Genomic DNA, 122,749 nt, shown 5'->3' with positions numbered 1-122,749 from the left:
TTTAAAGTTGGAAAAGAAAGACGTAGAAAACTTAAAAAATGATTAATATACATAAAACTAATTATAATAAACAAAAACTTTAAATGAATATTCAGTTATATGATTGAAAATATTGGAAATTCCTTCCCAAACGTTTCACTACCAAAGCATTTGAATTTAAAGGAAATTCTGATTTTGTTTTAAATTTCTAACGTTTACATAAAAGGAACTAGTTTTCTTTTTGGAAGTCGTAGAAATAAAATACAAACAGTTTAGAAAATTTAAAAGTATGGGCTTTCAAACAAAACTATATATATATATATATATATATATATATATATATATATATATATATATATTTAATTTGGCCTAAAATCGATTTTTAACATGGGAGGTTACCTTAATAATATTGATTACAGCGAGGAGAAAAGTCAAAACATGCTTATATTTTTAGAAATCAATTGATCTCCAAAGAATGCATCAAATACCCTCGAAAATTCTTATAAAATTTTTGGCTCCATCCTAATAGTTATATTTGTAAAAAAAAAAAAAAAAAAAAAAACAAGCCAAAAGTTTTTAAAGGGGAATAAAGGAGCAGAAGAAATGTTTAGTTATTATAAATGATAAGGATATTTTATCAAAATTTTCGATATAAAATGAACAGTTTAAACCCTAAGAATAGTTAATAAATATATTGTTAGTATAGTGTCTTAAAACCTGTACACCTTTTGAAATTTAATTCGAAGTTATGAACCCGACTGACTCGGTGAAAGATGGCAATCTTTTAACCTATGATCATCTTATTTTTTAGTGCCTTTTCTTAAATTTTGTTGAATTTTATTGATTAAAAAAAACTATTCTTAGACAATGTATTGTTTTTCTTGTGGTTCATTCTCGGTAGGCATATTACGATTATTTTTGGTCTTACAATAAATTGTCCTTGAATTTTATAATGACTAACTACATCGTTCTTTTGCACATTTGGATTCCAAGCTGTTTAAGCTATTTTTAGATATTTTACATCCATTTCGACTGCAATTTATTTTTTAACTTCACTTTTATACTGGCTGGTAATTTTCTTCGACATTATTTGTAGATCAATTTTAGGTCTTACAACTCTGACTCAGATAAAAGCCTTTTTAGATCTTTTATAGTTTTTTTATGAACTTTTACTCTGACTTGAACTTTTGTTCTGACTGATTTTACCACGATTACATTGACATTCTCGGTAATTCTTCTGTAAATATTGAAAAATTTTCAGCGATTTTGGTTTTATGACGTTTTTATTGTTTTACGATCGATCTTTATTTGGTTTGCAGGTTATTTTATCTGTTTGAGAACTTGAAAATGAAATGACTCAGAAATGTTTTATTAGCATGAGATCTATATATCTTCTGTGTTATTCTTCGATTCAGTTAGTGCTTTAGTGTGACAACTGAGCTAATTTTATTTGTTAGAATTTGTTTTATAATATTTCAGTTTGATGTTATTTCTAGAGATCTCGTCTGTCTGCTTATAAACAACGATTTTGAAAAAGTTTTATGTGAATGAATTTTCTTTTCGCTACTGCATTTTGACTTTTTAAGATTACAGGTTTTTCGAAAACTTCATTTATTTATTCTCACTTTCCGAGTACAAAGTATAGTTATTAATCATAGCAAACGTTGTTTAGCTTTAGTGGAAGGCATTGGAGTGACTGAAACGGATCTTTTCTCATTTTAAGATATTAAAATGAGTTTAATATATATAAAAGTGTTGTTTATTGAGTTTAGAATTAAACTGAATCATAGAAATGTTGTCTAAAGAACTGCTATAGGTTTTCTAAACGTTTGCAATATTTAATAAAGGTTGATTTGAAATCCTGTTTGTTAAAAAAAAAAAAAAAAAAAAAAAAAAAAAAAAAAAACCAGAGTTCATTGCCATCAAGTTCATTGCAGATTATTTTTGCAGTAATTGGAAGAATTTCGGAAATCTAAAGATAATCTCATAGCTTGAAGATATATTTCAAAAAATAGATTTAGATTAAAAATCTATTTACGATCTCTCTGGAACACCTACTTATGATTCATTTTAATCAGAACATTTGTCAATTAAATTGTGCTAAGATTATCTACACAACGAATAAGAAATAAAACTACAATTTGCGATCTTTCTAGATAGCAGCATTAACTCAACTTGAAGAGCTATTCTCTTAATATTCTGATCGAGTGGAAAAAAGAAAAAGTTGTGATCATCTAAATATTCCACTTACGTTCTTAGTTTAGTTTAGTTCTATTAACATCCTGTTTTAAAACTACACTAGGGCTATTTTGGTTATTAGTAATTTTGAAACGCTGTCAGATGACGAGGACGACACCTGAGTTGGCACTCCCTCTCCAAACTTCGACACCACACCAAACTAGCGGGCACAATAGATATAAGAAGATCAAGAGCTATTAATAGAGCTTAGTTACACGATGGATATGTTACCGCTAAAGCTCGATAGCCATTAATGTGCAAATTAACTAAGTAATCTGCAGATTAATTAATTTGCTGTTAAATTGCGAAATCAAGATTTTCTGCATTTTAATTAGTGTCAAATTGTTCGTTAAAGGCTTCCGTATGTTTATACAAACATACACAAGCACGTTCACACACACACACACACACACGCACACACACACACACACACACACACACACACACACACACACACACACACACACGCACGCACACACAATATTCGTTATAATATTATTTCATTTTCGCAGAATTTGTATTTTTTATTAATTTTTTTATTTGAAGAATAACAAAATAAATTTTTTTTTATTGATATACTTGCAACCGCCACTCAACGCAGTAGTCCTAGACAACTTCCTGGTCTGTCTAATAATTGAAAATCCGCCCCTGATTACATTTCCTTCGCTAAATTGTGTCATCCTATAGATAATGTTACTCTTTGTGTTATATCTATTGGACAGACTTGTTGAAATAGAAAATAAATAGGTAACATAAAGGGTGATAAAAAGTGGTATCATATCTTTTCCCTCATGGCCTTGAAAACGCTTCAATATAATTTTATCGCTATTTATTAAAATTATTGTTTTATTCAAAAGGATATTTTTTTAATAACACTTTATCAAAATCTAAATACCAAGTTATCTGTATTTTATTATTCAGTTAAATTTTTACTATGCTTCCGATAACATTTGCGAAGTTAGGATTAAAATTTAAAACGCAGTTTGCACAAATATATATTTGTTAATTTAAAATAAAATTGTTTTTTTTAAAGTATGTGTTACGTGCTTGCGCACTGAATTATGTAAAAGCTTTATTCATTTATTCCATGAAATTTTAAATAAAATTTAAATATTTTTATTTTTTCGTCGCTCACAGAAAACATTGAAAAGCAACAATATTAATATTTAATATTAAAAAATCTGCTATTTTTTTATATCAGTTGTATTTTTGCGATATAAAAGAATATGTAGTGATGCGATAAGATAACGGCGTATAGAAGTAAAATCATGAGATTAAAAATGCAGTCGTCATTCAGAAAAATGAGCGTGGAAATATGAAGGAAAGATGATGGCAGACGTTTATAGATAGAAAAATATTATAAAAAATTGGGCTGAAACTGTGGAAGGCCAATAAAGCTGTATCGTATTTGTAGCTACAACTTTGACATTGTATTTTAATAGCGATAAAAGTGGAGTAATAAAATATTGCAGAGGGAAAATGCTTACGCGCAACTATTTGCGCAGTTTTATCTGACTGCTTGATATAAACATATTTTTACATTCCAGCTAAGTTTTGATAGGGTTAATAAAAAATTCTGCATTTCATTCGTTCTTCCTGAGGTAGGCTGTAGGCTCCTGCAGATGAAGTGAAGGTATGTTTCTAATATATTGTTTAAACATAAGAAATAATTTTTAAAATTAACTTTTTTAAATATAGGGCTTTGCCAAATAGTGGGAAAAATTTCTGATTAATATATTATTTTTCGAAATGAAAAAAAGATTTATTTTCTGTAATCTAAGATGACTGGTTGTGAAGCGAATTAAAATTATTTCTATACTATATGACTTATTGTATATATATATTGTATATTGTATATACAGTTTTCATTAGTGCCTTCGAAATCTATAAAATAGTAATTGGTTCCTAGATACATGACTAAAGCCATCGTTGTTCGATTTAGAAATGTATTGTATTTTTTTAATAATTAATAATAATAATTTTAAAAGTTTAGACTTTAATTATTTATTTATATTTTTTACATTTCCATGTATGATATACAGAAAAAACCCATTCCGAGGTTGATCGTTGGGTTACATATCTATTCTTGAGAATATTACCTTGATAATATACGCACGCGAAAAGATAATTTATGCATTACATTATATGATTTTGACACCAAATTGATTGTTCTACCACAAGTTTTGAACTAAAATAGTTAGAGGAAGAAATCAAACGTATCATTTTAAATTATAAGGACACTGGGATAGCTAATTTAGTTTATTAATTATCTTTTGTTTAGAAGTAACGCAATGGCTGTTTCGGGATGATCTTTGTTATTTTGAACCTTGGTTAGATGACGAGAAAGATACCTGAGACTGCATCTTCTTTTCAAATTTTCTCCCCGTACCAGAAGGAAAGCATTTCACCCCCGACTTCGGGATCAACATTAACGACAGAATTGGATTTCAGAATCTTTTGATTTCGAATCGAAGGTTAATTGCCATTCAACCATGGCATCGGGAAGTCTTCGAAATTTTTATGCCAGGGTGCATAGCGTCAAGAAAAGTGATTAAATTGGAATACCATTTTTAAACTCTTGAAAAGTGCCTAATTTTGAGAAAAGGTTCTTAAAAATTGTTTAATTTAATCTACCTTTGTATTGTTTTGTTTCAACGCACGTTGAATATGATAATTCGAAATCATGGTCGTAAAGGTTTATTTACCGAATGTATAAAGAAAGGAAATCAACAAAAGGGAAGAATTCGAAGAAGGAAAGGAATCTAGGGGTTAACGTTTATATATCTTTTTTCTCTTCTCCCTCTTTCTTGAACATTTTTCATTACCGGTGAAATTCCAGGAGAAAATTTACTTCTTTCATCTCAGCCATGTCGAATCTTATTTGTTGTAGAATGTTTGTAAAATTCAAATACCAAATTTTTGGTAAAGCTAGCCTCTACATCACTATCGACATTTACAAAAACAATACAACATTTAAATAAATTTCAAATTTTGCGAAGTATTGAAAAAAAACATAGATATGTATTGTTAATCTTTTTTGCTATTGATAGTTTGATCATTTTTATTTTTGTCTGAACTAAAAAGAAATTATTTGCTTTATAATAGAAGATGTTGTGCAAGTACAGAAATAAATATTAAAATTCAAGAAAATACACATTTAAAACTGATTTTATAAAATTCAATTAAAAACTATGCATTATTATAAATCAGAGAACTTCCTATGCTTACAAAACAAGTAGTTTTCAAATGCATACATGCACAAAGATGCTTAATTTTTTTTCACTAAAATGCTTAAAAAGTCCATAGAAGTACTTAATATTTCCAGCAGTTTCTTATTATGCACCTCTTATGCGCAGTAAAATGAGGCCCGGCACTCCTAACCTCTGCAATGTGCACCTCTTATGCGTAGTAAAATGATGCCCGGCACTCCTAACCTATGCAATGTGGACACTTGTTCTACGAAAGTGGGTTTAATGTTCACCGGGTTCACGTATAGGTTTGAACTTAGGTGGAATCAAATCTTGACCATGGGATAATCGGATTCCGAAAACTTATTACTAGGCTCCAAACTGATACAACATCACAATTTATTTTCATTTTTGTTAAAAAGACCATACTGTCTGTTTTAGACTTATGCTGCCTTTTGTATTAAATATTGATTTTTTACGCAAGTTTAGTATTGAATTTAAATGTCCAGTTAGTTTAATTTTAATTTATAAGGTTGATTCATATACTGAGGACAAGAAAATACTTTAGTAGGATAAATTTTCAACAGAGTAATTATATTATTAAAAAACACTTTTCCAAAGCGCATTCTTAAAATTTTATAAGTAGACATTTAAAAGTATCTTTATTCTCCATCTTTATTTATCCATAAAGTATCTTTATGGCATGAAAAGTATCTTTATATCCATAGTATAGTTATTTATTCATAAAGTATCTTTATGGTATAAAGATTATCTTTACATCCATAGTATATTTATTTATCCATAAAGTATCTTTGTATGCATAATATCTTTATTTATCTGTAAAGTATCTTTATGGTATGAAAAGTATCTTTATATCCATAGCATCTTTGTTTATCCATATTTCTCACGCTTTAAAAGTATCTTTACACACCATATTTATTCATACTCATCTTTATTTAAATGTATCTGTATGGTATCAAAAATATCTTTATACTTATAGTATTTTTATTTACCCATATTTCTAAAAAGTATCTTTATATACGCATATTTCTAAAAACGAAAATGAATAGAATTTAAGTACATTAGCAGAACACTGATTTTTATATTAAGAAAATGAAACATACCTTTTTCGTACACTAAACAATATATTTACTTTAAACAATATATTTACTTTTAAACAATATATTTACTTTTAAACAATTATTTAATTATATTTCGTATAATCCACAGGAATGATCTAATATCATTTTAGCAATGTAATTGAAAGTCAGAAACGAAGTAATTCATCCTTCAAATGCGAAGTACTTATGCTATAGCTGAAATGAGATTCACAATCGGAAATTTCTTTGAAACCCGTACTCTACATGTTCCATTGACATGTCAACATTGGAACGAGAATCGACATATTTAAACAAATGTTGCTAGCTTTCTATTAAATTACTCAAAATCTTTTATTTGTTTCAGGTTACTGTATTTTTTTTCTAAATAGCAAGTATGATGCCAATGCACCTTTGACGGCGAATGCGTTAGAATACATTTTAATTATCACTTTTACTGTAACTAAAGACTTTCTGACATTAATAATGCCATGGCGGTAGCGAAGGACTACACGGATATCATCGGAGGCCATGGGTGGTTTCAGTTCTCAATTTTGATATTCTGCTTCTTCTGTGCTGCTCCTCACTGCATGCACGACTTCTCCATCACATTTTTCGCTCCCAATATTGATTACTGGTGTGCAAGACCCGAAGAGGTAAGATTTTTAAAAGGTAGTGCATTTTTTTCAATGGCTCAATAATGGTAACATTTAACTTTAGATCAGGCATGTTAAGAAAAAAAAGTAATTCTTGCATCAGAAGATGCGGTTTCTAATACAAAAAGAAGAACATTATAGAGGACTCTTTATAGGTAAAATAAATAAAATAAAAGGATATAACAGATGAAAAAAAACCCCAGAAAAAATGGTTTAATGGAATAAAAATTTACATTCCTAAAAACAGAATTGCATGAATGAAATTGTATGGCATATACCATTCCAAAATGCAAATCCTTTGAATTCTTGCCCTCCAAAGTTCTTTATTGATATAGCATCCGGCTTATCGTATTCGTCTTGCTGCACCTGACTCCCTTTAGTGAACTTAATTCCACATATCGAAGCATCTGTAATTTAACCGACAAGTTTATGATTTATTTTAATTTAATCTACAATTTCAATAATAAGTGACAATGTACTGTTATCATTTTTGAATTCGATAACTCTCCACGCTTTTCCGCATGCGTCAGATAGCGCTTATTTAAGGTGTACGTACACACTTGAAAATTTTTTTTTTTAATTTTTAAAAATCCAGTTTTTTCAAAGTAGGTTATTAATATATGTTTAAACTCATTTCAATGAGAAAAAACCATATAACACTAATTATTAATTAATTAAATAATATTTAATGAGCTAATTAGCCTATTTTTTTAAACATGATATCTTAAATTCTAATTTGTTCAAGCACACAATTCTATTTGGAAATGATGCCTAATATGAGTCTTCATGTTGTCTGCCTCAAACACGTTATAAAAATGTATAGTTTTTTTAAACAATTTTTTCATCAACGATGAATAGAAAAAGCGAGATTTTTTCTGTCATTTTAACTTTTAAATAGCTATTAAAAATTTATTTTTATAAATATAGCTTTGATTCAGGGACAAAACATCTGCTATTTCATACAGATTATTTTTATATATAAATAACTGTATTTGGTTCATTTCTTGTTGAGTTATGATTGTTTGAATGAAGCAACATAGTGGAAAAATGTTCATTTCTCATAAAATGAGTTTAAAAAACACCGTAACTAGAGTTTTTAATAAAAGCACCTCAAAAAAAATAATTATAACTCAAGAAATATTTCGAATATTGCCAACATTTTCGTATCGTTTGAAAGCTAAAGGATCAGAGAACATTATTAAGCAATAAAAGAATATTCGATATTTGGAACGATTTTCAAAGTTTGAAGTGTGTACATACACCGTAATCAAAAAATGGATGAAAGGTAAGCTGAAAAAAAAAGATATTTACATTTAAGAGTAGGAAGGATTCAAATTATTCGCGGAATTAGGAAGCATAATAATTGCTCATCTATCCACCTACCTCACCTTAGAAATCGCTAATCACTGGACCCTGAAGCTAATAATATATTGGGTTGGCAACTAAGTAATTGCGGATTTTTTTTAGAAAATCAAAGACAATTTTTTCATGGAACTAAATAATTTTATTCTGTAATGTATTGTCCATTTTGATCAATGACCTTTGCCATCTTTCAGGCAGCATCATAATCCCACGTTCATAAAACTTCTGGTTTCTATTAGCAAAAAACTGAATCAGGTACGATTTGACATCATTATTGAAATTTTTACCATTCAAGGAGTTTTGTAAAGATCGAAACAAAAAGTAATCATATGTTGCAAGGTCAGGACTATATGGTGGATGTGGCAAAACATCCCAACAAAGCTCCAATAATTTTTGCCGAGTGACCAAAGATGTGTGTGGCCTTGCAATGTCATGATGGAATACAACACCTTTTCGAATTGTCAATTCGGGCCGCTTTTCTTCAACTGCATTGTTTAATTTCGTTAGTTGTTCAATGTAGACATCAGAATTGATCGTTCGGTTGGGTGGTAAGAGTTCGAAGTAGACAATTCCTTTGTAATCCCACCAAACTGATAACAAAACCTTCTTTTGATGAATATCAGCTTTTGATGTAGTTTGAGTTGGTTCACCTGGTCTGCTTCACGATCTTTTCCGCTTGATATTGTTGTTAACAACCCATTTTTCATCGCCAGTTATCAGTCGTTTTAAAAATGGATCATTTTCATTACGTTTCTTTAGCAAATAGCAGCTGTTAATGCGTTGTGTTAAATGTTTTGAACATAGCCAAGTTGTTTTAAGTGATTTTCAATGCATGCATGTGATACATGAAGCTTCTCTGCAATCTCACGTGTTGTACTGTGACGATCCGAATCGATTATTGCTTTGATTAGGTCGTCATCAACTTCAAATGGACGACCAGAGCGTTTTTCATCTTTGAGTGAAAAATCACCAGAATGAAATTTGGCAAACCAATTTTGACACTGCTGTTCCTTTAAGGCTTCGTTACCATAAACCGCACATAACTTTTAATGAGCTTGCGATGCGTTTTTCCCTTTGCGGAAATAAAAAAGCAAAATATGACGAAAATGTTCCTTTTGATTTTCCATTTTTCAACGAACGCCAAACGAAAACTACGCGGCCGATCAAAAAACTTTTTTTACTGATTGACAGCTGAATTGCCAACTATCAAATAACAAAATGTGTTTTACATTTGTACTACGTCTGCAAACCTAAAAATTCAATTGAAGCCATCTATGAGTGAAATACGCAATTACTTAGTTGCCAACCCAATATATTTTAATTTATATATTTATTACGAAGTAATTTATATATTTATATTCACGCTTGTAAAAAATATTAATTAATTAAACGCTCGGCGCTTGTAAAAACTGCAATTATTGAATGAAACTGATATGAACCAGACCATTTATACTTTAGAAAATTTTAGCATATGCCAATATTTTATAGTTTTTATAATTTATATTTATCAAATTTATGTATCTGACAATCAAGCCTTTTAGCTTCAGCAGTGCCAGGCAGCTATTAAGTCTGAAATTTTCCACTATTGTGCTATTGAACTATCGCAATTTTTATGGCATTTAATCTGTGATATATATTTTACGTGATATATGCTTTTCTTATGATTATTTCGCTGCAAGACTTCATAGTTGCCCTTTTTTGTGTTGGGACACGATATTTTATTGAAAAATAATTTTTTATTGTATGTGTGTACCTGACTTACCTTTAAAATTTGTCCTAGGATTTTTTTTTAATTTTTTTTTGTCTCATTTTAATATAATTTCCTTAATTCACTACTACATCGCGAAGGTAATTACATTTTTTCATTAATTGATAGTTTAATTCTGAAAATGCAAGATTTTTTTTAGTTAAAGTTCGCGTACTCAATTTTACTATCACTGTCAGCTTCCACTTTCTGTCAAAACTGATAAAGAGAAGTTATTGTTTTCATCAACAAAGAGCTGTGCGCCAAAAATGGTAGGAGATATTTGCACATCTGTAGTAAATAGATAAAAGGAAACGGTTTACATTATTGTTAAAATTGAAATTCGTTATTTCATAAATATTTTCATATTTAGCTTACAATACAGAAAAGAGGTGATAATGACATGTTATGCATCTATTCAACAGAAGAGTGAAAACAAATCACTTTGCAATGACAAATCACCCAAAACTCCATTACGTATGAAATGCTGATAATAAACCCTCCATTATAATTCTGTTTAATAAATTCTCCATTATATTCAATCATGCATTACATTCTGAAAATTGTGTTTTCTGCTGCACAGAGTAAAGTATCCTTTGCGACTGAGAGGATGTGGGTAGTGCGTCCCGGGTTCGAGTCCTGGGTCGAAAATGGTTGTACTTTTCCTTATGTTTTATCTGTGAGGTGCGTGAAAGAGCTCCCATGTAAAAAGGGGTTGTGCAAGCGAGTGTGTGAGTGCCATCTTCATATGAGATAGAATATCAGACTTATATTCTTTTTTGCACAAATCCAAAAGTTGTTCTTATTCCTTTCAGCACACTCCACAGAAAATTCCAAGCAAAAGCTATCCATTTTCATTCTGCAAAAATTGTAGTAGAAATGTTAGTCGTGTTTCTGTGTGACCCCGTAGTAGCTGTTGTACTCTCTGAGACATGCTTGGATAGTGTAACAATACGCACATCTTTTCCGAAGGCGGAAATCGGCATGTCACTACATTTGAAAAAAATTAATAAATTTGTACATGGCGATTGGTTTGATAAATTTACTGCAGAATTATCTTCAGCTTTATTGCGAGAATTTTCTATGTGTTTTTGTCATCTGCCAGAAGAATGCCTAATCTTTTTGCCTCAAATCTTTTAATCATTTTGTGAACGCCACGTTTAAATAATGGCTTACTTCCGACGTTTTTCTGTGTCTAGAATTCTCGAAGAGTTGCAGCATCTTGTTGTTATTTTGATAAAATAGTTCTACGAGCAGAGAATTTTCTTTCAAAGATAACATTTTTGATAAGGTGTAAAGTCCTAATGTTTTTCAGCGCCAATCAACTTATTTAATATCACAAGCAAGTTGACAAGCCTAAGGTTTTTTGAGGATATGATATAATTACTTATTTCTCAAAGATTTGAATAAATGAGATATATTTAGCGCTTTCAGTGCAGCTAAACAAACTCAAATGAATGATTCAGTTATGCTTTAATAATAAAAAAAAATCTAATAAATCACTTTAGATATTGGCAAAGTGCCACTTGTTGCTGAAAAATACGCCATTTTTTTTTTTTTTTTCGTTTTTTCAGAGAGTGAATTCTTGTATTATACAGCTCTGAAAATATATCCTGGTAGTACCCATGCAACCGCCTCAAGAACTTTCTGAATTAGCGAACTTTATTAATAATATCTCAAAAAAAGTAAAAAATAAAAATAAAAAACAAAGAAAAAAGGCTGAAAAAAGTAACTCTAATAGGTTTGATAAGGTATAATTTTGAAATGGATTTTTTTATTTATTTACTACCATGTTATTATAAATATTCTTTACGGTATCATATTAGTTTATTATTTCAAAATCTAACTATCCGTTACTCTATGGATTTAATTAAAATTTTGATTACGTATTAGTGATACCATCTGGTAGTGATACCATCATACCATTAATTTCAAGTTTTCATGACATCTACTGAATTATTAATTAAACAAAAATTATTAATCTTTTTTTGTATTTTTTAATATATTCGTAAAAGTTTTTTATTAATTATAAATAAATATATAATTAAAAGTATGTTTTATATCATATTAAATTTAATTTATTGGTGCTTCTGCGTAGAAATAAATATATATATCGGTAATAAAGTAATCGATAATAATAAAGTAAATCTTTTGAAAGTAAAATTAGAAATTGAAGTTTATGAGGAATCAAAGAAATTTTTATTGAATAATTCTTTCAGATATCGGATAAATTAATAAAAAAATGTATTGCAATACACATAAGACGTCAATGCTGAACGATGTTGTTTACTATAATAATGCATAATTTTTTTTAGCTAAAATCGCTTTAGTTTTAATTGAAGTTTAATCTCTTATGCTTCAAATTTTATGAAAGCTCTCAAATAATTAGAAAGATACATAGTAGAATAAACAGAACGGCATAAGGCTTCTATAATAATACGAGTTATATGATTATCAAAGTATAAGGCTTAAAAAATATTTTGCTGAAGGAGCTATTTAGAGATCAAGTTATATAAAATATCTAATTAAAAATTTTAGCGAGCATTATTCCCGGCGACAGTGCGGTCTTCAAAACCAGCGGGTTACTAATAATAATCGATTGATTACATTGACCATAATATGAATTTACATACATGAAATACTTTCTTGCCGAAGTGTAATTTTTTTTTCATATTTCTTTTCTTTTCCAATTTTTCTAGGTTCTTGAATCTAACATTTCTGCTGAAAAATGGAAAAATTCGAGCATACCCGTCACCAAAAATCGCAATGGTTTAGATGAATATAATCATTGCACCTTTTATAATAGTTCCATTGTGAATGGCTCTTTGTACCACCGGAACGATTCCGATGCCATCAGATGCAATTCTTGGGAATACGATCATTCATCATATAAGAGAACAATCATAGATGAAGTAATTAATTTCTGTTTTGCTAATATTAATATTTTCACCTAACCTGATGGGAAACGCATGTAGTACAAGTTAAAGTATGTGATATTGTTCTGGATATTACAGAAATCTACTATTTATCTAAGACATAAATGCTTGCATAAGTTTCCTTCGGGAAATAATAATTATTTAAAAGAAATTTGTATTTACTTCTGTCCTCCTACTATTATCCATTGAATTCGGTTATTTCTAGTTACAGCACAAACCAATTCAGCGGAAAATCGAGTTAATTGTATAATAAATTTTTAGACAGTTTGAAAATTTATATTTCATTTACCTGAATCTTACTGGATATTTAGAGTTATTTTCTTTACTTCTGGAAATATATTTAAATATTTTCTTGTTCTAAAATAAAATGGGGATGGAAAATGGTTTAGTACATCATTGTCAACAAAAAATACACATTATAAGCATTTATTAACTTAATTTAATAATATCTGTAATTTAAAACTGAAATGTTGGCAATTTCTAAACGGCTGCTGTTTGTCTTTACAGTGGGATCTTGTGTGCGACCGTGAGTGGTTGGTTTCTATGGCCAAAACAGTTTACATGTTGGGCTTTCTTTTTGGATCTGTCATTAACGGACAACTTTCAGACAGGTATGGCGACTCAATATACATTTTTTTTTTTTTTATCATTTGTACGATGCGTAACATTTTGAATGAAAGTTCTTTTGGAAAATTGTTTTTGAAATGCTGTTCCTTTTCATAAAGAGTTTTATGCAAACGAAATATTTTGCAATTAACATTTAATTAAAGATTTAAATGAGATTTTGAAAAACCCTTTCCTTAAGGAACGCTTGCTACCCATGAGTATTGATCTGTCAGATTTCATAGTTCCAGATTCTACTATGCGGCCTGCAGTAGCTTTTTGAGTGATTTTTGATTCATGAATATCATATAATCAATCTATAAATCTGTAAACATTGTTATATTCTAGAAATCATTATGCTATATAACAAAACAAAGCTCAACAATGAAAATGTTTGAAAATATGAATATATGCATGCATATAAATGTATCTTATATTAGATATACGAACCTAAATAATATTGGTGCTTTCTTCATTGCTTTTAATTAAAAGAGAATTAGTTTCAATTGTGGCATTTTTTGATTTTTAGCAGATAATGAAATTGAATGAATCTGCATTTCCATGGAAAATTCAGAAATCCATTAATAGAAAAACCTTTCCCTTGATGATTTACTTTTTCGAATTACTACTAAGTTGAATGGAATGAGCAAATGTTTGATTTAAAGAATTGATAAACAATTCACACTGACTTACTGAACTCTTATTGAGTGTTTAATTTTTCTAAGAAATGTAAAAAAGTAATTACTATAAATAATTCTATGAAATTCAGAAAGCGTATAAATTAGATATGTGACTTTTACTATTTCTACAATATTTATAGCATTCGAACTTTCGTAGTATTCTTTTATTCTGTATTTTAAATTCACATTTGATAGATTATTTTCTTTACAACTTAATTTTTACTTTTTCGTTTCAGGTTTGGTCGACGAAAAGTACTTATTTTTTGTTTAATCGACTTTTTGATATTTGGTTTTCTTACTCTTCTTTCCCCAAACATCATCATGTTTCTCATATGCCGATTCGGCTTGGCCTTCGGAATAACTTCTGCCTTCGTCAACTCGCCAGTCATTCGTAAGTACTGTTTCTTTATTATTAAATTAAAGGGAGAGAAAGGGGATTTGATATGTGTGAAGATATTCTCCAAGCATAAGATGTAAACAAAAAAATCATATATATACATAAAAGGTTTACAATTATACAATTAAGCAAAGTAAAAATTGAGTGCACTTATGCATTTGAAACATTGTACTAATTAAAGTGTACTAAATAATTTAATATTTATTATAATCGTCAGCTTTCTTCAACATTCCCATTAATAGCCAATATTATATTATGTCCATTATAGACAATATTCGTTTCATTTTTCCACAGTTTTTATCTTTTATTTTGTGATATATTTTCATATAAGATTGATTCATTTAATTTCTCACTCAAAATTTCAAACACAAAAATTAATTTCTACTCAAAATCCACATGGATCTTATTGGGACAAGAACAGGTGTTTCAGTCACAATCCCTATGTGATCACAATGTGACTATTGCATATCTTTCTACTCAGCTATTTTACAGCCATTCTCCCTGACCAGCATTCTCTTTTAGACTTCTTACCCCTTTCACTAGATTAGGGATAAAGAATGCCGAAACAGTCCCGTGCTCATTGTTGTCACTTGTTTAGGCGACCCATTTTTATCACTGTAGTTGACCTCCAGCTACAACTACAAGATCAATTGACCTATTTTCTCTCTTCTACAACAACGTATAATTAATCAACAACATTATCTTTATCCGTCTTTTTTCTTCTAATTAAAACAGCGGAGAATTTGAAATCATAAACATGCTTATGGCAATGGTAAAGAGTGAAATATGGAAAAGCATCATGCCGTATTCAATGTAACCTATTTTTCTGGCGGACTAATTTCAATATTCTCAAATAGTCTACTCTGCTACCGAATATAGCATATAATAAAAATTGCTCATCACAGTTCTTGATACAATGTTCTTTAACATGATAAAATTCGAGATGATAAATGTTTACATGGTTTCAGTGACAATGTAAAGCTATTAACACACGAAGTCACCCTATCATAACATAACGCATCTTGAGGTTCATCTATGCTTTGGAAATTCTTCCGAAAATTTTAAGTGTACTTGTATCTGAATAACTACCATTTCTATGGCCTAAGAGCTTTATTTGTATTTGGCATCCTTATATTCACTCAATTCAGATTGTTTACTATATAAATTATAAAAATACATTTATCCTATAGGACTCTTTTGGAACTATTTTTTCCGTTTTTGTTGCTGTTTTTCTCTTATTACATCTGTCGCTGAAGTATGAAGTTAGTCGTGTGATTAGATCTAGCTGTATTCAGTATATCCAAAAGTTTCCCGGATACAAAATTAATTCAGCTATTTTCACTATTTACACTTTAAATTACTTCCATACGATGCATGATTTATTACTAATTAAAACTTATTCCTTTTTTCTCCTTAGTTGCTGAAATAGTCGGCTTTGAATATCGATCCGTTTATTGCTTCACTTATAAGTACGGCTTCACTCTGGCCTTCATGACGATGCCCTTGATAGCTTGGTTAATACCCGATTGGTTCTGGTTGCACCTCATCTTTACTCTTCCATTTGTTGCACTCCTTTGCGTTTTCTGGTAAGAGTTAGTGCTTTATATTATACAAAAATAATAATTCTTTTGCGTGATTTAAGGGTACTTGTGGCATACCGCTTTTTTTTTATCAGTGATTAATATTCGTATGAAATGGATCGGGACTTGATTAAAACAGAATCATTATGATTATTTTTATACCAAGGATTAGATATTTAATATAACATTTATAATATATTAATATAGTATGACATACAGGCCGAGATAACCTTGTTGGATTCTCGTCCTTTGAACGTTGAGGTCGAACCCCGACGGCCGAAGACTCTCCGTATACATGGTGGTAATCTGGTGGGAATACAAATCTGTCTCAGCCACGAAATCCTCCAAGTCGAAACTACGCACTATAGTTGAGTGAATGAAATGTATGAATGGTGTCCGTCCCGTGGAAAGGGATGTGTCGCATGTGTAGCTAAGACACACTCTTGGCCTTAGATGGCGCTACTGAAAAAAGAGAGCTAAAATTCGACTTTAAATCGCTGTTTTCGTTAGCGGGCTTTCTCTGACAAGTGCCATGAGCAACAACAACTACAACATAATACAGGGTGTTTCATAAATGATGGGAGTAACTTTAAGGGGTGATAGTACACATCAAGACGAGTAATAGTAAATAGGAAACCAAGTGTCCAAAACGTCTTCCGAAGCAGATAGGCGCCATCAAAGTTTAGGGCCCTAAATTTCAAATGATGATAAAAAACGGAAAAATGGATCGATTCATTTGCGGTTTTCGCTAAAATCATTCTTTAAATTAAATATTTTCTTAAAAAAAAATTTTAGAGAGAAAGTTTAAAAATGCCGATAGAGGGCACTCTAGACTTTGGAGTACTGAACAACTACTTTTTACCAGTATTTTTTTTATTTTGTTAAATGTTTACTAAAGCTTAGACTTTAATTTAAATTTTGAGCGCAAAATTGAAACCATCGGGAGCGGTTAAGTGGCGCAAATTTAATCGCGTTCAGGGGGTTAAATTTTAAACGCTTGTAAAAAAATGCTGGTAAAAAGTAGTTGTTGGGTACTCCAAAGTCTAGAGCGCCCTCTATCGGCATTTTTAAACTTTCTCTTAAAAATTTTTTTTTAAAGAAAATATTAATTTAAAGAATGATTTTAGCGAAATGATTTTAGCGAATGATTTTAGCGAATTGATCCATTTTTCCGCCTATCTCCTTCGGAAGACGTTTGGGGCACTTGGTTTCCTATTTACTATTACTCGTCTTGATGTGTACTATCACCCCTTAAAGTTACTCCCATCATTTATGAAACACCCTGTATAATGTATTAAATAGATGGTAGTGCCGAATAGCAGCTTTATGAAATCGGTAGTCCGGACTCTAAAAATACTCTAGTATCATTCTTTGATGCAAATCATGCTTTGTTCGTGGAAAATCATTTTATATTACAAAGCCATACGTAACACAAAAGGAGAAAGTTAAATAACCCTTCTAAATAAAAACATTTCATTCATTCAAAAAGTTTGTTTGAATTACCTAAACCTTTTTTTCGCCTTAGAATTCAATAGTTCTGTAAATTATGAAAAGAATCCAGTTGCCCTAATACCTACAGCTGCCATACGAGAAATACCTGCACTGTGTGTAATACCTGTGTCATTATTGGTACCTGTACTCTTGAGAAGTTTCTAAAAAGTTTCACATAAAGCCTTATGGGTCGCCTTCTATTCTTTCTACTAACAGTCGTATTAAAATACAACGATTAAAAGTCGTGCTTTTGAAAATTTGGTAATTTGGGACTGTTTTAACATTTTTACTCTTTTAAACTCGTAGAAAGAATTTCGAAACATACTGCATATGTTATTTGAATAAGGTGGCTTAATAAGTTCTCTAAGTCTACTGAAATTAATTCTAACTTGCTTTTTGTGTCCTCTTTATGCATTGTAATATTTTTCTTATGTTTTTAAAATTTGAAATTGCAACTCACTATATGTAAACTAAATTCACAGGATTTTGGTTTTTCAACTGAAATTAGTTTTGCTATATTTTTCTGAAACTTTTTGTAAACTAAATAAATAGCTAAAAAATCTATAGAAATCATAATATTATTAAGCATACTGACAATGTTTTCTGAAATTTTCTAAAAACAAGCTAAATCAATTTTTTTTTAAAAAAACATCATCGTTTCATTTTGAAAAACTTTTTAATTCGTTTCATTCTTTTTTTTTAGGGTTCTGCCAGAAACTCCTCGATGGTTATTGGTCAATGGTAAGTTCCAAGAACTTGAAGAACTCTTGTTATATGCAGCTAAAAAGAATGGCAAGGATATGAAGAAAGCCACGGTTGAAATTAGGGACTTCATCGATCATCATTCACAGGTATTGTTGTTCATTAATTATTTTTCTTTTCAAAAGTCGACGCGTAATGCTGACAGAATATCGGCTTCTGAACCGAGGGATTTTGGATTGATGATCACAGTATAATAAAGATGGGTCGATGCATTTGTTGACCGGATGCCAGAGATTTCTGGTATTATTTTATTACCCGGAGAAACATTCAAAAAAGTTTTCGGTTTTCTAGATTTTCGGATTAATGCAAAGTTGGAAGAATATTTACGAATTTTTATTGAAAAAGCTAACTGAATAATTAGTCATTTAATTTTCTTGTTCTTTTTTATTTTCAGGAAAGGTTGAATGAAGTGGAAAAAGAGGAGAAAGCGACAGTGCTAGATCTTGTACGGCCAAAATTGATTAAAAACACCCTCATCATCTTTCTTTGTTGGTAAATTGGAAATTTTCAGAATTCGCACTATTTAGATTATACTGAATAAAATTATTTTAGTTTACTTACGATGTATGCTATGATACGCTTTTCGTTTAGAAAGACATATCATAGCATATACTATTAACATAAAATCTATATAGCATACACTATTAACTTAGATTTCAAACAAAACTAAAAATTAAAATATATTATGAAAAATGTGTGATTTTTTAAAAACAAAAATCATTGAATTAGTAAGTAACTTATAAGTCAGTAAGTGCAGAATTTATATATTTGTAAAATTATTTTATTTGTAAAATTTCACAAATATATAAAGTTAATTATTAACTTTATATATTTGAGTAAATTAAATTTCGTAGAATAATTGCCCATTATTCCTATTCATCTGTAAATAAATGCAATGAAAACGCAGAAATCTAAAGAATAATTAATATAATATAATTCACAAATAAAGTATCAATTTAACTGTAAGAATATTTGAAGATTATCATTTTTATTGATTGATTTATGGTACATTTTGATATGATATACTTATCCGCCTCATTCAGCAACACGATGTTTTCTGAAGCATTTTTATCAGATAGAAAGAGATGGTTCTTACAATTTTCAAAATGCGGCATTTTGCTTTCACCTTTCATTTTGTGTGGCATCCACTTGTCGATATTCTCTAATTTCTCTAAAAATTGCTAAATGCTATGAAACGACTTTAAAATATGTAATCTATTGAATACTTTGATTTGTTATGAATAATAAACAAAAGAAAATAGCCAAAGAGTCTTCATTGTGTCATGCTGAACAATAAGCAGATCTTATATTTGTAGTTTTCTTACAGAAAGTTCTAGTATTTATTTTTATTGCAACAGTTGAAATATTTTCCACTTTGAACTCCCCAGTGTATTTAAATTTTAATGCACTAAATTTTAGGATTTTTTTCATCTTATAAGAAGTAAATAATTCATCTTACAGGAAGTAACTCCTTTTGCATTATTCTCAGAATATGAAATTCTTTATAAACCTTATGATTTTTTTCCTTGTATCAATTGGAGCCTGATGCCAATTTACAAATAACGCAACATTGCTAATGAAGAAATGGAAGCTTTTGTATCACTACAATATCATAAGTATAAGAATGCTCCTATTATATTTTACTTATTCCTGAACTCAATTTAAATACTTATGATGTGAATTTAAAGCCTTTTTTATTGTTTATTTAACTATCCTTACTACTTGCAGGTTCATCAATTCATACATCTATTATGTCTTAGCATGGAATACAAATGATCTCGGTGGGGATCCTTACTGGAATTTCTTCTTCATCGGTGCAGTGGAAGTTCCGGAAGTAATCATATACATATTCCTCTGCAGGCGCATCGGAAATCGTCGTGGTCTGGCTATAGCTAATGTCATGTCTGGCGTTTGCCTGATTGTTTTGGTGTGCATTCCCGCTGGTGAGAATAATTTATATTTTCAAAATTGTTTGATCATTTGAGATCTTTAAACAGCAGAGTTTCTTATTTCGTTAAGTGCTCTGTCACTCGCCAATGACTGATGATATACTTTGCTTTCAGACCGCATCAGTCATTACTGACTGATGAACACAATTTGAAAAATTATACTCATTACTTTTAAACTATAAAACTAATTCGGAAATTTATATTATTTTAATATATTCTGAATAATTTAGAACTCAAGGAAATATATTTAAATATTACTTGTTATTAAAATTCTTTTAGTCCTTTCGGGACGGGAGACCTCTATCCTAGACGCACGCACGGGAAGGAGCGTAAGCGAGAGGAATCATCCCATAGAACGGGGGTTTTGCGGTGCTAAGCCTAACTTTGAAAAAAAAAATTACAAAAAAATAAAGTTTAAGTCCTAACGTCGTCATTTTTGCTACCTCTTCAGATTATTAGTTTATTCATAATATGAGCACATTATTCCTGAAATAAGTCGCATTTTCTTGCCATAATAAACCGAAAACAAGGCTTCCGGTAAAAAAAAAAAAAAAAAAAAAAAAAAAAAGAAGTTGCGCGAAATGTATCTTAAAGCTATGCAGAATACAACAGAACTGACGGTAAAACCCGAAAAGACTACAGTTACGCAGTAATAGCAAAAAAAGAAGAAACGCGAATGATTCTATGAAGTGAATAGTTACACAACCCAGCTCTATTTTTTTTATATTATTCTTACCCCAATCCCCGTAACAATTGATGAGTAAAATACCAAAGTCAGGTTGAATATGAACAAACTGAAGGTCAGGATATTAAAACTATATTTATTTCAAAAGTAATGGACACAGTAAGCCTTCTAGTGGTGATTAAAAATTATTCCAGTTTAAAATGCACATATGCATCACCATCCCATGAGTTCTATTTCCCCAAATGCACTGACGGTGCGCTGTGAGAGACTTTCGTAGGTGATACATATATGGCACGCCCGTCTCGAAAGGGTTAATGATTATTATTAATTCACGGTAAGTATAAAAATTGTTGCTTTTCGCAGATTTTACAATATGTTACAACTTATATGTATAATTATAATCTGGGCAACTAACAATGTAACTATTTTCGTAATTCATATTTTTTAAGTGCCATATTAAATTATTTATTAAAAATTTTATGGAAAATATATCATTCCAGATATGGTCTGGTTAACCATCCTTTTCTCCGTGTTTGGCAAGTTCTTCACCTCTGCATCTTTCGACACAGGATTCGTCTACACGCCCGAAATATTCCCCACAGTCATGAGAAACGTAGCTTTGGGGTCTAGCTCCACTGTGGCGAGAGTTGGTGCTCTCCTCGCTCCTTTCGTACATCAACTGGTAATGTCGCTTTTTCTTCAGTTTAAATTGCTGGATGCTTTACTTTAAATATTAGTTCTATCCTAAATGAAAGCTGGACGAAATATGGAGGAAAATGTATTTTTGCTTAATGAAATATCATAATTGTATATCACAAATTTAAATTTTGATTTTAAACCTACATCAAAAAAAAATTATAATTGCCTTTACCAAAATGTGTTTTTAAGACAATGTTTAGCAGTGCCACAGAATTAGCGTTTAAGCTTTACCCGCGACTTGTACTTCTTAAGAAGAGCCTGCTTCAGCCAGAAGCTATCTTCTGTTGTGGCGGAAATTTGATGTAATGTAGCCTTGGCCTTGATGAATGCCAGGGACTTTATGTGGTCCTTGGTTGTTGTTGGTAGTTGTTCTGGCACTGCTCTGCGTAGCAGAGAAGTCCGCTGTTGGGTTTAAGCTTTACTCAGCGAAGAAGTCTAGTTTATCATCCTGCGTTACTCCCTTGGGGAGTATCTCGTAATTGAGGACATGAAGCTTCCGGCATGGTGATTGGCTCTCGTCAGTTTGGAGGGTACACGAAAAGGTGGAGGTCTGGCTCCTCCCATCAATGGCGGGACGTACTTCCTTAACAAAGGTTTGTATCGTTTTGTATCGTGGCAGGTGATGCCCCTTCGGACTCAATTACAGTTCCCGCCAGTGTTGCTGTTGTGGCAGTCCGGTCATTCAGTATTATTTATCCGTGTACCTTCGGGTGGGTCGGAGAGTCAGTGATATGACTTATCATTTCGCAACAGAAAATATATTTTCCTTATGTTATCTGCTTTACCCAGAGTATGAAGATAATGAAAAAGTTCTCGAGCAATGGAAGTGAGTGCAGATGCCAACTAAGAGAATGTAAGCATTATTAATCGTACCAGGAATTTCAGCATTACGGTTAATTTTTTATTCAGTGATTCGGTGATGTCATCAGGTTTCTGCGTGAGTGTTTATTTAATCAAGGAGAATAATATGTTTGGCCATAATGGATATTATTTCAATGCATTATGTATGTTATTTCAAGTCATAATGTTTGTTATAATCAAGTAAGTTATCTCAAGTGTACATGAGGATTTTTAGAAATTTGATGTTAGAATAGAAATGTATGTTGTACCGTGGCCGGTGATGACTCTTAGGACTCAACCACAATTCCTGCCAGTATTGCGGCAGGGGCGGCCCTGTCACTCAGATTTTATCTGTGCGCCTTCGAGGCAGGTCGGTGAGCAGTGATATGACTTATTGCCCTGCGTTTCAGCCGCACTGCCGATACATACTTTTCACTTCTTCTTGAAATAGTTGATATTCTAAACTCTTCGCTTGTTCTCTGTGAGTGTACCTACAATTGAATAAAATCATGGCTATCCTATGGAAAATATATGTTCTGTAGCAAAATAATGCATGCATAGCCCCAAACTGGCCTAATAATCTTTTTCTGGATGGCATGGGTTATATATTTATTATCTGTTAACCCATATGAAACTGATGATTTACGTGCCTTTTGAACCTTGTAAACTATCGGAAATAATAAATTTTTATATTTTTGTGTGATTTAGCAATGAATAAAATAATTATCTAAATCTTTAAAATGGGATCGATATGATTAGAATTTCAACAATGAAAATATTTTCAACTTTTTGAAAAAGGTTATGCTTGTGCAAAATATAGAGATAAGCAATGTATTCAGATAAGCTCTATCATACTAACTTCACATAAATGTAAAAAGGAAGCGCGGTTTCTATGCAAATAGTCTAATTTATTTTCACTGAAAGTTAATAAAGTAATTAGCTTTCTAGTTATGCAAAATTTTAGTTTAGAATATAGAAATTATAGTGTCTCTTGTCTAGAATAAAAGCATTCATTGTCATATAATGTCTTAAATTTCAAAATTTTTTAAATATTTCATATTCCTCAAAAGAATATTTTTAATCATTTCATGAATTTTTTCAAAACTTTTGTTAAGTTCACTTCAAAATCTTATACGTGAAATGTTTCTAGGTAGATATATCTTAATTGAAGAAATCTGTAACTATAAAAGAATTGATGAATATTTAGTAGTAAATTTGTAAAAAATTTATAACAAATTGTACTTTAGTCTTTAGATGTGACAATTCGAAAGGAGGCTAACGGGGCAGCTTACTTAAACAATTTCTAGATTGGTATGAATTTTTCTGATTTGTAGAGCTAGTTCTGTTCTAAATAATTTCACAATTTTTCTATTTATTTTTTATCTCATTAATATTACAATATAAATGATTCATTTATTATATAATAGTAATATGTATGCAACAACTAAAAATTAAAAAGAGATATTCGTTTTGTAATAAGAGGTATTCAGAGAAAAACAAGTATAATTTCTATTTGAAAGTCAAATTCAATAATTTGGGACCTGCTTTTTATAAAAATTCTACAACCAGATTTAGATTATGGATAATTATTATATGAAAGTAATCATTATATGAAAAATGTGATTATTAAATTTAAATCTAAGCGTTTATGATCTGAATAAGCTGATAGAAAAATAAGACAACTAAATGCCTTTTTGTTTACAAATAACTTGTAGGTAGTTCCTAATCATACTTTGGAATCAAGAATAAATAAAATAAATAATTAAAATTGATTTAAATTCAAATATTTAATTCGTTATTTATTTACTGGTTTTCATTTCATTTCCAGGCGGATGTGACATATTTCTGGGTACCTAAGGCGATTCCCGGAGCCTTGTCTATTCTGAGTGGCTTCTTGGTGATTTTACTTCCGGAAACAAAGGGAAAGCCGCTTTCAGATACTTTGACAGAAGAAGAAGAAGAAGAAATCGAGGAAATTTCATATCCCTTGAAATAAAAAAGCAGGACAATTTCATTCCGATTCAATTCGAAATGAAAAAAATGCCTTTTAAATATTACGATTTTTTTTTTAGAAACTACTTTAGAATCTCCTTACAAACGCAAGAGGTTTCCATTTTTATTCTTAAGTAAGAAAAAATATATCGGCATCAGCATTAGCATTACTTGGGTGTTTTCCAAAGCCATAATGAGTTATTATATAGAAGATAAATCTTTTGCACTCCACTTGGCTAGGCTATATTAAAAGCATAAAACTTTTTGAGATCTATCTCTTTTAATAATAATAATAATAATAATAATAAAAATGATAAAATCTATTACGATTTTAACAAAAGTATTATACCTCATCTGTTTTCAAATCAAAATGTAAAGTTTGATTTCATCCTTTTATCAAACTTCAATATTAAGCTGTTTGAATTCTCAGATTTTATTACGTTTTAAAATAATATGAAATTGCAGACATTCTGAATTCTTCCCCTTCGTTTGTGCACTCATAATTCGTCGAATGACAATGCAATGATCAAGATGATTTCAAAATAATCACAGGATTTGAACTCAATATATTTCAAAAATTAAATCATCAAATGGGTGTAGGGTGCAAAATATCCAAAATGTTGAATTATTGAAAACGATAATTCATCCTTTCAAAAAAAAGAAGCATAGTTAAGAAAACCTAACCAAGGTGTGCACAAAGAACAGCAGTTCTAGAAATTATCAATATACAAGTAGACAACAAATCGCTCTTCAATAGTTTTTCAATAAACAGTTCCAATGGCCCAGTCAACTACTTGTTCAGAATGCGATAAATATTTCAAAGACAGAATTTTCGACCTCTTGCGATTATTGAATATGTACATAGCTCGTTTAAATTCAAAATAAAAGAATCAATGCAGGAATTAATTCTGGATTCTCTCAAATCTAAGTTTGGAAAAAAAATTAGATTTGCGTATATATAATCAGTGGGATATTTAATTTTCCCCATGTGTAAAAAATTTATTCAAAAAGTAACCATAAGAGGACGCTCGCACTTCATACTGAGATGTTTCGTGCGAATCAGGCTTGATGGAAAGGTATTTTGAAATCGACGATTTCGAAATACCTATTGCTCTTCCAATTTCATGAGCACTACTACTCCTCGTTGATTTCAGCTGCCAATTCTTCCATGACACTTTTAACAATATAAATGCGGTTTTTTCTTAAGGATGGCTTGCCACGTGCCTCAAATTCTTCAATTCCTCAAAATGTTTGTTGTAATTTTAGTATTTCAATGAAATAGAGCTTTCTTTCTTCTTCGGTCTTTTTTTTTCCGTCCGTAACTTTCGCAATGTTATATGATAATTGTGGATTCACCATTTTTGTAAAAAAGTTTAAAAACGAATGCTCAGTCTATTAACGATAGAATGCTGCTGGGATGGAATGACAAATCTATTTCGGCCAAGTGTTTTATTGCATGCTTAATTTGCATAAAATGTCTTAGGATGGTGCGTGAACGTCCTCTTTCGATTACTTTTGCAATCATTATCAAAAGTCCCGCTGTTGATATCCGTGCATACATAATTTTTTTTCTCAGAATGGCTTTTTTTTATGAATTTTTTGCAAAAATGTATGATTCATCCTATACTAAAATTAACATTAAAATAATTACATTATGTTATATAATATTACACTACACTATTCTATTTTATATTATACTATACTATACTATATTATATTATAGTATAATATATTATAATGGCACTTTATGTATTATAATGATAAATGAAACAATTGTATTTTAATATTTGTTTATGAAAGTAGCGGAAAGCGAGTTTTATATATCATGAACTTTTTAAGACATGATGGTTAACCGGCACTTTGTCCAATTAACATGAGGATGACTTGATTAACTTTTACCGACTGCTTTGTTTTTTGGATCTTTATCATAAATATAGATGTTAAATTCAATCTTGGAATATTTTGTTTAAATATTTGCTATGTACTAAATTCGAAAATCTGAAATCTCGTTATTTCATTCATTATAACTGTCATAGTTCATTTCAATTATTCCATGTTTGTTACTCAATGTTCTAAACTTCTGTATTTTTTTTATTCATATCTAAAATAGAAGTGACAATATTTCTCTTTCTGCAAAGACTAGAAGAGATGAGATATGAAACTGTACAGGCACCAACAGATTTTATTGAATAACAGTAAAATGTTTGTAATTATGTATATAGGAACGACTGTATTTATATTTGAAGCCTGTGCTTTGTAATTAAAAAAATTATAAAATACCATATTATTGGATTTTGTTTTTTACATAAGTATAAATTTATCTTATACACAGACACAAATACACAAACGCACACGCACGCACACACAAACAATAGCGAATTAAAAACACTTTTGTCAAGTTTTAAAAAAATAGTGTTTTTTTCTTTTTTTGATATTCTCGTAAACTTTGTTATGCTTGATTTTAAAAAATTTTCAAAAATAAAAAGTAACTTATTTTTTCTATATATTCTTGTAAGCTTTGTTACTTTCAATTTTTCAAAAATAAGAAATATTTTATTTTTTCTAGGTGTTCTCGTAAGCGGTGTTACCTTTAATTTTTTTCAAAATTTTCAAAAATGATACAAAAGTTTAGCTTAACTTAAGTGCGAGATTAAATTTTTCGAAATGCCTGGGTTAGTATTAACCTTTGATAACAAAGTTTCAGTGTTCAGTTTAATGTAGATAATAGATTTTTACTTTAAAGTACTCAATTATGGTCTATAGAACAGGTATTAAAGGATTTTATTATCGATAAGCAGATACCAAGAAAACAGCTGTTTATAAAATACAAAGAATTTTCATAAAGATGTCCAATCGTAATAAATTATTTCTTTGGACTTTGTGGAAAAAATTTTAGTCCGAAAAATTAATATTTTTTGTTTAATAAAAATTAATTATGTTCTGCAGAGCTTCTAAGCTATTAATGCCTAAGGAATTTCTTCATAATATCTACATGATTTTTGAGACAAAATTCAAAAATGTCAATGAACTTTAGCAAAAAATTTCCGATTTCATAAATACAAAAATTTTGAGCACGAAAATTCCTATTTGAGAAATTAAAAACTCAAGAATTTTTATTTTGAAGAATACATTCATTCTTGTATTGTCATAGACATATCATTTAAAGCAATTTGCTAAAATATTGATTCTACTATCGATTTTGCAATACTCCGAAATTTAAATCATTCTTACAATGCAAAACAAAAATAAAATTTATTTAAAGCCTTTGTACTAAATCGTAGAAAATAATTTTCTAATAAAAAACGTATGATCAAAAGAAAAATTTTAATTATGTAAGGATCTGAAAAAAAAAGTATTCTATATAAATTGGAATTTTAATCATGTTCGTTTTTATTTATTAAGGAGTGATTATAATTTTTCCTTCTTTTATTATTAATTTTGATTAGTTTTTTTCATGATATTGTTTACAGCGTCTTATGTCTATGTAACTTTTGCGTAGGATCTTCTAGATATTAAAATAAGGATAAATTTAAAAGTTTACTATAGCAACACCCATTTTTCTCTTCAAGTTTCAAAATTACACGAAAAACTGTTCTTGGAAGCCAAACTTCATTAGTCTGGGCGAATTCATTTCGAAAATTATTATTTAATAAAATTTTGATCCTCTAATGTTAAAGTAAAATTTTCAATTTTTATTCATATCTTAACCCTCTCACTCCGAATATCATTAAAGTACCTAAGAATACTGAACCGCCCGAAATGCGATCGATGCTGTTTCAAAAATGTGTTTAATTTCCTATCCCCTCCCTCTCCAGTCCACATCAACCACAATGGCAGCGCCTAGATTGTAACTTTGAAAGGAATATGCAGGTGTTAGGATTTTAATCCCTTTGCTCGGAATGTGAGCCATTGCAAAAGCCACCAGGTTTCTAGAAAACGTGTTAAAAATAATTACACAAGAAGTAGGATTTGAATCAGGAAATTAAAGGCATTTTAGCATGAAGTAACATGGGCGAATGACGATAAAAATTAGGAAACTCATTAAGATTTTTAATTAAATTAAAAGATATCATTACACACACACACACACATAAATATATATTTATTCCAATTTTCAACACCCTTTTGGATTTTAACTTATATATTTCTGTTTAATACGTAATTTTTTAATCTTATTTATGTAAAAATTCTAAAATATATTTTCTGACATTTTTCGAAAACTTTCTCCCTCACATAATCATAGTATATTTTTTAATATTCTTTTGGTCTTAACGTTGACTAAAGAAAGACAAACGCTGACAGCATGTCTTCATTAGTCTAGACAAGAGGGAAAAAGGAAAGCCTGCTCTTATTTAAACGAGACACTTGCAGACGACAGCTGAATTTCTGACTCGCGCATAAAACCCAAGTCATGCCCATCCGCTCTCTGGCACATACTTAGCAACAGATTAATATTTTTTCTGTAGATTCCAAGTATTTTTCGTAATATGTCAAAGCTTTATGACAAATATTTTTCTTCGTCTGGGAGAGAATGTCATGTCGAAATACTTAAGCATTTTTAAAAATTTATTATTTTCTCACATGAACTAGCTGTTAAGGCCAGTTTCTGATCTTTCTCAAATTTTGATCTTACAGAAAAAATACCATGTTTCGTTGAATATCAATTTTTTTCCCATCCTAAACTATTTGGTGTTATGCGTAGAAACGCTAGGAAATTATGCAGTCTATCCCCAATAGACTGCATTTTTTAGTGTGTCCTTAACCTGTTAATCAGGTATGATGAAATATTTCAATGCAAATCAGTTGAATATAAATTGATTATACGGTTAACAGGTTAAACTCTTTTCATTTTTGTGGTACTTAGTTTTAAATTTACTGGCAAATTATATGTTCAGGGCAAGCTTTCCCTGAATTTTCTGGAAAATATTTGGCGAAATTTTTAGCGTTTAAATTTGAAAAACCCTCTACGTTCACTTAATATCTTTTTCTAATTTATTAACGTACGCCAGATGCATAAATTCGATGTTTAAAATTTACATTAGCAGTTTCATTACAATATCATGTACAGTTTTTAGCAATAATGAAATCCTATTATTGAGGACCGCCGAGTTTAAGAACTGCAAGAAATTCTTCTTACCTTTGCACGTCATTATAGAAAACTGAAAAATATAGCGAATTGTAAAATATGGCATATTAATACGCTTAAACATACCAAAAGTTGAGAACTAGTTTTGAATTTGTTTAATCTTACAAATTATTCTATTAACATTTTGTATGATATCGATTTATTTATTATGAAATGCCACAGAGAGATGGCAAAAATGTTCCTAAAGATTACACATGTATCCGTTTTCATCATTAGTAGAAAATGTTTGACAATTATGGTGGAAACAATGATGAAATGACGACAATAGAACGATTACATTAGTTATGATTTTAACACTTCTTTTTCCACGTGTTCCATATCCACAGGTTTCTTTAATTCAATTTCTGGCTCATCCGTATCTCCAATCGAGTTTGGATGATGAAAAGGTTCTTGTTTTCTGTAAAGGAAAAGAAGAGTATAGAAAATATTATATATATATATATATTTAACAATCTTGATATTACTGTGAATCGTTGAAACATGAATAAATCAATAAGATTTAAGACAAAAACTCTTTTTATCTTTCTATACAAAATATACAAAAAGGAAGCATTTTAATCAATATATATATATATATATATATATATATATATATATATATATATATATATATATATATATATATATATATATATATATATATATACATATATATATATATATATATATATATATATATATATATATATATATATATATATATATATATATATATATATACATATATATATATATATATATATATATATATATATATATATATATATATATATATATATATATATATATACACACATATATATATATATATATATATATAAACCGTTAAAACCCTTTGTAAGATCTGTCCTGTGCGTCAATGACCTGAGAGCTTGGTGATCATTTGGCGATAAATTTGGCGGCGACTAAAGATCCATCCGAACCTTCTCAATGCTTTTGACACGGACCTCTTCGTTGTGGACTTTCCTGTCGTCCGTGTCAAAAGCATTGAGAAGGTTCAGATGGATCTTTAGTCGCCGCCAATCTTTAGTCGTCATTGACGCACAGGACAGATCTTACAAAGGGTTTTAACGGTTTTTCCCAGGATGACACTATTTGCGCCGGGTAGCAAAATTACAGATTTGTAACAATATATAAATCTAAGTTGTTGCTTTGGTGAAGCTTCTCCTTTCAGACCCCACTGAGGCTGAAAAATACAATTTTGAAATAATGCTTAATTTTATATCGACACGATAACTCAAAAACGCCGTGAGCTAGGTAGATGAAATTCTGTATGTGGTCTTTACCACAAATTTGTAGATTTCTATCGAATTTTGAATAAATTTTAATAGAAACAGTAATAATAACGTTTACGATCAGAATTTTTTTTCTGAAAGATCCATTTTCAGAAAATTTTTCTGCCTTTCCGAGTATCCGGTAACTACAAAAAGGGATAAAATATAATAAATAAAATAAAATATAATAATAAATAAATATAATAAAATATATTTGGTGCACAGTTTTAGCATATAAAGATGGATTTATACCAAATTTTATCACATACAAGATCCCACTGTAAAGATATACGCAATTGAATCTTCTTATTCTAAAAGGACTCGCTTTCTTTGCTCATATAGTTGCATAGTATCATAAATGTTGATATTAAATGATTGAATTAAATAGAAAACCAGAAGTTGTTTTAGTCACTGAAATTAGTCTCGAACAAATAAAAATCTCATTCCAAAGAGATGCATATCTAAATATCTTCACTCTAAAAAGCACTTATTTTCTGTACTCACATAGTTGCAAAGAAGAGTTGATATAAAATGATTGAGTTAAAGAGGCAACCAAGCTAATAAACTGTTTTAGATATGGAAGATGACCATATCATTTTCAATTATGGAAGTTAACTAATCACACAGAAGATCTCATTCCAAAGAATTGCACAATCGAAACTCTAAAAAGCACTCATTTTCTATACTCTCATTGTTTTATAAATATTGGCCAAAAATTAATGAATCAAAAATAAAACATTAGATGTAAAATGTTTTGGTTATGTATACTAACCACATACATTCATTTCCACATACCAAATTCAACTTAATAAAAAAAAAAACCCTTAACAAACAACTTAATTAAAAATAATTATAACGTTAGAATTTTTAAAGGCATGCAAATTTCATACATACATAGACTGCAGCTGTGAATAGCTCTCAAATTTCCAAGTAATGGGGTCTGATGACGGAAAAAGTTGTAAGTTCGTAATTCAACTCATTGAGTAACGACAAGTAAAAGAACGAATAGAGAAAGTTAAAAAAAAGTCTCATTCTCTAGTATTAATTAGCTTGTAAGTTCGCTACAATTATTCACTATCTTCGTCCTCGTAGTACCGACTGGCACAGAAGTATTTAGAAAGACTATGTTTTTAAAATGGCCAGGGAAGTGCGTCTGATCATTAAAAGAGTGAGTCCTCCTAAAAGTAGACAAATGCGCATTTGATTTTTATGCTCATTTCTAGAACTCATGGACCAAACAATCGGCAGAAATTTCATTTATCGGACTTTATTTCCAAAATATAAGTTTATTTACCCATAATAGCAGAAAACAAGCATTGTAAAATAAAAATAATAGCTAATGGGTTTCGATGAATTAGTATACTTTTAATGACTTTCGCTCGACTTAATAGTTATTTCTAGACATGATATCTTCGAAATGTTTTAGGGGTTTAATTGACAAGGACATTATAAAAAAATTATAAATAGAATTCTTGAAAGCATTAAAACAAATTCTATATATTTATAAATTTCCTTTACGTAGTTAAAATACCTCCGGGAGGCACTTCGAAATGGGGATGAGATGCTTTCGGCATGGTGGTTGGATCTCGCCACTAATAGGTGGGGGGATCTGACTCCTCCCATCGATGACGGGACGTACTTCCTCTAGAGAGGGTTGTACCGTGGCCGGTGATGACCCTTAGGACTCAACCACAGTTCCCGCCAATGTTGCTGTTGTGGAGGTCTGGTCATTCAGTTTTTATGGTTTAAATCCGTGTGCCTTCGTAGAGGGTCGGAGAGTCAGATGGCTGATTTTACGAAGTTAAAAGCAATTATGGCTAAGAATAACATAAAATTCTAATGAAAATTCAGTACACATGTATAAAAAAAAATGACTGGTCTAGATGTAAGTCTGTTCCGGTGATTTGATGTCACTCTCAGCTAATTAAATAAACATTTCGATCAGTGTTTCACAAATGAGAAGTTTTAATTTCCCTCACACTATATTTGAGTTTCGTCAAAAGCATAAATAAGATTAATATCGGTGAAAGCAAATTCGATTACCTGGTCTATAATAGTTCTTTTATAATAGGCATAATCATATTCCCAAGAATTGCATTGGAGAGTGTTATTACTACGATACAATTCTCCATCAATGACTAAGTTCGCCAATCTCTGTCCGACTTTTGATAACGGGCAAACTGAAGTTTTTCCATTCTTCAACTGATATGTTTGATCGCCGAACCTGAAATAGATTCAGAAAATCTTGATAAATATTATATAGACTATAGTTCATTTCATTAGTTGATTAAAACGGAATAAACAATTGGAATGCTATAAACGATGTAAAAGGAGAAAGTACAGAATGGGAGAAATATGATACTATATATTAATTTAGGGATAATGTATAAGAAAATGGAGAGAAAAAATTAAAAGTTAATTACTGATTTAAATATCTATAATATACATATGTTTCCTCCTTAATATTCAGGGAAGATTTAAGGGACCCTCAGGCAAATCGCAATTAAAAATGCTAATTTCAAAACCTTTACAGATAGATATATACTCTCTAGTTGAAAAAGGTGTGAAGATAAAGCAGAAAAGAGACTTATTCTCTTTACTATACTTATTGATTAATCAAAATGTAACATATAATTCACTTCATCTCATCACAACAAGTAAGGAATTGCAAATGATTGCTGATTCTTGATTGGTTATTCCAACTCTTGTCAAAATCCTCAACTTTTAATCGAATTTTTCTCCAAGATCCGCCGAGCTTTCTTGATAGCACATTCCTACTCGCACAATCCTCCACGGTAGTAAAGTGCTTTTTCCTCATGCCTTCTAATCAGAGACAAGGGATGGATATTTTTACATCTGTTGCACCAGATCCCTCACTCATTTTAACATGCATTCTCACAATTCATGTCAATTTTCGTAAATATTGGAATCTTTATCATTACATCAATTACTAGATATAATCCCCAAACTGGCTTAGACATTCTGCGAATCCTACACTTTTATTGCTCTAAATAATATAAAGAATTATTTTATTTGAGTCAATGAATATACTTTTGAAAAAATCAGGAAAATTAAGTTTTTATACAATCTCTTGGTTCTGTTAGCCATATTTAATAAAATATTCTTGATGCTCTAACATTTTTTTTAAAATCATCTTTTTTAAGTAAAAGATAACACAGTTATAAAGCGTTAAACATAGCTACTTTAGACCATTTCAGTTTCCGTCTCGAAGTAGATTTTTGATTTAACCGTTTCGCTGTCCTCTACTGTCCACGAAAATTTCTGTTTTTCCTCTCCTTTCCGCAACAGAAGAACATACAAAAGTAAAAACTCAAACAAGTAAACATTTACAAAGCGTTTTAAACGATTAAAAGTTTTAAAATGTAGAAGAACACTTGAAACGCATTACGGCAACCCTGCAGAAGTTTCACTTGAAAGCGCTAGAAGCATTACGGACGACGAAGAGGTTAACTGACAGCCCTTTTTCGAAATGGTTGATTACTGGTAAAAAAAATCACAGAACTCTAAACTTAATAGTTCTGTCAGTTTTATTTGCAGAAGTATATAGCATTTCAAAAAATATTAAGATGTCAAGAATGCAATTAATAATTGTATTCTTGAAAAATTGTATAAAAATTTAGACTTTTAAATTTTTTTCAATAGTGCATTTTTTGATTCAAACAGCATAAAATACACTAATTCCCAACATTTTATGCAATTTTCCAATTAGACCTACATTTTTATTTCTGATAGTTTGGAAGTCAGCCGGTGGGTCGTGGTTATAGCAGCCACTCTCCATAGAGGAGTGGAACAGAAATCACAGTTATTAATAAAAAAACAACTACTCTAATTCCTTAACGATTCTTGCAATTTTCTAATGAGTAACAAACTTTTGCGACGAGTCATATCAATCTAAAATTACTTAACTCTTGTGGCCTTGCACACCAATAATCAATATTGGGTGCGAAGAAGGTGATAGTGAATTCATGCATACAGTGGGGTATAGCACAAGACAGACATAATGCTAAAATTGTGAGTTGAAATCGTTCATGCCCGCCGATAATATCCGTGTATTCCTTCGTTACCTCCATGGCATTCTGTTTGCTGCATTTACGGATAAAATATCAGTTCAAGCATTCAATTCCTGATGTACTAAAATCATTGAGCTTTATTTTAAAAAATTGAAGATTCAGCTGCAACAAAAGTATCGATTGATTATTTCATTGTCAATTAATCAGTTATCTTTCATCAGGTATTCATACACAGATTGCTCTATGATATTCAATATAATCAAAATGATCTTTATATGCCATTACTTAAGTTACTCAATTTTAAATTTTCATATTTAAAAAGATGACTATTTATAACCCCTTTTCTCATGCATTCAAGTTCTAAAATTATGTGCAAAAGTATGCTTTCGATTTTAATACAGTATTTTAATATTTTCAGAATTTAAGCATCAATTAAGCGATATATTTTTTAAATTGAATTTTGATTTATTAGAGCCATAGTGATTCTCTAAAGAAATTGATCACAAAAATCCAAATTATTTGCAATAAGTATAAAATCTGTTAAAGATTAAAAAGCAAAAGATAAAATAAAAGATAGAAAGTATTTTAAATACGTTTGTATAAGCATATCAAAACGTAGTAAATATTATTTTTTGCCAAAATATGAAAGCAAAGACACAATCGTCAAAATAGAAAGCGTTACAAAAAAATCTGGCCGCAATAAAAGTCATAAGAATCTTTTAAACATTTTCTAAATTTGAAAATGCAATATATGCCTAATTAGTACACCCAGTAATAGTAAATTTCAAATTAACGAATTAATAATAGTAAATTTCAGTACGCCCATAGCACTTTTACACTACAAATCAAATATTTATATTTTCTCTACTGTTTCGACATCCATAACGCTTTCAGGGGCGGTGGTCGCAAAAGAGGAAACCAATTAAAAAAATTCTGCACAAAAAAACTATTGGGTTTTAAAACTCAAAAAATTGTTGGAAAAGTGTAATTGGTTTCTTTTCTAACGAAATTTAATTACTACGAAATTAACGAAATTCATTTATTTATTTCCATCTAACGGACTAAGCAGTTGAAATGTGACATTCACAATACTTATGCAATTGCATAGTTACTATTATAATAGGTTTATGGGATAGTGTACTGTAAATTATGTGTTAGATGATTTTTTTTATTGTAGTCTTTAAGTAAGCACATCTTGTAGTCTTTAAGTATAACAAAAGGAAAATATATCCTCTCAGATTAGCAATAATCTGATTTGTAACTAACTTTTATCTTCTTTTTTCAAGGATTTGAATAATTAGCAGAATTCTGAATTTTGGTCTTGAGAAATATTTTATGAACAAATTGATGAGATCAGTATCTCTTCATATTTCAAATATCTTTAAAAAATGCTTTATAAAAAAAGCTAATTTGAAAAAAAATATCGTTGTGCTATTGTTACTTATGGCACTTGCCATAGATAAGCCCACTGACGAAGTCAACGATTTAAGCCGAATTTGGTCAGTAGCTTTTGAGGGTAAAGACCCCTGATCACCCGAGGGCAAAAGTAGGTCGCAAGAAGACACTCACTTGCACAACCCCTTTTCACATGGAGGTTCTTTCACACACCTCACAGATAGAACACAGGGTAAAGAACAACCATGCCCGAACCAGGACTCGAACCCGGGTAGCCCATATCACGGGAAAGACGCGCAAACCTTAAGCCAAGACACCGGCGGAAATGCTGCAGGAATTAAGAATAAAAATTAAGTCATTATAAACTGATACGAAAAAAAAAAAAAAAAAAAACAGTTCTCCTAGATTATTTTATGCATTTCAAGAAAAAAAAAAGTTCATTTTAAAAATACAGTAAAAACCTTCAGTCAGGAAATCAAACTAGGGATTTTATTCTGTGAGGGGCCTGACTTTCATACTAAAATTGATCTCTCTAGGCCCAAAAACACCAATTAAATTAAGTTTCTGAAACTCAAGAATTAATAATATCAAAACAAAAAACCCAGTAAAACACCAAGAACTAAGTAAATATATATGCATTACGAAATTGGAGAAAATTTTAAAAATTCAAGCATTAAAATCCAAAAATTGAAATTCAGAAAAAACTAGAAGGAAATACAGAAATGTTAACATACTAACATTTAAGGAATTTAAACTTTAATCTAGATAAACAAGAATTAAAATACAAAATTATAAATTGAGTAAAAAAACCTCCAAAAGTCTTTGAAATTCAACTAATCAAAGTCAATCTTAGCATGCAAGTTCAAATTAAATTTCCTCTAAAAACATTTGGACAAAAAACTAATAAGTGAAGACGTAATTCACCCCTGAACACAGATGAAGCCAGGAATTTAAAGTCCCTCATAAAAAGGAGAGTTTCAGCCATATACGGAGTAGCATACGAAGATTTTAGGGTTACAGATTAATGCCACTTAAAAAGAGTCGTAAAAATGACCTCTATGTGTTATACCAAGAATATTTCTCGTCTTGTATTCATAGATATTTTCTAAATACTTTCTAAACTTAGAATTATTATTCTCGCTTGTTTTTGCCTTTAATTTTTATTTCTTTTCTTTAAGTTTTAAATAATTAACTTCTATAATTATAAAAAAAAAACTGATTTAGTTACAAACTAAGTATATACTATAGTATATTTCCTTAATACTTATTAAAGAAATAAGGTAATTTTTTGTTCTGTAAATTTTACCATAGCAGAAAAATGACAACATTTAATTTAAAAAAGGAAGTAAAAAAATCTTTAAATGAGTAACATTTTGAGTAAATAGTTCATGGTTGATAAAGACAAGTATAAAATCTTTAATAAATAAGAAAAAAATAATTTTTAAAATCAATTAATAAGTAATCAAAAAAAAAACAACGCTTTCAAATCAAGAATGTCGAAACACATAATAAACAAGCAACATTATTTATATTTATAAAGTTCTTCTTTTTATTATTTCTTTATTTGTAGCTCTTTGTTACATCGTCCAAAAGTCTTCAAATATTATTAAATCACAAGGAACTAATAACCTAAGCCTTGAGTGGATTTAACGAACGAAAACAAGTTCTGAAAAAAAGAATTTTTAAATAGTATTTTGCTTTGAATTTAGAATAATCCGAAATAAATTCGAAAGGTAAACAATATTTTAACATTATGTTAATAAAATATTAAAGAGTTTTTTTTTAATTCGAGTTACCGCAGAATTCTAATTAAAAACATTAAAAATATTTAAGTTTCTTGTGCTAAATAATCTTTCTTAATTAACGTTGCTCCAAACAAAAAGAAAATTACAAACATAGCATTTTACCTCTATGGAATAAAGGAAATCGGTAATAAATTGGAGTAAGAATGATGTGCGTAATTTTTATTTGCGTCTTCTGCCTGAGTTGAGAGATTTAAGTTCTTATGAATGATGGAGATTGTTATTTTTTTATTTTCAGGATAAGGAAGCGTGCTGTACTTTTTAATGTCTTATTTTCATCCCTTTATTTATCTATTATAAAAGAGTTTTATTGCGGTCACTGGTACTGTAAAGCGATTTTATTTTTTCCAGAATGTCCTTTTAAGTTTAAAATTATATAAATATTGAGAACAACACAGATCAGATGATGTTTATTATTTTATGTATTTTGTACACTGTATATTTAATTTACTCGATGTCTTTGTTTCGCGAAATGCAATCATTCATAGCAGAATAAAATGGTTCCCGCCTTTCTAAAAAGTTTTGAACATATTAGAAGTAGGGATTGCAATACCTATGCGTACCGGTATTCGGGATAGCGAATACCGGTACTTTGAGCCATTTGTACAATTTTGTAATGACGGTATTCACAAGTTTAAATACCGTTTTTTCGGTATTTACTAGAAATTTTTTAAATTGTCTCCACTATATGTTCAGGGATCGCCAACACAGCAAAATAGTATACGTTTTTGTTTTTATGTCTCCCTAATGGGCGAAATTAATTAGCTAATGAATGGCTTAATTAAGTGCTTAAATCTAAATTAGAAAAACATGGATTATCCCTAAAAGAAGATATTGTATCCAGAACGACTGACGGATCAACAGTTATGAAAAAAGATGGAAAGTTGATTGATGCAAATCAGCAATTGTGCTTTGCTCATGGAATTAAATTAGGAGTAATAGATGCATTATACCAAAAAAATAAAGAACAGATGAATCCAAATACTGTGAATATAGAAACTTCGGATTCCAACTTTGAAGAGAGTAAGAGTGAGAGTGATATTGGCAATGAAGAAAATGACAATGTAATTGTTGAAGAAGGTGTTGCTAATGAGGATGAAATATTAACCCATCAAGAATTGCTTCCTATAATTTATAAAGTTCAAAAAATTGTTAAGATATTTAAATGCTCCCCTATAAAAAATGACATATTACTAAAATATATACTAACTGAAAATAAAACAGAATATATGTTAATATTAGATGCTAAAACACGTTGGAACAGTTTACTCCTAATGATGGAACGAGTTTTGAGAAATTCAATCCAAAAATGCAATAATCGACTTAAACCTGTAAATTAATTTTTCAGATAGGGAATTCGACTTAATATCCAGAACTGTATCAGCTCTACTTCCAATAATACTGACTATTGAGGCATTATGTCGGAGAGATTCTAATTTATTAATAGCTAATGCAACAATAAACTTCATGTTTCCGTCACTGAAAGAACAGCACATATCACTATCTGAAGAATTATATATTACAATGAAAAATCGCACAGAAGAAAGGCATACCGAAATAGAAAATGTCTTACAGTATTTGCATAATTATAAGGATTTTAAAAATGAAAAAGAAAAAAAAAGAGACTAACCAATTCAAATCTGATTAAGTTTATAGTAAATTTTCTTAAAATTTTTTACTTACAAACCTATCCACATTCAAAAGAATTCGGTTCAGTGATCGAAGATTATGATGACACTAATGTCGATAGTGAAAAGGAATTGTCTCTTGAACAAAAATTAGAACTAGCGATAAATAAAAAAAATTTCAACGCACCAAAATACAATACAGAAATCAGCTATATCCAAACGACGAGAAATCGATTTATTTGAACATGAGGGATTTAGAGGTAAATACTTGGAAAAAGTATATCGTGCATTGCTAACAGTACCACCAACTAGTATAGATGCCGAAAGTGCTTTACGACAGCTGGTAATTTTTGCACAAAATTACTTTTCATTCTTAATGACAGTACAATTAATGCATTATGTTTTTTTAAGATCACATTTCAAAAATTTGTAATAGTACCACAAACTGAATAGTGATATTTACACTTTTTTTGTGATTTAAATAAATAAGATGTTCCTTTACTTTTTTGTGATTCTTTATATACTGTTATAATTTATAAGTTACAAATTATTTTTTGTGATATTTACACTCCTTAATAAAACTGGCAAATAAAACAAAGAAAACACCTGTGTTTTCTTTCTTTTTCTAAAATTTCTAATACCGGTATTAAGATCTAAAAAATACCGAATACTGGTATTGAAATTTTGGTCCGATATTGCAATCCCTAATTAGAAGTGAACAATAGGGATTATTTTGATATTTTACTGTAAAATTAAGTAGTCTATATTGTTCGTAATTGTAATTATATAAAATTAATTTTTTAAAAATTATGCTTATTTTTATTTAATTTGTTAAAATTATTTATTGTTTATTTATAAATTATGCAACATTTTTAAAACTAATGATGATGATGTATTGTCCGCGTTACAACGGAAAATGGGTGCAGTAGCTTTTAAGGGTAAAGACCCCTGAGTACTCTAGGGCAGAAATCTGACTTCTAACTCATATGAAGATGACACTCATACGCTCTCTTGCTCAACTCCTTTTTACAAGGAGGCACTTTCACACACGTCACAGATACAACACAGGGTAAGCCCGAGACGCCCAGATCACGGAGAAGACTCTCTACCCCTAGGTTTGCACGTCAGTTTTAAAAGTAATAAATAATGAAAATAAATTTTTATTGTCTTAACTTATTTTTATCGCTTATTAATTATATTTTTGCTAAAAAAATAGTTGCGTTTGTCTTGTTATGTTTTTTAGAGCAAATTTTTGGGAAAATATTTTTTTTTTAATTTGGTGAGTTCTATTATAAGCTGTGAATTTGACCAGCAGCAGTTCCTTAAAATTATACACAAAGTGAAACTTTATAGATATCTAGCGTCGCGCAGTGTGAATTTATGAAACAAAAGACTATAGTTTGGAAAAAATTATGGAAGGATGCTGAAACAATCATTGCTCTATTAATTATGCACATTTATAAATTTAAAAAAAATCCAGGCTATTAAAATATGTTTGGAAGAAAAAATAATGTGTGGATATATTCTTTATCTATCTGATATTTTTTGCGCCATTTTAACTCTTTTTTTACCAAATTATTTTACCATCAGTTTTTCAAATTTATTTTTGAACTATTAGTTAAGTTTCAGGCGGAAGGATTTTTTTTAATTAATTAAATTAGTAATAGAAGATTACTAATTTAATTAGTGAAATTAGTTATCTACTACTTTCTATAAGAAATACGTTCTTCGTTTCTTTCAAATACTGTTAGAAAAAATGTTGTGTCATATTGTGAAGATATCAGCCGGATTTAAACGGTACTTTAAGATACCGTCGGCAAATAAAGGGTAAAATATATACGAGATATGTTTTGGCATGAGATTCTTAAATTATCATCAATGTCAGACGACATGAAAGACGATAAAATATGCAAGCTACTACGCCATATCGATACAGTAGATTTGGGATAGGATGGTATGTGATGCATGCTCTCAACGTACTTCTATATTCACAACGGATTTTTGGATCGGATGGTATGTGGTGCATATACACAACGAACTCCTACATACACAACGGATTTTTGGACCGGATGGTATGTGGTGCATATACACAACGAACTCCCACATACACAACGAATTTTTCGACCGGATGGTATGTGGTGCATATACACAACGAACTCCCACATACACAACGAATTTTTCGACCGGATGGTATGTGGTGCATATACAGAACGAATTCCCACATACACAACGAATTTTTCGACCGGATGGTATGTGGTGCATATACACAACGAACTCCCACATACACAACGAAAATTTTGTGAAATGAAATTTTTCATGGAATGATTTTTTTTGTACTCACAATGGTTGGACCAAATAGCCGAAGAAGTTATAACGATAAGAAATCAATTCTTTCACCCAAAAACACTATCTTATTTGAAATCTTATATTAGAATCTGCGATAAGAAAATGGCAAAAAAAAAAAATAGGATAACGAAGCTTATATGAATATCGGACTAGTCTATAGGATGGAATAGAGAAGATGTTATGGCTCATTTCAGGACATGGTCCTTTTTCTTCATATTTTCCGAGTTTCAATCTCCGAGCAAATGGTAATTGGTTCTGTGAAAAAAAACACAGTCTCCTGGCATTTTAAAACTCTTACAATAGAAAATAAACTACAATGCTTAAAACACAATCTTACAAATTACTTATCAAGAATATGACTTCGACATCTGATACACCTCATTTGAGATGAAGCCAGGCTTATTTTTATAGGAGCACCATTGAGCACTAATCATTTTTATCTAACTTTTGAATCCAGCAACCTGAAACTCATAATTTATCATCTGTAACAAATTTTTACTTATCTGCTATTATTCATTTATTATTGTTTCTCTTTCTGCGTCATTAATTTTTTGCACGTTTTTTATGTTAGAATTTTTGACCCATATGTTTATGTTTTCTTTTAAAACAATTCATCTAAATGAGAAGAAGGTCATTTAGCCCTAAAAGGGAATATGGAGTTGATGCAATGTAATGTTTAATCGGGTCTCGAACCCATTATCCTCTAAAATCTAAGAGGAATCTTTACCTTTAGGCCACTACAACTTCGCAATTTGCTGACTCGAATAGATCGAAGATAGATAGGAAGAACGAGAGCCATTTTTGAAAACGAAATAAAATATCTCATTAATAATAAAATAATTAAGATATCTCATTAATATAAATGTATACGTATGCTTTTCATGTTTAAATCATTCCTTTACGAAAAGTCGAAATAAAGCAAATAATTTATTAATACATTTTAAAAATAAGTAGCAGGTGATCTTTGCCCGTTAAATATAAGGTATTTTACATTAGAATAAATTTCCTTATATTTTTATTTAACTTCTTCATATTTGAAAAGATAGAATTTCCTAACCAATTTTTCAGCTATTTCCTTTATGAGCTAAAAATAATTTGAAATTATATATACCTATGTATGCCTGATGACGATGCGTTGTTGTAAAATTTCCAGATTTGAATTAACTGTAAATCTGTTAATTGATTTCAATTAGAATTTCATAGTAATGATAACACATAGTAGTGAATTTTAGAAAATAAATAATTTCAACAGTTAATATTATTAATAATATTAAATTATAAATTAAAAAACAACTGACTAATTTTTAAATTGTTTTTTAGAAAAATGAAATTTTTTTTCTGAAATGAAATGAAGAAAATGGAAAACTTGTAGAAATTGTGTACATTTGATCATTGGACCGCACGAAATGGAATTGGGAAAAAAAATTAAAAATTAAATAACAGATTTTCTTTTTCGTACACAACTAAAACGTGTGTCTTAATTTTTTTTTGTTTATTGCTTGGCAAGATGTTTTAAAATAGTGATTGATAAGTAAAAATCAAACTTTTAAAAAAAACTGTTCATCTGTCACCCCCCCCCCAAAAAAAAAAGGAAAGAAAAAAACACCATACGATTGTGCTTGTAATGAAGTAAATAAAAGCAACGATAAAACTTTTGTAAAAATAAAAAGAACAAATTTTTTTTGCAACGCAGTTGTGTTAGCATTTTTTTGCTTCAAATATTGCCCACTTGATTCTATTCAATATCTTAAGAGTAGCAGAAAGAAAAAAGAAGAAGAAGAAGAAAAAAAAGAAGCAACAGTCTTAGCTCTTTTCTTTTTACACTTATCTATATTTGCTATTTTTATTGGTCGGAAATCCTTAAGATTCACTGGACGTGATTTATTACATGTAGAATGAAATAAATAAAAGAACCGGGTGTAAAACAGTATTTTCATTGATGCTCTTATCACTCAGAAACAAAGTAACAACATCTAAAAAAACTTGATAATAAAATAACGTGTCATGAATATGAAGTGAACTACAATTACATTTCAAAAAATTGCTTTAGAAAAGTCGATGCTACATTTCATTGTTTTTATTTTCTATAAATGTTATTCATATTTAATATAGATTTTAAAATAGTTCATATTTACTTTTACAAAAACTACTGAATTTTTCACCATTAATTTATATAACATATAATACATTTACTGATATCATAATATAACCTCATAATACTTTTTACACTATTTTACTTCTTACAAGAAAATGCATATTATAGAAATACCAATAGCGGTATTCTATTGATCATCAAGACATCAAGGAATTTTTTTTTAAATGTAAATTTTTTTTCTAAAAACATTATAAAACATAATAACAATCAAATATTTCAAAGTTGCCTTAAACAATTAAAGAACTTATTGGAATTATCTGGGTGCTTAAGAAATTCTATAAAATATACATAAATTATCAACGCAATATATATTATCAAACGCATTTACTCTTAAAAAAATTTGTTCGATACAATAAAATGAATACAGTTAAACGGGTAGGCGCAGTCAATCATCTTGCTTACAGAAATTGTTCGGTGGGTGTACGGTACGAAAAAAAAAATGTTCATGTTGGATAATGGAAAACGACGTTTTACTTGGCTATAAAACACGAAATGCAAGTAATAATAATACATTCAAGGTATACGCAAGGAACAGCGCTCTTAGAAATTAACAACACACAAACAGACAACAAATCGTTATTTGATTAACAGCAACAGTACAGTAGGGCTCGATTTGCAATGCAACCAATAATCCGTATGGAGAGTAATTGATGATCGCTTGAGTGCTCTGTTGTTTTTAGTCTCTCGACAAGCTATGGTATAACATGATATTTTCCAGAAAAGCTTCCAGATCTCGATATCTAATAGAGATATGGCCATAATTCTTGCATTCTCCAGAACCTCATCATTCAATTCATCAATAAGGTCGAAGTCATAAATCTCACATCCATTAAAAAATATATGTAAATCTTAATTTCCAGCGATGCGACTAAGATTGCAAATTAGCAATAATACAGCCATACAACACTATAATTAATGATTTAATTAAAAAAAATAACATTCAAGAGAGATCTCTTTTGGATTTTAAACTCACGATATCAAAAAATATTTTTGAGAATATATCCGGAAAAGGAAACTGATATAATTATCTAATCAAAATTTCTCATATAAATAAAATTAACTAAGAAATGTAAAATGGGGCAATTAATAGAATAAAACCATTAATTAATAGACCAAGCCATTAGTAGCCTAAGCCGGCGTCCTGGCATAGGGATAGCGCATCTTACTCGTAATCTGGGAGTCTCGGGTTCGAATCCCGATTCGGGCGTGGTTGTTCTTCATTTGTATTCTCTGTGAGGTGTGTGAATGTACCCCCTGCTGTAAAAAGGGGTTTTGCAACCGAATATGTGCGAGTTTCATGAGCTAGAAGTGAGACTTCTGCCCTCGGGTGCTCAGAGGTCTTTAACTTCAGAAGCTACTGCACTCATTTTCCGTGGTAACGCGGACACGACATCATCATCATTAGTAGACAAAACATGCATGAATATATTGTATCACCCTCATTCTCTATGTATACATATGTGCAGTTTTAACACTAAAATTATTACTTAGTCTAGGTGTATAATACATTTTTTAAATAATAAGAAAGTATCCTAATTTTAAATTAATTATTAATCAAATTAATTCACAAATCAGAGAAATTTGGTTATCTATTAATACGCAAAATGAATTTTTTCTTAAATAATTCTCAATTTTCAATCCTCTTAAATAATTACCTTTAAGTCTTGACAAATTTGTCGAAGAATCATAGCCATCATTCTAATTAAACTTTTTCAGCGTTTCAAAACGACGGTTTCAGGTAATATGGTAATCTAGTAACAGATTGGGTTCAAATTTGAATTGAATTAGTTCGTTTCTGAGAAACATATTTAAAGGTAGATCAGATGTAATTAATTAAATAATGACTTTTTATTGTTAATTAAAATCAAGAAAAAAGAATACAAATTATTTTAATGACCTTTTCAAATAATATACTTGGATATTTATTAAATATATTCAAATAGTCAAATTAAAATACATAACATTAAAAATATATCAAAGATATTTATTATCTTATTTGGTTTTGATATTGGCTGCTCAACTAAACAAAAATACTGCATTTTAACAAAGAAAATGAAAATAAGATAAAGAATAACATTTGATTTATGGAATCTGCTACCACAAAAATGTGTTAATTGTAAATATTTCATTTTCTTCATTGTGCATGGAATTGATTGTGCACTATTTGCGTGATTCATTATCCACTATTTGTTTGATTCATTGTGCACTATTTCCTTGATTCATTGTTCACTATTTGCGTGAGTATTTAGTGGTACAAGAAAAAGTTTTCTAAAGACATGAGTTATGTCAGAATATAAAACATATGTATTTTTTGTAGGACCAAGTGTTTACAAATATATATATATATATATATATATATATATATATATATATATATATATATATATATATATATATATATATATCTTTTGAAGACTTTTCTTTTGCAATTTTCTTTCACGAAAAATGTATTAAGTTGAATAAATGTTTCCTTAAAAGGAATAATAAAGGATAAGCACTTTTCAAATATATTTTATACCCCAGTGTCAGAATACTTAGTGATCATAAATTAATATTTGATGCACATATTAAAAGACACATTGGTTCATACATGAAGAAAATGGAAATGGAAAATCCAATAATCAGATCAGAAAGGATTCACAAATGAATAGCTCAGAAGCCTTTCCTAGTTTTACGCTATGGTACAGATTCCGAAATTATCAGTTGTTTCACGTGATTTTGAATTACAGAAATAAATTTATTTCGCCCGTAAGAAACGGTAAAACCCGCTTGATGGTCCATTATTATTTCCTCTTCTTTTTACATTACGAAACTGCTTTTTATTACTTATATTATTATTTCCTCTTCTTTTCATTACGAAACTGCTTTTTATTACTTATATTATTATTTCCTCATCATTACTTTTAATTCTAATGAAAATGATTCTTGATTCTTCTCGTTTTGTTTACTTTACAATTCCAAATAATCTATTCGTTATTTGAGAATCTGTTTGCAATTCTGCTGTCATTTAGAAATTTTTAACGATGAAAAAGAAAAAAAATTACAGAAGTAATTTTGAGCTTAATACCTAGTATGAAGACGAGGTTCCTGTTATTTTTTTTCTCTCATTCCTAATTAAAAGTCGGGAAACATGAAAATTAAATTATTTTAAAATTACAATTTATACATTTAAGCTGATGCAACGCTTGATTGTACTTCTGTCGGATGTCCGATACATTCCAAAATTGGAAAGACAGCAAATTTCATCAAATTCCCAACGATCTGATATTGGGAAAATTTGCAAATGTTGCGGAAAAAGACATTTTTAACATGAAAACGCTCGAATTTCCTCATTATTACTTTTAATTCTAAATGAAAATTATTCTTCTCCTTTTGTTTACTTTTATGCAATTCCAAATAATCGATTCGCTATTTGCTTACAATTCTGTTGTTAAATAGAAATTTTTAATAAAAAAAAATAATTAGTGAAGAAATTTTGAATTTAATATCTAGTCTGAAATCGACGTTTCTTTTCTTTTTCTTCATCTCATTCCGAATGCAATGTCCAGAAATTTAAAAATTCAGTTATTTTAAAATTTCAATTAAAAAATTTAAGCTGATACAGAACTTGATTGAACTGCTGTCGGATGTCCGATACATTCAAGAAATTCGAAAAACAACAACACTTCATTCAATTACTAAAGATCTTGATGCTAGGAAAATTTCCAAATGTTGCAAAAAAGACACTATTAGTATTGCAAATACTCGAATTGGTATGCGGCGTTTCAGTGATATAGATTGTTTTCGTAAATTGAAACCCTGATTACTTGATATTTCCGCAAAACGTTATATCAGCATTAAATTATTTATCAGACGAAAGTGCATAATCAGCTGAAAAGAATAAACGATTGATATCTCGTAATGTTAGAAAGCGTGTTTTGGAAACTGAAATGATTGTTGCCATAAAAATAGAAATTTCAGGATAAAAGTGCAATATTTTATGTCGAGTCTCAGTTTGTTTTACTAACACCAGAAAATTTGATAGTTTTCATACAAAAGAGAATAGAAAGTTTAAAATTTTAAATAAATGATTATTTAAAATAATTATTATTAAAAATTTAATATTTTAAAATAATTATAATTTTTAAATTTTCATTAAATACTTTAATGAAAAAATAGATAAAAAAAATATCAAGCGATCAATTCAACAGAAAGTTTCAAAAGGTATCAATAGAATTTTAGGAAATGCGATTTTTTCAAAAAACATTAATGTGCTTTTCGAGTGGAAAATGGAAAAAAAAATTGATATATTTCGTGTCATATTTTAAAATCAGTTTTTAGAAGATGTTACACGTTTTTAAGAGATATTTCCAGATTCTCTATACCAAGCGTTTTAACTTAAAAAGTTAATTTAAATGTTAATCTGGTATATTATAGGATGCTTTAGCATTGGCTCTTTTAAGCGTGGTTCTTTATTTCATGAACTACTTATACAAAAATATTTAATGCTTTATAATTCATTTTATAAGCTACCAAAATAAGAAATTATAATTTCAAAATTTTAAATGTATATTTTCTTTGTTAAGTAGTTTTATTAATTTAAAAATTAAACTCATGGTTCTAAACACTTTTCATTATGAAGAATCTGTGCCCTCTGATTCATTGAAATGAATCGTGTGTGTATAATTTCCTACGATCAGTAAAAAAAAAAAAAAAAAAAAAAAAAAAAAAAAAAAAATGTTCCTTCATTCGAATGATTATATTGTAAAATTAATAATTAAAATCTTTTCGGGGGTAGGACAAGAAATTTCATTTGTTAAATGTGACATTCAAAATAATGAAATTTAAAAATAGATAGTTAAATAGAAAAAAGAAATATAATGTTTCGCACAATCAATCTTCTAAAATGCAATTACAATTTTATCCTAATCGAATGTATACAAGTTTTGTTAAAAGTTATTGTGTTTAAAACATGAAAGAATCAATTTTGCAATTATTTATATAGAAATAGAGTAAATACTGATTATCCCTTCAAACGAATATTTCGAATTATATAAATATGCGCATAAAAACGCAATATTTATGAATTATATATGTGATGCATACGTGAATAATTAAATTGAGAATTTTGTGATGAAAGCAGATTTTTAAAATCGAAGCTATTCAGGCTCATGTTTATTCAAAATTATAAATTAGGTTTAAAATGACTCTCAAAAATAGTTAAGCTCATTTTAGCTAGATAAAATAAGGGAAATTCTATTATTTAAACATATGCGTATTTAATCAAATTCCAGTAAAATTATTTTCTAATCATTCTGTTCTTTATTAGTCGTCCATTTATTAAATTAGAGATTGTTTTTACTTTTAGAGAGGTTACGAGCTATAGATGCATAGAGACAAAATCAGAAAAATATACCACTAGGTTTATTAAATTTTTCTAACATATTCACAAATTTTATTATTTCGATTATCACCTCACTCTTTAGTAATATCGGTAATATTTGAATGAATATCCAGATAAATCATTTTATCTGGATCAAGCAGTCAAATTGATCAATGTCAATCAATCAGTCAAATTGATTGACATTAAAGCCATGCTTTTATAATTAAGTCCTATTTATCGCATACATGATACTTTTTAATGGAGACAGTACATAACACCATAGTAATATTGAGAACATGAATATCTAGTTTATCTATTTTCTAAATTTAGCGATGCTGTTTATTTGACTTTTATTTTATTTCACTTTTTTTTTCAATGTAACTTCATTTTTTTTGTTTGTTTTGGAAGTTACACAGATATAAACAGAATAGCCTTCTTTAACTTTCATCAATGAAAGAAAATCACACGAGTAAGTATTTGGTGAAACAATAAAGACTATTTGAATTTCACGGCAATATTATAATAAAATATTGGAAACTAAGCAAAAACATAATTTTAAAATCTTTTTAAAATTCAGAGAAAACTTGCCCGATTATTAAATTGGCAACATTGAGAAGATTTTGAAGAGGATAATTTAACAATATTTTTTTTTTCAATTTTGAAACAGTGCAAAATTAATTTTTTTGGAACAATACTTTTAGGAAATTATCCCGGAAAAAAGCTAAAATGTAACTAAATTTCCAATTAATTTAAATTGTAATTAAAATTTTAAAGGAGAAATGCACATTCCTATCTTCCTCCGAGATGCACATTTCTATCTTTCAAAGTATCCATGTTCCATATTTGATTACTGTAGACCCAATGGTCAGGCTTGTAGAGCGCCAAAGCACAATACGAACACACACACACACACACACACACGCGCGCGCGCGCGCGTACACCCACAAACACACATGCACTTCTTCCCCCCTCTCTCACACACACATATAGACACAAACTCCGAAATTCCGAACAAGTTTTAATTAATTACAGTTTTAAAAAATCACTCCGAGGTGTACATTTCCGCACTATTAAGTATATATGTATTCCAAGTTTGCAGATCTAAATCAGTAGCTTGAAGGCCAGGCCATGCACCGACAGATGCACAAACATTTATTTTTATTCTTAGTAGAGATTTATTATACTTTTAAGAAGAATTCAAGTCTCATAAATAAATATAAAGTATTCGGTTCTCAATTATTCATTTATTCATTTTTCTCAAATATTTCTTAGAAAGCATAGTAATGAATGTGTGGAAATGATGCGTTCTTATAGAGATGGCAGCAGATGCTTTTAGTATTTTACTATTATTTTTACGTTTTATACGAATAGAAAATATTGCAATCGTCAAAAATTTCGAATATTTTTTCATTCATAAAATTCATCATTCGAATTATATCCGTCTTTCAGCCTGCTAGGTAGTTCGATGGATAAAATTGTTATGCGGTCTTTATACCAAATTTGTAGATTTTCAAAGTTTGATACAAATTCATTTGGCTAAAGTCTTTCTAATTGGTTTCCAATTACAAATGGACATGGTATCTTAAATACTTAGACGGATATATTTAACATCTAAAATATAGATTTGTATCAAATCCTGAACATAATCTTTTAAAGATTTTACCATCTGTCAGTCAATATTTTCCAATATACGTGAACACAATAATGTATTGATTTAAATGAATGCAATTTAGCATGTGATATTTTTATTAAAACGTTCATTTAGAGGAAGTCTGTCTGTCTGTTGGCTTTCCCACTACAAATGGGCACGGTAACCTCAAAGCCTTAAAAAGTAAGATGGTTATATTTAGTATACAGATTTAGCATTTGTTGTTGTTACTTATGGCACTTTACAAGCTCGCCGAGAGATTTAAGCTGAGTGAGCGTCTCTTGTGTTTTCAGTAGCGCCATCTAGGGCAAGGAGTACGACTTAGCAACTTTATGCGTCGCATTGGCTTGCAAAGCCTCTTTTTAAAAGGAGCGGATTCACACACCTCACGGATAGAACACTGAAGAAAAACAACCATGCCTGAATCGGGACTCGAACTCGGGGTGCCCAGATCACGGTGAAGACGCGTTATCCTTATGCCGGGAAGCCGGCCCAAATTTAGAATTTAAAATATATATTCTAAATCTTTATGCTAAATAATTGAAATCTTTAAATTTTGATGCAGATACAGAGATTTAAAATAAGATCTGTTTCAAATTTTGAACATAAAGATTTGACTATTTTTCTGTTCAATATTTTCCAATATATATCAGCGCAATTACTCAGAAATGTAGTGACTTAATGAAATTTAGTATGTGGCGTTGTTATTAAAATTGTAGGTTTGTGTTTCATTTTAGTTTCAGGCGGGCAGAAAGAGAAGGATTGAAAACGCGTTATGGATTTTATTTCTTGAATTACGATGTGTAAAACGCTCATGCGTAGGATTCTGACAATTAAAAAAAACTGAAAATTTATGTTTTCACGGTTTATCCTTCCTGTAAAATATTATGTGGGAAGTGATTTCATATCTATCTTTACTAATACTAAGGATGAAAATGCGTGGTTTGAGTCCACATGCGTGTTGACACTTTACAGGAAAGAAAGTTAGAAATATCAAACCTGGCACAAAAATACTTTAGAGGTTGGAAATATGCATCTCAGAACGATTTCTTTGAAATTTCAATTAAATTATTGAATAATTAAAATATAAGTAAAATTTTGAGGTTTTTTTTCACGATGATTTCCAAAAATAACACAGTAAAATATATTTACAGCATTTTTAAATTTCACTAATTATCTATTCAATGAGGCTAAATTTTTGTCGTATAGTTTTTATTCTTTTTCTTAATTATTTTTATATATTTCAAACACATTTTAAAACAATATATTTCATAGCCGAAGTGAAACTCAAAACGTTAGAAGTGTTGCTACTAAATGCTTCATCTTGGCTTTTTTTTCTATTATTATGATCAAGATATGAAAATTCGACTTAATTTTCTCTTTTGCATAAATTTCTGAACAAAGCATGCTTTTAATAAACTATTTCATATTTAGCAATGAAGAGAAAATCTTGAAGTGTTTCCATTTTCAATTACTACCTTTCCCTGGGATTGAATCGGCGTTTTAAAGATGTAGATAGAAAATTAGAGAAATACAAAGCTCATGGAACAGAAGGGTGTGAGGCTTTTGAAATAATTCAAGTTATGTAACTATTAATATTTGAAAATTAAAAATATTTTTCTCTCGAAACAATTGAAGACTTTAGTAACTATTAATTTCAGAGAACGACCTGGTCACCGAAAGTCAAAAGTCTTGTTAAAGAATCTGAGAGAAAGCATCAGAAAGACAAATATTGTTAGTAAATATAGGAGATAACTATTAGACGTTCATCATAATATGATAAACTTCTGGTAATGAGAATATTTCTTTATAATATCCCGTATTGATAAGCATCAAGATAATATCTTGAGCTGGAAAGCATAGAGAGCAAAGCATATATGCAAAGCGCATTAGTATTTTTCACGTATGATATCCTTTGGATTCAGTTTATAATATCTCGTATTGATAAGTATCACGATAATATCTCGTACAGGAAAGTATCAAAGCAAAGCATAAATGCCGTGCATATTAGTATTTTTCATATATGATATCTCTTGGATTCAGTTTCTAATATGTCGTATTGATAAGTGTCACGATCATATCTCGTACTGGAAAGTATCGAAACAAAGCATAAATGCAGTGCATAATAGTATTTTTCATATATGATATCCTTTGGATTCAGTTTATAATATCTCGTATTGATAAGTATCACGATAATATCTCGTACTGGAAAGTATCGAAGCAAAGCATAAATGCCGTGCATATTAGTATTTTTTATATATGATATCTCTTGGATTCAGTTTCTAATATGTCGTATTGATAAGTATCACGATAATATCTCGTACTGGAAAGCATCGGGAGCAAAGCATAAATGCAATGTGCATTAGTATTTTTCACGTATGATATCCTTTGGATTCAGTTTATAATATCTCGAATTGATAAGTATCACGATAATATCTCGTACAGGAAAGTATCAAAGCAAAGCATAAATGCCGTGCATATTAGTATTTTTCATATATGATATCTCTTGGATTCAGTTTCTAATATGTCGTATTGATAAGTGTCACGATAATATCTCGCACTGGAAAGTATCGAAGCAAAGCATAAATGCCGTGCATATTAGTATTTTTCATATATGATATCTCTTGGATTCAGTTTCTAATATGTCGTATTGATAAGTGTCACGATAATATCTCGTACTGGAAAGTATCGAAACAAAGCATAAATGTAGTGCATAATAGTATTTTTCATATATGATATCCTTTGGATTCAGTTTATAATATCTCGTATTGATAAGTATCACGATAATATCTCGTACTGGAAAGTATCGAAGCAAAGCATAAATGCCGTGCATATTAGTATTTTTTATATATGATATATCTTGGATTCAGTTTCTAATATGTCGTATTGATAAGTATCACGATAATATCTCGTACTGGAAAGCATCGGGAGCAAAGCATAAATGCAATGTGCATTAGTATTTTTCACGTATGATATCCTTTGGATTCAGTTTATAATATCTCGAATTGATAAGTATCACGATAATATCTCGTACAGGAAAGTATCAAAGCAAAGCATAAATGCCGTGCATATTAGTATTTTTCATATATGATATCTCTAGGATTCAGTTTCTAATATGTCGTATTGATAAGTGTCACGATAATATCTCGCACTGGAAAGTATCGAAGCAAAGCATAAATGCCGTGCATAATAGTATTTTTCATATATGATATCTCTTGGATTCAGTTTCTAATATGTCGTATTGATAAGTGTCACGATAATATCTCGCGCTGGAAAGTATCAAAGCAAAGCATAAATGCCGTGCATAATAGTATTTTTCATATATGATATCTCTTGGATTCAGTTTCTAATATGTCGTATTGATAAGTATCACGATAATATCTCGTACTGGAAAGTATCGAAGCAAAGCATAAATGAAGTGCATAATAGTATTTTTCATATATGATATTCTTTGGATTCAGTTTATAATATCTCGTATTGATAAGTATCACGATAATATTTTATGCTGGAAAAGTGTCGAGAGCAAACATAGATGTAGTGAGCATTAGTATTTTTCACATATGAATACCCTTTGGATTCAATTTTTGACCTTCCGATATTTCAAATATAAAGAAATAAAATTATTCTAACTGCAAGGATAATTAAAAGTGTTTGCTTTATGTACAATTATCCTTCTAGCATATGCTTCATTTACATGCAATTTTTTTTTCTAAGTTATTATTTCTTTGAACATATAGAAAAAAAATGAAGAACAAACCTAAAATTTCTTAGTACATATGGAAAATCCAAAAGCATTGCACAAATTAGTTTATTACTCATTAAACAGCATTCGGTTCATTAAGTGCAAAAATCCGAAACGCAGTCATTTGTGATTGTGAAATTGATGAAGGTCTGAAGATGTGCACTTCAATGACAAACTAATTAGATTTAACAATAAATGGGAAATTTTGATTATTAAAATTGCAGGAACTATATTTTTTCTTATGACTTTATTTCTACAACATGATGTTAGTTACGATTGTTTAAACATTTCGAAGGTCACATAATGGCTTTATAAAGCGTGAAATTTAAAACGTCTTCTATACCTTCATCATGAATCAGATGTGGATGCTACTTCTTCTGTTGGGTGGAACTTTGGTTCTTTTTTTCTCAAATGCTAATGCATCAGTCGGGATCGAGTTGATGGATACTTCAGGTGGTAAGTATATTTGAATGTGTCATTAAAGATGTCCCAAAGTGAGTCTTCCAATCTTTTGCTCTCGTGTGCAATATTATCATGGTAGAACAATTTTGTAACCTCTGCTTATACTAAGGATGAATGTATAGGCCAGACAGTTTGGTCTAGAGCGACCAAGCCTGGCATTCTATATTTTAGAGTGGTAGAAATCCATATGTTTGAAATTTAAAATTTTAATTGATTAAAAATCAAGTGAAATTTTAGAATACTTTTACTTCCGACGGCTTTATAGCCCAACACTAATTTTTACATCAATTTAAAGTTCAGAAAAATATCTTTCTGATTATTCCAACACGAACAATCTCTAAATTAAAGGCAAGTAAAATCGCTTACCTTTGTTTTGTTGGTGTGAATCGCTTTTTGTTTACATACTGGTGTTGTTGTCTCCATCTGCAGCTGAAAATCTCAAATATCTAATTAGTGGCAGGTTCAGTGACTATGACTCATTAACACGGGGAATTTATCTTTAAGAAAATTATTTAATTGTTACTTGATTATATGTTACATGATTAAGAATATATTTACAAAATTGAATATATTTACATGATTGCCGCCAAAACGAGAGGAAGTCAACAAACCCCTGGTGGTGAGAAGGGAAAATTCTTTACAGTGAAAACTGGTTACAGTTAAGTCCTTCTTTCCAACACTGATAATACCAATTTTGCTGGTGAATTTTTTAAATTTTTTTATTAATTTTCTAAAAATAATTTAAGTGTATTTTTCTTCAATATATTTGATATAACATAAAAAATATTTAATCTGCATAGCACGTAACGCGTGCATGAGAAAAATCAATCTTTTAATCAACGTGTTGTCAAGAGGTGACAAAAGCTCAAATCAAAGATTTAAGCCAACTCCCAAAACAAATCGAAACTAGAAAAGAATAATTTTCAGTACATATCTATAAGAAATGTGATAAATATGAAATATGATATTTCTGGAGAAATAAATGCAAGAAAAAGTTTTCTGTTCATTCTATATAAGATTAATTCAATAATTCTGAATTGTTTAAGGCAATTCTGATTTACATATATGCATGATATCCAATCTTATCTACAGTATATCCCAACAATCAAATTCTAAATCTTTATTAATAGGCATACAATCTAATAGGAAAAATTGTTTAAATGGAGTAAAAAATCAGCTTTTGTGTATTTTGAGTCAATAAGTATTCTAATGAATTATGATTGATATTATTTTTATACAGATCCTCGGTCCTATAAGTTATATTCAATAAAACAAAAATGAAAAATTATATAAATGAATAAAAATGTACACCACTTTAAAACTCATTCAGTTATGAAAATTTAAATATCCCTATTTTATAACCTGTTAACTGCTTTGGACGAGTACACTCGTCATGGTAAAAGAACAACGTTTTGCGTTATGACGAGTTTATTCGTCAGGAATAATAAATAGTGATAATTCTCAGTTTGAATTATAATTCTTGTAAAATTATAATTCAAACCTCAATTCTACATATTCGTAAATTTCTACCAGTTGAGCCATTGTTGCCATCGCTGTAAGTTCAATTTATTTAATATATTTTTAAGAAGGCTTCCTGGTGCTGGATATCGAACTGGGGTATCTGTAGAAATGACTTTCTTGTCTAGGGAATCAGCAGCCTCGTATCCATTACGACCCGCATGTGCTTTAACCCATCCTAACTGAATAGAAGAGCTTCAGAGTAGAATGACTTGAATATCCTGTACAATTGGGCTTGTTGCATATTCTTTGTATATGCTACCTTTCTGAGATATGTAATATCAAATATATATCACTTCTATTTTATAATGCGATTCATATGATTAAATAATTTTTTAAAAGAAAGTGCACATGGTATGTCGTGTATGGCAAATAATAAAAATTCCTTGACCTTATTTATTTTTAATGAATGATATTTTGATATATTTTTGATGTTATTTTATTTTTCAGGTTTCTGTGAAAGCGAAAGATTTGGTAGAATTCCTCTGAATGAAACCAAATTTGACGACGAAAATTGTCTGAAAATCATGTGCAAAAATAACAAGCTTGTTAGATTTGGGTAATTTCTCTCGTTATTAATAATTAATTAATGATGTACTCCGTGTCCCATAAATTTGTAAATACTTTAAAAATTCATAAAAATTGAAGGAATGAGTATATTTTAATGCGGTTTGTGAAACTGTTATTCTCATAAAGGGGGATTTTTTTCATACAAAAAAAAAAAATTCAAAAATTTGTCGATAGAGGGCGTTAAACACAAGTAAAACATACAATTCTACGGGAAAAATACTTTTATTTGCATGCAGCAATTGTTACAAGCGTAACACACCAGTACTACAGTACTTGTTCTATGTGTCCGCCATTACCACAAATAACAGTTTGGAAGCGGGAGACAACACTGGTAACTGCATAATACAGCATATCCGGATGAATGCATGAGATTTCGTGGCGAATGGCTTCTTTTAGCTGCACTAACGATGTTGGCCTACGGCTGTACATCCGAGACTTAAGGTAACCCCATAGCCAAAAATCAAGGGGTGTTAAATCTGGTGAGCGTGGGGGCCAATCATGTGTAAAGTGACGGCTGATTATCCGTTCTTCAGTAAAAGTTCTTCTCAAAAATGCCTTCACTTCGGTGTCGATGTGAGGAGGTGTCCCATCTTGCATGAATGTCACTGTGTCAAGGACATCGTGTTCCAATAAGGACGGTATCACTTCCTTCTGTAACATTTCCAAGCAACTTGTTCCATTAACTGAACATGTCTTCCATTCTGCTTTTTTACAGGGCTTTTCAAAGAAAAAAGGGTCTACATTAAGGGATGCAGTGAAACCACACCAAACAGTAACCCGTGGTGAATGCAGGGCTTCTCAGTGTAAGCATGTGGATTCTCATGTGTCCATATTCTACAGTTTTGGGTATTAACTGCTCCATGCAAAGCAAAATGAGCCTCACCTGTCCACAATATTTTCAGCAGCCATCGCGGATCATCTTCAATTTTCGCCAAAGCCCAATTTGAGAATTCCAATCTCTTAGCTGTATCATTTGGTAAGAGCTGATGTAGCGATTGCAATTTGTATGGGTACAATTACAATACACCATGAAGGATACGGTACACCGAAGTCTTTGGTATACCAGTTATTCATGCCACTTCTCGTGCGCTACTGACTGCACTTGTAGACTGTTCGCTTAGTGCAGCGGTTCTTAACCTATGGGTCGCGACCCAAAATTGGGTCGCGAAGCATATTTCTTGGGTCACGCTGAGTCGAACCAAAAAAGTTAGTAATACACCAAATTTCAGACATTTTAGAAATGACGACTTGAATAAATATCAACAATCGAAAATGAATGTGATTAACAAGATCAAAAAATATTCCCTGCAGATATTTCCCTGCAGACGATGTTTTCAAATATAATTGGGTTCGAATGCCATTTAATTTTGATGTAAGTGATTTGCATGATGAATTTGTTAATATTAATCAATTTCAAGAACAATTAATAGAAATATAAAGTGACCAAGCACTTCGATACAATTTCTACAAAAATGAATTTTTATGTGCTTTCTGGTTAAAATTAAAAACCGAAAAGCCAATAATTGTTAAAGAAGCCCTAAAAGTATTATTGCCCTTTGCAACAACATATATGTGTGAGGTTGTGTGTAATCAAAAACAATTACTGGAACAAGTTAAATCCTGAAATAGATACAAGGTGCTCCTTGACAAGCATTCAACCGAGGTTTGAAGATCTTTCAAAATGTATTCAAGCACAAGGTTCTCATTAAAACTGTGTGACTTGCATTTAAAATTTAAAAGACTTAACATATGTATTGATATTTCTTTTTTTTTTAGGAATAAGTTAAAATGTCAATTATTTTCAAAAAGTTATAAATTTATTTTAATTTGGTCAATAAAAATTATTAAAAACACTTGATTATTAATTAAATTTTCCTTGGATCGAATAGTACTTTTGTTTATCTGTATTATTAAAAAAATAAATAAAAAATTTGTAAGTTAAAAAAAAAAATCATCATCGTAGGATTGAAGACTTTTAAAAAATACGATCTAAAATAAAGCAATGAAAAAATTTTGACTTTTTTTTGGGTCGCGACATGAACATATTTCTCAAATTTGGGTCGCGGCTTAAAAAGGTTAAGAACCACTGGCTTAGCGTGTCCATCGGGGGTACAGCCTGTTGTTAGACAGAGACATCGGGGGTACGGACTGTTGTTAAACGAGGTGCACCACTGCGTGGCCGATGACACAAACTTCCAGTTTCTTCGAAACGGCGTACTAGGGAAACAAGTCCAGCAGGAGTGATCGGACCTGAACCTTTCTTGAATCTTTTCTGGGTCCTAAAATTTCGTAAGGCTTCAGCCGCCGATTCGTTGCTGACATAAAACAACTTTCCCAATAGTGCTTTATCCACCAGTGTCAACATCTTAATACAAACCTTATGCAAACCTTTAGAAATGATGTGTCAATCGCTCACTCTGCCTTTCATAAGACTTTAATTTGCATATTTCCACTGATTTGCTTGTGTGCAGCGTCCTCTATTGACAAATTTTTGAATTATTTTTTTTCTGTATCAAAAAGAATCCCCCCCTTCATGAGAATAATAGTTTCGCAAACCGCATTCAAATATACCCAGTCCTTCAATTTTTATGAATTTTTAAAGTATTTACAAATTTATTGACACCCGGTATTTTTCCATTCTTACTTACTGAGAATTTAAATGCCTTAAGACGAAGCTTGCACTGCGATAGCACAGCTTTTGATGAATCATTTAAATTTCACGATAAAGTAAGATGATATATTACAATAAATCTGCAGTGGCGTGTCTTTGATGGAGGAGGTATCTAGTATAATTATAATAAAATGTAGACATTTTTATTTTTACCAATATTTCTTTTTATTTAAAATCTGAGAGATCGATGAACAGTAGAAATAAATAAATTAAAATAAAAGGAAATGACATGAATAGAAAAATCAGGGACCTGAAAGGGATGCTACATTAAAAAAAGCGTCGTTTATTTAAAGGTACAAAAATATGGAACTTCGAAATTCAACGGATGAAATTAGGTAGGTTGTCTTCAGACAAAATTCATAGATTTCTATAAATTTTGAAAAAAAATCAATCTATATGAGTGCAAGTTGACACAATATCTAGGACACAATAACTATGAAACTAAAAAGTCAAATAAAACTTGCCACACAGTCTTAATATCAAAAATGCAAATACATATGAAATTTTCAACAAATTCGTCAAGATAATTGATAATCTGAACTTTTTGCATGTATGTAAACGCTATAACTCTAAAACGCAATGATTTAAATAAATGAAATTTGGCATGAGACCTTATGACTACAATTTTAGTTCCATTTCAGATTTTAATTGTCCATTGGTGGGCTAAAAATGCATTCGAAGTACATATTCTGTCTTTTATGTTTGTTTATTACTTCATGTCAACAACTGAGTAGAAAATTTTTTTCAATGATTCAGGTGAAAACGCTAGATTCTAAAAATTCCTGGATTGGAATACTTTGCTCTAAAACTTTTCATTGCATTTCAACCCGACATTCGAATCACACAGTTAGCATCTAATATTAATAGTGGAAGAATGTTCAAATGCGTATTCAATTACAATTTTTGTTAATGTAATTTAGTAAGACTAACACCGTGTCCTGAAATTACACTAGAACTCTTAACTGTGACCGTGGCCAAATGTCAGTTTAGTTTAGTTATATTAATGTCCCGTTTCTTAAGCACGGATCTCGTAATTTTAAACCGCGGTCAGATGACGATTACGACACCTGAACTGGCACCCCCTCATCGAACTTCCACACCACACCAGTGGGAGGACGTTTGACCCCAACGAATTTAACGTACACTAGACCCGCCACACGACGGTTCTTCTGTGGAATCGGGTCTCGGGTCTGAAACCATCCGGTGTCGAAGTCGAGACTGCATTAAATGATAAATAAAAATGCGAAAAAACAAAAACCGAATTTAACTTTCAACGTAGTATGATAAGATATAATTAAGAAAATTAGTGATAGTAAAATAATTTTGGAAATATTTCACGAAGGTTGGAACGAAGAAAGCTTTGTGAGAAGATTCGCGCAAGTGTGCTTTTATCCAATTGTACTTATTTCTAATAAATAATGTGACGATCACAATACTGCTTGTATTAATATATTCATGCATCAGAATATGTCCTTAGATTTTTTTTAAAGTACAGTGATGCTTCACATGGATTTTCTAAATTTATTGTGGACCTTGAACAATTAATGAATTGAATGAGAATGAACTGTGAATTTTCATTCCCCGATTTCAGCACACTGTTCCAGGCGAAAAGATGCAACTACATTTACAATTTAAAAGTAAATACAAGTTGGTTATTGTACATTCGATGACTTCTTAATTCCTTTTTTCCAGCTGTGGAAAAGTGTTTATTGAAAGTAATCGGAGCTGTGAGGCGAATCCGAAAAAAGGACAGTATCCAGAGTGTTGTGATATAGTTCTTTCATGCAATTAGTAAGGTAAGTTTGTGGCTGTTGATGTTCGATTTTGGTTAAAAAAAATTCTCCCCTTTAAAAGAACAATAAATTTTCTTCACCATAAAGCATTTCTTAGAGAACCGATTTCTTTCTTTTTTTTTTTTTTTCATCGGGATTTTTACTTTCTTGAATACGAAGTATACAAAGAGAAAGTATTGCAATCGTCAAACAAACTCAAATTCGAAATTTTGATGGATCTTCATAATTTAATACTCCCCGAGTTTGAAAAATACTTTTTTTACATTATATCTTTTTATGAAAACTTTTTATGTTAGAATGATGAAATTTGTTATGCAGCTGAAAACAAGGAGGAAGGGAAAGTCTATTTGCCCGCCAATCCAAATGCAAGTGACCTTGATAACAACAAAAGAGGTAGATAGATGAAATTTGGTACACAAGCTCAGCTTCGAGAATGCAGAATTTTCATACTTTCAGCCAATTATATCAAAGTGTTGGCCGTTTGTTCGGTTCTGTACATTTAATGCATGCAATAGCAATAACCCAAGAAAGTAATAATATGAACAAATTAAATTTAAAAAAAAACTAACTGATTTTGTGTCTATAAATATAATTCCTTTTTAAATTTTAATTTTAATCGGCCAGAGAAAAAACTTCTAGAATAAAACAGAAATTTTATTTTCGAGTACACACGTATTAACGGCATGTTATGGAATAATTGGTGAAAAATAAATCACTAATTACAATATTAAACGATAGATTTAGAATACAATTGACAGATATACGCCAAATATCAATATTTTGTAACAATTATTTGTAACATTTGCATTACTATACAAGGTATTCGTTACATTATCTGTGGTGAACAATTTTAGATTAGGTGAGGGAGGGATAAAATTTTTATTAAATGGTATGCGAAAAAGTTGTGTGGTAATTGTTTGCTGTAGTGCATACAGTTTTTTCGATCTTCATATTGTTAATCCAATGGATATCATTAAAATATCTGAAAATTGAATAATAAAGACATTCTTGGTGTTGATGAAATTTGATGCATCCTGCTTAACTATATCTATTAAAATTTAATACATCCCGCCCCTAAAAAGTCCTAAAACACTGTCTTTTATTAGGATGTTTACCTAAATATTGGAGAGTTCTTGTCGTAATTATGGTTCCGCCATCTTCTTTAACTTTCTTCCTTACTATGAGAGTTGATAGTCATATTTATTTTAAGGAGGTGAAGAACATACATTCAACACTTTATTAAAACTTTTACAGCGGAAGGACTTTCCACGAAATAAAATAAGTATCTGATTGCCTGAAACCGCTTAAGGCGCCATTACGGTTAAGCTATAAATTGATCTGTAGTTTTAATCCAAGAAAGTAGATGAAAAGTTTGAAATAATTTTTGTCTTAAGAATAAAGCCATTTGATTTCAACACAGAATTATGCACCTTCGTGAAATGGGTTCTTTTACTAACTTTAAAAAATTATCATTATTTGTCAAAGAAATCATTATTTGAAAGATGGTACTTTTCTAGATGTAACAAAAGCATTTTAATAATTACTGTTTAAATTCTTGCTGCATAAATCAATTAACAGCTCATTTACTATTTATATACCAGACTGATGATTTATGAAATCTAGCCGAATCTTGTGCAATCTTGTTGATAATAATTACATTACATTTAATAATAATTAAATGTAATAATAATTACATTTTTTTATGTTGAAAGCGCAGACATTCGTATTTAGATCTTTAGTTTACAAGATATTATAAAACAGATTGTACAAATATTAATTTTTACTAAAAATATGGTTTTTCTGGTTGTATATTGCAATCAACACTTACGAATCTATGCTATTGTTTCTTGCCACGTTAATTTTCCACTGGAAATAGAGATTTATAGAAATTCTTATTGTATGTCGGATCAATGACCTCCGATGTTGGAGAACATTTGACGATCTGGTGACGAAATTGAAAGGTTTGTAAAATACATGGACTATCAGGACTCGAGATCTGGGGATTCTTCTAGAGATTCCATATATCATCAAACTCTGTTAGAAGACTTATATAAACCCGAATGGCTGATATGAAAATTTATGTTTTAGAATTTTATTTGCGTACTTATATGCAATCACACATAAAGTTTGAAAGTAATCAATAAATTGAGCACAATATGTTCAATCATTTAATATCAAATGGATTTTAAATGTTGATTGAAGCGGAAGGATGATTCCTAAGTACATTCAAAGCAAAGCAGGAAACTTCGGCATTCAGTAGACTGACAGTGTCGTCTAATTATTGTAATCTCTGAAGATTTCTTCAATCAACAGTTTGGTTCTAACTTTCCATATTCAAATGTCATTTCCTCCTTTCAACGGTAGCGTCCTATTTCCTAAAAAAATTGAGGTAAAGAATTATGTTTTTCAGCATCCAAGGAAGAAAAAATGTGTATTATTTTCACTTTGTATATATAAGTTTAATTAGCTCATTTGAATTAATATCAGTTTTTCTTTTATCTGTCTCATATAGGCTTTGATTTTTTTTCAGGATTCTGGAAAAAAACTTATTCTAAAATATTCATTCGAAATTGGGAAATGGATGAGCTTCTTCCGATACTGGCGCACCATGCCTCCATAATCAGTCAGCTCAAAAATATCCTGAGTGAAGAATTCATGCTATTTATATTTCAATTTACTCCTAAAATGAAAGTTTGTTATTAAATTTGTTTCTTTTCTCTAAAGTACTGATAATAAATATATTTTGAAGCTGAATAATGTTTCAATAATTTTTTATTCAAAATAATGAAAACTTTTGTTATCTGAACTGAATAAAAATCTATACTACGTTAATTTTTTAAATACGCTTTCTGACGAAACCTCTTATAAGAAAATAAAATAATATCTAAAATAAGTAAAAAAAAATTAATACAGGAAACTTTTAATTTATTTTTTAATTTTTTTTCCTAAAATTCAAATGAGAGGCGGGCTTGTTTATAAAAACAAAACACAATTTTACCTTTTCATACACAAAAAATACACTGAGATAAATTTGTAATCTATAAAATAGTTGTGAATTTTTTTTGCCCCTTAAAAATCTCTATTTTTTTAAAAAAAAAAAAAAAAAAATCATATATCTAATATCTTTAGTGTATGTGAGAACGATAACTCAAAAAATAAAATCCTAGATGATTATTTGGTGAATTTTTATACAAAAATAGTAGATATGTTTATATTTTCCTAATTAATTCGTTTGCCTGGGATTAGAACTTATCCAAAACCCGATTTTATTCACTATATAAAAAGTTACAGAAGCAAGGCCATTATTTGCAATGACGTTTTAAACATAATGATATCCAAACAAAATATCAAATAAATTTTTAGATATTAACTTGCATGTGAATTTTTCTTATAGTTTATATCCTTACATCATAAAAAGAGAGAAATTCTTCAGCGGAAAAGGCTGTTCCTACTTCTATAAATATTCACTGAGAGCATTTAATGGCATAATGCATAAATATAATAATATTTTATTATATATTGTGAATGGTTTCTTATTTTCAAATATGTTCTTTCAAATCGAAGCCGTGCAGGTTAGATATTAGCTAATAATTATGTATTCTGGATAGTTGCATGCTACAAACGTCGAAAAAGAACAATAATACTGATTTCCAAAAACCCAAAAGCGTCTTGTTCTCGCTAGCATCAGTCCGTTTATGAGTTATAGATGATTTTTAAACCATTTTTTACAAATATGCACATATATATATGTTCTAATTTGTTTCAGAATGCATTTTCCATTGCTTACATAGCAAATTTAATGTTGGAATAAGTAAAAGATACGAAATATGCAAATTAGGAATTCATATATATATATATTTTTTTGCTTGATTGGTATGACATTTTTTTAAACCGTCGGATTCTGCTATTTCAGCTTTAAACTTACAAAGTTCCATTAGTGTAAAATATCATTTTGAAACTTAGGTTATCGACCAGACAATCTTTACTTTGTGCTTAAACACATATTAAAAAAGCCCACATATTAAAAACACGTGAGGTTGCTGCATTTTTATCAAAAATTTGCATTCAAATAATACTTTTAAGATGATAAAAAGGCATTAAAGACTAAAACACTCAAAATTAAAACATCTTTACTCGGAGTTGTCTATATAGCGAACTACTCAGTGTAAATGCTCCAAAATTAGTGAATATTCAAGAAATGGGGAGACGGATTGCGAGAAAAAATATTAATTACAGACACACCGATAGATGGCGTTGTACAACAGAAAACATGCTAAAAAGATAGATATAATTATCAAAAAAGACATGCGTTATGGAATTTTTTCTTTCTGGTTTCTATTCCTAAAATGAAAAAAAAAAAAAAAAAAGAAGAAGAAAGAAAGAAAGTGAAGAAACTGAAACTGTCACTGTAACTACAATTTCGCCCTCTAAGCACAAAAATTTGCATAAATCCTTGGTTTGCAGTTACTGTTCTGGGAATAAAGGGGATAAATCTGGGAAACCACTGTCATCCTTATCAGCGATGGCTTCGCACTTTGCTTGTGAAGTTGATTTACGAAAACAAAAGAAATGCTGCAGCTGTATTTCGTGAGTTTCGTCGACATGAGAATTTAGGCAAAGGATCAGAAGATATGAAACATGCTCGAAAATTTTACTGTACCCCAAATACAACAGCGCCAATGTCTTGATTCAATCACTTTTCTGCAAGATGAAGCGCTTCCACACATTGGACTCTGTGCAGATGTTTCTTCGGCAATATTTTACTATGATGGAGTAATTATTCGTGAATTGCTGGCGGCCTAACCATCTCGTTATACACATCTTAATCCTTGCGTTTTTTGGTTTTGGGGATACTTAAAAAAACTTTCTTATCACGGACGTCTGGAAATCTTGGCAGATTTGAAAAATAGTATTACTCTGCATGTGAGAAGCATATCAATCGACCCATTAGAATCCGCAGGTTGAAAAGGCTGGTAAGTATCATAAGGTCCATGTGATTGAATGTTTAATATGTTCGCATAAAATGTGTATTTTGAGTCTTTTCTGCCTATTTTTTTGTTGTACAGCGTCACCTATCGGTGTTTCTGGAACCGATTTTTTTTTGCACTATTCGTTTCCCGATGTCTTGAATAATATGCACCAATTTTGAAGCCTTTACATTGAGTAATTCGCTGTATAGAGAACTTATAGTGGGGGTGTTTTAATTTTGATCAATTTGTATATTAATGAATAAATGAAAATTTCCGTCTCAATATATTTGATAACATATACACGGAATACGACTTTCCCCCAAAATTGCCATGATATTTCTCTGTTATTAATGGAAGCACTAGTGGGATTTTTCTGCATTCTGAAATACAGTTGGATGGAGACAGAAAAGATGAAATATAACTATAAAAATATTTCCGACCTTTTAATAATTTAAAAAGTACTGGTACTGAAACAGCTTTAACTTTTCAAATTTGAAGTCGTGATAACAGACTACTGAAACTTTTTTTTATTCGAATCCAGAATCAGGTGATTAAGGTAAATCCGAGTCAGTATAGCGGTTTTAGAAATTCCAAAGCACATGGTAGTGATCATGGTTTATTTTTAATGTATATAAGAAATCGTAAACTGAAATAATCCTACTAAGTCGTATGAAAATCTAAAGTGCCTGAATATTTTAATGTAATTAAACAATTATTTTATAAAATTATAAAAATGTAGAAAATTAAAAGTAATCTTTATATCTGATTCTGATATATTTTCATAGCTTGCAGTGGTCTGAGAAACATCTGTGCTAATAGAAAAAAGATAAGCCGAACCTCTACACTGAATAATAAATAAGAAAGTTTAAGGCTTACTTTCTCTGTCCAATTTAGGCACAGGACCTGTTTCATTCTGTGAGTAATTTTTTATTTTTTAATTTATTTATTCTATCGAAAAGCTGGGGGAAAATTCAGTTTTCAAAATTTCAATAAACATATTCTTTGAGGAATTTTGAGTACTAGTTGTTCAACAAAGACATTCCCCAAATAATAGTGATTTTTTTTTCAAAATTCTATAGTTGTTTTCAATTATTTAATTTGTATTCTAGTCTATTAAATTATGATCTGAAATATGCTAATATTTAATCAAATTTTTGTCATCATTTATTCTAAATTTAGTAATTAAGGAACTGTTTATTATTTACTATGTCAACTAGGGATTGCAATACCGGTATACCGGTATATTGAGGCATTTGTACAATTTTGTAATATCGGTATTCACAAGTTTAAATACCGTTTTTTCGGTATTTACTAGACATTTTTAAAATTGTCTCCACTATATGATCAGGGATTGGCAACATAGCTAAATAGTATACTTTTTTGTTTTTATGTGTCCCTAACTGGCGAAATTAATTAGACTCTGAGTACAAAGTTGCATCATACAATCAAGAGAAGTGATAAAATAGTAGTAGTGATTCATCCAAGGAGGCGGCTTAAAACTATTCTATTACATCTCCGAACGATACTGCACACTAGCAAGATTCGTAATCTGATATTCATATCTGTGAAAACAAGGTTGTAGTAGCGTAGAAAATGCGTAATATTTCGATATTTTTTAAATTGCTGAGTTTGTTATTCTCATTGTATTTGCATATCATACTTTACATTTCAAATAAAATTTAAGATTTGTTATATATATACTTATAAATAATAACCCATAATAATGAATAAGAATAACTTTAAAGAACATAAAAAATTAGTTAATAATACTTAGGTTTGGTTTCATTATTTTTATAATGAAAAGAATATGGTGGCACAATGTAAAAATTGTTCAAGAGTTATTAAATTGAACGAAGGAAGTACAAGCGGACTCCATACACATTTAAGAAAGAAACATGATACAAATTTGTTAAAGAGCAAAGAATGTAATTGCGATGAAGATACAAGCAGAGTTTCTAAGCCCAAGCCATCAGGGATTTTAGATTATTTTGGAAAAAAAAAAGATAATTTGGATGAAATTTTAAGTAAAATGGCAGCATTAGATAGTTTGCATTTCGAGTGTTTTGCACTTCTATTGAATTAAGAAAGTCACTATCCGTCAGAGGTTCTGAAAATCTACCAACATCTATTAACACTATAAGAACTGTTTGAAACACGAGCTAATACAATAACAGTAAATGGTGAAAATTTTAGTCTTACATTTGATGAATGGACACTTGTAAGAAATAGACACTATTTAAATATAAATATTCATTCAGAAAAAAAATTGGAATATAGGACTTGCCCTCTAATAAAACTGGAAAATAAAACAAAGAAACACCTGTGTTTTCTTTCTTTTTCTGAAATTTCTACTACAGGTATTAAAACCGGTATCCCGGTATTAAGATTTAAAAAATACCGAACACCGGTATTGAACTTTTGGTCCGATATTGCAATCCCTAATACTGAGGACGTTAACAAAACGTCCCTTTTTATGTTAACGTCCCTTTTTCTAAAAGTTTGAAGAATGTGAGGCAATCTAATTTGTCCATCGGATTCACACATTTTTTTTTTCTTGGCTGTTATTTATTTGATTCTATTCGAATGAGAGAATATCAATCTCTTGAAATCACAGTGGCTAAGCATTATTAACTTTAAAAGTGTTTAAATGATCTGTGAATCTGCTGGATTCTTTTCTTCAGGCACAAATAGAGTGGAGCATGTTCCCATTTTAATAGTATTCAAGAAACTGCCTATTTAAAAAAAGAACGCACAAATAAAGTTTAGATCAAGTGGATTAATATAGAGGTTTGCCAGTCAAAATCAGCACATAATAATATCAATATTTTCTGATAATTCATCTATTTCTTACTGATTCTACAAATCCGGCCATTTTTCTTTTCTCTCCAAGATAATGCTCCTGAAACTCTAGAACTGATTGTAATACCAAAAATAAATGCTTAAAATATTTGTATATCATTTTATTAAGGAAATAATACAAATAATGTTTACAAATAAATTTCGATCTACCGTCGGGATGCATTTTTTGAAAAACGCTCAAAAATAGTCTTATCTTTTAATCTTTGTGCAAGAAACATGGAAAAACCATCTACATAGAAATAAGTAAAAAAAGTTTTACAAAAAAAATGAAAAAAGGGATTTGTTTGACTAAAATGAGCTATAAAACAAAAACTTTTTTAATTTAGAAGTTTATCAAATGATTTGTTTAAAATTTTGAAGATTGGTAAATAAATATATTTCTTACTTCCTGAACTGAAAAATAAGCCGTATTTCAGTCTTTAAATAGTGGAGTTCGGCAGAATCAGTTTCTGTCCTTTTTCGAGAAATGAGGGAATTTCTTTTAGCCTATTGCAATAATTACACAACAGCTCTGTCTAAAACAAGATCCAATAAATATCTGGTGGAGGATGAAACGGGTGCGCCTTAGCAGGATAATGCATTTGATGCAATAAACGCATGATAAGGTGCAATAATATGCGGAAATGATAAAATGTATTAATTGTTGAAAATCAGCTACATGTCACAAACGACTCTACCAGATAAAATTTATTCGCTGAAAATGTGAAATAAAACTTTGACGCCTATTCTTTTTCGTATTCCCTCTGAGGGGCATCTCACATCTGAGGAGAATCTTCCGGCATGGTGGTTTCTTTCCGCTATTCTAGTGGGTATAGAAATGGTGGAGTTCGGCTACCTCCTAACGATGGTAGGACGTGCTTCCCACGAACCGTGGCCGTTGAGAGCTCTCAGGACTCAACCTTAGTTCTTAGGCTGTCGTGGTGGTCCGGTCTTTCAAATTTAATCCGAATGTCTTTAATTAGAGTGGTTTAGTACTGGTTATTCTTTTTCATTCTTTTAAGTATGTCTGAATGTAAACAAAGTGACAGCTTTGGAAAGAGGTTATTTCGAATTTTTTTCTTTTCCTTAACAAAGAAATTTATAAATTATTTTTGTTTTTTAAGAAATTAAATGCGAAACTGATTATTCAAACCTTGTTTATCAATTTTTGCTGTTGCTTCAAAATTATTATATATTCTAAAAAGAAATATGACTTTTATTTATTATAGAAATCTTGCATTAAATTTATCAGAAATCGTATCGTTTCATTCATTTTAAAAATCAACAGTATCCATTTATTCAATGTGAAATAATTTTTTAAAATTGGTGTCTAAAGTGAATTCTAAAATGAAATGATTTATCCTTTCTTAATATTTAACTATTTCAAAGATTTTAAAAGCATTATGAAGGAGAATTTCCTTAGAAAAGATTGATCAATGAATTTTTAATATCAAAAAGTACAAGGAAAGATGTGGGAGAAGGTAAAAGGGGAAAAAAATTAGAAAAATAAGACAATTTCTACTTTTTGCCTCAATTTACATATGCCTAAAACCGTTATTATTTCTTCTAACCAATAGATATTCTGCTACAAATTCTTCTATTTTCAGGTTGGATGTATGAACTTCAAAATGGATACGCATCAAAACATCTCCGATGGGACTAATGCGTGGCAAGCTTCATTCTCCACATTACAGATGCACTACAAAAGTAAGAATGCTTCAAAAAATTTGAATACCTAGCTTTTTTCTATATAGATTTAAAATATTAAAATTTGCAAGAAATGTGCATTCGATCATTTCTGATTATTACATTCTGGTTAGAACAGAAATGTATTGTTTTCACATGTGTTTATATTTGTATAGTTATATAATTTATAGATTCGTAATGGTTCAAGTCTTTGCTATAATACTATTCTTCTGAGTCTTAAGCAATTAGTATATGAAAGCGTAAACTTGCTTATATGGAAGAAAATGCCTTTACAATGCATTTTCTTCATGCATTTATCTTTATGGTTAGGAAAAATTCCTATAAATTGCATACAGAATGTTCTTATATGAAATTATTTAACCTAGAAATTAATTTTTGGCAAGATTATATTATAATTAAATACAAAAATTACTGATGTCAAATTTTAGTCAGTAATCATTGTATTTTTACTGACGAAATTTTTTTTTTCTGACGAAAGAAAAATCTCTTGGAGCTTGAATGATATTTGTTTTTCAAACGATCTACTAGAAATGCTGATTTATGGATAATTTTTATTTATTAATTGTATAAAATACCGATATACATTTTATTCAATGCCTTTTTACAATAGTTATCCCTTTGGGCCTCTTTTGAATTGGTAATTAATAAATTAAAAAAAAAATTAAATATATGATTATAAAAACTCCACACGAGCTTTTCATAATGAGAATGTTTGTAGTTTTTATTTATTAACCATTAAAGCTTTATATATAATTATTTCATTTTTAGTACTAAATTTCACTGTAATTAAGTATTTACAAATAATAATTATTTTATGTATATTAATGATAAATACATTATTTAAAAAAATTGGTAAATCGTAAATTTAATAAGATATTATCTGTTTCCAAGATTAATTTTAAAAAATACTCTTATTCAGAATCATAGCTTGATCATCTTGGTGTCATCGAGTACGATTCTATCTAAGCTGTGACGTAATGTCACACTGCAACTTAGTAGCATCTAAGCTGTGCAAGAATATTGCTAACCATTTTTTTCTCGATATCAGCAGGGGTCACGGTGGTCTGGCGGTAAAGCCTCGGTGTCGGAACCGCAGGGTTTCAGAATTGACACCTGATTCCCCCGAAATATCATCGTGGTCTGGTGCACGTTAAATCAGTTGGGGCCAAACGTCCTCCCGTTGGTATGGTGCGGAAGTTTATAGAGGGGCTGCCATCTCAGTCATCAATCTCGTCAAAATTACGAGTTCTGTTCCAAAATAGCCCTAGTATAGCTTTAAAACGGATGGTAATGAACTCAACTGAACGAATCAGCAACCGAGCTTTCATTCATTAATAGATGAAAAGAGCCTTGAAGAAATACAACTAATATACCCAATTCTAATTCCGAAATGAATTCCTCAAATCATGCCTTTCCCTTGCTAAATAGGGATAGAAAATATTTTTTACCTATTATCTTCCCTTATGACGTCGTTTCTTATTATTTACTGCATTAAGTTTTTTCCCCTTAATTCTGGCGACCTCTAGCTGTCGTTTCTCTGAGTTTCTAGGTTCAATCTGTTCCTTACGAGCGATTTAGAAATGTGCTTGCAGATGTTTTCCCCACTTCGAACACATTAGTGAGCTTCTTACATTAGTAATTAATAAAGATTTCTCCACTTCATGGAACCTATTAGTGGAAAAAAATCTAATCAATCTCAAAACTGTCTTCTGTTTAACTTCCCATGTTGATAGTAATATTTAATATTGATGAAAAAAATAGGACTATGTAGCCAAATAAGCGATGGAAGCGGAAAAAATGCTTTACATTGGCGAAATAGATGAAAGCCTACAATTCCCTCTCTTTATCTCCACTGGTTTAATTAAGGAGCATAAAGCTGTCGTTAAGGAGCTAGCTGTCGTTTCTCTGAGTTTCTAGGTTCAATCTGTTCCTTACGAGCGATTCATAAATGTTTTTGCAGATTTTTTTCCCACTTCGAACACGTTAGTGAGCTTCTTACATTAGTAATTCATTAAGATTTTTCCACTTCATGGAATCTATTATTGGAAAAATATAATCAACCACAAAGTTGTCTACTGTTTAATTCCCATGTTGATAGTAATATCTAATATTGATGAAAAAAAATAAGCATGAGCGATGAAAGCGGAAACTCTTTTATTCCTTAACATTGACGAAAAAGATGAAAAGCCTACAATTCACTCTCTTTATCTCCACTGGATTAATTATGGAGCATAAATACATACACTGATTAAAAAAATCACTGTGGAAATCTATTTGATACAAGTTGTTTCTTCATTGTTAATTCATTATATAAATTTATAGTTGGAACCAATTAGCTTAGCTTCTTTCTTCATTTGCACCTTTTGTAGCTCGAAAAATTTCTAGGTGCTATGCTACTTTTCACCAACATTTGTCATGCAAGCTGCCCAACATTTGTCATGCAACATTAGAGGAAGCATCTGTTGGTATACTGCATTTTTATTTTTAGTTGAAACTCTCCTTTTTATTTTTAATGGCAGATTGTCTTTCATGAAATCACAAAAAAAAACATCTCATGTTTTCACTCAGTTTCGTTAAAGGTTAAAATCTCATTTGCTATTAACATGTATGGATCTACGGAGCTTGTCAAATTATAAAAAAAAAAAGAAGAGAAAAGAAGAATTCACGAATAGAAATAGATGTAGAAATTTTTTAAGAATAGAACTATTTAACAACAAAAAAAATTATTTTACTATTATGAATGATTTCTTCGCACTAAAATGAAATTATATACATGGGCAGTACCTGATAAGATTATTTATCTTTAGCGGAAGGAAAAAAATATTGATCATAAGCATGTTATTTAACAGAGAAAAATACTGTTTTCGGCTTTAAATATAAAACTTAATTCCCCAAAATGATTTTAAATAAATGACATTCCTTAGAAGGTTTAGCATTGTTACATTGACAGCATCCTAAAAACTAATAAATATTCAGTTAGGTTAGGTTGAGTTATTGATACCATTTCAGAACTACATTTAGCCGATGTCCATTTCCCGGAAGATTGAAATATTGAAAAAGAGGATACAAGTACTTTAATAACTGATTATTTTAACTCATAAAAATCCTTCATGATAAATTATTATTTCTGTAGGTAAACATCCATGTCAGTATATCCTTGAAGTACATTTCACTGATAATTACTTTAATTGAGAATTTCTTTTTTCGAGTGAATTCTCTTTTTGAAGTGTTGATGGTCAACGAGTTCTCTCTGGCCACTTTATTCTGTTGTGGTTGCTTAATAATGTACTGCTGCTTGTGTACTGATTTTTATTGCAAGCGCAATTCTTGTGTGCACTTCAGCTGCATTTCGTTATTAGGCTTTCGTGTTTACTTGTAGTATCAAATATCTTGCGGCATTTTGGCATAGAAATAGCGCGTCTTCCCCCTGATCTGGGCGTCTCGGGTTCGAGTCTCGGTTCAGGCATGGTTGCAATTCTTCTGTGTGCTATCTATGAGGTGTGTGAATGTTCCCGCCTGTGAAAACGGTTGTTCAAGCGAATATGCCGCATGAAATAACTAAGTCGTACGCTTGGCCCTAGTTGGCGCTACTGAAAAAACAGAAGACGCTCACATGGCTTAAGTCACTGACAGATCTGTCGGTAGTCTTGTAAAGTGCCATAAGTAACAACAACAACATAAAGCGTCTTTATTCGTCCGCATGTTGTACTGTTCACGGATCAATCATGGGGTGGATGGCTCCGTAACGGTATATATATTTGGCATATATTTTTTTTAAGAAATTCTACAAAATATCATCTAAAATAACTATTCGGTTATACTGTGATTACAAATGATTCGTAAGTCTAAAAGTTGATCAAGAGTTATGAAATTTAAGAATGCATTTCAGATTTCAGATGAATTTCTAACAAAACTATTCTTTAAAGGATATATTTTCTTTCATATAATGCATTTATTTCTCGGTTAAATTTATTTCTTCATTCTCTTGGCCAATTTATTTCTTCTTGAATAAAGCAGGATAATCTTGTGTTCATATATGCTATACTAGTATAAAATAAATACTTTTATTTAAATTCTAAATAATGTTTTATAATTCATTTAATTCTGTTTGTAGTTCTAATTTATATATTTATGTTATTTTGAATCGAATTCTGTACGAATCGTTTTAAAGTATTAGTGCACATTATAGTTAGTGTTAATTTTAATATGATTTAAACTGTATTATATACTCTTCTAAATTCCATTTTTTTATGTTATTTATCTATTAAATAATCTTATGTTTTAATTTAATATGCATAACATTACATCCATTCTTTCTTCATCATTGTTTATATTACTTTATCTGCTTTTTGGAAAAAGAGAGCCAGAGTGAACTAACTATAAAAGGTAATATCTATCTTAATCTTTTATGACCTTTAAACCTGAATGATATATATTGGAATTTTCAGAGTGATACAAAATATTAAGTCTATAAATAGATTTTAATAATCTTAAGTAAAGACTTTAAACATAAATTTTATTTTAAATAGGGACAAATGCAAATTTAATTTTAAGTAAAAACTTTAAAATGCAATATTTACAAAGAAATTTGATATTGCTCTTCTGAAATCATTGATATACGTAATCTAATTACTGTGCTTACTTCTGCAGATGAACTTCTAGCTGCCAGAAATACAAGTGGATTGAGTCATCAACCAGTCCCTAGAAAATTAACAACTGAAGCTTACATTATGCTGTAAGAATACGATTAACTCAACAAAATAAATTTTCTTATTTTTGATTTATTTCAAGGATAAAACTCTCAAATAAAAAATAAAATGGTAAAAAAAAATGATAAAACTCTGAAATTTGAAACAACGAAAGGAAGGGTTGCACATAATTACTTTCATGTCGGAAATTATATGAATTCTTTGAACATAGGTAAAAATTAATAAAAGTTCACCTTCTAGTGTGAAAAACCTTTCTATTTCTAGACGAAATACAACTTGATTCTAATTTGCCCCGTTCCTTTCTGTTGATATTATATTTATAAAGTTTAATATTACATAAAGATCAGAATCTATTCCGCATTTAAGCAAAATCTATTTGTTTCAACATTTGATACATATTTACATTTTTAGGTACTAAATGCAAATCATGCATTAAAAAGCTTTGCAAAGTTTACAAGGTATTAGAAATGATTAATTATCTTTCGATTCTGCAATGCAAGACATATTCAGCTTTGGGTAGAATTTAAATAAAAAGGAATTTCGCTTCGATCAAATTAACATAATTCATATGAAGTGTTTGGGAAATTTAAGTGAAATAAGTAGCAATCAATTATTGATTCCACATATTTCTGTTATAAACTAAATATTACATTGAAAATGCTATCATTTTTTATGAAAACAAAGAAAAGTTGAATGAGCAAAAGTTTTGCTCGGGTTTCATAGTAATGAATTTACTATCACGCTCAGTGGTGAATATGCTTACCACTTTCAGTTTCCCTTGAACAATCTCTGGTAAGGATATTTGCCACCGCGTATTTCATAAATTCAATGACAAATCAACGAACTTTTTATGTTTTAGTATTTACATCGTCCATTTATCATGGTATAACCCTAAAAATTTTTATTCGTCAATGCCCCGGAATTATGCTCTCTAAAGGTAAAAGTCATTAGATATATCATATAATTTGCAATGGTTTGCGATTGATAACAGCAACAAAATCATTCACCTCAGTCAGTTAATTTTGACTGATATGAATTTACACTTTCTCATATGCTAATTGTAGAAAAAATATTTTAATCGTCAATAAAATTAGCACTCGATGTTTTGACGAATCCGTGTTTCAGATCTGCTTGAGTTCGAAAAATGCATTTTACATTATGTCTGTTTTATCTTTTTGTGAATACAATAATTCAATGCACTTCGAGCTACGGAGAGGAAATTTGGCATGTGAATTTTGCGTCAAATATTCAGACTTCTATCAGAATTTGAAATTTGAACAAAATTCATTCAAAGGAAATTTGTCTGTCTGCCCGAGTATATGTGAGCTGGACAACTTCAAAAGGTTAAGAAATAAAATTTGGTACCTATGTCAAAGAATTTCAACAGATGTAAGTTAAATAATTCAAAACTTAACGACTTGAATCAAATGAAATTCGGTATATGGCCTTGTGTCTACAACTGAAGTTCAATGCCAAATTTTGATTTTAGTCAGTGGAAAAAGGCTTCCAAAATACATATTTGCTGCTCAGGTTAAACCATAACCTTTTTTAAACCTTTCTTAAAATGTATGTGAGAAAATTTGTGGAAAACCATTTCTGCAAGTTCATATCATTATCTTTCTGGAATTTAATTACATTTTTATATGATATATTGATATTCATTCAAATATAACATAAGTGTATCTTTAAATAAAGAAATATCATCTTTTATTATTCTTTTATTTTGAGTTACGTACAGGCTGTAAATATTAGAAACAGTGACTCAATAAGAAGATAGTACAAAATTAATGAAAGTATTGCTTTATGTTGGCTATTAGAAACAAATTAACATTAAAACTGGGGTTCTGATGCAAAATTTTTTGAACATAAAACAATAACTTTAAAACACTTGGTAATATTCGTGGAAATTTGTTTTAGTTACCAATTCTGATTCCAAAGTTTGAAATTCCACTCTCTACTCCTTTTAGAGTTTTCCCCATTCATTTTGAGGAAAGGAGTTTTTGTCTTTTTTCAAGAGGAACAGCCAAAAATTTTGTATCTTCGAACTTAATTATAGTTTTTTTCAATCTCTCAACTGTAGCTAAATCAATTGGATATCACTTCAAAGTCCAATATTTCTATACAGTAATTAGTGTGGAATTAACTAATATAATAATATATTTAGATTTTTATATCAGAAATTTCTTTAAAAAACATGATTTCATGAACTTTCAACGATTTTGAATTGTGAGTTCATTGAGAATTATTTATTCTCGGAAGTCTGTAGATTTTATTAAGTGGCTGCATTAAGTCCAAAGTAAATTGTTTATATAAAGCAGATTAACATGCCTTCCAATAGTTATATTTAGAACTAATTTTTTGCGAGTGATTTTCCAATGAAATCCTTCAGAATGTTTTACACGTTACGTATGGGAGGTTATAATTGACTTTTCTCAAAAAATAGGCTTCAACTTTGGATATCTTATACATAATTTAATAACGAAAATATTTACAATCCCAATTTTCCGTCAATTTTTCCAATTCCCCTGTCAGACAGGAATCGTAAGAATTCAAATTACGAAGACAAAAGTTTTAGAACAGCCAAACATGAGTCACGACAAAAGGAATATTCTAAAACTAATATTATAATATGATTTGTCATACGTATCATAATATAATAAACACCATAATATAAATTGATGTATTTATAATTTAAGGTATGTAGTTGTTATTGCTTTATTCAACATGCTTCTGTTAAAAAAACGAACGAAATTTCTTTATAGATTTTTCATTCACTTCATAATATGCTACAGTTTTGAAATTTCAAATATTTTTACATTCTCGATGAAAACATATTATTTTAATAATGTTTTCAGAATTGTTAATTAACAAGTTCAAGAACCACCTGATTGAATGTTTTTTATTTCAATCGATTAATTTATTGATTTGAATAAAGTCTAAATATATTATTGGCATTATTAAATAGAGAATTTGAAAGGAAATTAACACCAATATTTCATAATATTTATAATAATGAAGTATATATAAGGTCTAAAATTTACAGCATTTTATAATTTTAATAAATTTACCCTTTATTGCATTAACAAAGTATGATTTAAAAACAGTTTCTTTTTTTAAATTTTATTTACTGAATGTGATCTGAAAGAAGGTCATTTAAATTCTTAAATGTTCTAAATCATTTCTTTGCCAACGTTTCTTATTTTCAGGTGCACAATTTTGCTTTTTGCAATTCTAACTGTAATAGGAAGTTCTATCACTGTATATGAAAAATACAAAAAAATTGGAAAAGAGAGCTCTTTAACAGCAAAGAAAAGAGAGAAAAAAGAGGAAAAAAATGGTACGTGCATTGAAGAAGAAAAGAAATTACATGAAACTTCAAGAATTATAGGTTTAAAAACTACGAATATATATATATATATATATATATATATATATATATATATATATATATAATTTGCAAATGTTGAAAGACTGATTATTATTGTTTAAAAATGTTTGATACTAATTTGTTATATTATTAACTGCTGAAAACTGCATACAATTTTCATGTAAATTTTTGAGAAATACAGACACACCGGTTATTAGAATTACTTTCGAATTTCGAATCGCCATTAGATTTGGGGCATTAATATGGCGGAAAAATAGTCTGATTTGGAAACATTTGGAATGAAACCTCTCTATTTATCTTAGCCAACAACATGAAAATTTGTTTAGAATAGAAATAAATTCTACTTTTTTAATCTAATGTATATATTTAATACGCAAATATTTACCTTTCAAAACTTTTCAGTTACGAATCTAAAACTTTCCTGACAGTAAATAAATACGAGAGGAATTGTGAATTCCTTAAATTGTTTCTAATCAAATTTTCTTTTAAATAATAAAAAATATAAATAAAATAATCATCATAATACATACATTCCAGAATATCCGGCCTAATGTGATAGAAGGATGGACTGAATAACAAAAACACATTCATTTCGTTGCCCACTTGAAGAAAAAGTTTTTATCCAAAACTTACTATTATAATAGACATTTTCTCACTTCTTATAGAGTATTAAACACTATATTTATCTGAATGTGAATGGAACCGCGGTCCGATGAATCATAGAAACAGTTGCCGTTAACGTGTCGAATTAAAAGAGAAAGCTCTGTAATGGTGATTCTCATATGCTGCACTGGAAGTTTCAAGAATTTATTAGAGAAAAATTAATAAAAAAGATTATAAACTTTTCACTTTTTAACACTAAATGCAGGACACACAAAGAAAAATTTAAGTAAACCGTTGGCCTAATTCTTAAGAGAATTGGCTCAAACTGATATTATTTTTCACTAATAAATGATTCCATGGGTTCGAAAAGGTAACCCTAAGAAAAGAGTCAAAACAGTTTTAAGATTATGAAAGTCTTTAACTGATGACTTAATAGATGCCTTGCCTTCCTCATTTATTTAGGAAAAAAGAAAACTTGGCCTTAGAATCACGAACCGAATACTCAGGAGTGTCATCATAATTTTACACTGTATGTGTAAAATTATGATGATGATTTTATTGAAATTAATTATCAAAGCATTTCTTCAAATCTCAATAACTAAACTGTATAAAAATGCTACTATTCCTGTAAAGATCGTTTTGTTTATTTCTTCTTATAGGTTTCAAAAAAACTCTTAACTTCTTTTGCTTCATCACTAATGCGAAGAGAACATTCAATATTTCTTCAAAAGACGAGCAACTGATTTGCTTGAACGGAATCAGAGCCATCTCGGCGCTATTGGCCGTATTTTTTCATTCTTGTTGGCTGAGTAGCAATGTATTTAGTAAGTACCATCAAGAAAATATTGTAAGTTGATAAGTTTTTATAGAATGTATAATTTTGATAAATCAATGGCCGCAATGAAGGTGAGATTATGAAAACTTTGAACATCTCAATCCCTATCCATCTATGTGCAATGGAGTTCTAAACTGTGTACACCTTTAGGAAAAAATCATACGTTAGATCTTTGAGAGATCAGAACACGAAGTGTTTTTTTAAAAAAGAATTCAATATAATTATATATGAAAAGAAATATAATTATTCAAGATATTACTGGAATAACTTTTATGCAGGGAATTTCATAATGACATAAGTTATGAAAAAGAAGAGTGAAACATATAATAAAGAAAGTGATATAAGTTGGGAACCAGATTACATATAACAATTTAGTTGCCCAGTTGGCGGCACCTGTTTAAAATTAGCTGTGTTTTTGAGAAAAATAAATACATGTTAGTTGAAACATTTCATTCTAATTTAATACTTGCAAGTTAATATTTGGTGCCGTAAGAATACTCGGGCAAGTCAGGCTGAACTTGTTAATTTAAACTTTCAACAGGAAATCGAATTACAATGTCAACCGTTAAAGAGAAACTTGATTTTCTGAAACGTAAACGAACAACACATCGCGCCGCCATTACACATCGCGCCGCCAAAGTATCAACGAAACTGAAAGGTCCTTTTAGTACAAGAGCTGATATAGTATAGGATACTGAACGTTTAAAAGACCAAATTAAAGAACTAACCTTAGCTGACGATGAAGTCTACGAACTGTTAAATGATAAAGAATATAATGAAGACATAATAGATTGCGAAATATACACAGAAAATGCTCATTTGGCGACATTTAATTCTAAATTTGAAAGCGAATGCTAACACAAATTTTGCTTCAAAATTTTGCCAAAAGCGCCAAACGTTGACAGTATGAATTACACTCCACCGCCTCCAAACGTTACAATAAAGTTATCCACAGTAAAAATAAATGCGTTTTACAGTGAAATTGAAGAATTTGACAATTTTTGGGAGAGTTTTGAAAACTGTATGGACTAAAATGAAGTTTTATCGCGTATTGACAAAGACGTTTTTTACAAGGATATTTAGATGGAGAAGCAAACCAGCTAGGTCATGGAATTAATAAAATCACAGATACGCACACAGCAACAAAGGATATTTTAAAATCAAAATATGGCTATAAAGATACAATAATACAAACTCATCTCGATTATTTAGAAAAGCTAACACCTGTCAAAGATCCCTCTGAATTAGAATTGAACGAGTTATATAACAGACGATTAGAAGCTTTGGTAAAACACAATCATTACAATCGTAGGCAAAAAAAAAAAAAAAAAAAAAATACGGGAGAATTTTGGCCCCAGAAATACTCTATGCTTTCCCACATGATATATGTTGTAATTGGGTTGTATACGCCAAACGTGAAAACTTAGCTGAAGTCGATATTATAAAATTGTAGGGAATTAGTCGAGAGAGCAGTTGCTTCAAATAATATTAAAAGTTCACTAGTTCCAGACTATCCTATAAAATCCTCCTTCAGTGTGCTTTCTAAGCCAGTTAATAAAGATAAAAATATTTCACCTTGTTGCCCTAACTGTGAAACAGCCGGATATTGGCCTCAATATTGCAACTCTACGACGGATACAGATGCAAGCAAACATATATTGAAAGCTATCAACAGATGTCTCCTGTGCGCTCACTTTGTTCACGTCCCAAAAATTGCTATCGTAAACTCAAGTACATACTTCTGTTCCAATCTTGTAGATGCAGTTGCAAAGAAAAAACATCATGTATGATATATAAAACTCCAACTAAGCAGCAGTCTGCAACTGCATCTACAAACAAAATTGATACACTCACCTCTAGTTTTGTTCATTTGCAAACTGCGCGAGTTTTCATAACGGGTCCAAAGGGGGTTACAAAACTTACACGCTATATTTCAGAAGGTAGAAGTCAATTCAGTTTCTTCTCTTCTGATTTTGTGAAAAATTTGAAATTTCCAGACATTTCAACAAGATCTTTAGACCTACAAGTGTACGAATCTCTAGCTGGTTTTAGCCATACATGAAGACAAAATCAATTTCAGTTAGCAAGCACCTGGGACAAATCTATAATCAACTTTATTGCATTCGAAAGCCCCAAAAACTATGCATCACATCCAACTAAACCAACTGACATTTCAATTAACATTTCGAGAAAAACTAACGACCGAAGCTTGCTGACCCAGATAATTCATTGTCGAGCCTACCAACTGAGATTTTATTCGGTGCAGATTTCTATTGGAATGCCGTGAATTCTGAAGCTCCAGTGAAGCTGTCGGATTGTGTGATCTTGGTTTCATCACATTTTGAGTGGATACGTAGTGGACGTCGTTCACACTCAACAGATTCCTTCATTCTTATAGTTCATAATATTAATGTGGATGCTTCAACTCCAGCATTGGATGATGTGCTACTGAAATTCGGGAACTTAGAAAGCTTACAGCCAATGCAAGAGAAAATAAGCACGCACAACTCTGAACTCTTATTTAGTTTATAGCATTCCGAGACTATATTGTTTACTTTTCATGTTATTATATATTTACAACTAGAATGTCCTGCAAATTGTAATTGTTTTTTTTTCCTAAACATTATGCCATTGTTCATCAGATTTTCTAGTACTTCTTTCTTCAATTAATCTACTGTGATTAAGATATTGTGAATAGGATAAGAGACTATTTAGATGGGCACATGATTTGGTTTAATGAGATTATTTGAAGTCACTTTTACAAATCTAATAAATATCATAATTTTTTTTATTTCTAGAATCTTCTGAGAGATATCATTATATTGTGAAAACAAGGATGACTCTATTTTTTTATAATGGAGTTTTTGTGGTAGATACGTTTTTTGTTCTTAGGTAAGGATTCACAAATTGGTATTATAATTAGATAAGAATTTACTACAGATATAGATATGATGTTGATTTACAGTTTAAATATTTAATTTTAAAAAAATCACTAAATATTTAATTTAAAAATATCAGTAGCTGTAACACTTTTACCGAATTCATTCAGGTATATATATATATAAAGGGCGAAAAATTATTAAAGAAATTATGTTAACTTACTGAAACATAGACTCCCAATTGTGCTGCCACATTACTTCAAGCTGGAAAGGGAAGGGGACAATATTATGGTTTGGGGATGATTTCTTGTCATTATAAGGTCCTGTAATAACATTAGCCTAAGGGTATTTAAGCATTCTCACAGTTCAAGTACATCCTGTTATGTTGAGGGTGTATCTGCAGGGGTTGGATACATTCAGCAAGACAATTATCCTTGTCATAAAGCTGGCATTGTCCTCAAATGGTTCGAAGAGCATGACAGAGATTTTATCTGGCTCCATTGGCCTACACAATCACCAGATATCAATCGAACTGAGAATATGTGGTGTGAGATCAAATGGAGCCAGTTGGATCAAGTACCTAAAAATCTTAAGGAATTGGAAACTGCAGTTAATCGGATATGGTCTCAAAGCCCAAGCCAAGAAGTATACATGAAGTATTAAGGGCAAAAGATGGTCCAACATTAAAATGTGCGAATAGTCAAATAATTTGGCCTCTTAACATATAATTTCGTGACTTTCAATGAATCAAGCATAACTTTCAAAAACACTTGCATAATAATGTCTGCTTTTAATGTCTTTTAATATTCCTATGAGTTTGTTATCGTTATAAATGAATAGTGTTGTTCGTAATATATTTTATTTTTTAATCAAAACAATAACTTGCAATATCTTATCAGTATATTATTTTTTTAGTGGGCTTTTAAATGCGTATTCATTTTGTCATCGCCACGGCAAAAGCGAAGGAAAAATTTCGTGGATTTCATTTTATGCACGCAGATTTCTCAGGTATGGAAAACTCCATGATTTTAATACATTTTGTTTAATGAAAAACACTTCAAATCTTTTCGTGCATTTATGTCATTAAATTGACTTTTCCATATTAAAAAGTTAAAAAAAGGTGTTTTGCAATCGACTTTTTATTCTCTTCTTTATAATCTAGATATTTGAATTTTTAATTAAGATGTTTGTGTGCCAGTGCATAATTTCAAATTTAAAAAATGTATACGTTGATAATTCTGAATGAAATTAAATTTTTTTCATTTCGTGCCAGAGATGGTACCTTGGCAATATTAAGTGTGTGAAGAATAAAAGAACTCGGAATTAAAGTAAAAAAAAAATTGCTGTTTTGAGTATGTTAATACATCGTGCATTTAAAGACTCTTTTTAATTAAATCTATAATTTAATTCATTTATTTCACTTTCACATGAAAATATTGTTTATAATTAACCGCTTCAGGTTGTACCTGGTTCATTGGAACTGATGGGAGAATTTTATGCAATTCTCTTTTGTATTAACAAAATTAATTTTAAACTTCAAATTTTGTAAGATATTAAACACATTAATTTAGGAAGCTATCACTTTTCTATTGATTTTGCTGAGTTCTTCTAATTTTTTTATCTTTTCACCTGAAATTTGAACTTCAGTATTAAAAACAAGTGATTAAACTTCAACTAATACAATGAATTTTCTTGTGTAAACCATTTAAGTTTGGATGCAATTAAAAAATGTTAAATATTTGTTGAAACGTCAAGTTAAACCTCATTATAACAAATTTCAAAATGTTTATAAAAGGCATCCTTTCAACTCAAGTAAACTTTCTTATTATGATTAAATAAGCCATATCTCTGTACTTCCATCATGCACGATGTAAAAAAATTAATCAAGATTTAAAGTAATTACAGAAATTTAAGTAAAACCATTGAAAAGATCTTTTTTTGGAATGTCATCATAGTTTAAATTAATTTTTGCTCTTTAATATTACCGGCAATTATGAAAAATTGACGTCAAAATTTTGCAAAATTTTTAATTACAATTTTTAAAAATATTGCATCGGAGAATACATTTTGAGCCTTGGAAGTTGGTGTGTATCAGATTTGGTAGGCCTAGTTAAAATGTCTGTCACCACACACAAACATACATATATACATGCACACTTCTTTATCATTTGTTGTAGCTTATTTATTGTAATTTTGTCTTTTTTATTCAAATAACTTTTAATATGGTTGGATATTGTTTTGAACAGGATTTCGCCTTTATATTTCTTTGTTATTGGATTTTACTCTACGTTGTTTTCCTACCTCGGTTCAGGAGTCTTGTGGCCAACCTATGACACAAACCCAGTGTGTAAAGAAAATTGGATATGGCATACTTTATACGTAAATAACTTCAATTCACAAATGAAACAGGTAAGAACGTAAACGGCTTTTGAAGTGTCTTTTGATTTGGTTTGGGAATAAATCAAAATAAACTGCAAACTATTCGAGAAAATGAACATTTACGTCACATTTTAAATAAAATTATTCATCCAGTTTCTTAAAATATTGAGGAGCTTCATTTTTATAGAGTTGATTTGTTTGCTATTTCTATTCATGTGAACGCTTTTGTTAACTGAAAATCAGACCTAGGAAATTTACAATTAGCTATAACATGTGCTATTTATGGTATAATGAATTATAACATGTGTTGTTAATGATATAATGAACTATAACGTGTGCTGTTAATGATATAATTCATTATAATATGTACCATTAGTGATATAATTTATAATGAATATTGTTATTGATATAATTAACTATAATATGTGATGTTTTAAAATCTGCAATCAGCTTGTTCACAGTGTATATTATCTATTTTTAATTTTAACCATATCTTTTATGCTAAAATCAGTTTTTATGATTGAGTCAGCAAAACATTTTTAATTTGTATGGCGCCTCTTTTGTATATCTTATATCTGGTCTGCTCAGGAAGCCCATTCAACCCACAAATCAAGAGTTTGTGATCGCGCCTAAAGGGCATGTCAGTCTGTGTGTAATAAAATTGTGAAAAATCAACTTATCAAAACACTTGACAATTGAATTTGCATATTCTAATAAAAATGCAACAAAAATATATGGTGTCATTCAGTATTCGAATTTTTGTTTAGAATATTAAATTCATTATAAAGGAATTAGGGGACAGTGGATTTAGAAATAGGCATTAATGGACAGTTACATTACATTTTATTTTTATCGTTTCCTTACCAAAATATATGTTTTATTCAACTGAAATAGTGTTATAGGATATATTGGTCGATTCAGTGAATATTTCAAAGGCCTATAGAAAAAACATTTTAATTATTTTACTCAAAATGATGTTGTTATTAGATTTAAATACATTTGAAACGTTCGAGGTGTCTTAATTTTTGAAGAAATTAAATAGAATTAATAATTTCAGCTAAACATGAAAAGAAAATAAGGTAGGCATTTTATATTTCGAGCTTTTTTAGACAGTTAAAAGTGAATTTTACTCTAAAAAAATATAAATTCTTATGAGAATTCAGTAAGTGTGCAGAAAACTACTTCTAAAAAATTAGCATTTAATTGGAATGACAAAATTTTACACAGTTTCATTCCAAATAAATTTATATTCGTTAAAAAGAAGAAAAAATAATAGAAAGAAAAATTAAAAATTGAGTCGCCTGGAATATTTTGAAATTTAAAAAAATTATGTATCTTTTAAGTTAAAAAAATATTTTTTTAAAATTGTTTTTAAAAAATTGATTTCTTTATATCTTAATTCATACGTATAGAAAATTTCATATCTCCAAATGAATAATTCGCGAAAATGCTAAAACGAATCCACCGTCTCCTTAATATCACAGAAGAGTTTTGTGTATTAATAAAAAAAAGCAAATGCATTTTACAATTTGGAACTCGAACATCAGTCCAAAATCTGATAGAAACAGTTCTGAAGACGAAAAGGCACACCTGAAACAGATTTTTTTCAATTATCTCTTTAGTTAAAAAATAAATTATATTTTGTCATATTCGGTGGCAAGTTTAACATTTAGTTTCCCACAAAATTATTTTAAATCCATCAAAAAATTTGTATAAACTACTTTTCAACCCTTGGCTACTATATTTTTCGCCTTTTGATCCGCGTCATATGTCTAATTGCATAACTTCCTCTTTAGTGTTTATTAACTCTATCAATATTAAAAAGCCCCAAATGCCTATTGAAAAAAACTATGGCGGGCAACCAAGACGCCGAGGCGGCATATCATTACGTGCTTTTTTCTCATTTTATTAATTGTGATTAATTGAATATCCGAGATGCATGCTTTGGCCGCCTCGGATATTCAATTAATCACATACGCCTACCTAGATGGACAAGCATGCTTTCTAAAGCCGCGATCTGACGATTTGACCATAAATCTGCCAATTGACCCATTGCATGAGCATCCTCGCCTGTGGACGTGGTCCGGAGTTTCCCACAAATTATCAGTAAACTGAAGAGACGTCAAAGAACCCCGGAAAACTACAAGACAGGGGAAATTGTGCCTGTCTCCAGACGCACACAAGTAGATGGAACGAGGCTTAAGAGTTCTTTACAGAAGTTCGAATATACATTTTCTTAAAAGAAATCAAAAAGGGCTTTTGCATATCAACCCCCTAAGAACTCATGCTATCATTGTGATTTCTGAAGGAGGGATGTTTTTTCATTTCTTTGAAATAGAAATATGGGCATTCTAATATTCTGATGCACTTAAATTTGAATGCATTAGGAATGAATAGGTTAATTGTGGTTCAGAAGGGTTCATCTAATTAGAAAGTAAATAGGAGTTAATTATATAGTAAGTAGGAATCATAAGCATATCTCGCTGCGGTGAACTTTTGTAATTAGGGTTGTGTGTATTTGTTGTGACTCCAGTTTTTGGGACGTTTTTGAAAAATAATTTTATTTACATTTTAACTAACGAAATTAAACATTTGATTTTTACTACGAGTTTTACCGAGGCAGTGCGCGAGAGAGTTCCGAAGACAAAAGGAGAGATAATATCTTTTTTAGAGGTATACCTGGATGATGAGCGGTGCGGCAATTATGTCACACACACCCTCCATGGAGGCTGTAGTTTATAGATATCTGATATGATTTATATATAATAAATGATAGATATATCTGATTTATGATAGGTATATATGATTTATGATAGGCGTTCACTACAAACTAGATGATTGATACCAATTTTGTTGTCATATTATTTTTTTCTGATTACAAAAGTTTTTAAAAAAAATAATTCCGACAGTCCACTTGAATTCGAATGATCTTAGGAATGAATGGGTTAATTGTGGTTGAGAAGGGTTTATTTAATTAGGAAGTAAATATGAGCTAATTATACATAAGTGGGAATCATAAGAATATCTCGCTGCGGTGAAAGAGATGAATAATGCCGATTTTCCTGATTACAAAAAAAATTTAAAAATAAATCCCCAGAATAATTTTTAAAAACTTTTTACAATTTTATAATAAAATTAAAACCCTTTAGATGTTTTCAGAAATATTTTATTATGCAATTTTGTTTTCCATCAATCAAAATCAATGCACGAAATAATCTTTAATGTTTTTTTAACGAAATTGAACAACAATGCTATAATAAGTAGAAAAATTAACATAAATCTTATAATAAGTTAAATTGTAAAGATTATTTATTATTCTAGTATTATAATTTGATGGATTTTCGTTCATATCTCTGAATTTTAATTTTTTGAGAATTAATACAATTTTCCCCTAGTTGAATTTAAAATGATAATAAATATATAGTCATATAATATTGAATATATATATTATATTGAATATATATATTATATTGAATATATAAATTAATTGTTTTGGGAACTATTTCAAGTTCATACCAAATTTTGATGCCGAATGATAATGCTTATAAATTTCTTTTAAATTTTTTTATATAATTTGACACATTTCATGCTTCTAAGGATGGAATTTTCCATCGATGTTTTTTATTCACGTCTTGATCAGCTAAACGATTGTACCTACCTATATTTGAGAAAATAATAATTTAAAATTTTAGGACTTAATTATAAGTTAATCATTGTTTAAATTAATTTTTTACGTTATCAATCGGGATTTTGAGTGTTGAAACTGAGAATAAATACATTTACTTTATTTTATAAGCATGTTTCATTCATCTAAAGTGTTGTTTGGGTAATTGTAATCATGAACATAATAGATATAAATATCTTAAAATAATGTCTGTTTAGTGGTTTTCCCAATTTGAAACAAAATAATTGCTAATTTTAAATGAATTATATACATTTTTTTATTAAAAAAAATCTACTACAAACAAAATTGTCTAAGATATTGAGAAAGGTGTAAGACATTTAAAGTTCACGTATAACTGAGACGACCAATGGTTGTTATTGATATTCTTTGTAAGACCTTTGACTAGTTTATTTGACTTGTTTCATCATAGATTGAGTAAAATTCTGTAAATGATATTTTTGTGCCATTCTTGTTGTGTTAAAAATTCGAATTTTTGATTATTTGTATATTTTTATGATAACACATTACAGTATTATTTTTAGATTTCAATTATCAGCTAAGCATTAAATTAATAAAATTTTAGCTCGTCAGTGGAAGAGAGTTTAACCCTTGTTTGCATGAGGATGCAAATGTCCATCATAACATTTAGTGAAAAAAAATTGTACTCAAAACAGGTGAACTGTAAATTTGTTGTTGCTGGCAACGTTTTTGATGACTTTTGCATAATACGGAACAAAGCTGTCAAAAATATCAAATGTCACAATCATTATAGTGGGTTTTAACTTATCATTCCGCTGTTTGTTGTGGTAGGAAGAAAGGTGCGATTTCTTGAATATTTTTTTTAACTTATCTCAGATTTTGTTTGCTAATAAAGGCGATAATGAGTGGAGGAACTTAGAAGAGAGGGATATTGAAGATTTTGCTTAAAAGATTGTTGCTTTAATCTAGAGCATAAATTATACCAAACTGATTTATTTCAGAAACAAAAAGAAAAAAAATCATGCAAAGAATGGTTTAAAAATGTATACATGTGGTGAATTGCATATAAGCCAGTAACAGCGCTTCTGCCTGAACAGCTGTTTTGGCAAAATCGGTATGTTACTGGACTGCTAACCCAAAGGTCCCAAGTTTTATCCTCACGCGTCTAATACCGCTAAATTGGTGACCTTGGACGCTGAACCTTCAACCTTCGTACAGCTGTTGAAGCGCCATCTACCCGAAACCAAAGTTGCCAGACTCACTTGGCGCAGCAAAGTCGCCAGACACACTTGGCGCATTAGCACCCACAAACGCTCGTCATAACGCTTGGCGCTAATCAACAGGGTAGGCCCATTAGAACAACAGCTACTACTCAATACATCGCCACTCAACGCCATATCGTTCGTCTCCCCTTCGACTCACTGGAGGGAGAGTACTGTGGTGAATTGCATATAAGCCAGTAACAGCGCTTCTGCCTGAACAGCTGTTTTAGCAAAATCGGTATGTTACTGGACTGCTAACCCAAAGGTCCCAGGTTCTATCCTCACGCGTCTCATGCCGCTAAATACATCTCAAGACTGAAAAAAAAATCCGAAAATAATTTTACAAAACATTCCAAAAAAAGTGCTAAAAAATCCTTTTCGCACTTTGCTAAAAAGGAATGTTTAAAAACTATTATTATTGAATTTATCCTATTAAATCATTGTAATGCGGCTAAAAAACGTTCGATTAATTGACAATGAACAGAATATTTATGAGGTGTGATGGTAAAAATCAGTTTGTCCAAAAATTTCTAAAGTACTTCGTATAGAACTAAATGAATTGTAATATGATTAATTTTCTCTTCAAAACTCTAATATAATATATACATACGTTTAGAAACAATTTTCAAGAAATACACTTAAGTAAGCAAGAAAAATACTTTTTAAATTGATCATTTACATAGCATAGTGTAAAAATATTTCAGCTCGTTTTTTTAATGAAATTTTTTATTCATGGATTCTCTTGAAGGTTTTCGGATAAAGAATAAATAATATACGATAGACTAAGTTATAACTTGTTTTTTATTAGCAGATTTTTTATTATTGTTGCTTGCAAATTATTGAATTTATTTTTGCAGTGCTTAATGACCACTTGGTATTTGCCGTGTGAAATGCAATTATACATAATTAGTCCTATTTTTCTGTTGCTATTGATGAGGTACGTAGATACTTTTTTCTTCTAAAAACAATATAGGTAAAACAATATACTAGATTCTCAAAGTTACAGAGAAATGGTGGATTACAGTTTTATATTTTTGCAATATTTTTCCATCAAAATCTTTCATTTTGATATATTCTTTAATTAATACGATTGGTAATTTGATTTGTCTTTATTGTCTATATATATCGATCATTTACAGTTCAGAATTATGGTGAATAAATGCATAATCAACTTGATGAATTTAGAATAATCATGAAAAAAATTTATTCTAAGCTTTAAATAGACATTTAAATTATGTTTTTGTTTTCTCTGAGATTAAGTTTTTTTTTATTTAAAATTATATCTGTATACTTTTTATGTTGATGTTGAAAACGATAACTCAAAAACTCGACTCTCAATAGGTAATATTTATTAATAGGAAGAAATGCAATTTAGAATGGGAGCGTTACATTAAAAATGGAAATCTGCATCCAACACGCAGTAAATCCTTCAATTGAGCTTTCTAACAAACATAAAGTTCAATTGGTTTCTACTGAGTGAATTATTTTATACATAGGACAATTCTTTTTACAATTTTTCACTTAATTGTTCGGAATATTTATGAACATTGAATGACGAAATAAATTGCTATATTCTATCAAAAGGGATTTTATATCTCTCAGTTCTGTAGTGTGAGAAAAGGAAATATTTTAAATTAAAAAAACTTTAATCTGTTCTAATATCATAAATGGAAAGAATATATTGAAGAAATTTAATAAATAAACCATGAATAAATTTCAAAATTTTATTATCCATATCTTTTTTAAATTTTATTATCCATATCTTACATGTTATGCTCTGCATGTTGTATAAAATGGTACAATTTTGCATTTGAAAATATTGTTATGGATTCGGAGTTCTTTTGATTTGTTAGTCGATGAAGAAACAGAATCAGTAACAATCGACGACTTTTATTAACATAAAGAAATGAATACGCAGACACCAAATTCACAGCCGAGACGTACACAAGCGTCATGCAGCAGAACAATACAACAAACAGTAGCCTTACAAGTAGAAATCAGTAATAATAACAACTACAGCACACAGAGCGGCCAGACAAAATCCAGCAAGAGGAGGGAATCCATGTAGCTGCAATCTGTGGTCTCTCCAAACACCTGCTATTTTCCACTGTCTCCTCGTTTAGCTACTCCACACACGACTTGTTACTGCTTCTATAATATACACCAGGATTCGGCACACAGCTCAATTCAGCAAACGCTTGAGCTACACTTAATGCTTCCGCTTCACCCTTGATTCGTTATGCGACTGTAAACCTTCCGGCGACTCTTTCTCCGATTGTCTTTAGCTTAGACTGCAGACCTTTTATAGTTCCCGGGGTCATGCAGAAAGGGTTCTGGAACAATCAGGCATATCTCAGTTCCTTTTGGCTCTATCGCCAAAATTCCGGAAGATTCCAGTATTATCTATTTTGTCGCCAAAGTCGCCACATTTGTCGCCAAGTCGATAATGGTCGCAAAGCTCTGAGACCACTGACGCGGTACCCAAGAGAGCTGATTGTAAAACGGTCTTTCCAGTGATTAAACTGCCCATGCTGGAAAGCAAAATTACAGATTTGTAACAATATTTTACGTTCCTCTTGAATACACTTGTGTTCCAAACATTTTTTTGAAAAACATCTTCCTTTTTTTATTTCAGAAAACCAAAGGCAGGATATGCTATTATAGTCCTTGGCATCTGCTGCTCATGCTTAAATAATTTTATTTATACCAAACAGTATAAACTGGTCGACGGTATGAGGGCGTTTTCAGATTATTATCCCGATAACGTTGGAACATTTTATAGACGGTAAGGAACTCAGGTAGTATTTTGAAAAAAGTATATATAATATTGCTGAATAAATCAATAAAATGAAAGACAACCAAAGATTTAAACAATATTTGTTTTCTGTAGAAATGAAAGAAAATAGAAGTGAAATCGCATTTGAACAGAATAAATAATAAAAAGTAATATTTAAATAAAAGTATTGGAACATGCATTTACATCAATGCGGTTAAGATAAAATTCCGCTTTTATATTCATTTCTTTAATTTTCAAAACAAATATTTTGTACTGAATTTTAAAAGCTCTTCTAAGCTTGGAAATAACTTTTTAAAAATACAGTTTTATTGAATTTGGATAAATTGATTCGAAATGAGCATAACTGATTTTATATCAGAATGCAGATTACTAATGATAAGCTTTTTTTAAAAAAAATAATAACTATAATTCTATGACCTTCCACTAAAAGAAACCAGGCATATCCTTTCAACATACGCGTTATTTTGATAGTTATTTAATATTCTTATTTAATTAAAATTCACTTCAGGCTTATGGAAACGAAGTTTTGAAATTCACTTAATTTAATGATTTCGTTTTGAAGTTTTGCATATTTACTTATTCTCAAGAGAAAAATAATAATTTTATATTTTCAGAAGTTAATTATCAATTAACATATACATTTAATTAAAGCTATATTCTGTATGAGTCGTACTATCTGGAGCAAATTTGAGAAAAAATATTATTTCAAGATATCAGATTATTTATAGTAATAGATAATAAATAAATTGTTAAAAATTGTTATTTTTCTTATTCTTTGCTTTTTAAATGAGCCTGTAGCGATATATAAATTGAATAAAATCTCTGATCATTCGGTGACTTAATAAATACCTTTTTGTGAATTAAACTGTGTAATTTTAAAATTATGAAAGACTTAATGTTCTGAAGAAGTAAAAACAACGTGAACGTTAATTTGTTTGCGAATAACAATAGAATAATTAAGAAAGAATTGAAAAATTCTTTATTGCGGATGACAATCATTAAATTATATAACAAAGTATAACTACCGAATCATCAAACGCTTTCTCGAAGATTCATGAATGGTCCATAGACACAGGAGTGATACGTATGATTTTTTTTTAAAATTTCTTGTCGGAATTTGTAGTTTAACAAGTTCAGATGCCATTAACAAGCATTAATGGCATCTGAACTATTGAAATATTTGTCTCTTCCCCCAAGCGTCATATTTGCTTTGAAAACAAATCATTTTTTATCATCCGCAATCCTCAATATCATTTTTTTTTGCCTCCACTGCTAGCTCTCAGATTTACTTCCGAGGCGTTTATAACACTCCAACGTTGAGCATGAATTCTGAACGTTTTGAGCTTCAGAGAATTAATTACAAATATTTTTATTTTAATTAAAACTAATACTTTTCCCAATTTTTAACAATTTTATTTCTTTCCATCATGCAACAGAATCATTCATTTTAGTGATTTGACTGTACTGACAATTCAGCCTGAGATATATATAATGCCGCATTAAACAGAGAAGGCGACTGTCCATGGCCGGTTGGTCATGGCACTGATCTCATAATCAAGAGATCGTAAGTTCGAATCCCGCTAGAGACAATCCGATTCACGATTTGTGTAAATATTTAATTCCTTGATTTTATGTTTTATTTTATTTCTTGTTCCATTGATTCTGGAACTTTCTTTAGTTTGCCAGATAAATGCTCCTGACTTTTCTTACTGTCTCCATAAATGTATTATCGATCTTTCCCTGTCAGTATAAAAGCAGAAGATCTGTCAGTCACTGTGTTCTGAGTTCAGAGTTCAGTTAATAAATTGGTTTAGCTCTACTTCTTGTGTGTGCCATTGAGTTCCATTCTAAAGTACCTACGTGACAATATATATATATATAGGGTGGTAAAAAAAACTTCCCCTATATATGAAACCCTAGCGGCCTATCCGCTCAACCAATCGAACCAAAATTTCAGACATGGTTGTTTGAAGGTATGCGCTAGAATTTGTGATGATTCTAAACAACGCAGAACTCACGGTTACGGTTACAGTGAGATAATTTTGAAATTTTTGTACTTTTTTTACATAGTTGCAGAATTCCGTTATTCCTGAATTGCAGCAACGAAATGTCATTAGGGACATTGTATGGATGCAAGATGGGGCTCCTCCACACGTCGCCCAATGTGTTCGAAGAGTGCTGCAACAACGCTTTGGTGATAGAGTCATCTCTAGTAACTTTGCAGTTTCGTGGCCACCACGATCCCCCTACTCACTCCTATGGATTTCTGCTTCTGGGGTTATCTGAAATCTAAGGTGTGCACGCCTGGTCCACGAGATGTGTCAGAATTGCAAGATGCCATAACACGTGAAGTTACGCAGATTCCTCCTTTCATGTTAGGTTCGGCATTGTTGTCCACAATCTCCCGAATGCAATGCGTTGTCGCCTGCGAAGGCGAACACGTTGAAAACCTGTAATTATAACTTTCCACTCCAATAAAAGCTTTTTTTTCTTTCCTCTCTGTATTTTCATTAGTCCTTTAAAATGCTCTTCTTTGCAAATGCTTTATGGCGGCAATTTTCGTCACACGCTAATCGTTCCAACGCCATTTGTGGTTTTTTAATACGCTGATCAATTTGCGCAAGGAAAAAGTGGGTGTTGCCATTCGAAAATTTCAAAATTCTCTCACTGTAACCGTAACCGTGAGTTCTGCGTTGTTTAGAATCATCACAATCTCCAGCGCATACCTTCAAACAACCATGTCTGAAATTTTGGTTCGATTGGTTGAGCGGATAGGCCACTAGGGTTTCATATATAGGGGAAGTTTTATTTTACCACCCTATATATATATATATATATATATATATATATATATATATATATATATATATATATATATATATATATATATATTAAATATTTTGTCACATATCAAATAGCAATCAATTGATCTAATATAATAAATATTTAGAAAGTGTCATGAAAAGATGCTATACCGACTAATAGAGAGAATATTTAAATCATACGGATCTACACATGTAAACAACCCATTAATCGGAAATGTCAGGTATCTCCTATCATTTTTCCATGGAGAATGTATGCATGACACCAAAAGAGTGTGTCACCATAGCAAATCTCAAAGTTGGTACAATTTTAAATAATATGTAAATAATTCCTTATGAACATTTTAGGTTCAGCATATTTATTCTATACTGCTACCTTTAATATTCTGTTTTTAAATTTCGTATACAATGATCGATAGATGAATAAATCTTGGTGGTTCCTTTTTTCCAGTGATGTGATTGCGTACACCTGCGCTGGCATGCAAGGTGAACATGTATATTTGCATTGTTCTAGTGTGTATATACACAGACGATTTCATGTTATGTTATGTTACATAATGCATGAAATATAAACATATGAATACAGGCTTACAGTGTGTAGGTTTATGTTCATGCACATCCATATATACTATATATTTATATAAATATGCATTTTTTAATATCATCGATTGTCCATATAATTGACCACAACCGAATATTTAAAAACTCTCAATAGATTGTTAAATATCTACTGGAAAAGAGTAAATCAGTAATAATGCATGAATGAAAATTTGCTAATAATATTGAATATAACCTATCTATTGATAGTTCAGTTGAGAGATTGGAATAATTACCGAGAGTCATTATATGCAAGCAATAAATTGGCAATGTTAAAAGAACATATACCTACAGCTAATGAAATATTTTACAACTGAATATTTGTATATGTTTTCAATAAATCTTTCTATTCCTTTATATTTATTTAATTAGTTTTCTTCAAACTATTAAACTTTGGTCCACGTGAGTTTAATCATTTTTAAAAGTAACCAGAGGAAACAAATTTACAAAGTTTATTTTATTTTTAATGTGAGAATATTCTTATATTTAGTTGCAAATAATATATTTTTGCATTTTTCTCAGGCTGTTCCATAGAATAAATGCAAATATTAAACAATCTGACAATCAATAATTTCTTAAATTATTAATCTCTGAGCAATTTATATATTCAGTAAGTATTTCTAATAATTAGAAAATTCGTTATATATATTTTTACATTTGAAGCTATACTAATTTTAGACGATTCATGCTATATGAAGTTTTATTACGATATTCTGAGAAAAAAAATATCTTTTTCAAATAAATAATAAAATCATTTTTTAAATTTATAATACTTTTTTGGGATAACAGATGATTGAAAAACTATAAGCAATATTTGATATTTTTTTAGATTTTGGGAATATTTTGATATGCTTTATGTGAAGCCCATTCCGAGATTAGGTTCCTATTTGATTGGATTAACTCTTGGACATTATTTGTACCAAAGGAAGTTCAGCCCAATTAAACCCTGGAGTCCGGTAAAAAAAGGCTTATCTTTTTATACTGTTTTTCTACATTTTCATTTAAGTAATTGAGTCAAAAAATCAATATTTCGCAAAGTAGAATTCTTATTCGGTTTTATTCACCTTTTTCTTGAAATCCTTGAGTTTTGAATATTGTACACAAATGTTATTCTGAGAATAATGCAATATTTAAAATATAACTAATGAGCCGTTAATAGATTCATTTTTTAAAAGTTTAATTCTTTTTTAATTTTGCCACTAGATAGTTAATTCGAGAAAAAAATATATCCAAAATTGACAACTATCACATAGTAATGAATTTCAAGAAAGAAAATATATTGCAATGAATTATAAAGTACTGACTAAAAAGTTGAAATTAGCTTGAATAAAATAAATCAATTTCTTTTTTACATACTAATAAAAGTGCATCAAAAACTGTTTTTATTAAATTTATTGCTTATTTCATATAATACTGAAATGTATATAGATATTATTAAAATGTAAATAGAGTACTGTTGATTTGAATCAGAATTAGGTTATTCCAAAATGTACAATTTTGAGAGAATTTTCATTATGTACAAAATATTAGAAATACAATATTTAGTTAAGAAGCAGTTTTTCTGAAATGCATTTTGAAATCATGCATTTCAATCAATCTAATTTTGCTACTTTCCTATATTTTCACTATTTTATTACTATAGTAATGAAAAAGTGCAAATAGAAGGAAAGATATAATGAAGTATAGTGGATAGCATAAGATAGAGGAATGGATATAATGAAATATTATAATAAGACATATTATAATACTTCATTATAATTCATTGTAATATCCTAATATACAATTATATAATATATAATATCTTAATATATAATTATATAATGCATTATAATATCTTAATTTGAAATCATTCTTAGGAAATGCTGTAATAGGATAAGGGAATGAATTTATAAAAACGCTAATCCAATGCATCAGCTCGTTTAAAGATAGAGCCAAGAGAAAAAATTATAAAGAAATTTCAAATTCTTGCCTTCTTTTTTAACTTCAATGAACTCGGTACCCTGAGAATTTCGGAAAATTGACATATCGATTTTACAATTTTGAGTGAAAAATTATCCTTGAACCCTTATAAATCTGAGAATTTCAAACCAGTAGGACAAGTATTTAGTGAAATATGGAACTATTTTGTCTAACTAGATACCATATGCAATTCCCAATTTCTGTATTTACATCAAACACATTCCATGTGCAAGACGGCAAACCGCGTAATTTATTTCCATGAAATAAAATGAAGAAAATTTTTTGATACTGTAATGATTAAATCTTTGTTTGATTTAATGATTTCGCTTTTCTTTTCGATTGAATTTCTCATTGGTTATTATAATCATCTTCAAAATAACTACACTCATGTCCAAAATTAAGGTCACAAAAATGTTTTTCAAAGTAATTCTAAATGGCTACCAGTAAAATTTAAACAAATTATATTTTATATATTGTGAAGGACCGCTAACACGATATTTTTGTGGTAAAAATTTTTGTTTAGCATCAGTTTTTGGGGAACTACTGAAATTAGACCGTTAAGGCATCTGGGATTTTTGCCTCCAATTTTGTGAATATTGCATTAAAACAAAATATTTTACCTGTTTCCAGTGAGAATGAGTTCTCATAATCGTTTAGACGATGTCTTGAGATGGAGAACCGTTGGCAGTCTTAAAGCTGAGCAGTATCAAGCGGAGGTGGCCCGATGGTTACAAGTGCCACAGAAAGTGGTATTCAGGTTGTGGAATAAATTCCAAACAAGTGGTACTGTAAGCAAGAAGGCCGTCCTAAGCCATCACATAGCAACGACACCTGCACAGGATCGCTAATTGGTATTACGCGCAAGATGGCATAGGCTGACAACGGCTACTCAACTTGCTCATGATCTTGCTGCTGCGTCTGGAATAAGAATTTCCAGACAAAAAGTATACAAACGTGTAGCAGAGAGGGCCCTTTATGCCCGGCGACCAGTTGAGTGCGTCCCTTTGACTGCATCCAACAGAAAAGCACGGCTGTTGTGGTGCCTAACATATCAGTCTCGGATACAGCAAGAGTGGGGGCGTGTTCTTTTCAGTGATGAGTCGAGATTTATCACACTGAGTGACACTCGTCGAATCTTCATCTGGAGAGAGCGAGGAGATCACTATCATCCCTCCTACGTAAAAGAAATCGACAGATTTGGTGGCAGAGGAATCTTTATCTGGGGTGGCATAATGTTGGGCAGTCGTACATCACTGCGCGTCTTCGATGTGGGCACTGTCAATGCACATCGCTATAAGGATGAGATTCTTGAAGCCTATGTGAGGTTGTTCCGGGGTATTTTTGGCCCAGCTTCATGTTTATGGATGAAAACGCGCTTCCACACAGAGACCAAATCGTTGATGATATTCTTGAGGAAGAGGATATTCGACGTATGGACTGGCCCTCGAGGACTCCGTATCACAATCCTATTGAACATGTTTGGGATGGTCTCGGAAGAGCCATTGCACAGCTTAACTCCCCTCCTAATACCCTCCAAGAGTTAAAAGAAGCGCGTTTGGAAGAATGAGCTTTGTTTCTCCATGCATTTATTGACATCCTCATGAACAGTATGAAAGCTCGTTGTGAAGCCTCTATAGCAGTGCACGATGGTCATACTCCATATTAGACATGCTTTCTCCGAGATAAATGCTTAATCTCTGATTCATAATATAACACTTTTTGATATATCCTGTTTCTTTATTCCCAATTAAAATCCTTTCCTTGTTGTTATGTGTCTATGTTCTTTCTTCCATTGTAGTGTACCTCTGTGCCAAATTTCGTGGCAACACAGTGAATAGTTTTTCATTTTTCGCAGATTTTATGTTTGTGACCTTAATTTCGGACATGAGTGTAATTTCATTAGAATTTGCATTGAACGGTCAAGAACCTTCTCTGTATATGAATAGATATTTGATAAACAGAACTGCAAATCATTTAATAAATATTTTGCCGAAAATAATTTTATCGCATAAAAAAGTCAAAATGTTTTTAATTTTTTCTAATAAAGATGATAATAATATATATTAATAAATATTAGGACTTACAAATAATTTATTGATATACTTAATTGATATATTAGGACTTACAAATGCCCCATTATTTCTCTGAGTAAAAACCAGTCTGATATTAGCTGGTTTTAGTACAATTATATTACATTGAAAACTGTTAAAACTGTATAAACATACAGTTTATCTCAATTTTCTTCCTTCCTCTAAAATCATGTCTGCTGCAAAATGTTAAAAGTCAATCACATTTGACTGTAACTGCACGACATTTTTTCTGCTCACTCTTAAATGCATCTTAATAAAATTAGGAATGGATTTGTAAAAATTTTCATTAGAATCTTTTCTAAAAAATTTCAAAAAAAAAATCTTGTATTTAACAAAATATTTGACAATATTTTGAGCAACTTTTTTACCGAAGCTAATATAGATATCAAAATTCCGATCTCTAATTCTGTTAAATACATTGTGATGTATCTTTAAAAAAAATGTGGGGATAAAATATTGAAAAATGTAGGAGAAGAAGAATTGTTTAAAAAAGAATTAATATTTTTAAAATATTGGAAATATTTAAATTAAAATTTGAACTTAACTTTTGATTCTGAAACATATTTTAGAAATTTAAATTTCAGCATAGGTAACATCTATCTATCCCAAAATTTGAAGTATTTGTAGGGAATTGTGTAAAAAAATGTTTGGATTACCGTGTCCCCTTAGTCTCAATAATCAATTAAGAATACATGTTTATGATTCATTTTTTATAATGAATTATTGAGGACTCTTTTATACCAAAGACTTTGTAGCGAAAATGAAGATTTTTTTGAGGTACCATGAAAGAATTAAATGACAGGATGTCGCAAAGTGAATGCGATCGCTGACTTCTTTACAGGAGCAAAAGTCAATAAATAAATAATAACTAATAATAATGATAATTTGTTATTATGAGCTGATGTACTGTCCCCTGAAATCCCATAGTCATAATAAACGGTTCAAGATCTACAAAAGTTTAATTTAACAAATATAAAACAACTTTGTTCATTATAAACATATGAAAGTCAAAATCTTCATTACTAAGAATATTTTATTAACTTTTAACATTATCACGATGAAAATTACTAACAGAGTATTTGCACTGAGCAAAATAAAGAAATGGAAAAGAGTAAACATTAATTTTACCCTAGGTTTACCATGAGTTGGCAATTACCTATTTCTACCAAATGGATCGAAATGATTCCTTTCGTTATTTAATTAGAAAAATTTTAAACTGACCTATGAATTATGAAGTTAAAGTAGAAAAAAACATTTATACTTTCAATATATTTATTGAGGTGTGATGTGAGGAAAAGGCGATTCGTCTGTGTTTATTTACAAAAAAAGTGTTTATTTTCTAATCTAGGTCTTCAAGACCATCTATTCTTCTATCTTTTACCAAAACATTGACTCACACGTCTTGTTACTAATAATAGCGTCTGTCTGATTGATTTTCGACATCGTCTTCTTGCTTTCTATATTCACATATTTTACTAACACATACTTATTTCTATATTTATACCTATATCTACGTATGCCCCTATCAAGCCGTTGTATATTTAAATATAAATGTATGTATTTTCAACAATATTTATTCGAATGGTCAAAATGACCTAAAAATGACCTCTAAAAGTAGGTATAATATATACATTCTTTCGAAACCAAAAAAGAAAAAGTTAAGATTTGCGATTATATATCTTATAAATGTAAGTAAAAATTAATTTAATATTCTTGTAAGATATGGCAATAATTTTTTTGAAGAAAATTAATGAAAAATTTTCTCAGAAGAGCCAAAATGAACCCCTTGGTAAACCTAATGTTACGTTTTTGAATGTTTTTTCGTAATATATGTGTCTAAGTTTATGATGTCTTTATTTATAACACATGAGTTAACATTTGTTGCTCAAATTCTATATTAATTAAAAAAGAAATGCTTAATTAATAATCATAAATGATGATTACAGCAAATTGAAAAATGGAAAATCTTTAATTCCACAGGTAACACTTTCTTTGGGATGGATTATAACTGCCATTTTCCTGTGGATTTCAATATTTGCTCTTTATGGCAGAGAAGAATATGCTATGGAATTTGCTGTCTACAATGGGCTGAAGCATCTGTTATTTTCTTGTAGTGTGGTATGGGTTATATTCGTATGTGCAACGGGACAAGGAGGTTTGTCTGAGGTTATTAACTGTATCAGCATTATACAGGCCTTTATCAAAATAATGGGAACAAGAATGAATAAAAGTGACATTTAAGAATTGCTTCGTAATCATAAAACTATAATTCAAGCTACCAGTTTGTATTTTTAATATAAAAAGTATATAGCATGGTAGTATAATTTTGGATTTTTGTCAAAAATGTAAAATGCCGGACCTCGCAGACTTTTATTATGGTCAAATTGTAGGAGCCCAACTAGTTGGAGCATCTATGATTGAAACATTTCAACTTACAGATACGGTGTTCTAATGTCAATATAGCATAAACAAAGAGGGCAAGACAAACATTGCAAAATAGAATGGTGGACAGAAGGAGAAGCTGAATGAAACAGAACAATGGTTATCAGTGTGGATTGTAATGCTTAAAACAGAAAGCAGCGTCAGGCGAAAATGACCGCAGGGATCAATCAGCATCTAGATTTTCCGGATTGAATAATTGCATTTAGAAAGCACCTTTATAAACAGAACCTTTGAACCAGAGCAGCAATTCCATGGTCTCCGAATGAGTGGTGCCTATATCATAAAATCTGGTCTATTGGTAAATGGAAGAGAGTTATAAGGTCAGACGAATAATCTTTCACACTTTTCCCCATAACAGAATAGGTACACATTTGAAGAACACCTGCACAACCTTATGATCTTGATTGTCTTCTTCCACAGTTGGGGTTTGGATCTGTCCTTGTATGAGCAGCCGCGACGTGGATTTCTGAAGCCCCAGTCATAACCTTTTAAGGAATGATCAATAGCAGAAATATAGAAACTTTTTATCTGACCAGGTCCATCCCATGATGCAAATTTTGGTTCCTGTAGGGCGTGGAATTTTCTAGGATGATAATGCTTCTATTCGCATGCTCAGTCCTGGTTTGAGAAACACAAGGATAAAGTAACACATCTACCTTGGCTCGAACTGTTTCTCGATCTCAATATTATTGAAGCGTTAGTATCTATTTAAGAGCTGTCCATCTGGAATCGATAACCTCCCCCGCAATCTCTCTCGGAACTTTCACAACATCTCCCTGCAGAATGGTACAATATCCTTCTAAAATAGATCTCCCAGATGAATCTAAGCCGCATTACATGCTAAGAGGAGCTCCGCATCTTATTAATGAAATTCTACGATTCATTTATGATGTATCCATTATTTTGATAATCGCCTGTATATACAGCGAAGTACTTAAATTAAACTGTTAGTACTCATTAAATCAATTAATTTTCAAAATGGTAGCTTGAAGTAGTGTTTATCCTATTTACGACATTGAATTACAAAATTATCTGACCATATTCTCAGAAGAAAGATTTTTTATGCTACAAGTTAAAAAAATTTTTTTAAACATTTCTGTTGTAAAATAATAGCCGAAAAATAAATGACATTGTACTAAAAAGATTAATGAGAGCATTCCTTGTGAGTCAGAATGCTCTGAATGAGTAACGCACATTTACGACTTTTTTTTTTATGAGATGCAAAAATGAGATGAGTAAAAACAAAAAAAGTGTCGAAGAATATCCTTTGAAGTTAAAATAAATTATTGAACAAATATTTTTTCAATTTCTTAATTCTCGCTCACTGCTAAAAATGCAAAGCTAAATTTAAATCTCCTCGTAATATTAATCATGAATATTTTTCATCGTATTTTTGCAAACTGCCTGTATATTAATTTTTGAGTTAAAAAATGTGTATTATTTTTTCATAAATATTGTGTTTGATTTTCTTCCTCATTATATGCTCACATAGGAACGAGAAGCATGTGCACATATGACATGGGGAATCATTTGCTGAGATAGAGAAAGGAATTTTAATTTTTTTTCTAAGCAGAAGAAATGCTTTAGTAATGAGAGAAAAGGATGATCATAAAAAAACTGATATCATGCAATTGGAACAAACGTTTTTAGGGTCATCTTGACTTAATCTGGATATTAAAATAAATTTATCTATAAGAGGTTTTAAATTCTCAAATAAACTATATAACGGCGAAACTGTCATCAAAAAACCTTTTTGAAAAGGTAAATACCTTTTTCTTTCCATTTAGCAGCGATTTCTTTTCCAATTTTCTTAAAAGTTTCAATTATTTCCTGGTTTTCAGTGCATTACTTTAATTGATGTATTATTATTTTCTGATTTTACGGACCATATCCATTGGTTTGAGATAAGGGTTTGTCATTCTTTGAATTTCAACTGTTTAAAATGGCAGAATAGGCATTATTTCGTTGAAAAAAGTGTGCCATTCATGCTTCATTTCAAAGTAAATATCTGATTGCCTGAGCACTGGAATTAGAAAAAAATTGAGTAGCTAAAATCACTCACTGTCTTGCGTTTCTTTAAAGTGTGGAGAATAAATTCGAGCTTTTATAATGGTAAAAATATAATTCTTTCTGCACTCTGATAACCCAAATTTTTTTAATACCTGGGTCTCTCGGAAATGAATAAAAAGAAACGTTTTTGTCTTTCAAATTTGTCGAACGCGTTGAGCATCCGTCAACAGTACAACCAAACATTGTATAATCATAAAATTTTCCCGTGAACTAGAATATTTGTCTGAGAAAAAGAGTTATTTTAAAAGAATTTTAGTTCGAGAATCATAAGAAAACTTTAAAAAAATCCTCTCCTTATCAATTATCTATCCTTCTCGGCTTCATATCCTTCTCGGCTATGAATCAAAAAGAGAAGTACTGATAATATATTTCTGTCTTTTTAATTTCGATTGTGAGAGATAAAAAAAAAACCCTCATCTCCTGATTAGATATAGTCCAAAAGATCATATTATTTATTATCACTCATCAAAATTTCCTGTTAAACAGGAAAAAAAGCAAATAAAAATCGAAAAGTTTATTTAAGAGTTATGCAAAATAAACTTACAGACAAGAAATATTTTTCCTTAAAAAATCTATAACGCACAATTAAATAATAATTTAAAGATGTCTCGAGATGTAAAATGCTAAGATTGCATTAATGAGTAAATGATCGGTTATTTTTTACTGTTTTTTTAAAATGATGGTATAATTTATTTCGAAACCGCGTGAAATAGCTAGAATTTCGTATATACACACACACAAACATGTGTGTGTGTGTGTGTGATCGTTTATTTTATGTATATAATTTTTTTTTTTTTTTTTACTTTTCCAGAATATTTATCATGAATTATAAACATTCATCTTTTTTGCAGGTTTCGTCAACAAATTCCTTTCGAATAAAATGTTCATTGTTATTTCTTCTGTATCATTTGCAACATATCTTGCTCATTTCTTCATCTTAGAGAGATATTATTTGATGCATGAAGAACTAAGAGATTTTAAATTGATGCTATCGGTTTGTAATACTTTTTTTCTCATTGCTATTTTTCAGTTGTTTCTGTTATTATTTAGTGTTTCAAGAATTTTTCAGTTGAAAATTGCAGAATCAGTTAAAAGCCGACACGTTTCCACACGCCGAGTGAAAAGATAATATATTGCTGATATAAACAAATTCCACTAAAAGATACCCATGTTTCCCTTAGTTTTGGTTGACACATGATGGAAATCCCCATTAAAATCTCACAATATATATTCACAAGGATAAAATTTTCAACAGCGTTTCCTCATTTCTTGTTGTGTCGTTCTGTGTTGTGCTCGTCGCTTTTGCTTGTACGAAAATTCATGGCTCCCCGTACGGAAATAAAACAAAGTTAAAAAATCGAAAGTATCTTAATTGTCTTCGAAACTGTCTTCTGCTTCAAAAATTAAATGCTTACATATACGTCTGCAGATGACGTAATAAAAAGTTGAATAACTGCTACCCATTCTGAGGCACACGGTTAAATCAGAACGACAGGTTTGCCACGATAGCATTGGGAATTGTGGTTGAATCTTAAGGGCCATCATAGGCCACGGTACTTCCCCTCCCGTAAGATACAAGACGTAAATCCTGTAGGAGGTACGTTCTGTCATTGGAAGGGGACAGCCGACGCCACACCATATTTGTACCCTCTCGGGTGGGCAGAACTAACCACCATACCAGAAGCATCTCGTACTCAGACTTGAAGTGTTTCCCTGAGGGAGATATGTGACGTAAAAAAAAAGGCATTACGATGTTGAGCAAATTTAAAGTAGAAGCATTGACGAAAAGACCATAAATCAATTCATTTTGGATTTAAAGCATTAATTATTATTTCAAGTCGTTTCGAGCCATGACTATTTCAGAGAAGGGTGTACCGCTGAAAATTTCAAGGTAGATAAAAGGGGATAGTAGAATTTAACGCTCTTTAACGGTTCAGAAGAGAGATTCGTCATTTTGGAAATCGAAGCACACTATTAACAAAATATAGCTGATTCAAACAAATGGACAGTATTTATTCTTTTTAAGAGAATCTAATTTTGAAGAATATACACTGAATAATAAGTTAACTGAACACAGAATAAACAAAACTATTTTTTTTATTTAACGCACAATTCGAAACATCACTCACTAAATAGTCACAAAAATCTCATAGGCTATCTACCTCAAAATAAAGTTTAGGTTTTCTACCACCTGACTGCTAATGTCACTTACTTTGTTTGAATCCCAGATTCTTCGTAATAAAATAGACATTCTTAACAAAAGCAAGAAGCTAAAAACTATTTTCTAAATATAAATATTTTTTTTATTTAATGAATATTACAACAGCGTTGCCATTTTTGCTGAACAACAACAACAAAAAAAATTGTAGCAACGTTGCCAATCATTTAAAATTTTCAATTACAAACGTAAATATAACATTATTGAAGATCAAAAATTATCTTTTTAATGATTCTAAAGTTTTATCCAACAAATTAAATTTCTATTTTTAATGATTAAAACAAATTTAACCACATTAATCAACAATTTAGCTCGCACGGAGTTGCCATCACATTGACAAAAGCTCAAATTAAAAAATAAGTTAAATATTATTGGAAATGAAATAAATATGAAATATCATTTTTTCTAAAAAGTAAATACAAAATATAATGCTATTCATCAAAGAATAACTAATTAAACACTCTGAATACAATTAAAGCTACCGACTTTAGACAAGAGAATCTTAAGAAAACTCAAAACTCCATGAAATTCAGAAGTGCTTTTTAAATTTCAATTAAAAACTTTTGGGAAATAATTTTTAAAAATACTAATACAAACGTAACGACCATCACATCTTCTCTCATTTCATTCATCACAAAAATTTTTTAAAAAAAATCATATGTTACACACAGCAAACATTGATGAAATTTGTAAACTATTTATAGTTTTTTATGTCGCAGAGTGTGTCTAAATTCTTTCCATTTTCGCAAGTTTCTAAACTGTACTTTGCATAGTCCCTTGATTAAATCTTTACTTTAAAAATTTAAAACCTTTTTACGGAATCCAGACAAAGAATTCATTAAAATAGGTAGACTTTGCAACAGAAACTCATAAAATTTGATAAATTAATATTTAATAAAAAGAAAATCCATTTCTGAAAAATTATTGATTTTCTGGCACTTACATATTTATATTTCTCTGAGCCAATTAATCTAATCGTCCATTTAAGTCCATTTAAATGTCTTTAACCCTAGAATGCTACTCATTCGTCTCTTGGACGAAGTCACTTACAAATGTCTTTCTCTGGGCGCCCCTAAAACAGGAAATGGGACCTACCCCTCAGTACCTTTATGTGACCTTGACTGCTACACGTACACACATTCCTTGTTATCAAAACTTTTCAGCAAGTGCCACATTTGCAGCAATGTTCGTCTCGCAGACGAATGGTTAGCAGGCAAGTTAGCTTTTTAGATAAGGACTTAGTTTTATTTCTTTGCTACTGTTAAGATGTTAAAGCGTTTTACGATGGATAATTGGTTTACATCGATACCTTTCGCAGATGATCTTTTAAAGAGCCCAATTAATTTATCAATTGTGGGAACTGTAAGAAAAAATAAAAAGGAAATTCCTGCAGAACTTTTACAGTTGCGTTCTAGAAGTGTCGGAACAGGAATGTATTGTTTTGACCAAGCCAAAACTCTACTGTCATACAAAACAAAGCCAAATATGTGTGTTATCCTGCTTTCTACATTCCATGAAAAACCATATGTAAATAAAGAAAGTAAAAAACCTGAAATAATAGAATTCGATAATTCCACAAAAGGAGCTGTTGACACATTGGACCAGATGTGTAGCAACATGTCATGCAGCAGGAAGACACGTCGATGGCCTCTTTGTGTATTTTACGATATTATTAATATCAGTTTAGTAAATTCACATGTTTTATATGGCCACAACATGACTAGAAAATCGGAAAAAGTGATGTACAGAAAAAAGTTTGCAGTAAAGTTAAGTGAAGATCTTCTTGCTCCATGGATGAAGAAGCGTTTAGATGCGCCTGCTTTACCTCGTTCTACAAGAACAATTATTAGCCAACTTTTAAAAATAGACATGGTCTGTGAAACTCCGAAAACAAATGAAAGTAACAAAAGAAAAATTTGTGCATTTTGCCCTTACAAGCTGCGAAGAATGACCCGCTTTTTTTTGTCAAAGTTGTACAAGAGCAATGTGCGGAGATCACCGTGCTAATGTTTGTAAAGATTGTTCTGAAAATGAATAAATGATATTTTTTGCTTAAATGAAGTTTAAAAAGCCTAGAAACAGCTACAGGTAGTGTATTTTTTTATTTTGACTTTAACTTAGGTTTTAAAAGCGCCTATGCATACTTCGTCTGCAAGACGAATCGTTACCCTTCCCGTGAGTATACTAAAGGGTAGCATTCTAGGGTTAAAAAGAAGATTACTCTATATTTAATTAAAAATTTCTCATTCCAAGCTGAATGCATATTTAGATATGAATGGATGCATATTTAGATTAGCATATTTAAAGAATTTTAAAAGAATGAAAGTCTAAGAAATTTTTGCGTCATATTAAGTATGAATCTATGATATATTAAAATTCATTTCTGATAAAAAAAAAATCTTTTATTTTTACATATTATTCATGATTGTTTTTGAAATAAAAGTATAAAATTTCTTTGTTTCAGATACGTCATCTCGCTCTGCAGTATCTACAGATATTTATTGTTTCCGCTGTAGTATCAACGATTTTTGAGGCTCCTATGTCAAGGATTACTCAATTATTCCTGGACGGAAGCAAACAAGAAATAAAAACTATCAAGCAAATATAATGAAATAAATGGGGATACCTATTATTATATTAATATGTTTTTCAGAAAAGGTAAAATGAATCTATTAACACATTAAACTGAGTTTCTTTAAATAAATTTAACTTTATCTAAAAGTGATTATAGTCGATAATTTACTGTCATTTTTCTAATATTTAAGAACATTTCATATCGATAATAATATATATCAAGATATAAGATAAAAAATTTACATAAAATAGCATCATTCTGTGAGTAAAGAATATGTTAATAGATATATATATATATATTTCATATTCAAAGCACAATATTTGCTTTTCTTAAAATAGTTCTACCTAAAATATATCAAAGCAGGACTGATGAATACCGGATCGGCAGTCTGGCAGCCAAAATTATCAATATCAATATCACCACGCTGGTCATAATATAACCTTCCCTGTTTGGTGGCGTCTGCAGCTAAAACGAATGAACGAAATGAAAGTGCATTTCAGATACAGACTGTGGAAGGTATGGGAAGATGACTTCCAAAATTAGTACCAAATGTTGTCTATAGGGGAAATACTGATGCTATGGGCATAGAGCAATAAATAATTCATGAAACACACAGGAAATAATCTTTTATTCATCAATATTAAGGTCTCCTTGACGCCAATATTTCTCTTATCGACAACTTTTAGTATTAATTCATTTTTTTTCTGTGTAATTTATCTTCCCATGCCTTCCACTGTCTATATATGAAATCTGTCGTCCTTTCGCTCATTCGTTTTATCAGTAGAAGCCTCCAAACAGGGCAAATTATTTCATGACCAACCTGTATATTTATCTATCTATCCATATCTATTATCTCTCTCTCTCTCTCTCTCTATATATATATATATATATATATATATATATATATATATATATATATATATGTAGGACTCAGAAATCACTACTATTTTAGAACGCACATTTAATTACATTTAGGACGATTAGGACATTTAGGATATATATACATTAACATAAAAGAATTGAACATTCAGTAGATTTCGTCGAATACGTCGCGTCTCGTCTCGTCTAGTCTCGTCTTTACTTCGTCCAGATCCGTCTGATCTGACACGTCTTTACTCTCGTCCAGATCCGTCTGATCTGCTCCCCGTCTAACCAGCGTCAACTCCGTCTAACAACCAGCAGATGGCGCTCGCCAACAAGCGCTCGTCACTACATTCGGCGATCCTGACGTCTCTTTCGTCCTCGAAAGTTAAAGTAGAAAAATCTGAAAGAATAAAAAAAAAGAAAACAGTATCTGGATAAAACAATAAACATTTTTTTTTCTTTTAGTCTGAAGACCATGCTTTCATGAAATCGGCTGCTGTGGAAGTTGTATTTGGTCCGTCATGACATCCAACTTTGGTATGTAAAATTCTTGCTTTAAAATTTCTTCCGTCTTAGCCACAGCGTAATGTCCTTTATTGTGAATTTCTCGAATAATTTCTCTTTGTAATGCTTCTGGGACTATGAGCAATTCTCTACCATTATCGTATTTGTATAAAACTCCATTTCTCACAATGTGTTCACCGTCTTCTTGCTTATCTATCAAAGCTTTTAATTTCTTAAGGAATTCGTCCTGATTTTGAGCATTGGCTATTTTAGTGGTCACTTCACTATATGAACGAGTAACAACAAGTACTGCGTTTCGACTAAGAGAATCTACGTGTGCCATTTGTTTTCCTGATCTGTGAACAATTTGGTAATCAAATTCCTCTAATTGTAAAGCCCATCCTGCAACTTTTGGTGTAAGATCTCTTTTACTCATAGTTTGTTGAAAAGCGGAACAATCAGTCACAATTTTAAATTTAGAACCCAGTAAATAATGTCTAAATTTTTTTAACGCTTCGATCACAGCCAAAACTTCTAATTCATAGCTACTATATTTTTCTTGTTGTGGAGATGTTTTTCGACTAAAATAATGAATAGGATAAAACTTATTGTCGGTTCCCTGTTGCAGCAGCACTGCTCCGAACCCCTGACTGCTAGCATCTGTATGAAGTTCTAAAACTGATCCCTGTTGATAGAGATGCAAAACTGGCTCCTGAGTTAAAATATCTTTGAGTTTTTGAAAAGCTTCCTTTTGTTCAGATTCAAACTTAAATGCAATGTCTTTTCTTAGTAGATCACTAAGAGGTTTTGCGATTTTTGAATAGTGGGGTATAAATTTCCGAAAATAACTAGTAAGGCCTAAAAAGCTTTGTACTTGTTTAACAGTTTGTGGTTGTGGAAATTTTTGTACAGCTACCGTTTTAGATACAGAGGGCTGTATAGTTCCGTTTTGGATTCTATAGCCTAAAAATTCTATTTGTGGTTTTAAAAACTGACACTTCTTAAAATTAAACTCCAAACCGTACTCTGATGCAACCTTTAGAACACGTTGTAATTTTTCTAGCCCTTCTTCCTCGGTTTTGGATGGAATAATAATGTCATCCATATAAATCAGTACAGTTCCATCTAGCATCAAATTCCTGAATATCACATTAATGTAACGCTGAAATACACTCGGACTATTGGAAAATCCAAATGGTACTTTAAGAAATTCCCACTGCCCATGATGTGTTACAAAAGACGTAAATTTTGTGCTATCTTTCTCTACGTCTACATGAAAAATCCGTTTTTCAAGTCCAAAGTAGTAAATATTTTTGATTGCTCAAGTTTGTCGAGCAAATCTTCTATGAGGGGTAAAGGGTACCGATCTTTAATCATCTTTTTATTTAGCTTACGATAATCAATGCATAACCTATAACTATCATCCTTCTTCTTGCACAAAACCACGGGTGAAGAAAAATTTGAACTACTGGGTTTTATTATCCCTTCCTGTAACCATTTATCAATCTGAGTTTCAACGAATTTTTGTTCTTTAAAAGGCAGCCTTCGAGGGTTATGACTAATCGGAATATCATCGCTCAATATTATTTTCATTTGCAAATCCGTACTTTTTGTTTTGTTTGGCGAATACTTATTTAAAAGACGATTTATTTCCTGTCTCAACGGTTTTTTTACATGACTCATGTCGATTTCATCATAGTTTATCGAATCCGTTAAATGAATGAAGTATGGGAGAGGATGTGTATTTATTTTATTGCCAGTCCCAGCAAAAATAGGTGCCTGACTGTCTCTTTTCAGCTCCGAGGAACGTAGTGATACGACCTTGACCTCGTTTCTCACCAGCCGGGTGTAATTTATTTGGGCTCTTTTTTCATGAATGATAATTTGATTTTCTTGGAATGAAAAGCTTAGGTTATTTAATACGTCCATGCCGATGATTATTTCGTTCGGCATTATTTCTAACACATACACATTAGTTGATATTACATATTCATCAATTAATATATCACAATAAAAAAAACCTAGAGGAGTAATGCTATCGCCACTTATACCAGCTAATTTCACATTATCAGTCATTAAATTAGGTTTACCAATTTTCAAATAAAAATCATAATTAATCATATTAATATCACTTCCAGTATCAATTAATGCATCACAATTTACACCATTTATTTCAACATTTTTACTAAGCTTATTTACAGTTTTTGGAGAGTTACGAGTATATACTTTATTAGAGAGAGACACTTTAAAATCTCTTTGCGGGCAGTTACTGGCTTTGTGGCCAAAGTTACCACATTGGAAACATTTCAATCCTTTGTTTTTAAACTTGCAATTAAATGATTTATGGCCAGTCTCATTACAATTAAAACATTTATTATTACTCTTGTTATAGTAATTATCATCAACATAATTCTTTTGAGCACGAACGAACGGCAATGGTGAATTTTTAGCTTCTTTCGCGATATCAAATTTACTTCTGTTTTCGGAAACACGCCAATTTCTGTTTGTTTCCTTTTTAAGGTGACTTCGTGCAGCTTCATATTCGTCCAGTTTATTAACCAAATCTTCTACTTTCTTTATTTTGGGCAAATCGTCGAGAAAATGATCGCGTACGTCATTTGGTATTTTACTCTTTAACTGGTCAACGACCATTAGCTGCTTTAAATCTTCAAAATCGGTTATTTCTAAACAATTTATCCATTCCTCAAAAAAGTTATTCAGTTCAAAACCGAAATCCCGCCATGATGAAGAAGAATCTCGTTTGTGAGTAAAGAACTTCTGCCTGAGTTGTTCGGAAGTTAATTTATATCTTTTAAGCAACAGTTTTTTTTATGTAATCATAGTCATTAGCTGATGGATCAGGTTCGCGAGCAATTAAATTGACTATATCCAATGGTAATAACCCGAGTAAATAAGAAATCCAGTTTTCTTTTGCAATGTTAGCCCTACTTATTTGTTTCTCAAATAACGAAAGGTAAACACTTATGTCTCCGCTATTATCATAATTCTTTAGCAATTTTAATATATCAGTCTTAGGCATATCTGATGCAGTTAAAGTATTTTCTCTACTTTTTAACTCAAGTTCTAACTTTTTCAAAGTATATTCACGCTCATTCTTTTCGGCTTCTGCCTTAGCCTTTTCGGCTTTGGCCTTTTCAGCATCTAACCTTTCGCGCTCCTGAGTGATAGTTAAAAGTAAATCTTTTACGAACTTTTCGTCATAGTCTTTCGACTTTGTTATCATTGTAACTAACTGTCGCACTTTGGCATCCTGTGGTGCCGTTAGTTCTAATTCGTCTACTAAAGTTAGTAAGTCGCTCTTTCGTGCTCGTGTAAGAAATGCCATACTTGAGAATAAATCAAAATTGTACTCACAATTTCTTCAACGTCGATCCACACTGCGTCAGTCCACAAGGAGTTGGTATCCAAAAGGTTTATTGTAGCACGTCAAATTGCTCTACGTCAAATTTCACTCCTGTTTGGCTCTTCATTAATATCTCGGCCGAACCCCCATATTTGTAGGACTCAGAAATCACTACTATTTTAGAACGCACATTTAATTACATTTAGGACGATTAGGACATTTAGGATATATATACATTAACATAAAAGAATTGAACATTCAGTAGATTTCGTCGAATACGTCGCGTCTCGTCTCGTCTAGTCTCGTCTTTACTTCGTCCAGATCCGTCTGATCTGACACGTCTTTACTCTCGTCCAGATCCGTCTGATCTGCTCCCCGTCTAACCAGCGTCAACTCCGTCTAACAACCAGCAGATGGCGCTCGCCAACAAGCGCTCGTCACTACATATATATATATATATATATATATATATATATATATAACAAAATTCACCATTATGCAACATGCAGTAATGTTGAATGAATGCTGCATTAAAATGTTTTGGTTACATTAAGACTTAATTACAAGAAGTTAAATCATGCTTTATTATTGAAACATATTTATTTATTATGAGTTATATGATTATGAAGTAATTTCTTGTGATAGGTTTTAAAATAGATTAATGCTTAAGTAACAGCTCATATAAATAAACTGTTGATCCTAAAAGGAACAGTACATTAGAAATGAAAAAAAAAAAAAAAAAAAACTAATTTATATCTATAGAAACTTAACTCAAAATCATATGATAAGACTTGTACATTTTTATTAATCGGAACATTTTAAACTGTAATGCTGTCTATCTGTTTGTATTTTCAAAGTTCTTGTTTAATCTCTTCCCGCAATTTATTTGCACCAGTTAAAAAACACCGATAACAGTTCGAACTTATAAAAATGTAACAAAATATTCTTCTTTTCAGCGATTTATTTTTTAAAAGACGACATTTAACAAAATTTAATGACATTCTCTAACATCCGTTTTTCTCTGTAATATATGTAGATTGTGTTTATGCAATCATGTTCAAAATTAAGGTCACAAAAATGCTTTTCAAAGTAATTCTAAATGGCTACCAGTAAAATTTAAACAAATTATATTTTATATATTGTGAGGGGCCGGTAATACGATATTAACCGTTGTTGTGGGAAAAAATGTTGTTTAGCATTAGTTTTTGAGGAACTACTGAAATCAGATCCTATAAGCATCTGGTACTTTTGCCTGCAGTTTTGTGAATATTGTTTTAAAAAACAAAAAAGATTAACCTGTTTCCAATGAGAATGAATTCTCATAATCGTTTAGACGATTCCTTGAGATGGAGAGACGTTGACAGTCTTAAAGCTGCACAGTCTCAAGCGGAGGTGGCTCCATGGTTACAAGTGCCACCGATAGTGGTATTCAATATTCAGTGTATGGTTGAATCAATTCCAAACAAGTGGTACTGTAACCAGGAAGGCTGACCAAGGTCGTCACATAGCAACGACGCCCTCACAGGATCGCTATTTGGCATTACGCGCACAACGGCATAGGCTGACAACGGCTACTCAACTTGCTCATGATCTTGCTGCTGCGTCTGGAATAAGAATTTCCAGACAAACAGTATAGAGACGTCTAACAGAGAGGGACCTTTATGCCCGGTGACCAATTGAGTGCGCCCCTTTGCTCCTTTGACTGCATCTAACAGAAAAGCCCGGTTGTTCTGGTGCCGAGCACATGAGTCTTGTGCACAGCAAGAATGGGGGCATGTTCTTTTCAGTGATGAGTCGAGATTTACCACACAGAATGACACTCGTCGAATCTTCATCTGGAAAGAACGAGGATCTCGCAATCATCCCTCCTACGTAAAAGAAATCGACAGATTTGGTGGCAAAGAAATCCTTGTCTGGGGTGGCATAATATTGGGCAGTGGTATACCACTGCATGTCTTCGATGCGGGTACTGTCAATGCACATCACTATAGGGATGAGATCCTTGAAGCCTATGTGAGGTTGTTCCTGGGTACTTCTGGCCCAGATGATAACACGCGTTCACACAGAGCCCAGATCGTTGATGATTTTCTTGAGGAAGAGGATATTCGACGTATGGACTGGCTCTCGAGGTCTCCGTATCCTAATGCTATTGAACATGTTTGGGATGGTCTCGAAAGAGCCATTGCGCAGCATAACCCCCCATCCCTTCTAATACCCTCCAAGAGTTTAAAGTAGCGCTTTTGGAAGAATGGGATTTATTTCCCCAATCATTTATTGACACCCTCATAAATAGTATGAAAGCTCGTTGTGAAGTCTGTATAGCAGTGTACGGTGGTCATACTCCATATTAGACAGGCTTTCCCCGAGAAAAATGCTTAACTCTTTAACATCCAAGCACTTTTCAAGCGGCACTCCCTTTAACATCCAAACTTTCTCAGAGTGTCTCTGGAAGACATGGACTCTTCCAAGCTGAGGGGCAGTTACCCCCAGCACTCCGAAGTAATAAAACTGTGACGCTCTCTCTACCTTGAATAATTGCCTTGCGGCTTTTGACAACGAGATTCATTTTCAATCAGCTTAAAAGATTTTTTTTTTTTACAAAAAATTTGAAATTTATTCTATAATTTAAAAAATAGTTTGTTTTTTTTTGTAAGTTTTATGTTAGGCTTTCAAACCATTTAAATAAAAATTGACTTTACTAGCAATTTCAAAAACATCTTTATATTTCCTCTAATTTTCAATAGGTTTTTACATTTTTTTTTCCAAAATTAAATAATATTTCATATATTAACATGCAAAAAATTTTTACATAGTAATGTAGAACATACATTGTGCATATATCAATGCAATTAGTACATTTTTTTACATAGTATAGATGTCAATGCAATTCAGTGATAGACAAGATAATGTTTTAAATCTTCATTTAATACTGAAATAAAAACAATCGTTGATTAAAAAAAAGTGTTATTGCTCTTTTTGAAAGATGTTTCGAAAATAATACGTTCTTTCAACACTGAACTAGGATGTTTTTTTATTGTCTTTAGCATTTTTTTCAAACAATTATCTTTATTGAATTTGTAAATATAAAATATTATTTTGCATTTTCGATAGTGATACTAAGAGAAAATTTTTAGAACTTTAATTAAATTTTTAAAGAAGTTTTCACATTTTCTCTCCAAAACCTTACGCATTCTTGCTTTTACATTAAATTATCGAAAAAGAATGTAGTGTAAATATATTTTGCGAAAATATCTTTATTTTGCCACTCATTTTTACTAATCTTTTAAAATATAACTATTAAAATTTTTGTCTAACCAAGGGAATATATTACGTCAAACGTTATACATCTCATCTATTGAATTGTCTTGATAGATGAGATAACATATTTTTAAAACTTCATTTCATACTGAAATACAAAAATTTATGAAATAAAATTCGGGGGAAAAATTACTCAGCGAAATATATTTCGAAAAAACATTCCTTCAGTTTTCAGCCCGAACATTTTACTAAAATATTACATTCTTCATTAACTAAATATGAAGATTTAACACAATTAAAATTGCATTCATCATAAATATTACTTTTTTAGTATGAACTGTCATGCGGAATTTTTCAAGCTGAATTTCTTATTTTAAAATATTATGTGAAATTTTCTATAGAATTGTTAAGACAAGAAAAATTTTTGAACGAAAGTTTAAAATTAAATTTTTATAAATTTACGCATGAGAGAATCATTTGCAAATTTTTGATAATATGTACATTATATAACACTTTTTTGACTCCTCATCTCTATCTCTCTCGTTTATCTGGCCCTCGTTAGTTTCATCTCCTGCTTCTTTGCTTAAAATAAACGAGAGATCAGCTACTTTAGCTGATACTTTATGATATTTTAAAAAATGATAGTTTATGATTATCATTTTTTGGCCAACCATCATCTTCGCTGATAGATCACTGTCACTTTGATCAGAAGCAAGTAAAATTGCTTTAATTTCTTCTTCAGTGTGTTCAAGATTTCTTTTATTCATAATGAAGAAATAATAAGCGTTTCAATACAAAATTATACTGATAATCCAAAAACCCGATTCAAAGTACATAAAATAAAGAGTAGAAATTCACAACTGAAGAGAAATTTTCAGAATGGCATTCGAAAAAGGAACTCAGTATTTATATAACTTATATCACTCTATGAAAGGGGTGATAAAGACTACTCCCAATCTTTTTTTTTCTTTGTCTTTTAATTCTATTTTGAAAGCGGTAGTTTGTACTCTGCCTCAGAAATTCCGACAGTCCTTTGATGACAAAATAAGACGCTTGGAGTGTAAAACGACTTCCATCTACAGTGACAAGAGTCGCTGCACATTTTGTGAGAAAACGGCGATGTGAATAGGCCGCAGTGACAATGCAATAGTTTGTTTTTATATCATTACAATAGTCTTAATACTGAAAAGAGCTTCTGATGCTTACACGAAAAAAAAAACAACTTGTTGGTATCCTTATATATCATTCATCGTTAACAGAGCACTTCAGTAGAAATTTTTTTATAAATGGTCATAAAATCTTTCTGATTTTGAGCTAACAGCACATGAAAATAGAAACTAAAACCCTTTCGAAATACACAATATACGCCAACAACCTATTTAGTGAATTCCTCCTCAACCCCTACCGCCTTAAGGCACAGGGGAAACTACTGTGAAAAAGCCGCGATTGTCAAAGATAACGAGGACCTCCTAGAGTGTTTAGTAGAGTTGCCTCTTTTAATACCCATCTCCCATAAAACGGCTAGCAGCCGCCCCAAACCTAACCCACGTGGAAGTTATAGGGTAAATTCTCAAACCGCCCCAAACCACCCGTCTGGATTCGAGAGGGTTTAATCTCTGATTTATAATGTAACACTTTTTGATATAACATGTTTTTAATTCCCAATTAAAATCTTTTCCATGTTGTTATGTGTCTATCTTCTTTCTTCCATTGTAGTGTACCTCTGTGCCAAATTTCGTGTCAACACAGTGAATAGTTTTTCATTTTTAGCAGATTTTAAGTTTGTGGCCTTAATTTTGGACGTGAGTGTAATTTTTTAATAAAAATTTCGGAGCCTCAATATGAATGTTTGAAATGAAAGACTTTTTTTAAGTGTTTTATTTGACAACAATTTTTCTGGTCCATAAGTCTATGCATATGATGACCATTAAGCATGACCATTGTATTTACATGATGTTCTACACTTTTATAGGACTCTGTTCCTAATATCGTCGCTTCATCAAAGATTTCTTTTACCAGGCTCAAGCGCTACAAGAGCTGTTGAAAATAGTATAAATATTTTTTGTGGATCATAGACATACCGAATTCCATTGATTTATGTCATTTCGTTTACGAATTATTCAGTTTATATGCATGCAAAAGTAACACCGATAAACAGAAACATATAACATTATAAAACAGACCGATAGATGATTACCAATTTGACTGATCTGATTCGAAATTTAATAAGAATCCATATTTTAATTGCTAATCCTGTGACGAAATAATTACTTAACTCCTTGCATTTAACAGTTATCGAGCTTACTTTTGCTCAAGTGGTTAGACAGACATATTTCTTTTGAATAAATTTCGTTCAAAATTGGAAGCAAAACTACAAATTTGGTCGGAATTACATAAACTAAATTTCAGCCTTCTATCTCAAAGCATTTTTGAGTTATCGTGCAACAGACAGACAGACAGATGTACATAATGCTAAAATAGTATTTCTCAAATTGAGAGAGATCTGAAATGTGGAGATTGGTCAAAATCTGAAGTTCGAATCTTTTGACGATTACAATACTTTCTTCATACTTTATATATGAAAAAGTAAAGATCAAAATTTGATCAGTTACATTTGAATAAGTTTTAATATGAATAACATCAGAAGAACTAAAATTTCAGAAGAACATTGAATTTTTTACTATATCTTTTTGCATCTAATTTAAATAACATTTTCTAAATCGATCTGCCAGCGACCTCCTCTTAGCCTATAAACCTCAGGAACTAAGATGCCTAGTCTGTCCAGTTGTGGAATCCGCTATTGTACATACAAAATATTCAAACAGAAAACATTGTTTTCTTCCGAAACTTTGACTGTGAGTCTAATCGAAACATTTCAGTCTTCTCTGAGTACTAAAAACTTATTTCGCTAATTTTGTTGGTCTGATCTAGAATACGATAAATCGAATGGTTATACTGGTGTGTTATCATACGTTTTGATCCATATGGATGAAATTTGGTGTATCATATTTATGTGAAATATGAATATTTTCTTTCAATCGTTGAAAGAAATCCACCCTCTGGAACTTAATCTATCAGTTTGCAAGTGAATGCAATAGAAAACGTATAGAGATGCATGGAGAAAAATAATGATTATAATATGTTATAACATCTAAGCCTTACCTTAAACTGGCTACTCTGACACATTTTGAGACACACGGAAAAATCAGAATGACCGCACCGCCTCAATAGCAACGCTAGCGAGAATTGTGGTTGAATCCTAAAGGCCATCAACATTTCCCTTAGAAAGTACGTCCCGTCATCGATGGGAGGAGCCCCCTCCCTCCCTTTTTTCTGTACCCAACAGGATTGTGAGAACAATCCACCATGTAGGAAACCTCTACTGAATTACGTGGTGCCATCTGGGGGGTATTTATAGAATTCAAAATGTAGATCAATAAATGTTTACTAAATTCATCAATAGGTTGGTCACCTGCAAACCTATGCATATAAATGTAATAATTCAAAGGCACAATCATTTAAGTAAGTTAAAGTCATGACTTTGCTTATGCAATT

At 30.3% G+C, this 122,749-nt stretch overlaps 3 protein-coding genes across 4 annotated transcripts; all 3 read left to right on the top strand.

Annotated features, from left to right (window-relative positions):
- Nucleotides 1-3,519: 3,519 nt before the first annotated feature.
- Nucleotides 3,520-27,162, top strand: LOC129975105 (organic cation transporter protein-like). The gene is made up of 11 exons (XM_056088035.1): nucleotides 3,520-3,850; nucleotides 6,870-7,158; nucleotides 12,964-13,176; nucleotides 13,708-13,811; nucleotides 14,720-14,874; nucleotides 16,298-16,466; nucleotides 18,655-18,802; nucleotides 19,108-19,205; nucleotides 20,442-20,656; nucleotides 21,848-22,029; nucleotides 24,715-27,162. Exons 2-11 carry the CDS (start codon nucleotides 6,994-6,996, stop codon nucleotides 24,880-24,882), a joined length of 1,617 nt encoding a protein of 538 aa, XP_055944010.1. The 5' UTR covers nucleotides 3,520-3,850; nucleotides 6,870-6,993; the 3' UTR covers nucleotides 24,883-27,162.
- Nucleotides 27,163-55,763: 28,601 nt separating this feature from the next.
- On the top strand, nucleotides 55,764-65,033 carry LOC129976220 (uncharacterized). The gene is made up of 4 exons (XM_056089674.1): nucleotides 55,764-55,863; nucleotides 57,838-57,946; nucleotides 62,321-62,424; nucleotides 64,952-65,033. Exons 1-3 carry the CDS (start codon nucleotides 55,767-55,769, stop codon nucleotides 62,418-62,420), a joined length of 306 nt encoding a protein of 101 aa, XP_055945649.1. The 5' UTR covers nucleotides 55,764-55,766; the 3' UTR covers nucleotides 62,421-62,424; nucleotides 64,952-65,033.
- A 3,229-nt stretch (nucleotides 65,034-68,262) lies between these two features.
- Nucleotides 68,263-111,313, top strand: LOC129976218 (nose resistant to fluoxetine protein 6-like). Of its 2 annotated transcripts, none has more exons than XM_056089670.1 (14): nucleotides 68,263-68,306; nucleotides 71,837-71,936; nucleotides 76,587-76,671; nucleotides 79,852-79,982; nucleotides 81,296-81,460; nucleotides 84,270-84,363; nucleotides 85,266-85,358; nucleotides 86,597-86,759; nucleotides 92,492-92,571; nucleotides 94,270-94,419; nucleotides 98,680-98,806; nucleotides 103,880-104,054; nucleotides 107,263-107,405; nucleotides 111,094-111,313. In XM_056089670.1, exons 2-14 carry the CDS (start codon nucleotides 71,846-71,848, stop codon nucleotides 111,235-111,237), a joined length of 1,641 nt encoding a protein of 546 aa, XP_055945645.1. In that variant the 5' UTR covers nucleotides 68,263-68,306; nucleotides 71,837-71,845; the 3' UTR covers nucleotides 111,238-111,313. The 2 variants fall into 2 exon arrangements, with proteins under 2 accessions (XP_055945645.1, XP_055945647.1); XM_056089672.1 differs by lacking the exon at nucleotides 68,263-68,306 and adding an exon at nucleotides 71,030-71,290.
- The last annotated feature ends 11,436 nt before the right edge of the window (nucleotides 111,314-122,749 follow it).

Source organism: Argiope bruennichi, chromosome 7 (genome assembly GCF_947563725.1).
Source record: "Argiope bruennichi chromosome 7, qqArgBrue1.1, whole genome shotgun sequence".
Classification (NCBI taxonomy): Eukaryota; Metazoa; Arthropoda; class Arachnida; order Araneae; family Araneidae; genus Argiope; species Argiope bruennichi.
Note: the sequence above shows the minus strand (reverse complement) of the source record. Positions and strands in the feature narration are given on the sequence as shown.

Coding starts and splice junctions, on each gene's coding strand:
- LOC129975105 (XM_056088035.1), top strand. CDS start 6,994: ATGGCGGTAGCGAAGGACTACACGGATATCATCGGAGGCCATGGGTGG. Junction 7,159..12,963: donor GGTGTGCAAGACCCGAAGAG/GTAAGATTTTTA, acceptor CAATTTTTCTAG/GTTCTTGAATCTAACATTTC. Junction 20,657..21,847: donor TTTGGTGTGCATTCCCGCTG/GTGAGAATAATT, acceptor ATATCATTCCAG/ATATGGTCTGGTTAACCATC.
- LOC129976220 (XM_056089674.1), top strand. CDS start 55,767: ATGTGGATGCTACTTCTTCTGTTGGGTGGAACTTTGGTTCTTTTTTTC. Junction 55,864..57,837: donor GTTGATGGATACTTCAGGTG/GTAAGTATATTT, acceptor TTTATTTTTCAG/GTTTCTGTGAAAGCGAAAGA. Junction 57,947..62,320: donor AACAAGCTTGTTAGATTTGG/GTAATTTCTCTC, acceptor CCTTTTTTCCAG/CTGTGGAAAAGTGTTTATTG.
- LOC129976218 (XM_056089670.1), top strand. CDS start 71,846: ATGAACTTCAAAATGGATACGCATCAAAACATCTCCGATGGGACTAAT. Junction 81,461..84,269: donor GCTGAGTAGCAATGTATTTA/GTAAGTACCATC, acceptor TTTTATTTCTAG/AATCTTCTGAGAGATATCAT. Junction 98,807..103,879: donor CAATTAAACCCTGGAGTCCG/GTAAAAAAAGGC, acceptor TTAATTCCACAG/GTAACACTTTCTTTGGGATG.